Source organism: Myxine glutinosa, chromosome 8 (assembly GCF_964187855.1).
Source record: "Myxine glutinosa chromosome 8, kmMyxGlut1.1, whole genome shotgun sequence".
NCBI lineage: Eukaryota > Metazoa > Chordata > Myxini > Myxiniformes > Myxinidae > Myxine > Myxine glutinosa.
Genome location: NC_136268.1, coordinates 161,443,340 through 161,565,235, shown reverse-complemented (window position 1 = coordinate 161,565,235; position 121,896 = coordinate 161,443,340). Strand labels below are relative to the sequence as shown.

General features: G+C 46.2%; 2 protein-coding genes across 4 annotated transcripts; both read right to left on the bottom strand.

Moving 5' to 3' along the window:
* Positions 1–3,223: 3,223 nt before the first annotated feature.
* On the bottom strand, positions 3,224–80,437 carry LOC137433061 (ectonucleotide pyrophosphatase/phosphodiesterase family member 7-like). Of its 3 annotated transcripts, XM_078783907.1 has the most exons (9): positions 80,136–80,388; positions 56,770–56,974; positions 55,540–55,703; positions 51,889–52,000; positions 34,841–34,986; positions 24,129–24,473; positions 15,435–15,740; positions 13,639–13,863; positions 3,224–4,285 (listed from the first exon to the last, which is right to left on the bottom strand). In XM_078783907.1, exons 3-8 carry the CDS (start codon positions 55,678–55,680, stop codon positions 13,645–13,647), a joined length of 1,269 nt encoding a protein of 422 aa, XP_078640033.1. In that variant the 5' UTR covers positions 55,681–55,703; positions 56,770–56,974; positions 80,136–80,388; the 3' UTR covers positions 3,224–4,285; positions 13,639–13,644. The 3 variants fall into 3 exon arrangements, with proteins under 3 accessions (XP_078640033.1, XP_067981592.2, XP_067981593.2); XM_068125491.2 differs by lacking the exon at positions 56,770–56,974 and having other exon boundaries at positions 80,319–80,437; XM_068125492.2 differs by lacking the exon at positions 56,770–56,974.
* Positions 80,438–108,027: 27,590 nt separating this feature from the next.
* Positions 108,028–116,458, bottom strand: INS (insulin). Its single transcript, XM_068123862.2, has 3 exons — positions 116,155–116,458; positions 108,845–109,053; positions 108,028–108,703 (listed from the first exon to the last, which is right to left on the bottom strand). Exons 1-3 carry the CDS (start codon positions 116,310–116,312, stop codon positions 108,552–108,554), a joined length of 519 nt encoding a protein of 172 aa, XP_067979963.2. The 5' UTR covers positions 116,313–116,458; the 3' UTR covers positions 108,028–108,551.
* Between the last annotated feature and the right edge of the window lie 5,438 nt (positions 116,459–121,896).

The following is a 121,896-nucleotide window of genomic DNA, read 5'->3' as shown; positions in this document are numbered from 1 at the left end:
GAAGGAAATATTTTTTTGGGGGGTTTTTTTTTGAGTGGAGATATTAAACAAGGAAGTATGGGGTGAACGACTGGAACGAAAGAGAACGAAAGTAATTGCAGCGCATTCGATGAACCGCTGAGAGAAAACAAAACCACAAGGTCGGAGACGGTCACCTAAGCCTACTAGTACTAGTACTAGGCCTCAGAATACTCGACAAGCATTAACCGACGATTGTGTATACATATACGAAAAATTAACACCGAAAATTTTCCTAAAGACACGCTATAGGTACACACCGAAAGATAGATACAGTCTCGACAAAAACACAATTGTGAAAAAATTACTTAGCTTCGAAAGCGTGAGCGAATTGACAGCTTCGAAAAGACGTGACCTCGGCGACAAAGATCTCGCGAGTCTTTTTCAAAGTTCGGCGGTTATATCTGCAAAAGGTGGCTACTTTGCTGAGTCAAAATTTTAAATTAAATTTTGTTAAACAAAATGATTCTATGATTTATTTTTTTTATCTCCAATTGCTTATTTGTTCTATGCTTAATTTCAGAGTGCATTGAGACATTAAACTGCAGAAATTTCAATAAAAACTGGAAAAATTGAGGTGTTCTAAAACTTTTGACCGGTAGTGTATATATGTATCATGTATGTATGTATCATGCATGTATGTATGTATCATGTATGTATGTATGTATGTATGTATGTCCACTCTTCACCCATCGTTTGGACAGATGACTTGACGCCACCCACAATTGTAACATGAAATACTTAACATAAAGTATCCATAGGACCCAAATGACCTTCCCACCCCCCATTAGTCCAGCGGATAGGTGCAATATAGAGACGAATCGTGCACTTTTGGGTCTCACTATTTGCCATGATCTTTCCTGGGAAAACCACATTTCAAATCTGGCCTCCAAAGCCAGTCGCCGACTGGGCATCCTCCGTCGTGCGAAGTCCTTCCTTGGCACACCTGAGCTCCTCACCACATACAAGGCTTTCATCCGCAGCTCAATGGAATACTGCTCTCCCCTCTGGTCTGGTGCTCCTGCCTCACACCTAGCCCGTCTTCACGCTGTTGAAACCAAAGCGTTCAGAATCATTGGAATCTCCCGCGATGAAGCTAACTCCAAGGGCCTTTCACTCACTCACCGCAGGCAGGTTGGTGGTCTTTCCGTCTTCTACCGACTCCTCTCTGGCCTTGCCCCCCCAGCCCTCTCTGGGCTCTGTCCCCCAAATATTCCTACAGGTCGCACAAGATCTGCCTGCAACCCTCTTATGGTTAAACTGCCAAAATCAAGACTTGCTGCTCACCTTCACTCCTTCATTCCTCTTTTCTCCCGCCTCTGGAACAAACTCCCTCACTCTCTTCAATCCCACTCCACCCTCCAGGTCTTTAAAACAGCTGTTCACCACCATCTCTTATCCTCCCCCATCCAAAACCTTGATCTTTTCTACCCCCGCTAATTTCGGTCCCCTTGTGTTTTATACTTCTTCCACCCCCCCCCCCCCCCCTTCCCACGCCTCCTGCCCCCAAGCCCTCTCCCTCCCACACTTCTCCCTGCTCTCAAATGTTGTGGTTGTGTGCTTCCCCTTCTCTCCCCATCTTGTCTTCCGCTCCCTCTTTTTGTATATTTTGTTTGTCTGGTTGATTTGTTTGTGAAATAAATGTTAGCTCTTTCACGAGCCTCGATTCAGTATACAAAAAAAAAAAAAAAAAAAAAAAGCATCAAACTTGGTACACATCTTCAGCAGGCCATAAGAAACAAAATTAGATATCGTGCCATCCCAATTTTGGCCTGTGACTGCTATGGCGGCCATCTTTCAAAATGGCTGCCACATGACACTAAAATACCACATAACTCAGCAACCATTAGGCCTAGGATCTTAATTCGGGTGGCTATATATAGGTTTTGGGGGTCATATAAATCAGAAAAGGCAATATCCAGTATGTGTGGTCACTTACGGTACCACCTTTTAAACGTAAGTACCATTTTACAGTTTATCAAGCCACATTCATGGTCATTTAGCACGAATGTTTTGATTAATTACCAATAAATATATAGAATCATAATACACAAAAAACCATTGCACTTCCAATGATTCACGCCATTACTGGGTGCGATATGACCTCTTGCTTTGCTGGCAGAGGAAAGAAGACTGCTTGGGATACATGGAGCATGTGCCCTGAGGTTACATGGAACAACCACAAATGTCAGATGTTGATGCTGCTATGGATGTTCTGGAGAGATTTGTCGTACTTCTTTATGACCGAACAAGTTCTAAACACCAGGATGATGAGCTACGGATCAGCTCTGATTTCGACGAAAAGTATGAGGACGTTGAGGAAGAAGAAGAAGCCTCACCACCAACTTCGACCACTTCCGGAATTGTTTTATTATTTGTGTTCAAATGTCTGGTGATTGTTTTGTATTTATTCATGCGAATGTGTACTTGTATATAACTGTGATTAATCAAAAAGGCTTCGGCACTACAGAGCGATTTTTTTTAAATCCCCAAAAAACGAACTTTTCAATTTTTTTAAAATTTAGATTTACTTATTTTGCCTAAAACACTCCCAATCACTCACGGGTAAACCTCCAAGTTTGACAAACAGCCGTTCAGCCATCTCTAAGAAAAATGGTGACAGACAGACAAACGGCTCTTATATCGTAGATTGGGTTTTGCTCTATGTTCATGATGCCTTCGTTTAGGTTGTAGACAGAAATCGCTCAAGGTGGGACAACCATTCTGACTTAGGAGCATTAAAGTGGTGCCCGGAACCATCTTATACTCTCCGTTTCAGGATTTCTGGTCTTACTTCCGGTCTCACTCAAACTATAGTTACCGTCCCAGCTTCAATCTCTTTCTCGCAAACACACATCATACACTTTTCAGTTTGGTGTAAAATTTGCCTCAAGGGCCTGCACCACTTTGAATGTGGGAGACTTGCTATTGAGAGGCAAGAAAGGAAAACCTGCCAACGTCCATCTGCGCAAGGACCAGTCTATACCTGCGATGTTTGTGGTAGACGTTGTGGGTCCATGATTGGTCCATGACGCACAATGCTTCGTGAGCACGCCAACGGAAGGAGGAGATTCGTCAAAAACGACGACTCACACCATCATGCTTCTTCGGTTAAAGTTGGAACACCCATTCACATTTCGCTATCCACCAAACAACTCACAAAGTTTCTCAAAATCAAGCAGTGATTGTATCAAAAGTCTCAAAATGTCATTTCTTGATATTTTAATTCATTTTTCATTCCATAGTCAAGATCTGCATGCAATTTATTCTCCATCTCATAAATCCATAACACCATTTGAGGTAAAGGAATGTTACAAATTTAAGCACCACACTAAATAAACAGTCGATGAACAACAATGCATTTAATTTACCGTTTTGTTTTTTGGTGAAGTCTCAAACCAGGGAGCAGACCAGTGATCAGCAACAGGTGCAACGATCATTGGTTTAATATGAGAATTTCCATCGTCGCCGAATGCTAAATTTGTGGAGTTGCTTCAAACATGGAGGATTACAAGAAAACATTCACTTGGAAAAAGATCCAAGTAATGGAGAATCAAGTTGGTGGACAATGCTTATAAATATTTGTCCTTCAGGGGAAATGGTACAAGGAATGGAACAATAACCTTCCACACATAGGGGTCAACAACATCCAATTGCTATATTTATTTGATTCAGGGCAACCAAGGAGTTTATTTTGGTATTTGGTGTTAATATGGATTCCAAGCTCCATATTTAAAAACTTGGTCATTATGTTCGAAATATTCTGATTAGTGACAGAAAAATCTGATGCTGTTTGAATCCCCCAGTATTTGGTGTGCCAGTTGTATTAGGAACACGCATGCATCTCGGTGTGTAGAATCACACGTGTACACACACAGTCAAGGGAACGTAAGTAAGCATTCCTCCATCCTCGCTTGGCTTTTTCCCTGAAACTGAAAGCACCTGTTTGATGATCTGAGCAAAGCAGACAATAGATGGAACAGAAATTTAATTCAGCTTTGCTGCCTTTTTCCATTTTCAAACCTACCATCTGTTATCCTTTTCCAAATATTTTCACATCCCTGTCAACACAACACCAAATGCAAATGGATTTACATTATTAAACATCCAAATAATTATTGTCAAAAGCACGTGTGCATTAATTAATTGTTTTTTCTCATACTGTCTACATGATGACAATCTTGATAACCAACTAAAGATCAGTTTTCCATGAAACTTGAAGGTCTCCGAAGCAGCTTCTTTTGAGATTTTGTCGTTCATTTTCATTCTGTGGAAAGTAAAATGACAAAAACACAAAATGAAAGTCTGTTTTTTCATCAATCAACATATTGTTACAGCCGTCGTTAGTTCTGGTGTCCGTGTTCGAATCTGGAGGGTCACGTCAAAGCGACCGCAACAGTCAGCCGCTTCAAGACCTCCCTGCCCAATCCGGTGGTCTGCATGACCACGTTAACATGCAGATTCGAAATCTTGAAGCGGTCCAAAGTTGTGCCAAGAAACGTCACATGACTGATCTAATCTCAGACCAAGCAACCTGAGTCATGCGATGTGATCTTATGATAAGTAATCTGTACTGTGACCAACGGTCCCCTTAATCAATTAATGGGTCTCATAAAACCACCAAATGAAGCTGCTGCTCTTGCGCACACTCTCTCTGCCCTTTTCACCCGAAAAGTTTCAAAATCCCGATGTCATACTTCATCTGCTTGGCAGTCACGCAAAGGTGGAAAACCACATTGCATACAAAGGTGAAAAAAACGGATCCCCTCAACCACAGATCTTTCAGCTTACTTCCAATCATTAGCAACGTCATGGAATGCATAATCACAGTTGACATCAAATCAATTAAATCATTCGTTTTCATCGAGCACCTCATCCCAGATCATCAATTTAGATTGAGACCTGGTCGCTCTACCTTGGACATGCTACTTATACTCTCCCAACCCTCAATGTGAGACATGAGATCAGGGCCGTCTCTCTGGACATTTTTCATGCTGTTGATACAACCTGGTATCCTGCCTTTCTCTCCAAACTGTCTGTCTATTGCATCCAAGGCCAACTCCACACATGGCTAACTCACCTCGTCTACTCTTGTAGCCAACGTGTGGCTCTCAACAGAATCCTTTCATCTCCTCTCCCTGTCAAGGCTGGACTGGCCCAATGCAGGACTCTTTGTCTCAGTCCTATTCTTGATCTTCGTCAACGATCCATCTGACTCTTTGGAAAATCCCCTTTATATATTTGCTGATGACCACACTCTCTGCTGTGACATCACTCATCCTTCAGACACACAGGCTGCAGCCTTTTCCAGCTCGTCAGACCTTGACCAAATCACAAGCAGGTCAAACACTTGGAATACGGCTTTCAATCCTGACAAATCTCACACTCTCACTATCTCTCTCTGAACGGACCATCTGGAAAGCCCTCCCATCTATTTTCTTAATCCTCTTGAGGAAGTTCAGTCATTCAAACGCTATTCAAACGCTTGAGGAAGTCTCACTATCAGCAATGATCTTTCTTGGGCAAACCACATTTCAAAGTTGGCCTCCAAAGTCAGCTGCCGACTGGGTATCCTCCGTCGTACTAAGTCCTTACTTGGCACACCTGAACTCTATCCACCTACAAGGCCTTCATCCACAGCTTGATGGAGTACTACTCTCCCCTCTGGGTTGGCTCCCCGACCTCACACCTTGTTTAACTTCATGCCATGGAAACAAAGACCTTCAACCTCATTGCAATCGCCAGCGATAAAGCTGTGTCGATAAGACTATCAGTTTGCCATCACAGACAGTTTGCTGTCTTTTTCCACCTCCTTTCTCGTCTTGCATCCTCTGGCCAATTGGTGCAATAAAGTTTGCAAAACACTGCGTGAGTGGAACCACCTTCCACATTCTCTTAAATCTCACGGTTTCCCCCAGGTCTTCAAGACAGCTGTTCCCCACTATCTCAGATTGTCCCCAATCCAAAACAGTGACCTTGGTTACACCCGTTAAACCACCCCTTTCACCTCCTCTAAAATACCATTTTTTTCTTCCTGAGACTCTCAGCCCAACTGTCCGCATTTCCACCTTCTCTTTCTGCTGTTTTTGTTGTTCTGTTGTTTCTTGATCCGTTCTATGTTATTTCTCTTCCACGAGCATTGACTCTATATATTAAAAAAACGAAAAAAAACAACCTCTTATTCCTAAAGCGAGTCACTGTGCATTTGAGCTACAGGATTGTCCTCCAGCAAAATCAAAGTCGCCTGTAAAACTGTATCTGTGCGCTGAAACCCCCGCATGGCTGATAGTCAGGGCCCTTAGGGATATTTTGGAACCGTTTGGTTCAAATTCTTCCAAAAGCACCAAATTTGGCCCAGATGTTGCCCATGCCATACTCTTTCGATTTTTGACGGGCGCCAAGACGGGCGCCCCCCCCCCCCCCCCGGGGGCCCCATATTGGCGAAATACTAAATGGCCGCCACCCGGATTAGAGGAAAATCTGTTAAATAACCAAAAGGGTTGGAATCATGTACGATACCACTTTTCAGGGGTTTTCGAGGTCGAGGAATCCAATTATGATGTTATTTTGATGATTCGAGGTCAAGATCAACCCTAAAGGTCATCTTAAAGGTCATTTCTGAGTCAAACATATCGGTTTTTGAGATTTTTGTCAAGATTTACGCGAGGTTCACCATTTTATGTTTCTGGGTTGGGTAATCGAACTCTGACCTTATTTTTGACAATTAGAGGAAATATATACATGTCTATTTCCTAATTTTCAGGCATATGCAGTTCATCAGTCTAATTACAAAGGTACGGATTTTGATGTTTTATGAACAGTATGCCATATCCTTGTGTTTAATTTTTGTGCGATCATGATCCGGGTTCATGTATACATGATTGTATACATGTCATAAATATGACGTCATAGGTCATGTGACCTGGCGGCCATATTGGATTTTATGAAAACCTTAAAAATGGATCCCTGCCTTCATTTTTCGATCGATTAATTTTGAACTTTGACCACTTATAGTACGCCATGTGATTGGATGCATATCCTAATTATGACGTCATAGGTCAGGTGACATGGCGGGATGGACCGCTATAGTCCCCGGATCATACCGCCCTTGGCGCCGGTCAAAAATCGAAAGAGTATGGCATGGGCAACATCTGCGCCAAATTTGATGCTTTTGGAAGAATTTGAACCAAAATATCCCGAAGGGCCCTGAATATGAGTGGATGAAACATAACCACACCGCACCACAGAGGCACTGCAAGTGCAAAATGCATCCACTCAGCACCCATGGAGTTCATCTCCAGGAGTCTTGTGTTGCCTGTTAGGGAAACAGAGACCATTACAATATATATATATTACATATTATATATTACATAGTCTTAGTTATATAGTCTGCCGTAACCCTGGGAGCCTTCGTAGTAATCACGACTGCGGCCGCCACCAAAACTACGACTCCCACACCGGGAGCCAGAGCCACCCCTGAAACTACCTCCACGTTTTCCTCCTCTGTAGCCCCCTCGACGCCCATGGCCTGCCTTCTCTACTGTTATGGTCCGACCATCCAAATCCTTGCCATTCAAATCCTTTTCTGCATCTTTGGCGTCCTTTGTGTTTTCAAACGTGACAAAGCCAAACCCTCTCGACGTTTGCGTCTCCCTGTCTTTTATCAGCCGCACTTCCAAGAGTGGTCCATATTTGCCAAAGATAGAGTCCAGAACATCTTCACTTGTGTCAAATTTCAGTCCACCTACAAAGAGCTTGCCAACATTGCCTCCATTCATGACTTGTGTGTGCTGACACTTAGTTTCAGGGTACTCGACAAGAAGTGACTGTGCAATGCGTGACGTCAGTACCTTCTCCTTCTCTTCAGAGCACTTCCTACCCATAGCACGAGTCGCACGATGGAAAGATACCCGGAATCTCCTGCTCTAACTGTGCGGTGTTATTTCCCATACTAGGCTTTTCAACAAACATTAGGTTACCAGAAACTTGACCACCGGCCAAATCATTCCCGATAATAAAAAGAGATTCCCTCTACAGGAAGAGTGGCTTGTAAACTTATGGTGACTGGTCCTGACACCAAATCAGACTTCAAATGGATGACATGAAGTGGAGCTTTAACATAGCCACCAACCCCCTGTAAAAGAACACGAACACCAGTTGCCGTCTTCTCTGACAATGGCAAAATGCCTTCAAGCATCAAAGATTGATGTGTTCCTGTGTCCCTCAATACCCTAACAGGTCTCTGGTTAGTCAAGTCTCCATCTAATGACACAAACCCCTCTGAAATAAAAGGTTTGTAACCCTCTTGAACAAGGTCGTTCTGTGATGCCGTAACTTTGGCATGGGAACCTTCACAAGGCACTGTCCTCCAAGGACGATTTCTCGCATTTGCCAATGCATTCGGAGTTGTACTAGTCTGACTCCGCTCCTGATTTTTCCTTTTCAGGGCGTAACATTGGGACATCAAATGCCCAGGTTTCTTGCAAAAAGCGCAAGTAGGCCCGAAGGAAAAACTCGAGGTCTGCCTCGGGCCGCCCGGAAGATAAGTCTGTCTTGGAACTGTAGTCTTCTGATCCCTAAAATTCGCAGTATCAGATTTGTCCCCATAGTCATCTCTAGGCCGCCTCCATTAATATTTGTTCTCCGAACCTGATTTACCATAACTCCCCTGGCTAACTCTAGGCGGGAGGTTAGGTTTGTGGAACCCCATCCTGTGTGTCAAGGCATAGTCATCTGCTACGGTTGCTGCCTCATACAACTCTGGTACTTTCTTTTCATCCAGTTGTACTTTAATGTCCGCGTGGACACACTGTTTGAATTCCTCCACCAAGATCAATTGTCGCAACAGTTTGAAGTCTTTCCCAATCTCCTTCGAGTCACACCACCGATCAAACATGGTTTCCTTCATTCTGGCAAACTCCACATGGGTCTCACTCTCCCTCTTCCTGGCATTCCTGAATTTTTGCCGGTAAGATTCAGGGACCAATTCATAGGCTTTGAGAATGGTTTTCTTCACTATCTCATAATCTGCACATTGGTCATTCGGTAAAGCCGAAAATATATCTTGAGCTTTACCCACCAAAACACTTTGCACTGACATAGTCCAGGACCCCACAGGCCATTTTAGCATTTGAGCCACTTTCTCAAAGTGTAAAAAAAACTTGGCTACCTCCTTTTCATTGAAGGGTGGAACCAGTCTCACATGCCTACCAACATCCCAAGTGTTCTGACTCGTTGTCGAACTAGCTGGCAGGGATACTACTTCTCTCCGTTCTCCCATTAATTCCAGCTCCGTGAGTTTAAGTTCCTTCTGATACTCCATGTCACGTTCCTTTAACTCCCTTTCGGCTCTCCTTTCCTCTGCTCTTTCCCCTGCTCTTCTTTCTTTTCAGCTCTCCTTTCCTCTGCTCTTCTCTCTTCTTCAGCTCTCCTTTCCTCTGTTCTTCTCTCCACGAGTTCTCGTTCCTGTTCTACTCTTCTTTCCTCGAGTTCCCTTTCAGCTCTCCTTTCCTCTGCTCTTCTCTCCTCGAGTTCTCGTTCCTGTTCTGCTCTTCTTTCCTAGAGTTCCCTTTCAGCTCTCCTTTCCTCTGCTCTTCTTTCCTCGGCTTTCCATTCCAACTCTTTTAACCTTTCCTGGCTCTGCAGTTGCATCTCAATTTTCCGGAGCTCCACATTTTACTTTTCCTCAGATAACCAATCCAAGGCTACCTCTTTCCATGTTCCTTGTCCCACCAGAGATTCTACCACCAATGTCTGCATCTCTGCTTTCTTCATACTAGGGCATGCCCGTACTATATATAAGCTAGGACGTGCCCGTACGTGGGTGCCCGTTCCTTGCCAAAAAAAAAAAAAAAAAAAATTTGTGTAGGGGTGTGTGTGTGTAAACATCCTAGGGCGTGCCCGTACGTGGGTGCAAAAAAACATGCGTGCAAACAACAACAACAAAAAAAAACTTTGAAACCACGTGGCAGTAACGACCACAGAACCCCCCCCCCCCCCCTCTATTTACATGAATGGTTTGGTCCATTCGCAACGACCACAGAACCCCCCCCCCCTCTATTTACATGCAATGGTTTGGTCCAAAGCGAACGGTTTGGTCCATTCGATGTGATTCGATGATTCGATGTGAATGGTTTGGTCCATTCGCAACGACCACAGAACCCCACCCTCTATTTACATGAATGGTTTGGTCCATTCGCAAAGCCAAAGCGAACGACCACAGAACCCCCCCCCCTCTATTTACATGAATGGTTTGGTCCATTCGCAAAGCCAAAGCGAACGACCACAGAACCCCCCCCCCCCCCCCCCCCTCTATTTACATGAATGGTTTGGTCCATTCGCAACGCCAAAGCGAACGGCGAACGGCTAAATCGCCATAGCTCGGTAAGTACTTGTCCGATTAATTTCAAACCTTGAAAAGGCACATCCTCGGGTCCCCAGCAATATACCTGGCAAGTTTCAAGTATATCGGACCCGTGGTTGTCGAGAAACAGCGGTCACAGACACACAGACACACAGACACACAGACACACAGACACACAGACACACAGACACACAGACACACAGAGATTGCTGGAATTATAGATAGATGAGCTCGGACCTCCATGTTAAAATGTTTGGCCAATATCAAGAGTTCCGATCTTTTTAATGCTTGGAACTGTGCCTCATTCGGGGACGCCGCAAACTTTTCTGTGTCAAACACCATGGGGACTATTAGTTAGCACCTGTTTACCTTCACACAAAAATTTTCCAATTTTTTGACAAATTTGGGAATGTTAGAAAAATTCAAAATTTGGGAATTTTGGAAATGTTAGGGAATTCGATCCCGGACGAGTGGTAGGGAATTTAATCAGCAAAGACGAGCCCCCAATTTTAATTTGGGCCAATTTTGGACGAGCCCCCAATTTCTATTTCAATCCCGGACGAGCCCCCAATTTCTGTTACGTGCACCTCCCCAACCCCCGGTCACGGTGTACCTCCGGGCCCCGAGAGGAGTCACGGCAGAAAAATGTGTTATTCTGTATGTCAAAGATCAATGGTGAAGCCACACCAATTGTTGCAAACAAACAAGTATTGCATTAAGATCACACAAGAATAACAGTACAACAACAATTGTAATCAATTGTACAACCAATATATATTTCCTATGATGATTCCATCAGGTTCGTACAACATAACTCACTGTGCTCCAAGTGAGCAAAAAGAAGAAGATTCCCAATGTCTGTCATCCCGGCTTCAAGCCAAAGTTGATTCCGGCTTCAAGCCAAAGTCGATCCACTCCAGCGATTGTCAGAACAATGTCCAATCGAGACCAGAATCCCATTGGGTTGGCAGTTACAGTCCTGCTGCCAAAGCTGCACAAAGGCCCCCTCAAGGCGACTGGGAAATCACAACCTCGGGTATGGACGTTTCACGGCTCCAAAGCGGCGACACGCAGATTTTCCACTCAAAAGCCACGTGACACACACACACACCAGATCAATGTCTGAATGCGGTGAAAATGGTCGAAGCGAGATGAAACCTTGAGCGAAGCGCAAGTCCTGCGCGAGACAACATGGCCGATGGCCCGTTCTCGTGGCCTAACGACACGACGATGATTCTCCTCGGAATCAACTGCCAAAACCTGACACGCAGGTTGATCTGTCACAGCGATAACAACTCTGTCACAAGAATCCCTTTCCCGGTAAACCCGAAGTTCGCTAGTGACCTCCGTTCATCAACATTTGCTCCAGACCTCGAAGCAGCTAGGCTTCTTCCCCGACTCACTCGCTCCGCCTTCTTCCTCTCCTCTTCCTCTTCGTCGTCGTCCGGTTCCGGTTTCATTTAAAACAGTAACTTTTTACCTTTTGAAAATAGTAACCTCTATCTCCCTTAAACAACAATAACAGCACATGGAATCAAAAATGTTTACAGTGGATGAAAACCACAACGGAAGTGACGAATCCGTAACAATATATATATATATATATATATATACATATATATATATATATATATATATATATATATACATATATATATATATATATATATATATATATATATATATATATATATATATATATATATACACACTACAGGTCAAACGTTTTTGAACACCTCAATTTTTCCCGTTTTTATTGAAATTTAAGCAATTCAAGTCCAGTGAATAACCTGAAATGGTTCAAAGGTAAGCATTAAACTGCTCGAGGTTAAATAAAAGTTTAGGTTAGCAAAAACGGGAAAATAATGTAAATTGCACACTTATATTGTAAAAAAGGCCTTCTTCAGGGAACAAGTAATGGGTTAACAACTTACACCTGTTCTGCAGCAATGTAAGTGAATTTAGCCTTGAAAGTTGATGCAAACAATTCCTACAGGTGTCCCAACCTCTGCTGATTACTTGATTACAAACCCCCTGTCTGTATAAAAGCAGTATTGGAACAGACTGTTATTACACCCTCTGAAGCATTATTTGGACAATATTGCACTGCAGGAAGTAGTATATTGGAAACTGGAGGAAACTCTGACAGGAAGAGGTCTGGCAGACCCAAAGCCACAACAGAATCAGAAGACAAGTTTCTGAGAGTCAACAGCTTGCGTGATAGGCGGCTCACAGGACAGCAGCTTCAAGCACAGCTTAACACTGGTCAAAGTAAACAAGTCTCAGTTTCAACTGTGAAGAGAAGACTTCGAGCTGCAGGTTTGACAGGTCGAGTGGCAGTAAGAAAGCCATTGCTAAGATGGCAAAATAAGAAAAAGAGGCTTGCCTGGGCCATGAAGCACCGCCAGTGGACTACTGAAGACTGGAAGAAGGTCTTATGGACCGATGAATCAAAATTTGAAATCTTTGGTTCATCACGCAGGGTTTTTGTACGCCGTCGAGTAGGCAAAAGGATGGTTCCTCAGTGTGTGACACCAACTGTCAAACATGGAGGAGGAAGCGTGATGGTCAGGGGCTCTTTGGCTGGATCCAGAGTCGGCGACTTGCACAGAGTGACTGGCACCCTGACCAAAAGGGCGACCGCAGCATTTTGCAGCGCCATGCAATACCCTCTGGTGTACGCCTAGTTGGTCAGGGGTTCATACTACACTACTACAGCAAGATAATGACCCTAAACGCACCTCCAGGCCATGTCAAAACTACCTTTGAGGAAAAGAACAAGACGGTAGGCTTCAAGTCATGGAATGGCCAGCACAGTCTCCAGACTTAAACCCCATCGAGCTGGTTTGGGATGAACTAGACAGAAGGGTGAAAGCAAAGCAACCTACAAGTGCAACACATTTGTGGGAACTTCTGCAACAGTGTTGGGAAGAACTTCCCGAACAATATTTGATTTCCATTGCAGAAAGAATGCCACGAGTGTGTTCGGCGGTTATATCTGCAAAAGGTGGCTACTTTGCTGAGGCAAAATTTTAAATTAAATTTTGTTAAACAAAATGATTCTATGATTTATTATTTATCTCCAATTGTTTATTTATTCTATGCTTAATTTCAGAGTACATTGAGACATTAAACTGCAGAAATTTTCAATAAAAACTGGAAAAATTGAGGTGTTCTAAAATTTTTGACCGGTAGTGTGTATATATATACATATATAAACTTTGAAGGAAATGAAAAACTCTTGATGGTTGACTTACCACTGCTCAGTTCAGCATGTCGGCGGTAACACTTGCGTTTGAATCACATGGCCCTGGTTCAAATCCCAGAAGGGCGCACATGAGTGCATAAACATGAACCACTTCAAATGGCTCGGCCACATAACTTTGTTTGATATTAGGTCCCCAAGCACGAAAAATCATTCTCATGTCTGGTTCTTCATTATCATATCCATGTTGGCCATTCATCCACTGCATAATGATCTTCTGCAGACGGCAGAAATAAAAGGAAATACACCTGTGATAAACCAAAATGTCAAGGTTGTTGTCACCTTTGCTGTACTTATGTTCATTGGTCACATGTAAAAGAGGTGTACATATGTTATGAAAATACAGTCCCTTCAGAAAGTATTCACACCCCTTGATGTTTCTCACATTTTGTTGTGTTACAGCCTGAATTTAAAATTGATTATATTGAGATTTTATTTTCACTGATCTACGCATTATACCCCATAATGTCACTGGATATATATTTTTAGAAATTTTTACAAAGTAATTAAAAATGAAATACAGAAATATCTAAATGACACAAGTATTCAATCCTTCCCCCCCCCCCCCCCCTCCTCCCCCCTCCTACCAAAACCTTTGTATAAGGGTATGTGCCATGTGGCAAAGTATAGAAAAGGAGGAACATTCCATAGCTTGTAGAAAATGCCAAACAATAGAAAAGAAGGGGCATTCAAAAAATATTGTGTGCATGCTGGACTACCCTTGTGTTCTGAGGAGGAACCAAGTAATGCTCTAGAAAAGTTCATATAAAGGGGCGCCCTACATTTGGCAAACAAAATACATTTACTTCTTACTGCAGCTGTATGAATCAAATTGGCACCCTTTATTCTTTTGAATTTTAAATGTTTTATTTTATGTCTCTTGAAAAATCATCATATACACACACACACACACACACACACACACACACACACACACACACACACACACACACACACACACACACACACACACACACACACACACACACACACACACACACACACACACACACACACACACACACACACACACACACACACACACACACTATGCACTTGTAAGTACTTGCAAAAGCTATTATATTTGAAGTCATAACAACTTATAATCCAACTGCTCGGATAATCAGCTGGGCACCGTTTTTTTTTTGTTTTTTTTGAATACAAGATCGAGCCTCATGCCAGAGCTAACATTAATCACAAAAAGACAAACTGACAAATAAAAAACATATAATAAAGGGAGTGGGAGACTCATTATGCAGAACGTAGTACCAATCACAACAGCTATCGCCACTACATTCTCCCAGAAAGGACCCATTGAGGCCAGCTAAGTGCTGAAAGCGTACATCTTTGTGCCCGCCTGGAGGTACCTCACCGTATAATTTTACCTCAGTATTTCTTTCCATTATTTTTATTCATCACTTCATTTTTATTAAATCCTTATTGTTGTATTTTTTTTTTTGTCGTGTTGCTTTGTTCGTGGGTCCGGGAATAAACCCTTGTTTCTTTACGTTGAGATAAACGTCTCGCAGCCTTCCATCTTGTGCGTGCGAAACCCGCCATATATTTGGGTGCTGCCTCAGGAGTTAAAGCTGATTCGGTTATCTGTCATCGGGTGGTCTTAATCGCCGGTGACGCGACAATACTTTGTTTTATTAAGATAAGAAAAGCCATCAGAAAATAAGAGACTTATACCGTTATGGCTTGTGATGATACCTTGTTAAGCCTTTGGTTTTTTTCAAGCAAAAGCTGAACATATTAAATGCTTTACCTCAACAGCAGCATACTTACTCCATTTACGAGGTATCCCGGGTCACCATACACAATGATGGGCAATACCCGATCATTGCCAGCATAGTGATATTTTTTGGGAAAATCTTCCTTCCGATAAACATTGAGGCCAGGATGTGCTCCATGAAGCTTTTGATAAACAACATCCTCTTTCCCAGGTTTGGGATAAATCAGGCCAGAGGGACCATAATTGAGAATGTAGAAATCCACTTCTGTTTTAAAGTCAATATATTTTGAGAGAACAATTTCTGGATGTGGTTTTACTCTTGTCATGCCATGATCCGATGTCAAAATAACATTCAGGGACTGTAATAGGGTAGAGAGGAAACAACGACAGAATCGGTTCAAATATCATAGCAGGAGAGAGTGTCATTGAAAGTATAAAGATTGTGAGAATTAAAGGAAAGGCTTTGTGAACAAACATGCACTATTCCATAAATACATCATATCACTCATTGATTTGAAACAATGCATCATCTTGTATACTTTACCTGAATTCATTCATACATATACACAGCACCTATACTTAACTGCTGATCTCTTCTTCTTTCTTTTCAAAACAAGCGTTACGCCTAGGTCCCCCGTCGGGGAAGTGATGTGAGTTGACAAAGTGGAAGACGCAGAAAACATGCTACGATATGATATTCGCTCACAAGGTTCAGACATACATGGAGGCGGCCATATTGGATTTTGACATGGCGACCCAATTTTCAATAGCGTTCTTTGTTACAGGTGTTACCTTGTGTTGATAACACCGCCCAGTGTACTGTGCACATGTACCTCCGGAGTGACCTCCGGGCCGGGAGTGCCGGACGCGGAACATGGATTGCTCGAACTACTGACGGCTCCGTCTCCTTTTATACGAGCGTCTGAAACATGGTGACAGAAGTGGCTTGATGCAAGTTACCCCATAACGGACTCCTTCAAGCACCACCGCGTGTACAAAAGTGAGTGAATAACTGATCTCCCGCTGCAACGTGCTGTGCTGAAACGCCTCGGGCATAGGCCTTGATCAACATGGCTGCCAACATTCCACCCCCGGACACGATGAAAATGAGTGGTGACTGGAGCAGTAATTGGGACAATTTTAGAGCTGAATTTGAGGATTATCTACTAACAACTGGTTTGAATGAGAAGCCAAGGGAAGTGCAAGCGGCAACTCTGAGAAGGGTGATGGGCAGCGAATGTTGTCATGTTTATAAGCACAACTTGAATCTCACAGCCGAGCAGGAGAAAGACGTGTCGGCCATACTAATTGCGTTGGAGACGTACTTCAAGCCGGCAAGAAACGTGGTTTTTGAACGATACGTGTTCGGCAGCTGAAAGCAAGAAGAGGGAGAATCGATTGACAATTTTGTTACGCGTCTCAGAGAGAAAGCGGCATCTTGTGAATATGGCTTATTGAAGGACGAGCTGATTAGAGACAAAATCGTTCTCGGCATTGCTAATGAGAGTACACGCCGTCGCCTCCTGAGGGAACGGGATTTAACCCTAAACACCGCCATCGAGACATGCCGGGCAGCGGAGCTCACGGACATGCGGATGAAAACAATGGAGCAGGAAAGGCCGCTGTTCGACAGTGCCAATGTCACAGCGAGGCAACAGTGCAGCAGGACCGGCCCTCCAAAAGCAACAAGGCAAAACGACCACCCTCCCAGCATGTCGACAGACGACCGGGCCACATGTAAATACTGTGGCAATGCACACAGACGAGGACGAGAACACTGTCCAGCCTATGGTAAGGCATGCAGGTTATGTGGCACAGCTAATCACTTTGCCAAAGTATGCTTTAAGAGCACGAGAAGGCCCACAGCAGGGCAGCTGCACAAGGTGGAAAATACTGAATCTGAAGAGGAAGATGATAACAGTGGCAATTTCATTTACACAAGTGAGTGCATCGGTGCTTTGAGGTCGAGAGGAAAAAAATGGTTCATTACACTACAACTGCATAACAAGTTACAGCAATGCCAGCTTGACTCTGGGGCAACGTGCAACGTAATGAGCCTTAAAGACAAGATGAATCTCGCACAGAAAGCGCGACTCTTACCAAGTAACACGAGACTGAAGTTGTATTCTGGCGAGTTGTTGTAGTCACTGGGACTTTTCTAAACAAAGTGTGTAATACGTGGACGAACACACAAGCTTGAGTTTGAAATTGTAGAGGTCAGTCAGAAACCCCTGTTGTCAGGCTCCACATGTGAGCACTTGGGAATGATGCACTTCACTGTCCCTGCTGAACTGCACAAAATGGAGCACCATCTGACTGGGCCTTTGACCAAACAACAGCTCATAAGCATGGACAACGATGTTTTCAATGGGCCAATCGAGTCAGTTCCAGGAGAAATACATTTTGAACTGGACGCCCAAATCCGTCCAGTCCAGTGCTCCCCACGCAATGTACCTGTGGCCATGAAGTCCGCCATGAAGGCACAGCTGGACAGACATGAGGAAGATGGGCACATTACCACTGTGACCGATCCGACAGACTGGATAAATAACATGGTCATAGTAAAAAAGCCTCAGAAGCTGAGAATTTGCATAGATCCAAAGTTTTTGAACCAAGCACTGCGAAGATCTCACTACCTCATGCCAACACTTGAAGATGTCTTATACAAATTACCAAAGGCACGGGTATTCACACTTGTAGATGCACGTGATGCCTTTTTACAATGCAAGCTAGACGAGAAGAGCAGTTACATGACAACATTTTGGACTCCCTGGGGCAGGAAACGGTGGCTCAACCTGCCTTTTGGAGTCTCCGTAGCACCAGTGGTGTACCAACGCAAGCAGCATGAGCTATTGGCTGGGCTAGATGGAATAGAGCGCATTGCAGATGACATCCTCATTGTTGGCTGCGGGGATACAGATGACGAGGCAGATAGTGACCACGATGCAAAGTTACTGGCGCTGATGGACCGCTGCAGGCACGTTAAACTAAGACTTGGCCTGAAGAAGCTGCAGTTCAAGGTAGCAAAGGTCCGTTTCCATGGACATGTACTGTCTTCAAATGGCCTGACGGCTGATCCTGAAAAGGTGAGAGCCATTCTGGAAATGTCACACCCAACAGATGGGAAGGCTGTCCAGCGTTTCATTGGCTTTGTGACCTACCTTGCCAAATTCATGCCACACCTTTCTGAGGTTTGTGAGCCATTGAGGAGACTGCTGGACAAGGATGCGATATGGCATTGGCTACCGAAACACGATGCTGCAGTGCAGGAAATAAAGCGCCTGGTCACCACGATGCCTGTATTAAGGTACTATGACATCTCAAAGCCAGTCACGATACAAAGTGACTCAAGCCAAAATGGACTGGGGTGCTGTCTCATGCAAGAGGGACACCCGGTTGCATTTTCATCAAGGGCGCTAATGCTGACGGAACAAAACTAAGCACAAATCGATAAAGAATGCCTGAGCATAGTGTTTGCCTGTCAACGCTTCCATCACTATCTGTATGGCCGGGAAGTGATCACGGCAGAGACTGATCACACGCTGCTCATTGCCATTTTCAGCAAGCCTCTCCTAAGCGCACCTAAGCGGCTCCAGAGCATGCTGCTCACACTCCAGAACTACAGCCTCAGGGTTGTGTACAAATCTGGACCTAAAATGTATATCAGCGACATGCTCAGCAGGGCAACAGCAGCGGTCAGTACTTCCAATGTGGAACATGAGCGACACACAGTTTGTAGCATGCAGCAGGAGCAGTATGATGTCGAGCAGATCAATCAGGCAGATTACATGAACGTCACTGATCGACGCCTGATTCAGATCAGACAGCACACAGACAGACGAATACCTGCAAGCACTAAAAGCTGTTGTCTTGGCCGGGTGGCCTGACCAGAGAGAGGAGACATCTCTTGCTGTTAGAGATTATTGGCTATGCAGAGATGAAATCAGTGTGCAGAATGGCGTGCTGTTCAAAAGTCAGAGAGTTATCATACCGAAGTCTTTATGCCCAGAGATGCTGGCACGAATCCACCCCAGCCACATTGGAGGGGAAGCATGCTACAGGCAAGCACGCGATACTCTCTTCTGGCCAAACATGCAAGCAGAGATCAAAGACTTTGTCAGTAAATGTTCCGTGTGCAATGAATATGCACATGAGCAGCAAAAGGAGACGATGATGTCGCACGAGTTGCCCACACGGCCCTGGCAGATCATCAGCATGGACTTATTCAAGTACATTGGGAAAGACTTACTCCTGATGGTCGATCACTATTCTGACTTCTGGGAAATTGAGCTGCTCCCAGACCTGTCTGCTGAGACAACAATCCGGCGATGCAAGGCACAATTCACACGTCACGGTCAACCGGACCGTGTAATCTCTGACAATGGGCCTCAATTTGCAGGCGAGCAATTCAGACGCTTTACCATCGAATGGGAATTCGAGCATCTCACATCCTCTCCACGACACCCAAAAGCCAATGGCAAAGCTGAGTCTGCCGTCAAAATCGTAAAGAACCTGTGCAAGAAAGCTACATGTGATGGCAATGACCCTTGGAAGGCCATACTCCAGTGGAGGAACACACCAACTGAGGGCATGGATAGCAGCCCAGCGCAGCGCTTGATGTCAAGAAGGCTGAAAACACCTTTACCTGTGACCAACAAGTTGCTCGAGCCTTGTGCTGTGCCAGGTGTTTTGGAGAAACTGCGTCAAAAAAAGCAGATATCCAAGCTCAGCTATGACAGGTCAGCCAGACACTTACCTGACCTAAATGTTGGTGAGTGCATCCGTATGAAACCACTGCCTGGAGACCAAGCTGGTCGCTGGAAAATAGGAACCTGCGTGCAACAGGTTGCCCCACGCTCCTATATCGTGGATGTGGAGGGTGCCCTGTATCGCCGCAATCGCATGGACCTGAGAGTGGCTGAGTCAGCACCACCTCCCTGTTATGGACAGCCCTCGGATGGGCTAGCGGAGGAAAGGCACAACTGGAGCATCACAAGACCGGATGTGCAAAGTGAAGACAAAACTGCCATTGAGCCTGAGGGCTGCAATGCGAAGAAGAATTTGGTGAGAGTGAGCACACCAGCAGGGAGGACCTGCAGCACACCCTCAGCACCGGCCATGGTCAAAGAGCCTCTCTCACACAGGAGCCCTGTTTTCTCCCGCAGTGGAAGACTGTCAAAACCCCCAAACAGACTTGATCTGTGAACTGTTACAAGTAACAGCAAGGACATTTAGTTATTGATTTGATGTCATTGATTGGTGGAAATGTTCAGCTCCTGGCATAATCCTATGTTATAATTTAGCCAGAATATTGTTATGTTGTGTTACCAGTTTACATCTCTTTTCGAAATTTTGGTAGAATAGATTGCATCACATGATATTAGTAATGTTAAAAAAGGGAGATGTTACAGGTGTTAGCTTGTGTTGATAACACCGCCCAGTGTACTGTGCACATGTACTTCCGGAGTGACCTCCGGGCCGGGAGTGCCGGACGCGGAACATGGATTGCTCGAACTACTAACGGCTCCGTGTCCTTTTATACGAGCGTCTGAAACATTCTTCCTTATGCCTAGATACATCCACACACCAGATTAGAAGTTGGTACTTCGCTTATTTTTCAAGATATTTCGCTCACAAGGTTCAGACATACATGGCGGCGGCCATATTGGATTTTGACGTGGCGACCCAATTTGCAATAGACTTCTTCCTTATGCGTAGATACACCCACACACCAGATTAGAAGTTAGTAGTTCGTTTATTTTTCAAGATATTTCGCTCACAATGTTCAGACATATATATGGTGGCGGCCATCTTGGATTTTGACGTGGCGACCCAATTTTCAATAGGGTTCTTCCTTATGCCTGGATACACCCACACACCAGATTAGAAGTTGGTACTTCGCTTATTTTTCAAGATATTTCACTCACAAGGTTCAGACATACATGGCGGCTGCCATCTTGGATTTTGACGTGGCGACCCAATTTTCAATAGGGTTCTTCCTTATGCCGAGATACACCCACACACCAGATTAGAAGTTGGTACTTCGCTTATTTTTCAAGATATTGCGCTCACAAGGTTCAGACATATATATGGTGGCGGCCATCTTGGATTTTGACGTGGCGACCCAATTTTCAATAGCTTTCTTCCTTATGCCTAGATACACCGACACACCAGATTAGAAGTTGGTACTTCGCTTATTTTTCAAGATATTCCGCTCACAAGGTTCAGACATACATGGCGGCGGCTATCTTGGATTTTGATGTGGCGACCCAATTTTCAATAGCGTTCTTCCATATGCGTAGATACACCCACACATCAGATTAGAAGTTAGTCGTTCGTTTATTTTTCAAGATATTTCGCTCACAATGTTCAGACATATATATGGCGGTGGCCATCTTGGATTTTGACGTGGCGACCCAATTATCAATAGGGTTCTTCGTTATGCCTAGTGTTACGAATTCCGGGTTTATGGGGGTTACAATTCAGGTCATTTCTTATTAATGTATATTCTATTAAAGGTTGTTGTGATTAAAGGGTCAGGAGCCCTTCTGGGAAAAACGAGACCGGAAACGGGATCGTGAAGAAGAGGAGGAGGAGAAGAAAGGGCGGCCATCTTAAGCTTCGAGAGCTCCGACGCGAGCGTAGACGATCGTTACCTACTTTGGAACGGAGTTGGAAAAGCCCGTCTGGCGAGAGGAGTTACCTGCGCGGGGTGATTGATTGCCGGTTACGTGTCAAGGTGCCGTGTGGTCCTGGAAGGAACCAAGCGCCCGGCGCTGTTCGAGAGATTGGAAGGAGACGGTTGAGAGTTGAGACTGCAGCTCGAGACCGAGCCGCCGAACGTGAAGGACAAGGGAACCGTGCCTCTGTGAACCGAAGTCCGCGCGTCAGGAGAGCGCCGGATTACTGCGGAACCTGCGAAGTCGGGTATCCTCGCTGAGGTTGTCGAGTACCCTCACTCCCAGCCCCGGATTGGAATCGGACCTAGATTCCCCGATCGCTGGATCGACTCGACGTCACCTGGGAGGCGTGCAGGAATCGGACATTGCTTCCCCGATCGCTGGATCGACTCGACGTCACCTGGGAGGCGTGCAGAGACATTGGGGGCAAGGGCCGTGAGTGTTGCCAACACTGTTGTGGGTTAAGGTGGCGCCACCTATACTATAGATAAGGATTGTATGGAAGTGCTGTAAACGCATTGTGATTCCTGTGCGGGATTTGGGAATATATTGGGGTTTGTTCGTAACCCTTGGTGTGGACTCGTTATTGATCGACTTATTTTCACCCAAGGACCATACATCTTTCTGCCGGGGCTCCCCTCGAGGTTGACCCCGTAACACTAGATACACCCACACACCAGATTAGAAGTTGGTACTTCGCTTATTTTCCAAGATATTCCGCTCACAAGGTTCAGACATACATGGCGTCAGACATACATGGCGGCGGCCATCTTGGATTTTTACGTGGGTTGCACCCACACACCAAATTCGAATGCGGTCCTTCGCTTACACACACATGCACGCACGCACGCACACACGGACGGACGGACGGACAAACCACAGTCCCCCTTTCGCTCCGTGGTGCGACGGGGGACAATAACCAACAAACTAAATCGCTCATTATCATCACTCATTCCTTGAGACATTCAGTCTCAAACCTAATTTATTCTTTCTGATCATCTCACATTTCGTTTCCTTCTCCCCTCACTCTCTGTCAAATCCAAATTTTGAAATGACATTTAATAAAATTAAATTGTTGAATCACCCAACATCCTGATTTTCAAAAGTCCTTCCATACTCCTTCGACTTCTATTCCTTTCTGTTTCATCCCTCGATTCTTGTTGTAATCTCCTGATTAGGCCGAATATTTGGGCCCGTTTCTCTCGCATCACAGACGAGTTGGTGACCTCTCCGTGTTCGACCACCTCCATTCCGGATTTGCAAGCAGAGCCACGCCACACTCTCCCCCCCACCCCATCCCCCAGGTTTTCAAAATAGTACAGGTAGTTTCCCATGAGGGGAAATAGACTCGAGCAACAACATTTTCAATGTTACCTTAACGTTTATATAAGATTTTTACATTGAAACTGTTTGCCATTATGTTTATACAGTATAATGGTTTTACAAACGAAATTGGATGTCTGTGAAGTTGTGCATGTAAATTGTAAATGAACAGAATGAGTCCAAAGAAATTACCCTGAAGGATGCTTGTTTTCAGGGAAATGTGAAGTAGAGGATGCAACATTCTGTTTGCATGAGCAAAGGAAGCTTCAAGCAATGTGAAAGTGTCATTGGACATTTTTCATGCTTTTGATGAAATGTCACACGTGACCCCTTCTTACCAATATTTCAGAAGGTGGTGTTAATGGTCAGAAAAAACAACCAAGTCAAACAATTAAATATGATAAACAAACAATTTTCGTTTGCAGCTCAAGACTGTGGGTAGCATCATTTGATAGGGGCAGTGCTGTGCCGCTGATGCCATGCCTCTGTAGGTTGAAGCATGAATTTGTGATTTGGTCAAGGTGCCGGAGATAACTCGCCGACTCTTCGTGAAAGACACAATGGGATATTCAATGTTCACAAATTAATGCGGGCAGATGGGGACACCCACCTTAACGCTCAACCGAGGGATGGGGCACACACTGATGAATTGCCCCGTCCATGAAACCTCAGGATGACAATATATATATATAGCTAGGTCGAGATTAAACTAAATAAATGAACATTAATGGATCTATACCTCACCTCCTGTAAACCTCTCGCAGAAATCTCAGATACTATATAACCAAGCAAACTGTCCAACCTCGAAACCATGTCATGAATCTCGCTGCTTTCTGGCCCATAGAGATGTCCTGTCTTATCTGGTTCTCCAAAGTACAAGGACACAAAATCCAAAGCTGGTACATCAGTACTCATCTCTCCATCAGATTCCACTCCTTGCAGCCAGTTCAATGCTTTGTCTGCACAGTCTTTCCATAACGTTTCATCATTGTAGTCATAGTGTGGAGGCTGAACCACAACTCGATTTGCCTTCTTCGTGCCATATGTTGCACCTCCACCCGGGTAGTGTACCGATCCAGTCAAGAGGCCCTAAAGAGAAAATGGCAAGTCAACATCAAATCACAGACTTTTCACATTATACATATATATATATATGCCCTGCAAAAAAAGAAACGCAAAAGTAGTAAAATCGTAAATATCTGACAGAGTGTTGCCGATATCCAAACAAAATTAACACCAAAAATGAATCGGTCATTTCTGCATGGATTGGGATTGATTTGTGTGAAGAGAATGAGGTACTGCAGAAATTTGGCGAAAAGATGGAACAATCGCAAAAACACAACCACGTGAGAGCGCCGAAACACACCAGCAAGACATGCACGTGCAACATCACTGGTGGGGCTATAAAAACGTTGGGTTTTCATTTGCACGCCATCACAATCTTACAGCAAGTGAACAGCGAAAACATGCCACGACTCGCGGATGAGATTCTTCGGCCACACGTCCTTCCCATTATGCAACAAGCGAACGTCATTTTCCAACAAGACAACGCCCCACCTCACACGGCAAGACTGACAACGGCCTTTTTGAGGAATCACAACATTCAGGTCCTGCCATGGCCCTCCAGGTCTCCAGATTTAAACCCAATCGAACATTTATGGGATGCACTGGATCAACGACTGCGAGCACGTCAGCAACAACCACAGAACCTCCGACAGTTGGCACAAGCACTGCAGGCAGAGTGGGTGAACGTTCACCAGGCCACAATTCGGGACATGACTGCTTCCATGGGACGATGATGCCAGTCAGTTTTGGACTCTAATGGTGGCCATACAAGATATTGAGCACAGATGACCTTCACCTTGAAAATCTCCTATTCCAGGTGTGCCATATGGAACCTGGGGGTCAATGAGAATGATGTGTGCCAATTTTGAACAATCGATTACCATCTGTTGATTATTTATATGATATATAAAATATACATCTAAAATCACTTTTGCATTTCTTTTTTTGCAGTTTTCCGTTTCTTTTTTTGCAGGGTATATATATATATTTGGCCACTACTGTACATATAATTATATATGTAATATACATATACAGGATGAGTCAAAAGTAGCGCCCGATTCCTGTTTATATATATATATATATATATTTCTGTCAGTTGATTGTTTGTTTGACATTTGTATTACAGTGTACAAGAAGGTAGAAATAAATGAATGACATGTTTATCTAACCATTTAGACCTTACACTCCCCAGACGCTTACTTATAACGCTCCTTATAACACTTAAGACTCCTTATAATGCTCCCCAGACCTTACACCTCCAGATTTCTTTCTTTGAGGGCTTATGAAAGACCTTGTTTATCGTGAAAAGCCTCGTACCATTCAGGAATTGAAGGCTCAAATCACTGCAAAGTTTGAGGAAATTGATATCGAACTCTGCAAGCGTGTGTGCCACACTGTGCTTGCTCGGCTGCAATTGTGCATCGATCACGAGGGAGGGCACTTTGAAAATTGCAAATAAAACAGCTTGGTACACTTCCGTAATAATTTTCCCCCGAATAAATGGTTAGATAAACATGTCATTCATTTATTTCTACCTTCTTGTACACTGTAATACAAATGGCAAACAAACAATCAACTGACAGAAATATATATATATATCAAAACAGAAATCGGGCGCTACTTCTGACTCACCCTGTATATATATATATATATATATACTAGCTGAGGTACCCGGCTTCGCCCGGGTTGAATAAGAATAATACAAATATATGATGAAAAGAACATGTGTATTTTAGAGCAATATCACAGTACATTTCCTACATGACGTTTTTTCAATTTTCAATTTCTCAAAACCTCTTGGTATACATTTATGGTTTTCTTACTTGGTGCCAAGACATAAAGATTGCTTGGTTTTCCAACCCTCGAGCAGCCCACGTACAGCTGGCCATGGGAAGTACCCGGCATTGCCGGGCGGGGGAAGGGAGGGGAGGAGGGAGGGGAGGGGAACGGGGGGGGAGGGGAACGGGGGGGGGGAGGGGAGGAGAGGGTGGGGAGGGGAGAAGAGGGGGGGAGGGGAGAAGAGGGGGGGAGGGGAGAAGAGGGGGGGAGGGGAGAAGAGAAGGGAGGGGGAGGAGGAGAGGGGAGAAGACGAGGGAGGGGGAGGAGGAGAGGGGAGGGGGGAGGGGGGAGGAGGAAGGGGAGGGGAGGGGAACGGGGGAGGAGGAAGGGGAGGGGAGGAGAGGGTGGGGAGTGGAGAAGAGAAGGGAGGGGGAGGAGAGAAGGGAGGGGGAGGAGGAGAGGGGAGAAGAGGAGGGAGGGGGAGGAGGAGAGGGGAGGGGGAGGAGGAAGGGGAGGGGAGGGGAACGGGGGGGGGAGGGGAGGAGAGGGTGGGGAGGGGAGAAGAGGGGGGGAGGGGAGAAGAGGAGGGAGGGGGGAACGGCTAGCTTGGCAAGCGATAGCAGGCTTTTTACTTTTATTTTTACCTCAATGAGGGCTATATATATATAGTCCGTGCTTGGGGCCTTCAAGCTCAACATAAAGTTTTTTTATGAAAAATAATGCAGATGTATAACAATCCACCAATGCAAGTTCAGAAATGAATGCAGATCCTTTACTTTGCGATACAAACGCAATTCCCGCCATTTCCACTCACGATCGAGGCCTCCACAGTGACCGCGCCTCTTCTTCCTCCTAAAACTTCGTCTCACTTCTTTCACTCAAAATGCACGAAATTCTGCCGCATGAAATTATGTAGAGGCCTCGTCAGGGGGATATAAGGTAGATAAGGAAGGCGTTGTAACAGAAGAATCAAAATAAAAGTGGAAGAACATAAGGAAATGGGAGCTATTCTGGACCCACAGCCAAACCCGACAAACCATTGCAATACACCCCGAACGTCTAGCGCCGCCACAAACTACACCATGGAATTGCAGCTGGCGTGGTTTTTTAAACCATTGATATTAAAATACAGAGTAGCCTATAACCACCAGGATTTTATGCTGATTCCGAATCTGTGTCTAAAACTTTTCTCCGATGTGTAGTTCTTGAGTTATAAGCGGACATCCAGACAGACACACACACACACAGACACTCCTCCTTTATATAAAGAGATATATATACATAAGTTCAAAACACACCTGGTCACAAGTGTGCTGCACTGACCGGGTCCTCAGTCAAGGTCCTCAGCATCATCCAGTTTCGGCCCTTCAGCCTCGATACGGCCAGCTAAGGTGGGCCAGCAGGGGCACGTACACATCCACATGCAGCAACTGCATCTGGATGCGTACATATTCCCACCCCCAGCCAGTGCGAACAACCACAACAACAATAACAATAACAACAACACCACCTCCACATCCAGAATCCACAGCACCAAACAAACATGGTGGAACACTCAAACACCCACCTTTATACCCTTCACCACTCACCAACAAAACACACCAGATCATTCATACACACACATACACACCCATACACACACATACAGAACACCAACCAAACAACCACCTACACTTACATCATACACCACTCAACACACAAAAACACACACTCATGCAAAAAGTAATTCATGCAAAAACACACACCCTCACCCACTCACTCATATACACAAAATAAGAAGTAATAATGGTAACAAAAAAAAACAAAAAAAAAACACACACAACCAACCTACACCGTTCGAAATGCCTCCATAAACTTCCTCCATATCCAAAATGCGCCTTTCAAGGCAACCTGGGCCACATTGTATATACATACAGTCACGTGAAAAAGTAAGACACCCCATGTAAAGTTTTGACTTTTTCAACATATATCAACATACGGCTATTTGATCTTCATTTCAACAATATTGATAGATGAAGGTGATATAATATAACAAATATCATGAAACATTTACATTTTGTAGTCCGTTGTATAATTTAAATAAACATAAATGCAAATTTCGCATATGGAAAAAGTAAGTACACCCCTACATTTATCACTACTTCAAATACCTAAAATTAGAATCAGGTGCACCAGCTCAGGTGCAAATGTTTAGAACATCGTCAGAGAAGATCTTGGAGGAACCTGTCTCATTTAAACCTCAGACATTTAGTTTGGTTTGCTCTTTGTTGTTGAAGTGTGCGGCGTCACCACGCGTAGATCAAAAGAGCTCTCTGAGGCCTTCAGAAAGAAGGTTATAGATGCCTACGAGTCTGGGAAGGGATTTAAAAATATCTCCAAACAATTTGAAATCAATCATTCGACTGTCTGGAAGATCATCTACAAGTGGAGAAGATTCCAAACAACTGCCAACTTGTTCAGGCCAGGCCGCCCCAGCAAGTTCAGCCCGAGAGCAGACCGCAAGATGCTGAAAGAAGTCTCTAAGAACCCTAAAATGTCATCACGGGACCTACAGGTAGCTCTTGCCACTGTTGATGTCAAAGTGCACGAGTCTACCCTTAGAAAGAGGCTGCACAAATTTGATCTACATGGGAGGTGTGCCAGGAGGAAACCATTGCTGTCCAGAAAGAACATCCGGGCAAGACTAAAGTTTGCCAATGAACACCTAGGCAAAGACCAGCACTTCTGGAACAATGTGCTCTGGACAAATGAGTCAAAGGTAGAAATATGTCGCCACAGTACCAGAAGACATGTTTGGCGAAAACCAAAGACAGCATTTGACCACAAGAACCTGATACCAACTGTAAAGCATGGTGGTGGGAATATTATGGTTTGGGGCAGCTTTGCTGCATCAGGGCCTGGGCAGCTCACCATCATAGAATCCACTATGAATTCTTCATTGTACCAGAGGGTGCTTGAGGATAATGTGAGGCCATCTGTCGGAGAGTTGAAGCTCAACCGAAGGTGGACCTTGCAACATGACAATGACCCTAACCATACCAGTAAATCCACCAAGGAATGGCTGAAAAGAAAGAAATGGAGGGTTCTGGAATGGCCAAGTCAAAGCCCGGATCTAAATCCCATCGAGATGTTGTGGGGGGATTTGAAACGAGCTGTGCACGCAAGAAACCCCTCAAACATCGCACAGCTGAAAGAATTCTGCATGGAGGAGTGGGCAAAAATTTCTCCCAGTCCATGTCAGAGACTGGTAGACAGTTATAAGAAACGCCTACTTGAGGTTGTTTCTGCCAAAGGGGGCAATACCACCTATTAGAGCCAAGGGTGTACTTATTTTTTACACAGAAGGAAATGGCATCTCTATTAATTTTTTGTTGAATAAATTATTGCAAAGTCAATTTGTCATTGTTTTTTGTTCAATTAGATCACCTTTATCAATAGATACTGTTTAAATGAAGATCAAATATTGATATGTCCACATATGTTAAAAAGATTTTTTTTTAAACATTTCATGGGGTGTACTTACTTTTTCCACATGCGAAATTTGCATTTATGTATATTTAAATTACACAATGGACTACAAAATGGAAATGTTTCATGATATTTGTTATATTATATCACCTTTATCTATCAATATTGTTGAAATGAAGATCAAATAGCTGTATGTTGAAATATGCAGTAAAGGTCAAAACTTTACATGCGGTGTACTTACCTTTTCACGTGACTGTATGTATATATATATATATATATATATATATATATATATATATATATATATATATATATATATATATATATATATATATATATATATATATATATATATATATAGTAGTGGCCAAATATATTGGCACCCTTGCACTTTTTGCAAATAATGCACCATTTCTTCCAGAAAATTGTTGAAATTAAAAAAACATTTGGTATCCACATTTGTATTACTTTGGTTTGCAGTGGAACAAAACAATGAAGCTGAAAAAAAAAATCACTAACTCTTAGCTTATTCCACACAGAAATCCTAAAATGGTCCGGACAATATTATTGGCACCTTTTAGAAGTTGTTAGAAATAATTAGATTTTAAGCAGGTGATTCTCCTTTACTTTGGAATTGAACTCACATGTGGTGAGTTGCAGGTATCTGCAATATAATAAATAAAAAAACCACTCATTCAACCAATTTGTATAGAGAAAAGAGTCATTCTGCTGTTTTGTGTGACTGTGTGTACCACAATGAGCATGGAGACACACAACACAACACAACAACAGGCATTTTAAGGCCATTTTCCCTGCTAGAGCGGGGGTTACAATGAGCATGGAGAAAAGAAAGAAAACCAGAGAATTGTCTGAGGAGGTAAGGCAAGATTGTAGCCAAGCATGGACAATCTCAAGACTAAAAGTTGATCTCCAGAGACCTTGATGTTTCTGTGGCCACCGTACGCAATGTTATCAGGAAGCTTAAGGCCTATGCCATGGCACTGCAGCCAACCTCCCTGGATGTGGCTGCAAGAGGAAACATGATCGAAGATTGCAGCGAAGGATTGTTCGAATTTTTTTTTTTTTTTTTTTTTTTTTTTTTTTGTATACCAGATCGAGGCTCGTGAAAGAGCTAACATTAATCACACAAAAAGACAAACCGACACACAAAACACAAAAAACAAGGGGAGCGGTAGACAAGATGGGGAGAGAGGGGGAAGGACACAAAAGAGAGGGGGAAGGACACAAACACAACATTTGAGAGCAGGGACATCGGGAGGACTTGGGGGGAGGTGGGAGAGGATTAAAACATATGAACACTGCAAGGACTCTGGGGTGAATTACCGGGGGTAGAAAAGATCAAGGTTTTCGATGGGGGAAGATAAGAGATGGTGGTGAACAGCTGTTTTAAAGACCTGGAGGGAGGAGTGGGATTGAAGGGAGTGGGGGAGTTTGTTCCAGAGGCGGGAGAAAAGGGGAATGAAAGAGTGAAGGTGAGCAGATAGCCTAGACTTTGGCAGTTTAACCAGAAGAGGGTTGCAGGCAGATCTTGTGCGACCTGAAGGAATATTGGGGGGACAGAGCACAGAGAGAGCTGGGGGAGCAAGGCCGGAGAGGAGTCGGTAGAAGACAGAAAGACCACCAACCTGCCTGCGGTGAGTGAGTGAAAGGCCCTCGGCGTTGACTACATCGCAGGAGATTCCAATGATTCTGAAAGCTTTGGCCTCAACAGCGTGAAGCCGAGCAAGGTGTGAGGCAGGAGCACCAGCCCAGAGGGGGGAACAGTATTCCATTGAGCTGCGGATGAAAGCCTTGTATGTGGTGAGGAGCTCAGGTGTGCCAAGGAAGGACTTCGCACGACGGAGGATGCCCAGTCGGCGACTGGCTTTGGAGGCCAGCTTGGAAATGTGGTTTTCCCAAGAAAGATCATGGCAGATAGTGAGACCCAAAAGCTTGAGCGACAGAACTTCTTGGAGAGGATTGTTGAGAAAGTAGATGGGAGGGTTGTCCAGTTGGTCCTTTCGGAGAGACATTGTAAGAGTGTGAGATTTGTCAGGATTGAAAGACATGTTCCACTTGTTTGACCAGTCTGTGATTTTGTCCAGGTCTGCAGAGAGTGAGGAGGCTGCAGACTGCCGATCTGAGGGATGAGGAATGGAGCGACAGAGAGTAGAGTCGTCAGCAAAGAGATAGAGAGGATTTTCAAGAGAGTCAGAGAGATCATTGATGAAGACCAGAAAAAGCACAGGGCCCAGAACACTACCTTGGGGAACTCCAACCTGAACAGGAAGAGGAGATGAGAGAAACCCATTCAGGGCCACACGTTGACTACGACCAGAGAGGAAGTCCGCCAGCCATGCGTGGAGATTTCCATGGATACCAAAGGAGGAGAGTTTGGAGAGCAGAGCAGGGTGCCAGACCATATCGAAGGCACGTGAAATGTCAAGGGAGACAGCTCTAATTTCCTGTTTGGCGTTGAGGACCTCCATCCATTGTTGAGAAAGCAGAAGCAGCATGTCCAGAGTAGAGTGACCAGGTCTGAAACCAAATTGATGATCAGAGATCAAGCCATTGGAGAAGAGGAAAGATTTAATATCTGAAGCAATGATGGATTCCATGACTTTGCTGATAATTGGGAGAAGGCTGATTGGTCTGTAGTTGCTGGGATCTGTTTTTACACCTTTTTTGTGCAAAGCGGTGATGTTGGCTGATTTCCAAGCAGATGGCAGATGACCTTGAGCAAAAGAGAGGGTGAAGAGAACAGAAAGAGGGAGTGAAAGTGCAGAAGCACATGATTTTAGGACCCGTGGGCTGATGCCGTCAGGACCAGTTGCAGAATCAGAGTCGAGGGTTGCCAGAAACTTTTCCACCTTGTCAGGAGGAAAGGACACAGAGTCCAGGAGCAGCTGGGTACGACTGGGTACGGTGGGTACAGAGAGGGATGGGTTTGGGACACAAGATTTAGAGGCAAACACAGAGTTGAGGCATTCAGCTTTTTCACGTGCGGAGTCAGCCGTTAAGCCGTTTGAGGTGAGGGAGGGGATGGAGGGGGAACAAACACCAGAAACAGATTTGACCAGACGCCACCAGGATTTGGAAGAGGGAGACAGATAAGAGAGTTCGGTCTTGAGAATGGTGAGATATTGTTTCCTGGCTCTCCTGAGGGTGGACACACACTTGTTTCGGGCTTTGTGAAAGGAAATGAGATTTCCTTCCGTTGGATTTGCTTTCCAGGAGACGAAAGCAAGTTGTTTCAGGGCAACAGCCTCACCACAAGATTCCGTGTACCATGGACGGGAGGAAGGGTATGACAACTGAAGACGAGATGGTATAAATCTGTGCATGAGAGAGAGCAATTTACTTTGAAAGAATTCCCAGGATGAGTTGATGTCAGAGGCGGTAGAGATGGGAGACCAGTCCAGATGATTGATGGCTGCTTGAAGACCGTGCCAGTTGGCCTGAGTGAAATGCCAGACTCGTCGACGCTGAGGAGGCTCTCTGAGAATGGTCAGAGAGATGTCCACTTTGACAAGCACATGATCAGATGAGCCGATTGGAGCAGAAGAAGAGCAGCAGACATTTTCAGGGAAGTTTGTCATAACCAAATCCAGAAGAGAAGATGCTCCGTTGACTGAGATCCGAGTCGGGAAATTGACAGATTGTGTCAGTCCCAGTGAGTCGCAGAAGTCCTTTGCTGAAGAGCCATGGCTGGTGAGAGAGGTACCCACACCCAGCCAACTGGCATGGTGACAATTGAAATCACCACATATGAGGAAGAGAGAGTTGGGATGGGTAGATAGAAGTTGGTCCATATTATCAGACAGTGAGATGTAGATGGAGTCATCACTGTTTGGTGGACGGTACAACACACATATGAACAAAAGGTGGGAGCGAAGGGGAAGCCGTAGCCAAAGGTATTCCTGGGGGTGAGGTGGAGAGAGGGCAGTGCAGGGCGAGTGAGGAAGAGAGTTTTTTTATAAAGATAGCATGGTGGAGAAAGCACCTCAATCAACTGGCAAACAGATTCAAGCTGACCTTCAGACATAAGGTACGACAGTTTCAACTCACACCATCCGTCGCCAACTCAATTAAAGGGGGTTCTATGGTCGGAGACCCAGGAGGACCCCACTGCTGAGAGGGAGACGTAAGAAAGCCCGACTGGAGTTTGCCAAAACACACCTGAACAAGTCAAAATCCTTCTGGGAGAATGTCCTGTGGACAGATGAGACCAAATAAGAGCTTTTTGGTAAAGCACATCATCTCCATGTTTACAGAAAACAAAATGAAGCCTTCAAAGAAAAGAACACCTTCCCTACAGTCAAACATGGAGGAGGATCAGTGATGTTTTGGGGTTGCTGTGCTGCCTCTGGCACTGGGTGCCTTGAATGTATGCATGGCATCATGAAATCAGGAGATTACCAAGGCATTTTGGAGTACCAAGGCAGAAAGCTGGGTCTCCGTTGAGATTATGATTTATGGGGTGGTTCAGGACATAATAGAACAAAATGAACCGTAAAAAGAGAGGGAGGAAACACACCAAAGCATGGTGGAGGGACAAAATACAGGGAGAGTTGGAAGAATGAGTGGTCAGTGCAGGACTTACGTGGGGTGGACAAGATGGATATGGAAACAAACTCTCAGGAAGGAAAAACTGGAAATGTGGAGAGAGGTAGGCTTGTGGGTAGGAGGGGAGAGGTTAATGGGGTAAAAAAAAATCATGGTTTGAGATGGGGATGATCTGTGATGGTGCTGTATTGAAGACCTGGAGGAAAGAGTGAATGAAGCGTATGTGGAAGATGGATCCACATGTGGGGAAAAAGAGGAATGAATGAGTGTTGGTGAACAGTGATCCTGGATTTTCAGTTTCACTAGAAAGGGTGGACCGTATGTGCCCCGCAGAAACCTGGGAGGAACTGAGTCAACAGAGGGCAATGAGTGCAAGACCACAATGGGGGCGGTAGAATATAGAGAGACCACCAATTTGTCTACGATGTGAGTACCAGGCCTCGACACATCGTTTTGTCTTGGGAGACCCCATTGTCTTGGGAGACCTCTTTCATTGACCCCACCGACCTGTCTGCAATCTGAAGGTGATACATTAACCCTGCTACATTAACGATATTAACTATAAAAATTTAACGTACTTGATTTTGAGCTGTGATCCAGATCGGTAAAGCACCATGATCCCACCATTCGGAGATATTGAGTGTTGCTTCAAAACTTTTTATCACTCCAGTTTCAGGGTCAAAAAACTTGTTGTGAATTACACCATGGTTTTCTTCATATTGTCCTGAAAACACAATTGGGTTCAACGTGAAAAATATGAGCATAGGATATAATGCACGACATTCATGCACCAAACGAAATTTGAAAAGGAAACAGAAGAGGAAGCATTTTTCCTAAAGAAGGGCACTCTGCCTTGATAGGAAGCTATGGTGTAGTGATACTGCAACTTTCCAACCACAACAACAACTCGCAGCATCATTTGGTGTACCCACTTGATAGTACAGAGACTGTAGAACAGAAGATGTAAATTTGTTGTCTGGTCATGGTAGCACACTGAAGGCCTACTTTTTTCAGGATATACGAGCAGGGACCCGTTGAACAGAGTTCCGTGGAAAAACTCCCTTTTTAGGTGGTGTTTAGGCAATGCAGTGTTGCCTCGCATGCTCCCGGTTTGTCTTCATTTTGTGTTTGTGTAGTTTGTGTTTATTTAACAATGTCAAGGTAGAGCATGGCGATGGTAAATATGACAGGTTCGACAATGTGTTCAGCCGGAACTGCATGAAAATCAAATTGCTGATGGGTGGAGTCAGCCTTCCTACAAATTACATCGTTGTGGGTGGAGTCAGGCCAGCTGTCCAATCAGTGGGCGAAAAGAGAAACACATGGACAGAAGACTGCCGCTACTTTGCTATATAGAGGATAGGGTACAGACTTGGTGGCACAATGGTTAGAGCAGTGGTTCTTAACCTTTTTAAAGGCGCCGAACCCTAACGAAACCCACCGAACACTCGCGGAACCCCTCAAATTTGACCAAAAAATTAAGAAGAATTGCATCTTAATGCGTTTTCTGTTCTTCTTTTCGGGAGGCGATCTGGGAAATGCGTGGTTTTGTTTTGGCAAGGGCCACCCTCAAATCATTTTCGCATGCAAGCCTGCTCCTTTTCTTTGTTTCAATGTCCACCAGTTTCGAAAACGCATGCTCGCAGAGATACGTTGTAACGAATGGCGTAAGGATCTCAAGGGCAATTTTAGTGGTGAGGATACCCTTCCATTTGGTGGCACAAAAACGTATTAAGTTAGCTTTATCGTGGGGTTTTTCCAAGGCCGTTTCTAATAACAAAACGAACGATAATAGCATAATATTAATGTTATCACAAAACAATATTAATACTCATAATGTCCCACATCCCCAAGGGGTTTTTCCTTCTTGAACAACCACCGTGTCAATCAACATTTATAAATAGCTTAAGATGGCGTTTCCGGGGGAGCAACGGCTCTCCGAGAAGTAAAAATATTATAAACCACAAACACATATGATTAGCTTTTTTAACAGTCGCTAATGCTATTTATAACATTAAACAATGAAATTTGGAAGAATCCCGACATCCGTGAAGTAAGTATTACTTACAAAAATGAACAACGATCTACTGTAATCTATATACCCCACAATGGTTGGGTAAATAACATAACCCTTCCTGCCGCCAAAGTGGCGTTTTTCGTAGCGGCCTTTTGAAACCCACCAATTAAGGTTTTGTTTTGAAAACCACCAATGAAACCGACTTTTCCTGCTGTTTAACACGAAACTGAAAGGGAGGAAGCCCGGGGTGTGCTCATTTACCAAGCAGATAAAGAGGAATGACCCTTCCTGTCGCTACCATAGTGAGCGGGTGTACTAGTAAATTGAAATATCGGTCGGTGGAGTCAGCCGTCATTCACCGTAATGACATCATAGACGTAATGACTTAGCGTGACGGACAGACAAAACTGGCGCTACTTTAATATATAAAAGATGATATATTTTAACCTCTTGTAACTTTGCAGTCACTCTGAAGGGATTAGTGTAACAATTAGATTTCCTATAATATTAACGTTAAGTTATAATTATTACGAAAATGATATTACTATCAAAAAGCCGAGGCCAATTCCTTACTTCTGCGGTTATTAGTACCGGACACCACTTAATGATTCATGAACCATACACCACTTCAATCCATTACCTTTGCATTCTCGACATTGGGATTAAAGTGTTATGGTTATATTTACTATATTATTATTATTATGATTACGAAAACGATACTACTGTATTAAGAAACCTCGGCTTAATTTGTCTGAAATGGCCTGAAGGTGAGGCTTGAACCCTAAGGCCTATACGCTTGAAGCCTAAGGCCTGTGTCGTTGGAAGATCCGTAATATCTATGCTTTCGATATTTGATGATCATTTTAACATGGTAGTTCAAACTACCAGGTGGTAGTGGTAGTTTAACGTGGTAGTTTAACGTGTTAGTTTAACGTAGGTCCTCAAAATCACACACTTGTTTGTGTTTCACACTGAATGAAAAACGTAAAGGTAGAGCATGGCGATTGTGATATATGACAGGTTCGACGATATGTTCGGCCTGGACGGCATAGGAATCAAAATGGCGGAGTGTGGAGTCAACCATTGTACACCGTAATGACATCAGACGTAATCACATCACGCTGTCATGTGACCAGATCCCCAGCTCTGATTGGTATACATTTGAGGGGGCATACATACATACAAACAGACGGACAAACTGTTCTAAAAGGCTATGCCCTATGGGCTACGCCATAAAAATTGCGGTCTAAGGATGGGATTGTCCTGTTTTTAACTCAAATGTCCCGCATCCCGTTTCAAACCTTCCCGGGACGTCATTTTCCTCGTATTTGTCGTCCTCCGAACGATATTTGAAAAGGGAAAGGAAAAGCGGCATGCAGCGCTGGCACGTACGCTTCCATCATGGCAACAATATACCGTCAATAAGGCCAAGCAGCAGCTGGAAACGAAACACTGTCATGGCGTAATGGGACTCGTCACATGGGACTGGGAGTGATGAAACTTTGAAGGGCCAAATGTTACGTGCTCCTCCCCAAACCCCCTGGTCACGGTGTACCTCCGAGCCCCGAGAGGAGTCACGGCAGAAAGATGTGTTATTCTGTGTCAAAGATCAATGGTGAAACCACACCAATTGTTACCAACAAACAAATATTGTATTAAGGTCACACAAGAATAACAACACAAAAACAATAATAAATCAATTGTACAACAAATAGTATAGCATTCCTATGATGGTACCATCAGGTTCGTACAATATAACTCACTGTGCTCCAAGTGAGCGAAAAGAAGAACATTCCCCAATGTCTCTATTCCCGGCTTCAAGCCAAAGTTGATTCCAGCTTCAAGCCAAAGTCGATCCGCTCCAGCGATCGTCAGAACGATGTCTAATCGAGATCAGAATCCCGTTCGGATGACAGTCACAGTCACGCGGCCAAAGCTGCGCAAAGGCGCCCTCAAGGCGACCGGGAAATCACACCCTCGGGTATAGACGTTCCACGGCTCACAGTCGGCGAACCGCAAATTAACCATCAAAAGCCACGTTGCACACACACACACACACACACACACACACACACACACACACACACACACACACACACACACACACACACACACACACACACACACACACACACACACACACCAGATAACGTCTGAATGCGGTGAAAATGGTTGAAGCGAGATGAAACTTTGAGCGAAGCGCAAGTCCTGCGTGAGTCAAAATGGCCGACGGCCCGCTCTCGTGGCGTAACGGCACTCTGATGATTCTCTCCGGAATCAAACACAAAACCTGTCATCCAAGTTGATCTGTCACAGCGATAACAACTCTGTCGCAGGAATCCCCTTCCTGGGAAACCCAAAGTTCACTCGTGACTCTCGCTCGCCAATCGTTCGCTCCAGACCTCGAAGCAACTCGGCTTTCTTCTCCGACTCATTCGCTCCGCCTTCTCTTTCTCCACTTCCTCTTCGTCGTCGTCTGGTTCCGGTTTCATTTAAAATATTAACTTTTTTTCCTTTTGCAAATAGTAATCTATTTTTCTTTAAACGACAACAATTATAGTGCATGGAATCAAAAATATTTACAGTGGATGAAAACCACAACAACGGAAGTGACGAATCCGTAACACTTCCCCCCCTCAAGAAAGAAAGTTTGAACATAGTGAAAACTTTCTTTGCAGGCAAAAACTCTTTTAACAAACAAAAGTAAAACTCACACCCAAATCATCAATTCCCGTGAGCAACGATAATTAATATTTCCCAAAATATAGCAACAAAACTTCCAAACAACCTACAGAAATTTCCAAAGTTCGTTCACTCTGGACAAAGCATCAGCAACGACATTGTCCCTGCCCTTTACATGCTCAATTTCCAAGTTGAACTCCTGCAAAGCCAAACTCCATCTCATCAACCTCTGGTTTTTATTTTTCATTTTTTGAATGAAGGTTAAGGGGTTGTGATCAAAAATCAAAAGCCAAGCAAATCTATAGCACTTTTTTAAGGAGGCCGAGCTGAGAGCCAGGTTTCATGGTGGTTGGGTGGTGAGGCCTGGAAGTATTCACTGCATGGATGCATTTAGGAACGTGGAGTTCACGAGTTAATCCGTGTAGGAATCTTGGCTCGGCTGCTCCTGAGCACTCAGTGCTTCCAACTCTTCTCTTGATCATAAAAATCATAATCACGGTTGTAGAGTCGGGTGTTGTAGTCACGTGAGTAGCGGTCCCCATCTCGGCTACCACCATAATAGTCATCCCGTCGAGAGTTGCCAAAACTGCGCTGCAGCTGCTGGGAGCCTCCGTAGTAATCACAACTGCGGCCGCCACCAAAACTACTACTCTGACCCCGGGAGCCATAGCCACCCCTGAAACGACATCCACGTTTTCCTCCTCTGTAGCCCCCTCGACGCCCATGGCCTGCCTTCTCTACTGTTATGGTCCGACCATCCAAATCCTTGACATTCAAATCCTTTTCTGCATCTTTGGCGTCCTTTGTGTTTTCAAACGTAACAAAGCCAAACCCTCTCGACTTTTGCGTCTCCCTGTCTTTTATCAGCAGCACTTCCAAGAGTGGTCCATATTTGCCAAAGATAGAGTCCAGAACATCTTCACTTGTGTCAAAGTTCAGTCCACCTACAAAGAGGTCTCGCGATCTCGAGATCTCGCGAGATCTTGGAGACGGCGGCAGGGATTTTCGAAGCTCCACACGGTCTCCACGTTTTTCGAAGTTAAGTCTGTTCACAATTGTATTTTGTCGAAACTGTATTTATCTTTCGGTGTGTGAAGTTATTGTGTGCAACTTTGGTTGTTTCTCGGTGTTTATCTTTCATAAATTGATCGTCTGTTTGCCGTGTCGCGAGCAAGGCCTTGTACAGTGTGCACTGTACAACCTTGAGGCTTTGTTTTTCTCTCAGTGGTCCGTCGTTTGTGATCCAATAACTTTCGTTCTCTGTATTCCCAGTCTTTTCACCCATAGCCTACTTCCTTGTGTAAATCTCAACTCAAAAAAAAAAAAAAAAAAACATTTCCTTCTCTGTTCTCATTCGTTTTTTCATTCTTATTCGTTCGTTCGTTCTTCGACCACGTGTTTCTCCCCCATTTCCCCAGATAGTTTTCACTCATTAACCTTCAATGTTTACACTTTCCCCTCAAGTTATGTATTCCGTCATATTTTATAACACCTTTTTCTTCTTCTTCTTTAAAAGGCTGCTTTCGACTTGCTCACCAAATCAATTCATCCCAAAAAAAATATCCATCTCCTATAGTGCCTTTGTTCTACATTCCCTAAACTCTCCTGCACTCCATCCTCCATCCAGCGTCCTTAAACGTATTTTTAACTCGAAGGTCACAAGAAACTCATTTTGCAATAAATGTTCGTTTCCCATAAATCGTACACTTTCAAAAATCCAATCTCACCCCTCCCCTCCAAATCTTCCCCATAACCCCTCCCCTCCAAATCTTCCCCATCACCCCTCCCCTCCAAATCTTCCCCATCACCCATCCCTTTCAAATCTCCCCCCTTGCCCCCTCCCTCCTAAACTACCCCCTCACCCCTCCCCGCCAAGACGCCCCCTCGCCCCTCCCCTCCTAGAATCCTGCCTCACCCCTCCCCTCCAAATCTCCCCCATATCCCATCCCTTTCAAATCCCTCCCCTTGTCCCTTCCCTCCCAAACTCCCCCCTCACCCCTCCCCTTCAAATCTCCCCACCCTCATTGCTTCTCAATTTCCCCCCGCTCACTCCCCCTCCTCAAAGCGTCCTCCCCGCTTCTTCCCCCTTCAAACTCTCACCTCCATCTCCCCCAACCTTCTGCCTCGCTCTTCCCCCTCCTCAAATAACACCTCATTGTGGCTCACCCAATCACCATCAAACCTTTTGTCCGCCCCATCCTTCCCTTTCTCCGAGCTATTCTGAAATCTCTGACACACCTTCAACAGCTCTCCCTACCTCTTCCACCTCTTCCACATCTTACCCTACCCCTCCTCCCCCCTGTTCTGTATCTGATGCTCCCCCTTCCTCTTCATTAACGGTATGGACCTCAAACATCCGGGGCCTTCGTTCAAACTTAACCGATCTCTCCATACAGGTTGCTTCTGTCAAACCAGACGTGATCTGCTTAACAGAAACTTTCCTCCTTTATGATGTCTCTGATTCCATAGTATCTCTCCCGGGCTACTCCCTCCTCCGGTATGATAGACCTGAGCCTCGTCCTGGAGGCGGGGTTGCTATCTTTATCAAAAACTCTCTTCCTCACTCGCCCTGCACTGCACTCTCTCCACCTCACCCCCAGGAATACCTCTGGCTACGGCTTCCCCTTCGCTCCCACCTCTTGTTCATATGTGTGCTGTACCGTCCACCAAACAGTGATGACTCCATCTACATCTCGCTGTCTGATGATATGGACCAACTTCTATCTACTCATCCCAACTCTCTCTTCCTCATATGTGGTGATTTCAACTGTCATCATGCCAGTTGGCTGGGTGTGGGTACCTCTCTCACCAGCCATGGCTCCTCAGCAAAGGACTTCTGCGACTCACTGGGACTGACACAATCTGTCAATTTCCCGACCCGGATCTCAGTCAACGGAACATCTTCTCTTCTGGACTTGGTTATGACTAACTTCCCTGAAAATGTCTGCTGCTCTTCTTCTGCTCCGATCGGAACATCTGATCATGTCCTTGTTAAAGTGGACATCTCTCTGACCATCCTCAGGGAGCCTGCTCAGCGTCGACGAGTCTGGCATTTCACTCAGGCCAACTGGCACGGTCTTCAAGCAGCCATCAATCATCTGGACTGGTCTCCCATCTCTACCACCTCTGACATCAACTCATCCTGGGAATTCTTCCAAAGTAAATTGCTCTCTCTCATGCACAGATTTATCCCATCTCGTCTTCAGTTGTCATACCCTTCCTCCCGTCCATGGTACACGGAATCTTGTGGTGAGGCTGTTGCCCAGAAACAACTTGCCTTCGTCTCCTGGAAAGCAAATCCAACGGAAGGAAATCTCATTTCCTTTCACAAAGCCCGAAACAAGTGTGTGTCCACCCTCAGGAGAGCCAGGAAACAATATCTCTCCGTTCTCAAGACCGAACTCTCTTATCTGTCTCCCTCTTCCAAATCCTGGTGGCGTCTGGTCAAATCCGTTTCTGGTGTTTGTTCCCCCTCCATCCCCTCCCTTACCTCAAACGGCTACACAGCTGACTCCGCACGTGAAAAAGCTGAATGCCTCAACTCTGTGTTTACCTCTAAATCTTGTGTCCCAAACCCATCCCTCTCTGTACCCACCATACCCAGTCGTACCCTGCTGCTCCTGGACTCCGTGTCCTTTCCTCCTGACAAGGTGGAAAAGTTTCTGTCAACCCTCGACTCTGATTCTGCAACTGGACCCGACGGCATCAGCCCACGGGTCCTAAAATCCTGCTCTGCTGCTCTATCTCACCCTCTCTCTGTTCTCTTCACCCTCTCTTTTGCTCAAGGTCAACTGCCATCTGCTTGGAAATCAGCCAACATCACCGCTTTGCACAAAAAAGGTGCAAAAACAGATCCTAGCAACTACAGACCAATCAGCCTTCTCCCAATTATCAGCAAAGTCATGGAATCCATCATTGCTTCTGATATGAAATCTTTCCTCTTCTCCAATGGCTTGATCTCTGATCATCAATTTGGTTTCAGACCAGGTCACTCTACTCTGGACATGCTGCTTCTGCTGTCTCAACAATGGATGGAGGTCCTCAATGCCAAACAGGAAATTAGAGCTGTCTCCCTCGACATATCACGTGCCTTCGACACGGTCTGGCACCCCGCTCTGCTCACCAAACTCTCCTCTTTTGGTATCCATGGAAATCTCCACGCATGGCTGGCGGACTTCCTCTCTAGTCGTCGTCAACGTGTGGCCCTGAATGGGTTTCTCTCATCTCCTCTTCCTGTTCAGGCTGGAGTTCCCCAAGGCAGTGTTCTGGGCCCCGTGCTTTTTCTGGTCTTCATCAATGATCTCTCTGACTCTCTCGAAAATCCTCTCTATCTCTTTGCTGATGACTCCACTCTCTGCCGCTCCATTCCTCTTCCCTCAGATCGGCAGTCTGCTGCCTCCTCACTCTCTGAAGACCTGGACAAAATCACAGACTGGTCAAACAAGTGGAACATGTCTTTCAATCCTGACAAATCTCACACTCTTACTATGTCTCTCCGAAAAGATCGACTGGACAACCCTCCCATCTACTTTCTCAACAATCCTCTCCAAGAAGTTCTGTCGCTCAAGATTTTGGGTCTCACTATCTGCCATGATCTTTCTTGGGAAAACCACATTTCCAAGCTGGCCTCCAAAGCCAGTCGCCGACTGGGCATCCTCCGTCGTGCGAAGTCCTTCCTCGGCACACCTGAGCTCCTCACCACATACAAGGCTTTCATCCGCAGCTCAATGGAATACTGTTCTCCCCTATGGGCCGGTGCTCCTGCCTCACACCTAGCTCGGCTTCACGCTGTTGAAACCAAAGCTTTCAGAATTATTGGAATCTCCCGCGATGAAGCTATCTCTGAGGGCCTTTCACTCACTCACCGCAGGCAGGTAGGTGGTCTTTCTGTCTTCTACCGACTCCTCTCCGGCCTTGCACCCCCAGCTCTCTCTGTGCTCTGTCCCCCAAATATTCCTACAGGTCGCACAAGATCTGCCAGCAACCCTCTGATGGTTAAACTGCCGAAATCTCGGCTCTCCGCTCACCTTCACTCTTTCATTCCTCTTTTCTCCCGCCTCTGGAACAAACTCCCTCACTCCCTTCAATCCCACTCCTCCCTCCAGGTCTTTAAAACAGCTGTTCACCACCATCTCTTATCTTCCCCCATCCAAAACCTTGATCTTTTCTACCCCCGCTAATTCACCCCAGATCCACCTTGTTTGAAATTCCAACTTCTTTCCTGGAAGTCCTGGCAGTGTCCATATGTTTTATACCTCTCCCACTGCCCCCTTCCCACGCCCCCCCCCCAAAGCCCTCGCCCTCTCTCAGATCTCTCGATGTCTCCATGTCTCTCGGTCCCTGCTCTCATATGTTGTGTTTGTGTCCTTCCCCCTCTCTCCCCATCTTGTCTACCGCTCCCTATGTTATATGTTTTATGTGTCGGTTTGTCTTTCTGTGTGATTAATGTTCGCTCTTTCACGAGCCTCGATATTGTATACAAAAAAAAAAAAAAAAAAAAAAAAAAAAAAAAAAAAAAAAAAAAAGAGCTTGCCAACATTGCCTCCATCCCTGACTTGTGTGTGCTGACACTTAGTTTCAGGGCACTCGACAAGAAGTGCCTGTGCAAAGCGTGACGTCCGCACCTTCTCCTTCTCTTCAGAGCGCTTCTTACCCATAGCACAAGTCGCGGCACAAAATGGAAAGATACCCGGAATCTCCTGTTCTAACTGTGCGGTGTTATTTTCCATACTAGGCTTTTCAACACACATCGGATTACCAGAAACTCGACCACCAGCCAAATCATTCCCGATAATAAAAGAGATTCCCTCTACAGGAAGAGTGGCTTGTAAACCTACGGTGACCGGTCCTGACGCCAAATCAGACTTCAAATGGATGACATGAAGTGGAGCTTTAGCATAGCCACCAACCCCCTGTAAAAGAACACTAACACCAGTTGCCGTCTTCTCTGACAATGGCAAAATGCCCTCAAGCATCAAAGATTGATGTGCTCCTGTGTCCCTCAATACCCTAACAGGTCTCTGGTTAGTCAAGTCTCCATCCAGTGACACAAACCCCTCTGAAATAAAAGGTGTGTAACCCTCTTGAACAAGGTCGTTCTGTGATGCCGTAACTTTGGCATGGGAACCTTCACAAGGCACTGTCCTCCAAGGATGATTTCTCGCATTGGCCAATGCATTCGGAGTTGTACTAGTCTGACTCCGCTCCTGATTTTTCCTTTTCAGGGCATAACATTGGGACATCAAATGCCCAGGTTTCTTGCAAAAAGCGCAAGTAGGCCCGGAGGAAAAACTCGTGGTCTGCCTCGGGCCCCCCGGAAGATACGTCTGTCTTGGAACTGTAGTCTTCTGATCCCTAAAAGTCGCGGTATCAGATTTGTCCTCATAGTCATCTCTCGGCCACCTCCATGAATATTTGTTCTCCGCACCTGATTTACCATAACTCCCCTGGCTAACTCTAGGCGGGAAGTTAGGTTCATGGAACCCCATCCTGTGTGTCAAGGCATTGTCATCTGCCACGGCTGCTGCCTCATACAACTCTGGTACTTTCTTTTCATCCAGATGTACTTTAATGTCCACGTGGATACACCGTTTGAATTCCTCCACCAAGATCAATTGTCGCAACAGTTTGAAGTCTTTCCCAATCCCCTTCGAGTCACACCACCGATCAAACATGGTTTCCTTCATTCTGGCAAACTCCACATGGGTCTCACTCTCCCTCTTCCTGGCATTCCGGAATTTTTGCCGGTAAGCTTCAGGGACCAATTCATAGGCTTTGAGAATGGTTTTCTTCACTATCTCATAATCTGCACATTGGTCAATTGGTAAAGCCGAATAGATGTCTTGAGCTTTACCCACCAAAACACTTTGCACTAACATAGTCCAGGACCCCACAGGCCATTTTAGCATTTGAGCCACTTTCTCAAAGTGTAAAAAAAAAAACTTGGCTACCTCCTTTTCATTGAAGGGTGGAACCAGCCTCACATGCCTACCAACTTCCCAAGTGTTCTGACTAGTTGTCGAACTAGCCGGCATGGATACTACTTCTCTCCATTCTCCCATTAATTCCAGCTCCTTGAGTTTAAGTTCCTTCTGATACTCCATGTCACGTTCCTTTAACTCCCTTTCGGCTCTCCTTTCCTCTGCTCTTCTTTCTTTTCAGCTCTCCTTTCCTCTGCTCTTCTCTCTTCTTCAGCTCTCCTTTCCTCAGTTCTTCTCTCCTCAAGTTCTCGTTCCTGCTCTACTCTTCTTTCCTCGAGGTCCCTTTCAGCTCTCCTTTCCTCTGCTCTTCTTTCCTCGGCTTTCCATTCCAACACTTTTAACCTTTCCTAGCTCTGCAGTTGCATCTCCATTTTCCGGGGCTCCACATTTTCTTTTTCCTCGGGTAACCAATCCAAGGCTACCTCTTTCCATGTTCCTTGTCCCTCCAGAGATTCTGCCACCAATGTCTGCATCTCTGCTTTCTTCATGTGAGCTCGGACCTCCAAGTTAAAATGTTTGGCCAATATCAAGAGTTCCGATCTTTTTAACGCTTGGAACTGTGCCTCATTAGGGGATGCTGCAAACTTTTCTGCATCAAACACCATGGTGACTATCAGTTAACACCTGTTAACCTTCACACAAAATATTTCAAAAAACCTTTTTGAAAAATTTGTGAATGTTAGAAAAATTCCAAATTTGGGAATTTTGGGAATGTTAAGGAATTTAATCCCGGACGAGATTTGGGGATTTTGGCAGCAAAGACGAGCCCCCAATTTCAATTTGGGCCAATTTTAGACGAGCCCCCAATTTCAATTTGGGCCAATTTTAGACGAGCGCCCAATTTCTATTCTCTGATGATTCTATTCTAGGATGTCCAATATTTCAATTACAATTTCTATTCTATCCCGGACGAGCAACCCAATTTCCGTTATGTGCTCCTCCCCAAACCCCCTGGTCATGGTGTACGTCCGAGCCCCGAGAGGAGTCACGGAAGAAAGATGTGTTATTCTGTGTCAAAGATCAATGGTGAAACCACACCAATTGTTACCAACAAACAAATATTGTATTAAGGTCACACAAGAATAACAACACAAAAACAATAATAATCAATTGTACAACAAATAGTATATCATTCCTATGATGGTACCATCAGGTTCGTACAATATAACTCAATGTGCTCCAAGTGAGCGAAAAGAAGAACATTCCCCAATGTCTCTATTCCGGCATCAAGCCCAAGTCGATCCGCTCCAGCGATCGTCAGAACGATGTCTAATCGAGGTCAGAATCCCGTTCGGATGACAGTCACAGTCACGCAGCCAAAGCTGCGCAAAGGCACCCTCAAGGCGACCGGGAAATCACACCCTCAGGTATGGACGTTCCACGGCTCACAGTCGGCGAACCGCAAATTAACCTTCAAAAGCCACGTTGCACACACACACACCAGATTAACGTCTGAATGCGGTGAAAATGGTTGAAGCGAGATGAAACCTTGAGCGAAGCGCAAGTCCTGCGCGAGTCAAAATGGCCGACGGCCCGCTCTCGTGGCATAACGGCACTCTGATGATTCTCTCCGGAATCAAACACAAAACCTGTCACGCAGGTTGATCTGTCACAGCGATAACAACTCTGCCGCAGGAATCCCCTTCCTGGGAAACCCAAACTTCACTCGTGACTCTCGCTCGCCAATCGTTCGCTCCAGACCTCGAAGCAACTCGGCTTTCTTCTCCAACTCATTCGCTCCGCCTTCTCTTTCTCCACTTCCTCTTCGTCGTCGTCCGGTTCCGGTTTCATTTAAAACATTAACTTTTTTTCCTTTTGCAAATAGTAATCTATTTTTCTTTAAACGACAACAATAATAGTACATGGAATCAAAAATATTTACAGTGGATGAAAACCACAACAACGGAAGTGACGAATCCGTAACACAAAGTTCACTGAAAAAGAGGAAGGCGACCACAAAAGGATGTGCGTGATGAATGGCTGCTTTCCACCAGTTATGACTGGTTGATGGATACTGAAAATTGTCATGGAGCTTACTGTACAGTTTCAGTATGCTTGCGGAGTTTCCACATTTCGCACGGCGTCTTATCCGATATCAAGCTGCAGGAAGCACGCACAAGTCTAAATTGATGGTCGCCACAACAAGTCAAGGGATCAAAACCTTCACAGTAAAAGACTCTTCAAAAGCAGAAAAGGTAACCTGGATAATAAACATTCTAAAGAAAGTTTGGCAATTATTTACTTTTTCACTTAAACATGTGCCAATTCTCATTTTCTCATCAGACTTCATAAGATGAACTTCCAGCATTTTTCCAGATTTTAGTCCTAGTTTCCATTTAGAAACATGTTGTTTTCACGTTATTAGTTGAGCAGAACATAGTTATTTCAAAGAGTAAAGGTCGAATTACTGAATTTTTTTGCCTCAACATGTAAATATGGTACTGCTTATCTATTTGATCTCAGGAGCAAAGAACCCGATGGACGGGATAATTCCTACACTTTTATAATGTCCCCTCCCTCCACCCTGAACCACAAGGACTTCTAATGGGTTCTAAAGGGTATTTGTAATGGGTTCTGAAGGGTAATTGTAATGGGTTCTAAAGGGTAATTGTAATTGGTTCTAAAGAGTAATTCTAATAGGTTCTAAAGGGTAATTGTAATGGATTCCAAAGGGTAATTGTAATGGATTCTAAAGGGTAATTTTAATGGGTTCTAAAGGGTAATTGTAATGGGTTCTAAAGGGTAATTGTAATGGGTTCTAAAGGGTAATTGTAATGGGTTCTAAAGGGTAATTGTCATGGATTATAAAGGGTAATTGTAATGGGTTCTAAAGGGTAATTGTAATTGGTTCTAAAGAGTAACTATAATAGGTTCTAAAGGGTAATTGTAATGGATTCTAAAGGGTAATTGTAATGGATTCTAAAGTGTATTTGTAATGGGTGCTAAAGGATTCTAAAGGGTAATTGTAATGGGTGCTAAAGTGTTCTGAAGGGTCTTCGGTCTTTAAATGTCCCCAGAATGTCATCACGGGACCTACAGGTAGCTCTTGCCACTGTTGATGTCAAAGTGCACGAGTCTACCATGAGAAAGAGGCTGCACAAATTTGATCTACATGGGAGGTGTGCCAGGAGGAAACCTTTGCTGTCCAGAAAGAACATCAGGGCAAGACTAAAGTTTGTCAATGAACACCGAGGCAAAGAGCAGCACTTCTGGAACAATGTGCTCTGGAAAGATGAGTCAAAGGTAGAGCTATTTGGCCACAGTACCAGAAGACATGTTTGGCGAAAACCAAAGACAGCATTTGACCACAAGAACCTGATACCAACTGTAAAACATGGTGGTGGAAATATTATGGTTTGGGGCAGCTTTGCTGCATCAGGGCCTGGGCAGCTCACCATCATAGAATCCACTATGAATTCTTCATTGTACCAGAGGGTGCTTGAGGATAATGTGAGGCCATCTGTCGGAAAGTTGAAGCTCAACCGAAGGTGGACCTTGCAACATGACAATGACCCTAAACATACCGGTAAATCCACCAAGGAATGGCTGAAAAGAAATAAATGGAGGTTTCTGGAATGGCCAAGTCAAAGCCCGGATCTAAATCCCATCGAGATGTTGTGGGGGGATTTGAAACGAGCTGTGCATGCAAGAAACCCCTCAAACATCGCACAGCTGAAAGAATTCTGCATGGAGGAGTGGGCAAAATTTTCTCCCAGTCGATGTCAGAGACTGGTAGACAGTTATAAGAAACGCCTACTTGAGGTTGTTTCTGCCAAAGGGGGCAATACCACCTATTAGAGCCAAGGGTGTACTTACTTTTTCCACATGCGAAATTTGCATTTATGTTTATTTAAATTATACAATGGACTACAAAATGTAAATGTTTCATGATATTTGTTATATTATATCACCTTTATCGATCAATATTGTTGAAATGAAGATCAAATAGCTGTATGTTGAAATATGTTGAAAAAGTCAAAACTTTACATGGGGTGTACTTACTTTTTCACGTGACTTTATACCTCCTCAAAATTCTATCTTGGAGTTCTATGGGCAATTCTTTTGACTTCATGTTCGAATTTCTGCTCTGACATGCACTGTCAACTGTGGGAACTTGCATAGAAAGGTGCATTTATTTCTAAATAATGTCCAATCAACTGAATCCACAGGTGGACTCCAATCAAGTTGTAGAGACGTCTCGGGGATGATCAAAAGAAATTAGATGCACCTGCGCTCAATATGCAGTGTTTTCGCAAAGTGGTTGAGGACTTCTTGACTCGAGACATTTCAGCTTTTAATTTTTAATTAACTTGAAAAAAATATCCAAATAAATTCCATCTGGCCACTCCCACATGAAGAGATATTATGGGGTATTATGTGTAAATCAGTGTGAAAAAATCTCAATTTAATGCCTTTTAAATTCAGGCTGTAACACCAAAATGTGAAAAAGTCAAGGGGTGTGAATACTTTGTTGAGACAAGAACATTTCAATAATATCATCGAATAATAACAAGGGTTCTAAAATGGCTACAATTATGTGCCTGCTCAAGAGACAGACATCTTTTCATCACATGACATTCCACAGCATTCTTGTCGTGTGCAGTCCACATGCAATCAACTCTGATAGACGGTTTTGTATGTCAGCAACTTTCAGAACCCTTTTACTCCAAAGTCTTTCAAGAATATGACTATGACTCTATTTGGTGTGACACGATCCAAGTGGAATGAAGAATCCCCATCCTGTTGCGCAACTGCACAGAGGGCGTCTTATGACAAGTTCAAGTTTTGACTGAGCCCCGATTCTAAAGATTCTTAATTAAGCAGGGAATGTGAATGAGAAATGTTTATTGATGTTTATATACTCCTGGAGCACTACGATTCAGGGAGCACTTGGATTCAGGGAGCACTTGGATTCGGGGAGCAATTGGATTCAGGGAGCACTTGGATTCAGAGAGCAATTGGATTCGGGGAGCACTTGGATTCGGGGAGCAATTGGATTCAGGGAGCACTTGGATTCAGAGAGCAATTGGATTCAGGGAGCAATTGGATTCAGGGAGTACTTGGATTCAGGGAGAACTTGGATTCAGGGAGCACTTGGATTCAGGGAGCAATTGGATTCAGGGAGCAATTGGATTCAGGGAGCAATTGGATTCAGGGAGCACTTGGATTCAGGGAGAACTTGGATTCAGGGAGCACTTGGATTCAGGGAGCACTTGGATTCAGGGAGCACTTGGATTCAGGGAGCACTTGGATTCAGGGAGCAGTTGGATTCAGGGAGCACTTGGATTCAGGGAGCACTTGGATTCAGGGAGCACTTGGATTCAGGGAGCACTTGGATTCAGGGAGCACTTGGATTCAGGGAGCACTTGGATTCAGGGAGCACTTGGATTCAGGGAGCACTTGGATTCAGGGAGCACTTGGATTCAGGGAGCACTTGGATTCAGGGAGAACTTGGATTCAGGGAGCAATTGGATTCAGGGAGCACTTGGATTCAGGGAGCAATTGGATTCAGGGAGCACTTGAATTCAGGGAGCACTGGGATTCAGTGAGCACTTTTTTTTTGTACACTTAGTCAAGGCTCATATAAGAGCTAAAATCGATTCGATTCTAGGGGCACCATCTACCAGCATTAGTTGGTAAATGTTAAACATCCCATTGTATCTGTCATGAAGAGTGGGCGAGCTATTGCCGGCACGCTGAACAAATTACAATTTCCTACCCTGAGTTACTGCTGGGAAGGCAATGGCAAACCATCCGGCATAACCAATGCCAAGAGACTGCTTCTACAACACCAACACTCTCTAAAGTCTAAAGAGTCTGCTACATTGATTGAATGAGTTGAAATGGGTCACTTAGGCATGAAGGGGTTAAGCAATTCCTTTCTCAAAGTACAAACAATGTTCATTGTTACCAACTGAAAATACCTTCTGAATGTGATGCGTTTTACCTGTAACAATTGTGAAATGACTTGGAGACGTCATGGTTACAAAGGGAGGTATCACATACTTTGCTCTCACTCCCAGCTCTGCCTGGCGATCCATGTTGGGTGTACTGACATTCTGTATGTCAAAGAGTAAAAAATTATAACCATACTCTTGATTGTGTTTTACATCACCTCTTGTGTCTGTTTTTATTGGAATTACCCCACATTAAATGAGCCAATTCAAACAGCAAACATCTCAACATGTACATGCTTGGTTATAATAGTTTGCTGATATATCACAAGAAGAAACTAGAAAGAGCAAGCAGATTGCAGACCCTCACCAGTACATATTTTTAGTGTTTTTTAAGGCTTTTGTGTGAAAACAAATATGGCAGCCGAACCATGTGACCGATTGACGTCATCATTATTCATTTTTTCTTCACCAATTTATCCATAAATGACGCTCAATAATTTCATCTTGATTGGATGAAGTTTTGTACTTATCGAATTATGACATCATAATGGAGGAACCTATGACATCATTACATATGTTATTCCCCATGGAGAGTTCTTTACGATGAGCCATGTCTCATTTTTTTTCTATGCAGCTCTTTCGGAGATATAGGTGCAAATTTTTTCGGTTCTTCCAAGATGGCGCCGTACCACGTGACCTACGACGTCACAATCATTAAAAAGAATTCTAGAGGAGGATGTGCACCTATGGTGAAAATTTCCTGTCAATCGGACCAACGGTTGCAGAGAAAAAAAAAATCACCTTGATCGGATGAAGGTTTGCACTTGTCGAATTATGACGTCATAATAGAGGCACCTATGACATCATCATTAACATGTTTTATTCCTCATGGAGAGTTCTTTACAATGAGCCATGTCTCGTTTTTTTAATGCAGCGCTTTCAGAGATATGCAGGTGCAAATTTTTTCGGTTTTACCAAGATGGTGCCCATATCACATGCCATATGACCTCGTAATTCTCATTATAAAGTGTGCATGTGGAGTTGCACCAATGATGAAAATTTCCTGTCAATCGGACCAATGGTTGCAGAGAAAATCATATTTATTATGTGTGGACAAACAAACAAACAGACAAATTAAAAATCACTCATTGAGCGACACTTGGCAAAACAGAGCAAAGTAGAATGGCACTCAGTAGAGCATCCCTTTGACCTCAAAATAATTAGTGGCTGAATTCAGTGACCTGATACGCAAATCATTTTCAAATTTTAAGTTAATCGGATGAAAATTGACAATTTTATAAGTTGGGCCTATGATGACCTTTTGGCCTATGTTGACCTCAAAAATAGTTGGTGGTTGGTTTCAGTAAGCTGATATGCAAATCCTATTCAGATTTCAAGTCAATTGGATGAAAATTGAGGATTTTAGGAATTTGTAAAAAGTGGTTGGCCTATGTTGACCTTGCGGCCTATGTTGATCTCAAAAAAAATTGGTGGCTGAATTCAGTTAGCTTATATGTAAATCATATTGAAATTTCAAGTCAATTGGATGAAAATTGAGGATTTTAGAAATTTGAAACGGTTGTTGACCTTTTGGCCTATGTTAACCCTTTGGCCTATGCTGATCTCAAAAATAGTTGGGGGTTGAATTCAGTTAGCTGATGTGAAAATCCGATTCAAATTTCAAATCAATCGGATGAAAATCGAGGATTTTAGAATTTTGAAGAAGTGGTTGACCTTTGGCCTATGTTGACCTTGTGACCAAGGTTAATCTCAAAAATAGTTGGTGGTTGAATTCAGTTGGCTGATATGAAACCCCAATTAAAATTTCAAGTCAATCGGATGAAAATTGAGGATTTTAGAAATTTGAGAAAAGTGGTTCACCTTTGGCCTATGTTGATCTTGTGACATAAGTTGATCTCAAAAATAGTTGGTGGTTGAATTCAGTTAGCCGCTATGAAACCCCAATTAAAATTTCAAGTCAATCGGATGAAAATTGAGGATTTTAGAAATTTGAGAAAAGTGGTTGACCTTTGGCCTAAGTTGACCTTTTGACCTCAATTATATATATGGGAATTTGTCGGACCACGAACTATACCATTTGGTGAAGTTTCGTGAAGATCGGTTAAAAACTGTGACCTGTAGGCAAGTATAAGTGAGCGGGGACGGACGCACGCACGCACGAACACATACACACACACACGATCCACATTTATGAATGAATGAATGAACGAACCAGAATCAAATCGGCTTGCTGTCACCTACACAACTCATCCACCTAGTTTTGTCCGTATCGTTCCACAACTTTGATATATCATGTGCTCTATATTGTTTCTGGCCCGATCTATCAATGGTGATGAATCGCTTTAAAAAAAAGAAATTCTCATCGCATCCCATGGACCTCGTGTTCGGAGTTCCGCCATGTTGGTTGAAGTTGTGAAAAGCGGAGCCTGGCATTTTGTATTCTCTGTGACTTCATGTATTTTTACATTTAATTTCCACTTGAATTTCTCCTTTAAAGACCTCTGTTCAAAGGTAAACCTTCGTGGTTGCTGCTTCCATTGACTTTGTTTGTTGTTGGTTGCTATTTCCATACGCGTGCGATGTTCAGATGGTGGAACGGAGTCCTCGCAGGTAAGGCATCGTGAATCACGGACCGGGTTGTGAAGTTTTCTTCTTGTTCTCAAAGTTTTGGTGTGAGGCCTCTTTTGAGGATCATCAACGAGCCTCAGACAGCTTCTAACTTCAGTTCGTTTGTCATAATATTCAAGGGATGTCTTTTAAGATCTCTTGGGTTCTTTTTTTTTTATCATTCCCGTTGATCCAATAATCACCGGTACAATTTCAGCTCTCTTCAGCTTCCAGAATATTTTCAATTCATTTTTGAGATGAATTTGAGGTATTTGGTCATTTTCTTGATTTCTGCATTGCAAAGGCCAAAATCGTGAGGTACAGACACCGAGATTAGCAATGTCTTATTTTCTTTTTTTGTACCTCAGTACTACATCCGGTCGCAGTGCTTCGTTTTCTTTGTTCACGCTTAATGGGATAATTAGGTCATATGTGAGCATTACTTCCTTGTTTTCAGTGATTACTTTGTATTCCTCCGCCGACGAAGTCGAAGTCGCTGTGCATACGTCCGTCCATTTGTCTGTCTGTGATAGGTTTTCGTTACCACAATAACTTGAGAACGGCTGAAGGGATCTTAGTCAAACGTGGTACAGGTATGTATAATGAGGTACAGATGAACCGATTAGATTTTTGGGTCACGAGGTCAAAGGTCAAAATCTGTAATAGGTTTATAACTTGAGAACGGCTGAAGGGATCTTAGTCAAACGTGGTACAGGTATGTATAATGAGGTACAGATGAACCGATTAGATTTTTGGGTCACGAGGTCAAAGGTCAAAATCTGTAATAGGTTTATAACTTGAGAACGGCTGAAGGGATCAAATTCAAACTTGGAACAGGTATGTATAATGATGGAAAGACCAACTGATTCGATTTTGGAGTCAAGAGGTCAAAGGTCATGTTAGGTACAAATGCTGTTACCACGATAACTTGTGAATCAGTAATGGGATTCTCACCAAACATGGTTTATTAAATTTTATAATGCAAAGATAAACTGATATGATTTTGGGGTCAAGTGGTCAAAGATCAGGTGATGTCAAGTTGCAATGGACACATCAAAGCAAATGTAATATACCTGGTCGTAATCCCACCGAAAGCCATCAAACGAAATGAGTAAGAGCTTGTTTGGCTCTCTCTCTGATCCCATGTCTGCAGGAAGGGCACTCAGTGATGACACAAAGAGCAAAGTGGTGGAAACAATCTTGAGAAGCTCCATCTTGTTTAAATGCGAAGAGGAACCTAACAGGAAAACATTTTCATAGAATAAAGTTGATCAAATACTTATAATGAAATAGTAAGAAGGAGCTGATACTCTCGGTCACCCGCCTTTTATATGAAAACTAAATCTTGAACATTTTTTCAAATATCGCATGCACAAGCCAAGTTACCAGATGGTTGCTGTGACAACAAAATTCAGCCAATCACAGCCGTAATCTAATCAGGTTGACATAATGTCATGTGGAATATATATATCTGCATTATGAAAGCAAAATGTTCAATTGTTTTGAAATATTTGAAATATATATACATACACAAAAGATACAGTCAAAAGATTTGCAGCTCAGGATTCATATTGTAACGGATAGCAGACAAATGCCAAATTTGCCAAATGACTAAGAGTCATTTCAATGCAGGGAAGCCTTGTGATTGGCAAGGACTTGGACCAATCCATGACGTAAACCGACCCAACGGAACTTAAATCCATTTTTTTTTTCCAACAAATACCCTTAGGACATACACACGGGAGAGATAGGTGCATACCAGAAGTTTGGTACTTTTTCACAAAAGTTTGAGGGAGTAGTTCAGTGACAACACAAGACAACACAGACACTGCACAAATATATATATTGTTACGGTTCTCCGCCGCCCTTCTTACCCTTACCAAGGGGGGATTAAGCCCCTTGTTCTTTCTGGGCTCGGCAGAACCGAGAGACTTGAAACGCCTCTTCCGGGCAAACGCAAGGTAGGGTTTCGGGACCAAGTCTCGCTCATACCTAAATCCCTGCGCCGCCACGGAAGCGGGGTAGCAAGCCTTACACAAGCCACGTGTGATTTGGGTACACCGAGCGGATTGAGTACCACGTGGTCCGTGCAGTTTTCTAGTAGTGGAACCCGATTCGAGCGATTCTACTCCTACCACGCTTGGTCAATGAGGAAAACACGAGAACGATCGAATGGAAGGAAGAACACAGGTTTAATTATTATTCCCACAAGTATGTACAATGATCGGTAGATGCAGAGACACAGAGCAGGAACTTAAGCAGTCTTATTCTTAATACCCAGACTCGGGCCCGTTCACACTCACACAGGGAATTGCAGGCAGAATGATGTTCAGGCCAAACGCGCCGACGTGGTCATCCAGGAACGGCCCCGTCCGGCTCTCCACGGTCCCAGCATGTCCCGTGAAGATGGCCAGCAAGCGGTGGAAGGATTCTCGTAGCGCGTCCCTCGAACAAAGGCAGATGATGATGATGCAGGAAGGCGGGAAATGTACGCGTCTCTCAGCGCGGCTGGCGGTTACACAGCGCGTTATCACTCGCATAACTCAATGCACTATATGCGGCTCGGCTTCAAGCTTAACCGAGCGTCACTTTCATACGAGTGCGTATCCTGGTTCATGTGCGTCTTTCGCCGATCCCTATCTTTCAAAGCTCTCTGCTGACCGCCAACTCACCGCGCTCCTTCACTCGCGAGTCCTCACTCAACTGCTGCTCGACGCTCTTACTCGTGCGTCCTCTTACTGCTGCGCTCTTCAATCCAACTGCTCGCAAGTCCTCAATTGCTCGAACTTCAATCTCTCGTGACTCACTTACTGCTCACCCCGCTCCTTCACTCATGGGTCCCCCTGGGGGCTTTGCGTGACCGCTTATATCTGCCACGCCCTGAGCCTTCTCGAACCTGCCAACCAAGCCCTGTGACGCAGTGCTGCCGCCACACCCTCTGAGCCCTGATTGGCAGCTCGCGCTTACCATCAGTTTCTCTGTCGCCCTCTTTCGGTCCCGCCCGACCCTCCAGGCCGGCCTCGTGTTAATTCAGGCCAAGAAGCCAAAGGCAGCACAAAGAGACGTAAGGCGATGGAGGCGGCATAGGACAATGGAAGCGATGAAAGGACCTATTCTCCTTACTCTACTCAACGCAGAACTAACACAGGAAAAGGACTAAGCTCGAAAATACTAAGAAATAACTGAATTATCGCGAGGCTATGTGTTGTTTGTGTGACTAACTATGAGGGGGAAATTTAACCTTTATTATTCAAAACTCAAAACCACAACAATATATATATATATATATATATATATATATATATATATATATATATATATATACTGTATATATATATATATATATATATATATATATATATATATATATATATATATATATATATATATATGTATTGTTGCAGTTTTGCCATAAAGGCAAACCCCCTATAGTTAATTGCACGACAACCTGTAGCCTGCAGTTGTTAGTTATTTCTTATTGAATGTAAAGATTAGCCCTTTCCCATTGTGTAGTAATAGAGACCAGATATGCGGTGAGTAGTCAGGATGTCAAACCTTTGTGATGTTAAAGGAAGCCATTTAGATGTGCAGGAAGGCGTGGCCAAAGACGGAGCCCTGAATGAAAGGCGGAAGGAGGACTAAAACCTTCCATGGAGGAGGAAGGATTAAAGGCCAGCATGTGGCAAACCTCAGCCAATGGGAGGCTGTGGAACATTCGGGGAGTTCTTGGGGTCAGGTATATACCCCCGCCCATCGACGACGAGGGCCTCTTGGATTTTGCAGCGCCGAGAACACTCCTCTCGCTTTTTGGCTATGCCCACGACACGACCTCTCTTGGATTTTGCAGCACCGAGGACACTCCTCTCGCTTTTTGGCTGCGCCCACGACACGACCTCTCTTGGATTTTGCCTCGTGGAGGACACCCCTCTTGATTTTCGCTTCGTCGACGACCTGACTTGCCTTTCGCCTCACCAACAAGATTCTTGTGCCTTTGTCCTTCGCCAACACTCCTCTCTTGCTTTGTTCTCCGCCGATCTCTTGCGCCATCCGGCTGACCTGCAAGCGTTGGCTTTCTACATGACTCACCTGAGCTGAAGTTTGTCTGCCTGCGTGGCAGCTTGTCCAACCTGCGTTAGTTTGTCCGTCCTGACTTCAAGGTGGCTGTTCGTCCTTCGGACATCATCACATCGAACTGCACGTCCGGACACCACGTGGCCATTGAGGCAATCCCAGCAAGCACGTACATCGGTACGCCCTTAACTAGCGTGTCCTCCCCTGTGTGAGAGTGAGTGTGAAGGTGCCAAGTTGGGTTTATAATTAGGTAAGGACTTAATAAGCTGTATCTTTTGTGTATTCTCTGTGCCTTCAAAATATAAGGCTGTACATCTGATTCCTTTCCAACCTGTTCGGATACGTCTTTTCTCCATTGGCCTAGCATCATCCGAGACCGAATTTGGCTCAAATCGGGTTCATAAATCACGTCAGGTAACGCCGCTTTCCACACCATGCAAATCCATTCGGCACGCAATTGAATAAGGTGTGTGAAAGCGAGGGTTCAATCCCCAGTTTCTACGGTCACGTGTCTTGAAGGTATTTGGGATATTTGACCAGCAAACTTTTCGGCGCGTGACTGAGAGATTTGCGATCGGAATTGCTTAGTAATCCGTCAATCACGAGTTTAGTAGTCGTGGACGGTGGCCTCAGTGGACCCGGAGTTTGAGGGGGAGCGGGGCATAAACCCCCCTTAGTACATCGACGAACCCGGGATCCACAACATATTTGGTGTCCGGGAGTGGGATTGGACCTGGAGTACGCTTCACATACTGCGAAATTACGAGCGTGTGGAAATTTAGTTTAAAACATCTTTTTAAAATAAAATTTAAATTAAATTCGAATGATGGCTGGCCAAGCCGAGCAGGTTCCGGTGGATATGGGAAATGTAGAGAATGAGGAATTAATGGCCCAGGACACAAACGAACAGATTTAAGTTTGAGTTAAACATGGCGCAGCAGGAATAAATATGAATGAATGATCGTTTTAAGGCCATTTTCCCCGCTAGAGCGGGGGTTAGCCTTGCGGGCCCCATGCCAATCATGGTTCCCTGTTTGAGGCAATGTTTTTATGGCCGGATGCCCTTCCTGACGCCAACCCTTGGTCACGCTCTTACGATGCGCATGGATACGGTGTACCTATTCTAAACCGGGGTACACACCGGGATCATTCATCCCAGCAAGCTGGTACTCAATTTGCCGACCTCGGAAGGATGACAGGCTGAGTCAACCCCCCCTGGCGTTAATTCAGCGATCGGCCGGGATTCTAACCCAGGATCCTAGGATCCCAAGCCGGGACCCTAACCGCTAAGCCAACACCAGGCAGCAGGGAGAGGAGAAAATGGCGGCGCTTCGCACGCAGGGCCAGCGGCGGAGGCTGAACCCGCTGTGCAAGCAGGGGTTAACATGGAGTTATTCATGACTCAAACCACAGCATATTTGGAAGAGTCAAGATGTAAAATGAATAAACTGGGTGATCGGATGGACACCACGAGGGATGAAATAAAAGAATCAATGTGCGACATAAAAAAGATGAGAGAAGAGTCAAGCTGCGACATGAAAAAGATGGGAGAGGAGATTGGGCGTAGAATGAGCAAGGAGTTCGCGGGTGCACGTGACGAGGTAAAGCGGGGTGAGATGCGCGTCCAGCGAGGGTTGAAGGAGAGTACGGCCAAACTGACTGGGGGAATGGAAATATTGACGCGGGAGGTAGAGAAAGAGAAACCAACGAAGGTAGAGTTGGAGCAGGAAATAGTAGGGGTGCAGCAGGAAATAACGGAGGGTGAAACAGAAGCTGGAGGAGGTGAAAGGAGGAATAATATAAATCAAAATGACACAAGGAGAGACAGGGAATGAATTACGGAAGGAATTGATGGAATGTGTGCAAGAGTGGTGCTCGCAGCCTGATGGAATACCTGCTAATCAAATAAAAAGTTTACAGGTTCTTGAAGAGGGCCGGGAGAAGGTGAGTCCCGAGGTGAGTAGCGATATCGGGAATGTGTTGGGGCGATCGGGTGTTCGGCTAGCTTGGGAGAAAGGATAGACCCGGGAGTTCGTGAAGGGCCCATTGTGAGGGGTGCGACTGAGACGGAGTGTGTGGAGAGAGTGTGCGCGAGTACGGAACGGAGTGCGAGGGGTAATCCACCAACTCAGGCATCGACACCGACCGGAATAGGGGTCAATGGGACGAATTGGTGGCACGAGCCCCAAATAGCTGGTGCACCGTGGGGACCAGAGGGAATCGGTGCTGCGTCAGTCTCACAAGGACCAGCGTGCAGGATTCGTACCTCCGGCACCCACACGGTATTGTTGGCGCCATACCATGGCAAGAATGATTGGCGGGGTTCGAGGGGAAATTCGGAGTTTCGGAGGCACGCACCTTACCAGGTGAGGTGCTCTAACCGTGGCCGGTTGGGTCATCGTGCGTGGCACCGCAGGGCCCCGCACAGGGATGGTCCCCGGCACCTGGAACCACCAACTCCACCCCCCTCGGATCATCCATGCCGGCCGGATAGAAACCCATACAGGCGACCAAGCACCCTCATGGATCGCTCTGGCCTTAGAGGCCGAGCCGCGACAAAGTACCTCCACAGATGGGGGCTCATAGCATAGAGGACTGGGGGAGTATTGGTCCCCTCACGTGGGGGTATGGTGGTGTGAACATTCCCCACGAAGGGGGGCCCATGAGCACTAGTTTAGGGGGATAGCATTGTTAGGCCCATGGAGGGGCCAGCAATCGCTGCTCCATGGGGGCACCGCAGCACTAGCTGAGGGAGGGCTAGGATAATGATTAGGGATCTAGAGAGACCATAGGGACAGAGATTTAAGTAGTGACAATGAACTGTAGTGGGGACGTAGAGAGTTTTAGTGGTTGCTAACATAAGGGTATGCGTAGTGTAAATGGACGAAGAGGGAAGCACGAGTTATAGGGGAAATCAGTTAGATAGATGATGCAGTGTGTAAGTGTGAATTGGATTGTGTTGCGGTGTGCAAATAAATAGTGTGGAAATAAATGGTGTGGAATGCATGGTGTGGAATGCATGGTGTGGAATGCATGGTGCAAAAGATTGAATGGGGGGAGTGGAACTCATTCACGGAGGCCCGGGTGGGTACTTTAAATTTAGATAGAGGGTGCAGGTAAATTGCATGGATATTGACACCTGTGGTGCTGATTGAGGAAAGGAAGTGTTTTGTGAGGTGCAGGAGGCATTGGAATGGCTGGGCGTGTGGTTTGGTGGTAGATAGTTGGCTGAGGCACCCCGCCGGTCACTGGGAGCTCGTCGGCCATGTAAGGCCGTAGGTAGGCTCAGAGAGCCAGTTAGGTTAGTGTGAGTGGGCCCGAGAATCCCGGAAGAGGACTCGGGTGCCCAATGCCACGGTGGGCATCAGGGGGTAAGCGCCAGGGAGGGCCTTCCCCAGATAGGTTAGGGTGAGGAGTAGGCGAGCTTGGGAGACGGCACCGGTGGGCCAGGGGGTGCAGGCAGGTAGACCTGCTGGTGAAGCCACACGACCCAGCCCCGAAATTGTGCAAGGGCACGAATAGGAAAATTTGTGGGGTTAGACCCAAAGTCGGAGGGCACCACAGTGTGGGCAATGGGAATTCGGGTTCTCAGAACCACATAGTTTAAAGAAGGCCAATTGGCAGGGTACAAACCTGGGGAGATTAAATGTGTAATGATGTTAGTGAAGTTAGGATTTTGTGAGGACCCCTTCGCACCATCCACAACCATCCACAAGGGGATGGATTTCGCAACACGGGACTCAATGTTTGATTGGTAAGATGCATCACGACATGAGTACGAAATATTGTGTTCATTCCTGGGAGAACCTGGGGGGAGTTGGCGACAAATTTGACATAAAGAGGGGACGTGGGAGACAAGACGTAGAGACGAATTGTAAATACAAGGAGGGCTAGGGTAGTGTAGTTAACGGTGGGGGTACGTACGGGTAGGGCCAGGCTCGAGTTCACTCTGTCGGCATTCCTCTCACCCACTTGTCATACCTTTGTTTTGCATGTGCCACTGTGTCCTTTCCTTTTTTGCTCGTTGCGTCTTCTCTTCCTCCCCGATCCAGGACCATCACGAGGACTTACCTTGCCATCGCATCATCTTGCTGCCATCCACACTCACTCCCATCATCCCATCACTCACTAATTATGGACCACTGGCTCTGTGGCCACACCCATTTCCATTGTTTCACCTCTTGGCTGCCCCCATCATCTTGCTACATATGGACCACCTGTTGGGTGGCACTGACGCCACACATGGATCACCTGTTGAGTGGCACTGACACCACACATTTGGACCACTTGTCAAGTGGCCCCGCTCACGAAATAAAAAAAGTGATCCATGTGTGCAATTATGAAGATTTAGCTGGCCCTGATCTTGAAATGGCCTGTATGCTGGTCAGGGCCAGCCGGTTTTTGTTAGCCCGCCTACCAAGGCAAGAAGCCAGAAGATGACTCCAGCAACAAGTGCTCCAAGTTTTATTCCTCAAATCCAGGTCCTGGGTCATAGTTTTTGTAAATAAATTGTGTTTAGTGTAAAATGTAAAACGTTGCCCACCGGTTAACCGTTTAGTTTCAAAATTCCGGCAATACACGAACAGTATAAGGTTGCGGGTGTGAATCTGTAAGGTAGTTTCTCAACGCATTAGGAGGGACATATTTAGTTTAAAAATGTACATTTAAATGTTTAAAAAAAAAAAATGTCGCACACATTGGGATTTGACATTAAAATGTTAGGGGAATCACATCTACGTGTCACACTAATAGTAATGTTAATTGAATTCCAGCTCACCCCAGCCACTCCATGTGGACGACTCGGGTCGAGTCTCGGTGAGAGGAGGGGTTAGTGTTGCGGTTTTGCCATAAAGGCAAACCCCCTAGAGTTAATTGCACGACAACATGTAGCCTGCAGTAGTTAGTTATTTCTTATTGAATGTAAAGATTAGCCCTTTCCCATTGTGTCGTAATAGAGACCAGATATGCGTTGAGTAGTCAGGATGTCAAGCCTTTGTGATGTTCAAGGAAGCCATTTAGATGTGCAGGAAGGCGTAGCCAAAGACGGAGCCCTGAATGAAAGGAGGAAGGAGGACTTCTTAAGAAAGGAGGAAGGAGGAAGAAAGGAGGAAGAAAACCTTCTAAGGAGGAGGAAGGATTGAAGGCCAGCATGCGGCAAACCTCAGCCAATGGGAGGCTGTGGAACATTCGGGGAGTTTTTGGGGTCAGGTATATACCCCCGCCCATCAACCACGAGGGCCTCTTGGATTTTGCAGCGCCGAGAACACTCCTCTCGCTTTTTGGCTGCGCCCACGACACGACCTCTCTTGGATTTCGCAGCGCCGAGGACACTCCTTTCGCTTTTTGGCTGCGCCCACGACACGACCTCTCTTGGATTTCGCTGCGCCGAGGACACTCCTCTCGCTTTTTGGCTGCGCCCACGACACGACCTCTCTTGGATTTTGCCTCGTCGACAACACCCTACTCCTCGTGGACGATATGTATATATGTATATGTATATACAGTCACGTGAAAAAGTAAGTACACCACATGTAAAGTTTTGACTTTTTCAACATATTTCAACATACAGCTATTTGATCTTCATTTCAACAATATTGATAGATAAAGGTGATATAATATAACAAATATCATGAAACATTTACATTTTGTAGTCCATTGAATAATTTAAATAAACATAAATGCAAATTTCGCATGTGGAAAAAGTAAGTACACCCCTACATTTATCGCTACTTCAAATACCTAAAATTAGAATCAGGTGCATCAGCCCAGGTGCAAATGATGAGAACATCGTTAGAGAGGATCTTGGAGGAACCTGTCTTATTTAAACCCTCAGACATTTAGTTTGGTTTGCTCTTTGTTGTTGAAGTGTGCGGCGTCACTATGCCTAGATCAAAAGAGCTCTCTGAGGCCTTCAGAAAGAAGGTTATAGGTGCCTACGAGTCTGGGAAGGGATTTAAAAAGATCTCCAAACAATTTGAAAACAATCATTTGACTGTCTGGAAGATCATCTACAAGTGGAGAAGATTCCAAACAACTGCCAACATGTTCAGGCCAGGCCGCCCCAGCAAGTTCAGCCCAAAAGCAGACCGCAAGATGTTGAAAGAAGTCTCTAAGAACCCCAGAATGTCATCACCGGACCTACAGGTAGCTCTTGCCGCTGTTGATGTCAAAGTGCACGAGTCTACCTTTAGAAAGAGGCTGCACAAATTTGATATACATGGGAGGTGTGCCAGGAGGAAACCTTTGCTGTCCAGAAAGAACATCAGGGCAAGACTAAAGTTTGCCAATGAACACCTAGGCAAATACCAGCACTTCTGGAACAATGTGCTCTGGACAGATGAGTCAAAGGTAGAGCTATTTGGCCACAGTACCAGAAGACATGTTTGGCGAAAACCAAAGGCAGCATTTGACCACAAGAACCTGATACCAACTGTAAAGCATGGTGGTGGAAATATTATGGTTTGGGGCAGCTTTGCTGCATCAGGGCCTGGGCACCTCACCATCGTAGAATCCACTATGAATTCTTCATTGTACAAGAGGGTACTTGAGGATAATGTGAGGCCATCTGTCGGAAAGTTGAAGCTCAACCACAGATGGACCTTGCAACATGACAATGGCCCTAAACATACCAGTAAATCCCCCAAGGAATGGCTGAAAAGAAAGAAATGGGGGGTTCTGGAATGGCCAAGTCAAAGCCCGGATCTAAATCCCATCGAGATGTTGTGGGGGGATTTCAAACGAGCTGTGCATGCAAGAAACCCCTCAAACATCGCACAGCTGAAAGAATTCTGCATGGAGGAGTGGGCAAAAATTTCTCCCAGTCGATGTCAGAGACTGGTAGACATTTATAAGAAACGCCTACTTGAGGTTGTTTCTGCCAAAGGGGGCAATACCACCGATTAGAGCCAAGGGTGTACTTTCTCTTTCCACATGCGAAATTTGCATTTACGTTTATTTAAATTATATAATTGACTACAAAATGTAAATGTTTCATGATATTTGTTTTATTATATTGAAGGAGCTGTGCTCCAACTCGAAACGAAAGAATGGACGCGACAAAAAGCTGGAATTCGTCCGGGTTTCTTTATTGCATCAAATCAACTCGGGTACTCTGAAAAGCCCGTTTATCGGGCAGCATTATATACAAGCACTCAAATATCTCATGCTGGAGCGTTTGCCCTTAAAAGGCGTGACTGGGCATGTCCGGGAGGCCTGGGCGAGTCTGGACATGCCCGGGAACGGCGAGACTGGGTGTCGCCGGACGGGCCGGGCGAGCCCGGGAAAGGCGAGTCCGGGCATGCCCGGTAAAGGCGAGACTGAGCGTCTCCGGGCGGTCTGGGCGAGCCCGGCACAGCGATCGCTCCGTGGTTGCGTCCTCGGCAGGTGTAAGGCGATTGTGTATGTTCAGCGGCAACCGCTACACATGCCCCCCAGAATCGACTTGCACCGGCAGGGTCAATTTAAGGGGGGTCCTGATGACCCGGCCGAAGCGACCCCTGGAGCGTCGTGGGGGGGTGGGGGTCCGGTGTGGGGGTGGGTGGTCGAGCGGGAGGCACCGTGGAAGGGGGGTGGCTTCGCCGCGGAGGAAGGGCCAACCGAGGTGGTTGGTCGATGTCCACGTGCGCCGGCTTGAGGCGGTCCACCGAAATCCGGTCCGACCTGCCGCCGACGTCGATGACGAAGGACTTGTCGTCCCGTCGCAGGACCCAGAAGGGTCCGTCGTACGGCGGCCTGAGTGGCCCCCGGTGTGCGTCATGACGCACAAAAACGTACTCCGCTGTGCGGAGCGCTGGGGGGACGTAGGCCTGGGGGTCACCGTGGTAGGACGTTGGCACGGGGGCAAACCGTCGGGCGGTCTCCTGGAGGTCCGAGCGCTGGCGAGCTGCGGAGCAGGGACTGGTAGCGTCGGGCACGAATTCGCCCGGGATGCGTAGCGGCTGGCCGTAGACCAGCTCGGCGGTGGACGCCTGGAGGTCCTCCTTGGGGGCCGTGCGGAGGCCCAAAAGGACCTACGGTAGCCGGTCGGTCCAGCCGCCCTCCTGAAGGCCGGCCATGAGCGCGGCCTTCATGGAACGGTGGAACCGCTCGCACAACCCGTTGGCTTGGGGGTGGTAGGCCGTGGTACAGTGGAGCCTGACCCCCAGGTTGCGGGCGACCGCGCCCCACAGCTCGGAGGTGAACTGCGGCCCGCGGTCCGAAGAGATGTCCGCCGGTGCGCCGAAACGGGTGACCCAGGTGGCGATGAAAGCCTGCGCCACGTCGGCGGTGGTGGTGGAGACGAGGGGAACGGCCTCCGGCCACCTGGTGGTCCTGTCCACCATGGTGAGCAGGTGTGTGAAACCCCGTGATGGGGGGAAGGGGACCCACCAGGTCCACGTTGACGTGGTCGAAACGCCGTTCGGGCACGGTGAAAGTTGCCAGCGGGGCCTGGGTGTGTCGGTGGACCTTGGCCTGTTGGCAGGCCGTGCAGGTGCTGGTCCAATCGCGGACATCCCGCCGAAGGCCGTGCCAGACGAATCGCGCGGACACCAGCTTCTGGGAAGCTTTCCGGCCCGGGTGGGAAAGGCCGTGGAGGGAGGCGAAGATGCGGCGTTGCCAGGTAACGGGCACGATGGGGCGAGGCTGGCCTTGGGAGACGTCGCAGAGCAGGACAGTGTCCACGAAGGGGACGTCGGCCAGGCGGAGGCCCGTGTCCGCCGCCCGGGGGGCTTGCACCGTGGTGTCGGTGGTCTGGTCAGCCGCCATAAGCGCGAAGTCCATGCCGAGGTGGACCGCGTTCGCGCTGGCCCGAGAAAGACAGTCGGCCACGGCGTTGTCTTTGCCGGCGACGTGCCGGATGTCCGTGGTAAACTCCGACACGGCGGAGAGGTGGCGCTGCTGGCGGGCCGACCACGGCTCCGTGACTTTGGCCATTGCGTAAACCAACGGCTTGTGGTCGACGAAAGCCGTGAAGGGTCGGCCCTCCAGGAGGTGGCGGAAATGGCGAACGGCCAGGTGTAGACCGAGGAGTTCGCGGTCAAACGTGCTTTATTTGAGCTCGTTCGGCCGGAGTTGCCGGCTGAAAAAAGCGAGTGGCTACCAAACCCCGTTCACCCGTTGCTCATGTACGGCGCCCACCGCGTAGTCGGAGGCATCCGTGGTGAGGGCGATGGGAGCGTTGAGCACCGGGTGAGCGAGCAGTGTTGCGTCGGCGAGGGCCCGCTTTGAGCTTGTAAATACCGCGTCCATGGCTGCGGACCAGACGACGTCGTGTTTGGCCGGCTTGTCCCGGAGGGCTTCGTAGAGGGGCCGCATGAGCTGAGCAGCGCGGGGCACGAAGCGGTGATAGAAATTCACCATTCCGAGGAACTCCTGCAGGGCCTTGATGGAGCCGAGACGCGGAAACGCGGTGATGGCCTCAACCTTGGTAGGCAGCGGCACGGCCCCGTTCTTGGTGATGTGGTGGCCCAAAAAATCAACGGCTGCCGTGCCGAAGTGTCATTTGGCTGGGTTGACGATTAGGCCGTGCTCGTTGAGGCGCCCGAACAGTGTTCGGAGGTGGAGGAGGTGCTCGGCCCGGGACGCGCTGGTGACAAGGATGTCGTCCAGGTAGACGAAGAGGAACGGCAGGTCACGCAGCACGCCGTCCATCAAGCGCTGGAACACCTGAGCCGCGTTCTTGAGGCCAAATGGCATTCGAAGGAATTCGAATAAGCTGAACGGCGTGATGACGGCCGTTTTTGGGACGTCGGCCGGCCTGACAGGTACCTGGTGGTATCCCCGTATCAAATCGATCTTCGAAAAAATGACCCGTCCTGCCAAACGGGCGGAGAAGTCTTGAATGTGCGGGATCGGATACCTGTCGGGGGTGGTAACATCGTTAAGGCGGCGGTAGTCGCCACATGGGCACCAGCCGCCCCCCGGCTTCGGTACGATGTGGTGTCGAAGCCCACGCGCTATCGAAGCGCCGCACGATGCCGAGGTGTTCCAAAGCGTCGCACTCGGCTTTGGCCATGGCGAGCTTGGCTGGGTCGAGGCGGTGGGCTCTGGCGTAGACCACGGGCCCGTAGTTGGTATGTGGTGCTCGATACCATGTCGTACCACGACGGACGAAAACGTCGGCCGCGTGAGGGCCGGGAACTCCGCGAGCAGGCGAGCAAACTCGTTCGCCGCCGGGAGGGCGCATGCTAGCTCGGTCGGCGCGGAGCTGCTCAACGTGCATGCCAGGGAGCTGAAGGTCTCGGCGCTGACGAAGCGACGCCGTTTGACGTCAACCAGCAGCCCGTGTGCGCAGAGGAAGTCGGCGCCCAGCAGAGCCATGGGCACGCTTGCGGTCACAAAAGTCCAATGAAAGCGCTGGCTGCCGAAGCAGAGGGTGACGTTGCGCGGGCCGAAGGTGCGGATGGCCGATCCGTTGGCCGCCACCAAGGAGGGGCCGCAAACAGCGGACTGCCTGTCCTGATCGGAGGCGGGTATGACGCTCAGTTGGGCGCCATTGTCACACAGGAAGCGCCGTCCGGACGCTTTGTCCCTGATAAAAAGTCATTTGCCCGTGTGGCCGGCACTCCTGGCTGGTAATGAACGCCGGCCCGGCCGTTTCCCGACTTGCCGAAAGTGCACGGGGGTCGGCATGTCCGGGCCTTTTGTCCGAACCTGGCATGGTAGTAACACCACGCCTGGTCAGGTGTAGGCCCCGGTCGTCGTGTTGGAGGCGGTCGGCGCGGCGTAGCGGCCGCCAATTGCGCCGGCAGTTCGGCCGCCGACCGTGCCGGGTGCTCGGGCACCATGGGCATTGCTTCGGACGGCGGCAGGCTCCAGGTCGCTGCCCCGATGCGTTGGCCTGCCGAGGAGATCTTGTCGGCTTCCCTGGCGAGGGCGCGGGGATCGTGATCTGTGTGCTTGCCAGGGCGAGGCGTACCTGGCTAGGCAGCTGACGGAGGAACAGCTCTTGAAAAAGAAAATCCGGGGCATGCTCCCCGAGCAACGAGAGCATGTAATCCATTCGCTCGGACGGGCGCGTGTCGCTGAGCTCGGGCAGGTCGCGCAGGCGCCGTGCGCGTTCCGCCGATGAGAGGGCGAAAGCGTCGAGGAGGAGCTTCTTGATCGCGCCGTTCTTGTCAGCGGCTGGCGCGTGCTGGAGGAGGCTGAGGGTGTGGGCCGCGGTGGCTGAGCCGAGTGCTGCTACCACATGATGGAAGTGGGTGTCGTCGGCGGTGATGCCTCGCAGGGTGAACTGGGAGTCCACCTGGGCGAACCAAACCGCCGCATGAGCCTCCCAGAGGGTAGGCAGTTTGAGGGCAACTGCCGTGTCCATGTCGGTATGTCACCAATGAAGGAGCTGTGCTCCAACTCGAATCGAAAGAATGGACGCGACAAAAAGCTGGAATTCGTCCGAGTTTCTTTATTGCATCAAATCAACTCGGGTACTCTGAAAAGCCCGTTTATCGGGCAGCATTATATACAAGCACTCGAATATCTCATGCCGGAGCGTTTGCCCTTAAAAGGCACGACTGGGCGTGTCCGGGAGACCTGGGCGAGTCTGGACATGCCCGGGAACAGCGAGACTGGGTGTCGCCGGACGGGCCGGGCATGCCTGGACATGCCCGGGAACGGCGAGACTGGGTGTCGCCGGACGGGCCGGGCGAGCCCGGGAAAGGCGAGTCCGGGCATGCCCGGGAAAGGTGAGACTGAGCGTCTCCGGGCGGTCTGGGCGAGCCCAGCACAGCGATCGCTCCGTGGTTGCGTCCTCGGCAGGTGTAAGGCGATTGTGTATGTTCAGCGGCAACCGCTACAATATCACCTTTATCTATCAATATTGTTGAAATGAAGATCAAATAGCTGTATGTTGAAATATGTTGAAAAAGTCAAAACTTTACATGGGGTGTACTTACTTTTTCACGTGACTGTACAGTGTACATACAGGAGGGGAAGGTGCAGACTGGAAGTCTGGGCCAATTACACCTCACCACCACAAAATTCAAAACACCTAACCACCACGTGATACAAAACACCTCAGCACCACATAATTCAAAACACCAAACAAAAGTTTGAGGGAGTAGTTCAGTGACAACACAGACACTGCCCAGATATGTATATGTTGGAACCCATCTGTGGATCGGTCCCATCGGCCGATGGGTCTGACCCGTTTGTGGATCCGCAGATGGGCGACCCATCTGTGGATCCGCAAACGGGTCAGAACCATCGCTGAGGGCCTCATAGAATCACATAGTGCCTCATAGAATCACACCGAGGGCCTCATCGAATCACATAATGCGTTATTGTGTTTATATAATTGACAATGCCCCGATTACGAAGCCACACCTTCATCTTTAGCTTTGGGGTAATTAAGGCATGCCAGGAATTGCTATATAAACAATGGAGAGCTGAGTCTGTCAGTGCCACCAGCGAAGTAGACCAGCGTTTTTAAATGGAGCGACATTATCTTATTTTTATCTTATCGACAAACGGTTTTTATTTTTGTTTTTTTATATTTTTTTTTATACAAGATCGAGGCTCGTGAAAGAGCGAACATTAATCACACAGAAAGACAAACAGACACACAAAACAAATAACATCGGGAGCGGTAGACAAGATGGGGAGAGAGGGGGAAGGACACAAACACAACATTTGAGAGCAGGGACCGAGAGACATGGAGACATCGAGAGAACTGTGGGAGGGAGAGGGCTTTGGGGGGGAGGCATGGGAAGGGGGGGGGGGGTGGGAGAGGTATAAAACATATGGACACTGCCAAGACTTCCAGGAAAGAGGTTGGAATTTCAAACAAGGTGGATCTGGGGTGAATTAGTGGGGGTAGAAAAGATCAAGGTTTTGGATGGGGGAAGATAAGAGATGGTGGTGAACAGCTGTTTTGAAGACCTGGAGGGAGGAGTGTGATTGAAGTGAGTGTGGGAGTTTGTTCCAGAGGCGGGAGAAAAGAGGAATGAAAGAGTGAAGGTGAGCAGAGAGCCGAGATTTCGGCAGTTTAACCATCGGAGGGTGGCTGGCAGATCTTGTGCGACCTGTAGGAATATTTGGGGGACAGAGCACAGAGAGAGCTGGGGGAGCAAGGGGAGCAAGATTCCAATGATTCTGAAAGCTTTGGATTCAACAGCGTGAAGCCGAGCCAGGTGTGAGGCAGGAGCACCAGCCCATAGGAGAGAACAGTATTCCATTGAGCTGCGGATGAAAGCCTTGTATGTGGTGAAGAGCTCAGGTGTGCCTAGGAAGGACTTCGCACGACGGAGGATGCCCAGTCGGCGACTGGCTTTGGAGGCCAGCTTGGAAATGTGGTTTTCCCAAGAAAGATCATGGTAGATGGTGAGACCCAAAAGCTTGAGCGACAGAACTTCTTGGAGAGGATTGTTGAGAAAGTAGATGGGAGTGTTGTCCAGTCGATCTTTTCGGAGAGACATAGTAAGAGTGTGAGATTTGTCAGGATTGAAAGACATGTTCCACATGTTTGACCAGTCTGTGATTTTGTCCAGGTCTTCAGAGAGTGAGGAGGCCGCAGACTGCCGATCTGAGGGAAGAGGAATGGAGCGGCAGAGAGTGGAGTCATCAGCAAAGAGATACAGAGGATTTTCCAGAGAGTCGGAGAGATCATTGATAAAGACCAGAAAAAGCACAGGGCCCAGCACACTGCCTTGGGGAACTCCAGCCTGAACGGGAAGGGGAGATGAGAGAAATCCATTCAGGGCCACACGTTGACTACGACCAGAGAGGAAGTCCGCAAGCCATGCATGGAGATTTCCATGGATACCATAGGAGGAGAGTTTGGTGAGCAGAGCTGGGTGCCAGACCGTATCGAAGGCACGTGATATGTCAAGGGAGACAGCTCTGATTTCCTGTTTGGCATTGAGGACCTCCATCCATTGTTGAGACAGCAGAAGCAGCATGTCCAGAGTAGAGTGACCTGGTCTGAAACCAAATTGATGATCAGAGATCAAGCCATTGGAGAAGAGGAAAGATTTCATATCCGAAGCAATGATGGATTCCATGACTTTGCTGATAATTGGGAGCAGGCTGATTGGTCTGTAGTTGCAAGGATCTGTTTTTGCACCTTTTTTGTGTAAAGCGGTAATGTTTGCTGATTTCCAGGATGCTGGCAGATGACCTTGAGCAAAAGATAGGGTGAAAAGAACAGAGAGAGGGTGAGATAGAGCGGCAGAGCAGGATTTTAGGACCCGTGGGCTGATGCCATCTGGTCCAGTTGCAGAATCAGAGTCGAGGTTTGACAAAAACTCCTCCACCTTGTCAGGAGAGAAGGTCACAGAGTCCAGGAGCAGTTTGGTTCGACTGGGAAAGGTGGGAACAGAGAGAGATGGGTTTGGGACTAAGGATTTTGAGGCAAACACAGAGTTGAGGCATTCGGCTTTGTCACGTGCGATGTCAACTGTGTGGCCATTTGAGGTAAGGGAGGGGATGGAGGGGGAACAAACACCAGAAACGGATTTGACCAGACGCCACCAGGATTTGGACGAAGGAGACAGGTTTGAGAGTTCATTCTTGAGTGAGGAGAGATAGTGCTTCCTGGCACTCCTGAGGGTAGACACACACTTGTTCCGAGCTTGGTGGAAGGAACTGAGATTTCCTTCAGTTGGATTAGCCTTCCAAGAGGCAAAGGCAAGTTGTTTCAGGGCAACTGCCTCACCACAAGATTCAGTGTACCATGGACGGGAGGAAGGGTAAGACAACTGAAGGCGAGATGGGATAAATCTGTGCATGAGAGAGAGCAGTTTGCTTTGGAAGAATTCCCAGGAAGAATTGATGTCAGAGGCAGTGGAGATGGGAGACCAATCCAGACGAATGATGGCTGCTTGAAGACCGTCCCAGTCGGCCTGAGTGAAATGCCAGACTCGTCGACGCTGAGGAGGCTCTCTGAGAATGGCCAGAGAGATGTCCACTTTGACAAGCACATGATCAGAAGAACCGATTGGAGCAGAAGAAGAGCAGCAGACATTAGCAGGGAAGTTAGTCATAACCAAGTCTAGAAGAGAAGATACTCCATTGGCTGAGATCCGGGTCGGGAAATTGACAGATTGTGTCAATCCCAGTGAGTCACAGAAGTCCTTTGTTGAGGTGCCATGACTGGTGAGAGAGGAACCCACACCCAACCAGGTGGCATGATGACAATTGAAGTCACCACATAGGAGGAAGAGAGAGTTGGGATGAGTGGATAGAAGTTGGTCCATGTTGTCGGACAGTGAAATGTAGATGGAGTCATCACTGTTGGGGGACGGTACAGAACACATATGAACAAAAGGTGGGAGCGGAGAGGAAGCCGTAGCCAGAGGTACTCCTGGGGGTGAAGAGGAGAGAGGGCAGTGCAAGGAGAGTGAGGAAGAGAGTTTTTGATAAAGATAGCCACCCCACCACCAGGCCGAGGCTCAGGTCTATCATACCGGAGGAGGGAGTAACCAGGAAGAGATATTAAGGAATCAGAGACATCTTGAAGGAGGAAAGTCTCTGTTAAGCAGATCAAGTCTGGATTGTCAGAAGCAACCTGTATGGAGAGATCAGTCAGGTTTGAGCGAAGGCCCCGGATGTTTGAGGTCCATACCGTTAATGAAGAGAGAGGGGGAGCATCGGGTACAGGACAGGGGAGGGGAGGAGTAGGGTAAGATGAAGGATGAGAGGGGGAGGTAGGGAGAGCAGTTGTTAGTGTGTCAGCGATTGCAGAAGAGTTCCAAGAAAGGGAAGGATGAGGAGGATGAAAGGTTTGAAGGTGAAGGGATGAGGCACAGTGAGGGGTTGTTTGAGGGGGGGCAGAGGAAAGAAGAAGGTTGGGGGGGGGTGGAGGTATGAGATAGAAGGGAGACGAAGTGGGGAGGAGGCAGCTTTGAGGAGGAGGGGGGAGGAGGGAGAATTGGAGAGGAATGGTATGGGGGGAGATTTGAATGGGAGGGGTTGGGGGGGAGTTTTGAAGGGGAGGAGTGAGGGGGGAGTTTAGGAGGGGAAGGGCAAGGGGGGAGTTCAGGAGTGGAAGGGCAAGGGGGGAGTTCAGGAGTGGAGGGGTAGGGGGGGAGTTTAAGAGTGGCGGGGCAAGGGGGGAGTTTAGGAGTGTAGGTGCAAGGGGAGGGATTTGGATGGGAGGGGCAAGAGGGGAGTTTAGAAAGTGGATGATTAATGAAAGACGAACATTGAAAACAAATTGGGTTTGTTGTGATTTTCAAGTTAGCAATCCGGTTCAGAACGATGGAGGAGGGATGGAATGAATGTGAATTTAGACCATGTAGTGAGGGAGACGTATAAGATATTGAATTTCTTTTTTTTGAGGTGGAATGAGTTGGAGAGGAAATTGAGAAAAGCCTTTTAAATAGGAAGAAAAACAGCGTGTTGTAAAATACCACTGAGTAAAACACTGAAGGGGAAAGGTTAAACATATTTAAATAATATTTAAACAGAACCGTGAACAATCTTATGTGCACAAAAATACCAACGGGGGGAGAGCCGAGAGGGACCACCACGAGTCACGTGAAGGGCAAACGGTGGATGGCAAGGAGTTAATGGGGGCGGGGCGAACAGCACACCTGGACAGAAAATACAGGATGAGTCAACAGTACACGTGGAGAAAGGAAAATAAATGTTTTTGGTTTTTTTTTTGTTTGTGTGGTTTTTGGGGGTGGGGATTTAGAACGTTAGACAGAGTATTATGTTCGGGGTAGAAGGGAAAAAAACTAAGAGCCAAGCAAAACACGATTAAGATAACAAACACCGACGGGGGTACAACTACAAGGCCGCACACGGGGAGCAGAACACGATTAAATAATTACAAGTTACAGGAAATTCAAACCAAAAGTAACTATAATCAAAACAATAACGCATGGACGATAAAATAACGAGTTGAAATTTGACAATCTATCTGGGGAAATGGGGGAGAAACACGTGGTCGAAGAACGAACGAACGAATAAGAATGAATAAACGAATGAGAACAGAGAAGGAAATGTTGTTTTTTTTTGGATTTTTTTGAGTTGTGATTTACACAAGGAAGAGGGCTATGGGGTGAAAAGATTGGGAAAACAGAGAACGAAAGTTATTGGATCACAAAAAACACGGACCGCTGAAAGAAAAACAAAGCCTCAAGGTTGTACAGTGTTCACTGTACAACTACAAGGCCTCAAAACACGACCCGAATTAACACGATTTTCAATACAGGTATGAAAGATTTGCACCGAAAATCTTCGTCGGGAGACGATATATACACCATAAAATAAATAGTTATAACGAAAATACAAATGGGAACAATTACTTAACTTCGATTTCGATGGATAGCATGGAGAACTGAGAATAAACGAACCCTCGCCAGCAAGACCGGAAACGGGGTTATCGACAAACCACATGTCACGGACTGCTTTATAAACATTTATGACATCAATTGCTTATTTTTAGGTTCAAATAAACATACTCATCCACCATTGATGCATACACATTCCTTCAAGGTGAACAACACATCCGCAGATGGCGCAGACCCATCGGCCGATGGGTCTGCATCGTCATTTCTCGTGCATCCACAGATGGGTCGCCCATCGGCCGATGGGACCGATCCACAGATGGGTTCCAACATATATATTGATAGATGACTGTACCTGAGTTGCTGTTTCGTCATGGTTTACACCAATCATAATACAAACAATTATTTTGCACAAAACTATTTGTAATATACATGATATTACATTTTATAAACAAATGAAGTTGAAGATTTATGTTGAAAAAAATTTTTCCCCAAAAAAAAAAAAATTACATTTTCCAAACTTTTTGAAAAAAAACATCCATAGGCCATACACACGGGAGAGATAGGTGCATACCAGAAGTTTGGTACGATTTCACAAAAGTTTGAGGGAGTAGTTAAGTGACAAGGCAAGACAACACAGACACTGCACAGATGTATACGTAGATAAACAGACCGATCAAAAGATATATAACTAGATAGACAGAGAGATAAAAACGAGACACTTGGGCAGGTAGCTGGTGAGATAGATATAAACTAGATGCCTGGGCAGGGAGTTGGTGAGATCGATAAACAGATTATTGGGTAAAATTCCAGGGGCATAGAAAAGGCCCCTTTATGCAAGGGTACGTGCCATGTGGCAAAGTATGGAAAAGAAGGGACATTCCATCGCTTGTAGAAAATGCCAAACAATACAAAATAAGGGGCATTCAAAAAATCTCGTGTGCATGCTGGACTACCCTTGTGTTCTGAGGAGGAACTGACGGACTGGCGGACTGACAAACAACGCGCCATCGCATAAGCTCCCCTGAACTTCGTTCCAGGTGAGCAAAAAAGTAAGGGGGAAAATATTCAACCCAGACAGAATTTGAACCCACAATCCCCAGCTTGGGAGTACTGATGCTTTATCCGTTAGGCCATTAAGCCAGCACATTAAAAAAAAAAATTTTTTTAAAGGGGTATAAAACGTGTATATATGTATATTTATATATACAATATACCAGTAGAAGCCGAGAAACGAATTTCTAGTCCCCATATTAAAGTTGCATGCAGAGAAACCGTCCCCAAAAAAGGAAGGGGCGCTTTTTGCCCCTCCTCCCTTGATTTCCATGCAATAAACAATTTGATGTGGTACAATACTCATAATGATGCTGAAAATCACGTTTAAGAATAATTACGTTTTAAATACGAACAAAATGCATTTGTTCATTGTACAAGATGTTCATTTCTTCATTATTCAAGACGATATAAAAGACTTGGAAAAAGTAAGGGGAAAAAAAATTCAACCTAGACGGGATTTGAATCTACAACCCCCAGCTTGGGAGTCTGATGGCTCATCCATTAAGACATTGGGCCAACACATTAGATTTGTGTAATAATATTTTGAAGAGTTATAAAGTGTGTATATATTTTTATGTATTTATTTATTTATTTATATATATATATATATATATATATATATATATATATATATATATATATATATATATATATATATATATATATATATAATTTAAAAAAAAAAAAACGACAGCACTTCGTTGGAATTTGTTTCGAAATCATTAACTAGACATATTGGCCAATGTATATTCCAGGTTTCAGGTAGTTTCAATGTATAATCCTTGAGATATAAGCGCCAACACATTTTGGGCGGACGGACAGACACCAATGTGATTTTGAATGTTTTCTAAATATAACTCAAGAATGCATAAACAGACATTGCTGAAATTCGGAACATATTACCTCGACGTACAAAGCATTTACTTCTGAAATTTGCAGCCGATTTCGTCCAGTAGAAGCCGAGAAACGTATTGCCATGTCCGTGCCGATAAAGACCGGCCTCGGTCCTGACCGATCAGCTTACCTCCGAGGCGTTCAGTCAACTATGGCGGATCTTCTTTATACGCACGAGGAGTAGTGGAGGGTAGCAAAACTTACCTGGACGGACGGGCGCGAAGCGGGTTTTCTGAACCACCGATAGATAAACGGGACAGGGCAAGGAATCAAATGCAACAAATAAAGAGTTTAATAAAAATAATGCCAAGGACAAGTCAACAAGGACAATTCTTGGGAAAACCACATTTCCAAGCTGGCCTTCAAAACCAGTCGCCGACTGGGCATCCTCCGTCGTGCGAAGTCCTTCCTAGGCACACCTGAACTCCTCACCACATACAAGGCTTTCATCCGCAGCTCAATGGAATACTGTTCTCCCCTCTGGGCTGGTGCTCCTGCCTCACACCTAGCTCGGCTTCATGCTGTTGAAACCAAAGCTTTCAAAATCATTGGAATCTCCCGCGATGAAGCTATCTCTGAGGGCCTTTCACTCACTCACCGCAGGCAGGTAGGTGGTCTTTCTGTCTTCTACCGACTCCTCTCCGGCCTTGCTCCCCCAGCTCTCTCTCTGTGCTCTGTCCCCCAAATATTCCTACAGGTCGCACAAGATCTGCCAGCAAGCCTCTGATGGTTAAACTGCCGAAATCTCGGCTCTCTGCTCACCTTCACTCCTTCATTCCTCTTTTCTCCCGCCTCTGGAACAAACTCCCACACTCCCTTCAATCCCACTCCTCCCTCCAGGTCTTTAAAACAGCTGTTCACCACCATCTCTTATCTTCCCCCATCCAAAACCTTGATCTTTTCTACCCCCACTAATTCACCCCAGATCCACCTTGTTTGTAATTCCAACTTCTTTCCTGGTAGTCCTGGCAGTGTCCATATGTTTTATGCCTCTCCCACCCCCTTTCCCATGCCTCCCCCCCAAAGCCCTCTCCCTCCCACAGATCTCTCGATGTCTCCATGTCTCTCGGTTCCTGCTCTCAAATACTGTGTTTGTGTCCTTCCCCCTCTCTCCCTATCTTGTCTACCGCTCCCGATGTTATTTGTTTTATGTGTCGGTTTGTCGGTTATGTGTCGGTTTGTCGGTTTGTCTTTCTGTGTGATAAATGTTCGCTCTTTCACGAGCCTCGATCTTGTATACAAAAAAAATATAAAAAAATGCTGTAATACTAAAATCCTATTTGAGGGACCCTCCATATTGACTCGAATACAACACAGGTGGAAAAATAATTGGAAAATAATATGTGTGTGCACTGAATGTTAGCAGGTACTCAGCTCTCGTACCTGCTACCATCTCGTACCTGCTAACATGCAATGAAGGGAGCAGGAGACAAGAGGGGGAGAGAGGGAAGCACACAAGCACAACAACAGAAGAGAACAGGGACGTCGGTAGATCTGTGGTAGGGGGAGGGCTTGGGGAGGAGGGAGTACATGGTACAAAGCAAATGAACACTTCTAGGAATTTCAGGATATAAGTTGGGGATTTAAAGAGGCGGATTTGGGGTGTTTTAATGGGGATAAAAAAGATCAAGGTTTTGGATGGGGGAAGATAAGAGATGGTGGTGAACAGCTGTTTTAAAGACCTGGAGGGAGGAGTGGGATTAAAGAGAGGGAGGGAATTTATTCCAGAGGCGGGAGAAAATAGGAACGAAGGAGTGAAGGTGAGCAGAAAGTCTTGATTTTGGCAATTTCACCAGAAGAGGGTTGCAGGCAGATCTTGTGTGTCCTGCAGGGATATTTGGGGGACAGAGCACAGACAGAGCAGGAGGAGCAAGGCCACAGAGGAGTCGGTAGACGACAGAAATACCAAATCCGAACATCACTTAATCCGAACATCCGGCCCTACATCGTCACAGGAAGTGGCTACCCGAGGTAATCTACACAATCCTATCTGGACTAAGGTATTTCATTGCCTACCCCCCACAAACGTAACAGTATTTTCAGTCCCCATATTAAAGCTGCATACATAGAAACGATCCCTTATATAAAGGGATGGGTGCGCCTCCCTTTGATAGAGAGATAGAGAGATAAAAACTACATGCCTGTGTAGGGAGCTGTTTAGATATATAAACAGATAGATAGACAGATAGATCGATAGATACAAGCTAGACACCTGGGCAGGGAGCTCGTTAGAGAGACAAACAGAAAGAGAGATAGACATATACAAGCTGGACACCTGGGCAGGAAGCTGGTTAGATAGATAAACAGATAGATCGATCGATATAACTTAATTAATCATTACTTATACAACTTACTTCGTGACACAACAAGTCGCAAACTGCATACAAGAAAATACCAAATACAAAAAATATAAAATATATAAAAATAATCATACATACCTTTGTCAATTGATTGAAATGAAATAAAAACATTGATCCTTTAGAAATGTTGGTTTGACATAACTTCGTAAAAGCCCAAATTTCCCAAGGATCAAATATCTATATTAAAGGATATCTCCAAAGATCTTAATTAAAGACCGTTGGAAAGCAGAAAGAGAAAATAATGTAGTGGGAATAACTTACAATCAAGATCCAACACTTTGTCTACTCTATCCGGAACACGGGACAGGTGAAATTCCTCCAAGAATGGGATGCTGAGAGAAACGTTTGACTCCATTTATAAGCCTACCTGCATTTTGTTTACGAACAGGTGCACAGTTCCCATACCAACCTCCATAGAAAATGATATCAGCGATTGTATAACAGCTTGATAAATAACAGGTTCAACATTCACATGTACCTGTACCTGTACCTGTACAATAAAGAACTCTCCTTACTGCCAATTGCTCTGAAAAGTGGCTCATGGGGAAATGTTCTGATTAATAGTTAACAGGTTAGTACACAAAATGTGATGATGAATAGTTAACGGGTTAGTACATAAAATGTTCTGATGAATAGTTAATGGGTTAGTACATAAAATGTTGTGATGAATAGTTAACGGGTTAGTACACAAAATGTGATGATAAATAGTTAACGGGTTAGTACACAAAATGTTCTGATTAATAGTTAACGGGTTAGTACACAAAACGTTCTGATGAATAGTTAACGGGTTAGCACACAAAATGTTCTGATTAATAGTTAATGGGTTAGTACATAAAATGTTGTGATGAATAGTTAACGGGTTAGTACACAAAATGTTCTGATTAATAGTTAACGGGTTAGTACATAAAATGTTCTGATGAATAGTTAACGGGTTAGTACACAAAACGTTCTGATGAATAGTTAACGGGTTAGCACACAAAATGTTCTGATTAATAGTTAATGGGTTAGTACACAAAATGTGATGATAAATAGTTAACGGGTTAGTACACAAAATGTTCTGATTAATAGTTAACGGGTTAGTACACAAAACGTTCTGATGAATAGTTAACGGGTTAGCACACAAAATGTTCTGATTAATAGTTAATGGGTTAGTACATAAAATGTTGTGATGAATAGTTAACGGGTTAGTACACAAAATGTTCTGATTAATAGTTAACGGGTTAGTACATAAAATGTTCTGATGAATAGTTAACGGGTTAGTACACAAAACGTTCTGATGAATAGTTAACGGGTTAGCACACAAAATGTTCTGATTAATAGTTAATGCGTTAGTACACAAAATGTTCTGATTAATAGTTAATGGGTTAGTACACAAAATGATCTGATAAATAGTTAACGGGTTAGTAAACAAAATGTTCTGATTAATAGTTAATGGGTTAGTACACAAAATGTTCTGATTAATAGTTAACGGGTTAGTACATAAAATGTTCTGATAAATAGTTAACGGGTTAGTAAACAAAATGTTCTGATGAATAGTTAACGGGTTAGTACACAAAATGTTCTGATGAATAGTTAATGGGTTAGTACACAAAATGTTCTGATTAATAGTTAACGGGTTAGCACACAAAATGTTCTGATGAATAGTTAATGGGTTAGTACACAAAATGTTCTGATTAATAGTTAACGGGTTAGCACACAAAATGTTCTGATGAATAGTTAACGGGTTAGTACACAAAATGTTCTGATTAATAGTTAACGGTCAACACACCAGTTTCTGTTTGCTTCCCACAGTGGTTAGAATATGTCGATGAACATCTTGTTCATTTCGTACATTGTTGAAAATCCAATATCTACCTGTAATCTCCCAATTGACCTCAATAAAGGCTTTATGAAACATCATTTGCAAAATATCAGATACTTTAAACTATAGGTTCTCAAAGTGGTCCCTACCGCCCCCTAGTGGGCGCTGAGAACTTTCAGGGGGGCGCTCGAGGGTCCACGGGCAGTAGGGGGGCACTGGCAATGATTTGGGGGGCACTGGCGATTTCGAGGAGCAGCGGCGATTTGGAGCGCTCATTGGGCTTCCTGCAGTCTGAACAGGTTACCCGACGCCATTCGGCAAATTGGCCATCCAATCAACGCCCACATTCTTTCCCCCTTCGCATGGTTTTTATGATCACATATTCGCTGATGTCGTGTAGGTATTTTCTTGTCCATACATGCTCACGCAACAAACATGATAGTGTATGACACCAGCGAAATACTATTGGCCGCCAATGCGGCCAATAGTACAACACTAATTTTTGTCACGTGGCGCCATTTCAACCAATCGGCTTGCAAGAATCTTTTTATGCGGGATATAATACACTCTATTCGTGCTGGACTATTCAACGTGCCCGGTTCAACTTTACAGCCTGGCCTTGCCAGCACAGACATTGGGCAAGGTATGAACAGTCAGTGTTAGCGCTGGTGTTAGTCTTTCGACATTTTGGCGTGTTGATTTCATTATTCAAAAAAGCTTCACGTCCGGTCGGCTTCAAGATGTCGGCCTCAAAGAAAAGTGTCGTCAGTATTCCGTCGAATACATCAAGTATGGATTCATTCCATCTCCGACGAACAAACAGTTACCGATGTGTTTGTTGTGGGGTATCACGCTGTCCAATGAAGCAATGGAACCATCTCGACTGAGCGAGCACCTGAGTAAAAAGCACGGTGATAAGGCTCGCGCGGAGGTCAGCCATTTCCAATCGCTGAAAGAGAAATTTGAGAAGCGATCCGCGGTAACGACGATGTTCAAAGCCAGCCAAAAGCTCGTGGATAAAGGACTGGAAGCGTCGTATAAGCTGTTGTTGCTCATCGCCAGATCTGGAAAACCGTATTCAATCGGCGAACAGTTGATCAAACCAGCTGTTGGGGAAGTGATAAAAACCGTTATGGGCCAGGATCCGAATCCAGTTCTCTCGTCGATTGCGCTCAGCAATGATTCCGTGGCCAGGCGGATTGATGAAATGTCATCAGATGTAGAAGATAAGCAGTGTAGTGAGCTGAGAAGCACACACTTCGCCACACAGCTGGATGAGTCCACTTTGCGTGACAGTGAAGCTCTGTTACTCTGCTACGTTCGCTTCATCCGTGATCAGGAAATGGTAGAAGAAATGTTATTTGCCCGCTCTCTCCAGACCGATACGAAGGGTTCTTCCATCTTCCAAACGTTGGAGAAGTACTTTACTGATAAGAACATACCGATGGAGAACATTCTCGCTTGCGCGACGGACGGGGCACCAGCGATGGTTGGCCGCCAGCGTGGTTTTATTGCGCTTCTGAAGAACCAGGTACCGTCCGTGTTCGCCATTCACTGTGTCGTGCACCGCCAGCATCTTGTAGCAAAAGCTCTCAGCACCAGACTTCATACATCACTCCAAACAGTAATCAAAGCAGTGAATAAAATCAAGGTGTCGTCTCTGCACGATCGGCTGTTTCGTCAGCTTTGCCAGGAGAGCGATGAGGCATTCGAGCGGCTTCTGTTGCATACCGAAGTTCGATGGTTGTCCAAAGGTGCTTGTTTGACCCGTTTCCGGGCCCTCTTCTCAACAGTGGTCGAGTTTCTGTCGGAAATTGATACGGAGCTATCGGAGAAAGTGAATGCGATTGAGCATGATGTGGCTTACCTCACGGACATGTTCAGTACACTGAATGATGTCAACAAACAACTCCAGGGTGACCATATGACGCTGATTAAAGCAAAGAAAGTGATCGGCGCGTTCATAACCAAGGCGACTCTGCACAGGGAAACCCTCGGCCGCAGAGATATGTACCACTTTCCCCAGTTGGCAAAGAAAACTGCTGTTTCTGATGAAGAGCTGCTCGTTTATTGTAATCACCTTGAGAAGATTCGTGGAGATATGGAGCAGCGTTTCAGAGACATGCTGGAACTGTCGGTACCAGCATGGGTGATCAACCCATTCAAATGTGACATTCATGATGTGAAGCGCGAATTACAGGACGAAATTATCAACCTCCACAACGATGATGAGGCGAAGGCAAGATTCTCGCAGCATGAATACCGCAAATTCTGGATTCTGGAGCGGGGCGAATACCCCACAATGTGGACAGAGGCAGAACTGCTGCTGATGGCGTTCCTCACATCATACCTCGTTGAGAGAGGGTTCAGCGCCGGGATGGTGCTGCTGACCAAGTATCAAAACCGCCTTGACATTACCAAGAGGGGCGATCTGCATCTCTACCTCAATGAGATGGAGCCAAACGTTCGTAATCTCGCAGCGAGTCACCAGGCCCACCCTGCACACTAACGGTATTTGGGCCTGTGATAACAGATTCCCAGTTTGCCTCACCTGGACCGGTTCTGCTGAAACATTGTAGGTCGTGCAAAATAAAATAAAAAGTAAAATAAAATAAAATAAAATATTATTCAGAAAATATTTGGCTTCTGTTATTTTTGCTTCCTATCTACATAAATTCTGGGTGTCCGACCATGAACGATAGGACAAGGGGGGCATTGGGCCGGTCCAAGAGGGCAGAAGGGGGCGGTAGTCCAAAAAAGTTTGAGAACCACTGCTTTAAACTAAACTGACCGTCTGTCGATCATAAAACAATTAAGCTCATCGATATTTATAGCAGGACACTAACTCACCTCCATCTGCTTCAATTACACAGCAACAATTTAATTGTTATTTGGAACATCTGAAGTCGATGATCATCTCTTTCATTTTTGGAAGATTAATTTCCAAGAAGTTATTTTCACACCAATCCCCAGTGTCTAACTTCAATCCCTATGAACGGAGCCCAATCACGGGAATATGATCGGTATGTACTGGGGATGGTAAGGCAGAGTTGCGGTGGATTCAAGTGGGTGTGAATGTGTGGTGGAGGGAGTAATGGGAGACAGAAAGGTTTCAGGGAGATTGAAAGGGAAGGTTCTGATGCCGTGTGTAATGCTGGCCTACCGTTACCGTTACGGTCTGGAGACGGCTGCACTGATAGACAGACAAGAACAAGAACAGAGGCTGCAGGTTTGCGAGAACAACTTGGTCAGGAGGATTGTGGGAGTGAAGAGGTTGGATAGAAGGAGAATTGATGAACTGAGGGAGGAGATTGGTGTGGAGATGAGCTTGATGGGGAGATTGGTGAAATGCGGCTTGGATGGGCTGGACATTTGGTGTGGATGGGGGAAGAAAGAATGGTAAAGAGAGCAGATTGGTTGAGGCAACGAGGTAGGAGGAAAAGAGGGATACCACGCTTGAGATTGGAGGATTGTGTGAAGAGGGTTATTAGTAAGGTGGGGGTGGTTGGAGAGTTGGTTGAGGACAGAGAGGAGTAGAGTATTGTGGTCAAGGCAGGGCAGGAGCTTTGTGCCATAGGACCTCACCCTTTATGAAGGGAAGTATAGGAGAACAACATATACAGTTTTCATTGTTACTCTTTTCATCACAGATGCACAATTCGCAAAAAGGAAGAGAGGGTTTTCCAAAGCATCAGATAGGTCTTTTGTACACATAGATGAGAAACAAGATTTGGCACAAAACACTGCCTTGGGAAACTAACATCCAATGGGAATGGGGATAAGAGAGTTCCATTGATGGCCACATGTTGACTGCTGGGTTGTGTACATGACACTTGGAGGCCAACACAGAGTGTAAACATTCTGCCTTTTCTCAGGCAGAGTCTACAGTACAGCCATTTGAGGGGAGGGAAGGGACGGAAGGGGAGCGACGGGATGGATGGGACGGAAGGTGAGGGTTCACCACGGACAGACTTGACAAGGTACCACCATTACGTGGAGGAAGGAGACTGGCTGGAGAGCTGGGATTTGTAAGATGGCGTTGTTACGGATTCGTCACTTCCGTTGTTGTGGTTTTCATCCACTGTAAACATTTTTGGTTCCATGTACTATTATTGTTATCGTTTAAGTGAAATAGAGATAACTGTTTCCAAAAGGTTAAAAAAAAGTTAGTGTTTTAAAAGAAACCGGAAACCGGATCGGGAACCGGACGAAAAAGAGGAGGAGGAAGAAGAGGCGGAGCGAGTGAGGTGGACAAGGAGCCGAGCTGCTTTGAAGTTTTGAGCAAACGCTGGCAAACGGGGGTCACGAGTGAACTTTGGGTTTCCTGGGAAAGGGATTCCTGCGACAGAGTTGTTATCGCTGTGACGGATAAACCTGCGTGTCAGGTTTTGCGGTTGATTCCAAAGAGAATCGTTGGAGTGCCGTTACGTCTCGAGTACGGGCCGGTTGGCCGTTTTGCCTCGCGCCGGATTTCGCATCGCTCTGGGCTCTTCACCTCGCTTCAACCATTTCACCGCATCCAGACGTTAACCTGGTGTGTGTGTGTGTGTGTGTGTGTGTGTGTGTGTGTGTGTGTGTGTGTGTGTGTGTGTGTGTGTGTGTGTGTGTGTAACGTGGATTTTGAGTGGGAATTTGCGGTTCGCCGATTGGGAGCCGTTGAACGTCCATACCCGAAGGTGTGATTTCCCAGTCGCCTCTTGAGTACCTTTGCTCATCTTTGGCAGTGTGACTGTCAACCGAACGGGATTCTGGTCTCGATAAAACATCGTTCTGACGATCACTGGAGTGTGGATCGACTTTGGTTTGAAGCTGGGACAGAGACATTGGGAATGTTATTTTCGCTCACTTGGAGCACAGTGAGTTACATTGTACGAAACTGATGGTACCATCATAGGAATGATATATTGGTTGTACAATTGATTAATATTGTTATTGTACTGTTATTCTTGTGTGACCTTAATACAATACTTGTTTGTTGGTAACAATTGGTGTGGTTTCACCATTGATCTTTGACACACAGAATAACACATCTTTCTGCCGTGACTCCTCTCGGGGCTCGGAGGTACACCGTGACCGGGGTTGGGGAGGAGCACGTAACAATGTTTTCTGGCTTGCCTCACGATGGACACACACTTTTTATGAGCCTTACGTAATGAGCTGAGAAAGCAAGCTGCATGACTACATCCGCCTCCCCACAGGATTCACTGTACCAGGGTGAAGAGGATGAATAGGAAAGTTGCAAACGGGATGCGATAAACCTATTCATGAGAGATAGTCAACCTTTGTGAATACTCCTAGGTGAAATCAATAAAAGTGCTGTGGGGATGGTGGTCCAATAATACTGTTATGAATTTTGGGTAGGGGTATATATAGATACAGGTAGATCTGCAGAGGTAGGCGCTCCGATGTCGGGAAGAAGAAGAACCATTTCGATGTACAGTAAGTCAGGGATCTGTTTAGGGGTTTGTTGGATTAAGTGTATATGGGTCATTTCACCAGGTTGGGTCACACTGTGACTTGGGCATAGTTCATGTATGAAAGGGGCAAAATAGCACAGAAATTCTATGTTTTCTGATGTAAACTGGTTTGTGGCAAAAGGTGTGTGTATGCTTGTACATCTCATGAACAATACAAAATTTTAGAGAGAAATATTATATTTTAGATTTGAAAATCATACTAGTGTCCAGGGCAAAAAAATGGTACCAAAGTGTGACATTATTTCTGTGATAGATTCAAATTTACATTTAATTAAGAAAACGTTTAGACAATAATCAGCAATACTCATGAATAGTAGGTCAGTAGCATAGACGTGAGTGTGCACAAGTCTGAACATTACATGTCCTGTCAGTGCACAAATCATGTAACCCCGTTGTGGGGAAACATCGACGTAACGCATGGTGTCCATTAATAAAAATCCTTGTTACATCGATGAACCGGCCCGTTATCAAGAGCCCTTGTGATATCCGTAGGTCTAGGCAAGTTTAACTAATTTAATTGAGGGGGTTAATACAGAGTATGATGGTATGAAGTTTTTCTGAAACGTTCTTTTTTTTCCACCAACTCATAAAAACAATATTCCGGTGCACTTCCCTGCTCCTGAGCCCCGTCGGCCCCATTCGTTCGTCCTTCCATCAATTTACTCGTACATTCATCTAATTGTTCAATCTGGGCATCCAGTTTGCTCTTCATTCGCTTCATCTGCTCACTCTGAGCATCCATTTTATCATTCAATTTATTTATTTTATTTTTTTTATTTTTTTTCTATACTGAATCGAGGCTCGTGAAAGAGCTGACAACCGCGAGGGAAAGACAGCACAGGGGGACCACGTGGGAAAGACAAAGACAGCACAGGGGGACCACGAGAGAAAGACAAAGACAGCACATGGGGACCGCGAGGGAAAGACAGTACAGGGGGACCACGTGGGAAAGACAAAGACAGCACAGGGGGACCACGAGGGAAAGACAAAGACAGCACATGGGGACCGCGAGGGAAAGACAGTACAGGGGGACCACGAGGGAAAGACAAAGACAGCACATGGGGACCGCGAGGGAAAGACAGTACAGGGGGACCACGTGGGAAAGACAAAGACAGCACAGGGGGACCACGAGGGAAAGACAAAGACAGCACATGGGGACCGCGAGGGAAAGACAGTACAGGGGGACCACGAGGGAAAGACAAAGACAGCACAGGCGGACCACGAGGGAAAGACAAAGACAGCACATGGGGACCGCGAGGGAAAGACAGTACAGGGGGACCACGAGGGAAAGACAAAGACAGCACAGGGGGACCACGAGGGAAAGACAAAGACAGCACATGGGGACCGCGAGGGAAAGACAAAGACAGCACAGGGGGACCACGTGGGAAAGACAAAGAGAGCACATGGGGACCGCGAGGGAAAGACAGTACAGGGGGACCACGAGGGAAAGACAAAGACAGCACATGGGGGACCACGAGGGAAAGAAAGACAGCACATGGGGACCGCGAGGGAAAGACAGTACAGGGGGACCACGAGGGAAAGACAAAGACAGCACAGGGGGACCACGAGGGAAAGACAAAGACAGCACATGGGGACCGCGAGGGAAAGACAAAGACAGCACAGGGGGACCACGTGGGAAAGACAAAGACAGCACATGGGGACCGCGAGGGAAAGACAAAGACAGCACATGGGGACCGCGAGGGAAAGACAGTACAGGGGGACCACGAGGGAAAGACAAAGACAGCACAGGGGGACCACGAGGGAAAGACAGTACAGGGGGACCACGAGGGAAAGACAAAGACAGCACAGGGGGACCACGAGGGAAAGACAAAGACAGCACAGGGGGACCACGAGGGAAAGACAAAGACAGCACAGGGGGACCACGTGGGAAAGACAAAGACAGCACATGGGGACCGCGAGGGAAAGACAAAGACAGCACAGGGGGACCACGAGGGAAAGACAAAGACAGCACATGGGGACCGCGAGGGAAAGACAGTACAGGGGGACCACGAGGGAAAGACAGACAGCACAGGGGGACCACGTGGGAAAGACAAAGACAGCACATGGGGACCGCGAGGGAAAGACAGTACAGGGGGACCACGAGGGAAAGACAAAGACAGCACAGGGGGACCACGAGGGAAAGACAAAGACAGCACATGGGGACCGCGAGGGAAAGACAGTACAGGGGGACCACGAGGGAAAGACAAAGACAGCACATGGGGACCGCGAGGGAAAGACAGTACAGGGGGACCACGTGGGAAAGACAAAGACAGCACATGGGGACCGCGAGGGAAAGACAGTACATGGGGACCACGAGGGAAAGACAAAGACAGCACATGGGGACCGCGAGGGAAAGACAAAGACAGCACATGGGGACCGCGAGGGAAAGACAGTACAGGGGGACCACGAGGGAAAGACAAAAGACCTCGTCTCACTCCAGGACTTTACAGAAATGGTGACATGCCATTTCAAAATGGCCCATCTCTGGGGAGCAGCTAGGAATAGTTATATCCCCTTATATTGTTACTCATTTCTTTCATAAATTGCATTAAGGCCTGGTTGTCTATGGGGGCCGTCCCTATGGCGGGGAGAGCTCCATCGCTATGCTCCACCCCAACTACCTCCGACTCACCCCCAATGCTCCCCGCATCTTCCATTCCTTCTTCCATACTGCTTACCTCCTCCTCCGTCGAGAGAAGGTCGCTACCCCGCGCGTCTTTTGCCTCAGAAATTGATCTAAATTTAATGACGCACCTTTCGCGTCATGCCAGCCCAATCGACTATACAAAATTTTCGCCTCGGACTACGAAAATTTTGCGTCCGAATGCCGGGCGTGATGTACGCCCGACCGTGTCGATCTCTCGCCGTGGACAAAAAAAATTGTCCGACGGGCCCAGATCCAGTTGTTGCGCGACCCCTTAGGTTAACACCAGGGCTCGCGGAGGACCGAACGGCTTTAATGGAGGCGACGACCAAATACGGATTTGACTACAAGCACGGGGAGGAAGAATGAAGGGGAAGAAGTGGCAGCGCGTACCTTTAGCCCCGACGGCAACTCCGACCCTAGAGGAAATCAACTCAAACGAAACCCAAATTCAATGTACAAAAATAAAGATTTATTATGGTACCCGATACAAAGAAACGCAACGATAAAATCTAATTCTAAATTGGGACGTCCCCACTCACACTTCGGATACGAGACAAAGGAAAATGAATTAATAAAATAACCGTCCATCGTGTACTTGTGAAATGTGGTGCGAGCTTATCTGTCTGTAGTCTGTGTGTCCGTCGTCCAACGCGGCTCCGTCCGGCCCCACTCGTGCACCACCAGGCCTTGAGACCCGCTCGCCCCGACCTCGTCTGTTCAGTGGCACGCTTCACTCCAAGCTCCAAGCACCGCACAAAGCACCGCGCACTGCAACCAATGCAGGGCTAGCGATCTCCACGCGAAGCCGATCTCCAACACGAGGCACAAAGAGAGACAGGAACGGAGAGAGCACGGGAGGAAGGAAGGAAACGAATCGGCTCAGGCCAGCAGAGAAGAGAGCGCAATGCCTGGGATCCGGCAGTTTTACTGCTCGCCCTGTGACGTCAGGCCTTTCTTTCTCCAACCAGAGCCTCGTCTCTCGACCTCTAGAACGTTTGCACTTGCTGGCTTTCTTCCATTTGTCGAGTGCCTCCCGCTCCAATGAACAACATCCTTCTAAGTCGTGGTTTTGGCGCCTTCTGTGCTGATTGGCTGGAGGTTCGCGCTTTCCGCTGCAACCAATCACACGTTCCCTGGGCGTGGCAATAGCTTGTCCCGGTGTTCGTCGCCCATGGTGGCGTACTGCGCAGCCACTTCCCACTTGTCTTTCCGTCAGTCATTGTAAAGGGAGGGAATTTATTTAATGTGTGCACTAAGGACCTATCTAAGTGTTTTTATGAGAATGCGTTGCCATAAGGGACACAGGAATGATCACAAGGTCTGACACACAGGGGTCTTATATTAATCCCTACAACTATTTAACACACAAACATCCTTGGATGTTCACAGGTATACACTTTCCCCGACAAACCGCCTAAAAAACACAGAACTTATTACAAGGTAGATTCCCTATCGCGACAGTCGAAGCATGTTACCTATTCAGATCTACCTGGCTCTATATATCACTATCCAAATTCATAACAATAATAATAATAATAATAATAATAATTTTGGGGTTTTACAAAAAATAGAAGGTGCTCATACGTTAAGATATGGATATGCTCTTTAACATTGATCGTTTGTTTCGCTCGTTCTCGTTTATACACCACCCAAAGTGTTTCTCTCGTTCTTGTTTATACACCACCCAAAGTGTGTTTCGCTCGTTCTCGTTTATACACCACCCAAACTGTAAGGTATCTCGACAGACTACAATCGATTGTGCACATATATTCACCTTGCAGATACAGGCCCGATTCACCCCAGCGCGATCCGAGCTGGGCCGTCACTTCCGGAAACGGAAATAAACCCGCGGGCATGGCACGGTGTCGGGATAAAACGGTGAATATTTGCACCTTCATACATGACATCCTCCCCTTTAACTTTAAGTCAAAAATTACCAAGAGCAATACGTGCTAGATTTCCAAAATTGACATTTCAAAAGCAACATTTCCAAAAACATGTGAAAATATGTGTGCAAACAAAAGCAAGTGGACACGGGGATAATTCTGCCCCTGTGTGTGTCAACGTGAAAATAGAACATCTTCAAAGATTCAAACGGTTGGGTGTTTTTCTCTCGCACATTGAGCATCGCGGTGGACCAGTGGATACAGAGTCCGAGGTGATTCCTTTGGTCTCCACGACGGGTGGAGCGTTCGCAGAGGTTTTCGGGGCATCCGAGCCAGCACGACGATCCCCGGCAGTGGCGGGTCGAACTGTTGTTCTGACTGACGATGCTGCAGGCTCTATCGAGTGACAGTGATGGTAGGTTATGTTGTCCTGATGTCGTCGAATTTTTTTTATTTTTTTTTGTATACAAGATCGAGGCTCGTGAAAGAGCGAACATTAATCACACAGAAAGACAAACCGACACATAAAACATGTAACATCGGGAGCGGTAGACAAGATGGGGAGAGGGGGAAGGACACAAACACAACATTTGAGAGCAGGGACCGAGAGACATGGAGACATCGAGAGATCTGTGAGAGGGAGAGGGAGAGGGCTTTGGGGGTGGGGGCCATGGGAAGGGGGGGGGTGGGAGAGGTATAAAACATATGGACATTGCCAGGACTTCCAGGAAAGAAGTTGGAATTTCAAACAAGGTGGATCTGGGGTGAATTAGCGGGGGTAGAAAAGATCAAGGTTTTGGATGGGGGAAGATAAGAGATGGTGGTGAACAGCTGTTTTAAAGACCTGGAGGGAGGAGTGGGATTGAAGGGAGTGAGGGAGCTTGTTCCAGAGGCGGGAGAAAAGAGGAATGAAAGAGTGAAGGTGAGCAGCCAGCCGAGATTTCGGCAGTTTAACCATCAGAGGGTTGCTGGCAGATCTTGTGCGACCTGTAGGAATATTTGGGGGACAGAGCACAGAGAGAGCTGGGGGTGCAAGGCCGGAGAGGAGTCGGAAGAAGACAGAAAGACCACCTACCTGCCTGCGGTGAGTGAGTGAAAGGCCCTCAGAGATAGCTTCATCGCGAGAGATTCCAATAATTCTGAAAGCTTTGGTTTCAACAGCGTGAAGCCGAGCTAGGTGTGAGTCAGGAGCACCGGCCCATAGGGGAGAACAGTATTCCATTGAGCTGCGGATGAAAGCCTTGTATGTGGTGAGGAGCTCAGGTGTGCCGAGGAAGGACTTCGCACGACGGAGGATGCCCAGTCGGCGACTGGCTTTGGAGGCCAGCTTGGAAATGTGGTTTTCCCAAGAAAGATCATGGCAGATAGTGAGACCCAAAAGCTTGAGCGACAGAACTTCTTGGAGAGGATTGTTGAGAAAGTAGATGGGAGGGTTGACCAGTCGATCTTTTCGGAGAGACATAGTAAGAGTGTGAGATTTGTCAGGATTGAAAGACATGTTCCACTTGTTTGACCAGTCTGTGATTTTGTCCAGGTCTTCAGAGAGTGAGGAGGCTGCAGACTGCCGATCTGAGGGAAGAGGAATGGAGCGGCAGAGAGTGGAGTCATCAGCAAAGAGATAGAGAGGATTTTCCAGAGAGTCGGAGAGATCATTGATAAAGACCAGAAAAAGCACAGGGCCCAGAACACTGCCTTGGGGAACTCCAGCCTGAACAGGAAGTGGAGATGAGAGAAATCCATTCAGGGCCACACGTTGACTATGACCAGAGAGGAAGTCCGCAAGCCATGCATGGAGATTTCCATGGATACCATAGGAGAAGAGTTTGGTGAGCAGAGCTGGGTGCCAGACCGTATCGAAGGCACGTGATATGTCAAGGGAGACAGCTCTGATTTCCTGTTTGGCATTGAGGACCTCCATCCATTGTTGAGACAGCAGAAGCAGCATGTCCAGAGTAGAGTGACCTGGTCTGAAACCAAATTGATGATCAGAGATCAAGCCATTGGAGAAGAGGAAAGATTTCATATCCGAGGCAATGATGGATTCCATGACTTTGCTGATAATTGGGAGCAGGCTGATTGGTCTGTAGTTGCAAGGATCTGTTTTTGCACCTTTTTTGTGTAAAGCGGGAATGTTTGCTGATTTCCAGGATGCTGGCAGAAGACCTTGAGCAAAAGAGAGGGTGAAAAGAACAGAGAGAGGGTGAGATAGAGTGGCAGAGCAGGATTTTAGGACCCGTGGGCTGATGCCGTCTGGTCCAGTTGCAGAATCAGAGTCGAGGTTAGACAAAAACTCCGCCACCTTGTCAGGAGAGAAGGACACAGAGTCCAGGAGCAGTTGGGTTCGACTGGGAAAGGTGCGAACAGAGAGAGATGGGTTTGGGACTAAAGATTTTGAGGCAAACACAGAGTTGAGGCATTCGGCTTTGTCACGTGCGATGTCAACTGTGTGGCCATTTGAGGTAAGGGAGGGGATGGAGGGGGAACAAACACCAGAAACGGATTTGACCAGACGCCACCAGGATTTGGAGGAAGGAGACAGGTTTGAGAGTTCATTCTTCAGTGTGGAGAGATAGTGCTTCCTAGCACTCCTGAGGGTAGACACACACTTGTTCCGAGCTTGGTGGAAGGAACTGAGATTGCCTTCAGTTGGATTAGCCTTCTAAGAGGCAAAGGCAAGTTGTTTCAGGGCAACTGCCTCACCACAAGATTCAGTGTACCATGGACGGGAGGAAGGGTAAGACAACTGAAGACGAGATGGGATAAATCTGTGCATGAGAGAGAGCAGTTTGCTTTGGAAGAATTCCCAGGAAGAATTGATGTCAGAGGCAGTGGAGATGGGAGACCAATCCAGACGATTGATGGCTGCTTGCAGACCGTGCCATTCGGCCTGAGTGAAATGCCAGACTCGTCGACGCTGAGGAGGCTCTCTGAGAATGGCTAGAGAGATGTCCACTTTGACAAGCACATGATCAGAAGAACCGATTGGAGCAGAAGAAGAGCAGCAGACATTAGCAGGGAAGTTTGTCATAACCAAGTCTAGAAGAGAAGATACTCCATTGGCTGAGATCAGGGTCGGGAAATTGACAGATTGCGTCAATCCCAGTGAGTCACAGAAGTCCTTTGCTGAGGTGCCATGACTGGTGAGAGAGGAACCCACACCCAACCAGCTGGCATGATGATAGTTGAAGTCACCACATATGAGGAAGAGAGAGTTGGGATGAGTGGATAGAAGTTGGTCCATGTTGTCAAACAGTGAAATGTAAATGGAGTCATCACTGTTTGGAGAACGGTACAGAACACATATGAACAAAAGGTGGGAGCGGAGAGGAAGCCGTAGCCAGAGGTACTCCTGGGGGTGAGGAGGAGAGAGGGCAGTGCAGGGAGAGTGAGGAAGAGAGTTTTTGATAAAGATAGCCACCCCACCACCAGGACGAGGCTCAGGTCTATCATACCGGAGGAGGGAGTAACCAGGAAGAGATATTAATGAATCAGAGACATCTTGAAGGAGGAAAGTCTCTGTTAAGCAGATCAAGTCTGGATTGTCAGAAGCAACCAATTGGAAGGCTAATCCAACTGAAGGCAATCTCAGTTCCTTCCACCAAGCTCGGAACAAGTGTGTGTCTACCCTCAGGAGTGCCAGGAAGCACTATCTCTCCTCACTCAAGAATGAACTCTCAAACCTGTCTCCTTCCTCCAAATCCTGGTGGCATCTGGTCAAATCCGTTTCTGGTGTTTGTTCCCCCTCCATCCCCTCCCTTACCTCAATGGCCACACAGTTGACATCGCACGTGACAAAGCCGAATGCCTCAACTCTGTGTTTGCCTCAAAATCTTTTGTCCCAAACCCATCTCTCTCTGTTCCCACCTTTCCCAGTCGAACCCAACTGCTCCTGGACTCTGTGTCCTTCTCTCCTGACAAGGTGGAGGAGTTTTTGTCTAACCTCGACTCTGATTCTGCAACTGGACCAGACGGCATCAGCCCACGGGTCCTAAAATCCTGCTCTGCCGCTCTATCTCACCCTCTCTCTGTTCTTTTCACCATATCTTTTGCTCAAGGTCATCTGCCAGCATCCTGGAAATCAGCAAACATTACCGCTTTACACAAAAAAGGTGCAAAAACAGATCCTTTTAACTACAGACCAATCAGCCTGCTCCCAATTATCAGCAAAGTCATGGAATCCATCATTGCTTCGGATATGAAATCTTTCCTCTTCTCCAATGGCTTGATCTCTGATCATCAATTTGGATTCAGACCAGGTCACTCTACTCTGGACATGCTGCTTCTCCTGTCTCAACAATGGATGGAGGTCCTCAATGCCAAACAGGAAATCAGAGCTGTCTCCCTCGACATATCACGTGCCTTCGATACGGTCTGGCACCCAGCTCTGCTCACCAAACTCTACTCCTATGGTATCCATGGAAATCTCCATGCATGGCTTGCGGACTTCCTCTCTGGTCATAGTCAACGTGTGGCCCTGAATGGATTTCTCTCATCTCCCCTTCCTGTTCAGGCTGGAGTTCCCCAAGGCAGTGTGCTGGGCCCTGTGCTTTTTCTGGTCTTTATCAATGATCTCTCCGACTCTCTGGAAAATCCTCTCTATCTCTTTGCTGATGACTCCACTCTCTGCCGCTCCATTCCTCTTCCCTCAGATCGGCAGTCTGCAGCCTCCTCACTCTCTGAAGACCTGGACAAAATCACAGACTGGTCAAACAAGTGGAACATGTCTTTCAATCCTGACAAATCTCACACTCTTACTATGTCTCTCCGAAAAGATCGACTGGACAACCCTCCCATCTACTTTCTCAACAATCCTCTCCAAGAAGTTCTGTCGCTCAAGCTTTTGGGTCTCACTATCTGCCATGATCTTTCTTGGGAAAACCATATTTCCAAGCTGGCCTGCAAAGCCAGTCGCCGACTGGGCATCCTCCGTCGTGCGAAGTCCTTCCTAGGCACACCTGAGCTCCTCACCACATACAAGGCTTTCATCCGCAGCTCAATGGAATACTGTTCTCCCCTATGGGCTGGTGCTCCTGCCTCACACCTAGCTCGGCTTCACGCTGTTGAAACCAAAGCTTTCAGAATCATTGGAATCTCCCATGATGAAGCTATCTCTGAGGGCCTTTCACTCACTCACCGCAGGCAGGTAGGTGGTCTTTCTGTCTTCTACCGACTCCTCTCCGGCCTTGCTCCCCCAGCTCTCTCTGTGCTCTGTCCCCCAAATATTCCTACAGGTCGCACAAGATCTGCCAGCAAGCCTCTGATGGTTAAACTGCCAAAATCTCGGCTCTCTGCTCACCTTCACTCCTTCATCCCTCTTTTCTCCCGCCTCTGGAACAAACTCCCACACTCCCTTCAATCCCACTCCTCCCTCCAGGTCTTTAAAACAGCTGTTCACCACCATCTCTTATCTTCCCCCATCCAAAACCTTGATCTTTTCTACCCCCACTAATTCACCCCAGATCCACCTTGTTTGTAATTCCAACTTCTTTCCTGGTAGTCCTGGCAGTGTCCATATGTTTTATGCCTCTCCCACCCCCTTTCCCATGCCTCCCCCCCAAAGCCCTCTCCCTCCCACAGATCTCTCGATGTCTCCATGTCTCTCGGTTCCTGCTCTCAAATGTTGTGTTTGTGTCCTTCCCCCTCTCTCCCCATCTTGTCTACCGCTCCCGATGCTTTTTGTTTTATGTGTCGGTTTGTCGGTTATGTGTCGGTTTGTCGGTTTGTCTTTTTGTGTGATAAATGTTCGCTCCTTCACGAGCCTCGATCTTGTATACAAAAAAAAACAAAAAAAAAACCTGTATGGAGAGATCAGTCATGTTTGAGCGAAGGCCCCGGATGTTTGAGGTCCATACCGTTAATGAAGAGAGAGGGGGAGCATCGGGTACAGGACAGGGGAGGGGAGGAGTAGGGTAAGATGAAGGATGAGAGGGGGAGGTAGGAAGAGCAGTTGATAGTGTGTCAGAGATTACAGAAGAGTTCCAAGAAAGGGAAGGATGAGGAGGATGAAAGGTTTGATGGTGAAGGGATGAGGCACACTGGCACAGTGAGGGGTTCTTTGAGGGGGGGCAGAGGAAAGTAGAAGGTTGGGGGGGGGTGGAGGTATGAGATAGAAGGGAGACGAAGTGGGAAGGAGGCAGCTTTGAGGAGGAGGGGGGAGGAGGGAGAATTGGAGAGGAATGGTAATGGGGGGAGATTTGAATGGGAGGGGTTGGGGGAGAGTTTTGAAGGGTAGGAGTGAGGGGGGAGTTTAGGAGGGGAGGGACAATGGGGGAGTTTAGGAGTGGAGGGGCAAGGGGGGAGTTTAGGAGTGTAGGGGCAAGGGGGGAATTTGGAGACGAGGGGCAAGGGGGGAGTTTAGGAGGGGAAGGGCTAGGAGGGAGTTCAGGAGTGGAGGGGCAAGGGAGGAGTTTAGGGGTGGAGGGGCAAGGGGGGCGTTTCAGAGTGGAGGGGCAAGGGGGGAGTTTAGGAGTGTAGGGGCAAGGGGTGAGTTTCTGAGTGTAGGTGCAAGGGGGGGGATTTGGAGGGGAGGGGCTAGAGGGGAGTTTCGAAAGTGGATGATTAATGAAAGACGAACATTGATAACAAATTGGGTTTGTTGTGATTTTCAAGTTAGCAATCCGATTCAGAATGATGGAGGAGGCGTGGAATGAATGTGAATTTAGACCACGTGGTGAGGGAGACGTATAAGAGATTGAATTTCTTTTTTTTTGACATGGAATGAGATGGAGAGGAATTTGAAAAAAGCCTTTTAAATAGGAAGAAAAACAGCGTGTTGTAATATACCATTGAATAAAACAATGAAGGGGAAAGTTTATACATATTTAAATAATATTTAAACAGAACCGTAAACAATCTTATATGCACAAAGTACCAAAGGTGGGAGAGCCGAGAGGGACCACCACGAGTCACGTGGACAGGGAAAAAGGTGGATGGCAAGGAGATAATGGGGGCGGGGCGAACAGCACACCTGAACAGAAAGTACAGGATGAGACAAAGCACACGTGGAGAAAGGAAAATAAATGTTTTTGGTTTTTTTTTTGTTTGTTTTTTATTTTTGGGGGGTGGGGGTATTTTAAATAAATGTATTTAAAACGTTAGACAAAGAGTATTATGTTCGGGGTAGAAGGGAAAAAACTAAGAGCCAAGCAAAACACGATGTAGGGGACTTAAGTAAACAAGCACCGATGGGGGTACAAGGCCGCACACGAGGAGCAGAACACGATTAATTAATTACGAGTTACAGGAAATTCAAACCAAAACTAACTATAAACAACAATAACGCATGGACGATAAAATAGCGTGTTGAAATTTGACAAACACACGAATGAAAAAATAACCGCTTTGAATGCCCGGAGAGAACCAGGCCTCAAGGTCGGAAGCTTCAACAACTAGGCCGCATGGCGCGAAATACTCGACTATTTTTTACAGGCATGAAAGATTAACACCGATAATATAATCTGCCGAGGGACACGCAAAGGGTACACACACGTAAGATAAATACAGTTTCGACAAAAATACAAATGTGACAATTACTTAACTTCGAGCGTGCGTGAAGATCGTGGAACAGCTTCGAAAAACCGTGACCGCCCCGACAAGATCTCGCGAGATCTCCTCAAAGCTGTCTCGTCTCCTGTTTCCATGCAGTGGCGTGGCGCATTTCTCCATGCAGTGGTGCATTTCACGGCCGTCCTGCAGGCGAATCACGCAGGACAGTGGACCTGGCTTCTCGATGATGTCCCCCGGTAGCTACGTCGCACCTGCACCAAAATTTGGTGCAAACACTGGATCTCCAATGTTGACACAGCGACTGTTGGGTGACTTATCATGCACCAACTTTTGATTAAGCTGGCTCTGATAAGCATTTGATGATATGTCTGGTTTGACATTGTCAAGTGTCGATCTCAGGTGTCGTTTCATCAATAACTCAGACGGAGCTGCACCGGTTGTCGATTGTGGCGTGATGCGGTATTTGAACAGGAGACGAGACAGCTTTGTTTCCAGGTTTCCCTCCTGAAGTTTCTGCAATCCGGATTTGATGATTCCCATGGATCGTTCGGCCAAGCCATTTGAAGCCTGGTGATGTGGGTTGACAAACTTATGTTTGATGCCGTTCCGACGTGTGAACTTGGCAAACTCGGTACTGGAAAAACATGCACAGTTATCACTCACGATCATCCTGGGCAGTCCATGAGTGGCGAAACAGCGTCTGAGTTTTTCTATGACAATGGCTGATGTAGTACCACGCGTCACATAAGCATCGATCCATTTTGTGTGCGCGTCCATGATGATTAGAATCATGCTGCCGTTAATAGGCCGGGCATAATCAAGATGTAGGCGATGCCATGGTTCGCTGGGCCATTCCCAGGAATGCAGTGGCGCTTTCGCAGGTGCATTCCGGGTGCTCTGGCAGGGGTAACAATGTCGAACATGATGTTCGATATCAGCATCAAGATTCGGCCACCACACAGTTTTGAGCGAGTGACTTCATCTTCACAATCCCGGGGTGGCAGTCATGGATTACATCCATGACCATAGAATGCAGATTTTCCGGGATCGCGACACGACATCCCCAGAGTAGGCAACCATTTTCCACGCCGAGTTCGTTTTTACGTGCCTTAAAAGCCGCAAAATCTGGTTCACCCTCAGGTAGCAAATGCCATACAAGCTGCACAGCCTGGACAGTTCTGGACAGAACGGGGTCGCGTCGAGTATGGGTGCGGATCTGGCCGGCGTCGACAGCACAATCTTCCAAATGATCCATCAGTGTGATAATGGATCCTGGTGTAGGCGAATCAATGGATTCTGGAAGAGGTAACCGACTCATGGCATCTGCATTTGTGATCGACGAACCAGGCTTAGAACATATGGTGTAGTCATAAGCAGGGAGAAACAGGGACCATCAGATGATCCTGGGTGGTAGTGTGTCAGAAGTCGCCTTAGTTGGACCAAACAGACTGATCAGCAGCTTGTGATCAGTGTGAATCATGAAATTATGTCCAATAAGGTACTGGCGAAATTTGCTGACGCCGAAAACGAATCCCAATCCTTCTTTGTCAAGTTGGGAATAGTTCTTCTCTGCCGGGGACAACATTCTGGAAGCAAATACAACAGGTCTATCCGTACCATCAGGCATCATGTGTGATAATACACTCCCCACTCCATACCGACAGGCATCGCATGTCAGCACAAGATCCTTCTCTGGATCAAAATGAACGAGAACATTGGACGATTTGAGCAGATCCTTGGAGGTCTGGAATGCTGATTGTTCAGTGGACGCCCAGCTCCAGGAGACTCCTTTCCTCAAAAGACGGTAAAGGGGGCCCAGCACGTCGGTCACATTCGGGATGTAACGACCATAGAACTGAACCAAACCGAGGTATGACTTCAATTCAGTTACATCTCGTGGAGCAGGAGCATCCTTGATAGCTCGGACTTTCTCATCTGTCGGGTGTCGACCCTCGGCATCGATTGTATGACCCAGGTATGTGACCGATGGCACCATAAACTTGCACTTGTCTCGACGCAAACGTAGGCCGGAGTTCGAAATCTTCTTCAGAACTCTATCCAGTGTTACGGGGGTCCTCTACAATCTCCTGGTCTCGGTAACCTCCGAACCCGGAGAGGAGCCCCGGCAGAAAAATATGTTACCCTGTGTTGAAAATTAATAGTGAAACCACACCAATGATTACAAATGAACAAAATTGTATTAGAAATCACGCACAGGAATAACGGTACAACAGATGGCAATTAAGAGTGCACTCTATTTACCATTAATTAAGTCAGGTAACTCACTGTGCTGCCAGCGAGTGAAAGGACACTCCTCAATGTCTCTATAACCTTTTCCAAGGCGTATGCGATTCGCTCCAGCGGTCGATAGAACGAAATCCGGTCGAAGCCCGAATCTCACTCTCCAGTCGATATCCGAAGCGCGTAAAGTTGGCCTTGGAGATCGCCCCACCAAACTGTACAAGGGCGCCCTCCAGAGGCACACCTTCACCGCTCACTCAGCAACCTGCAACGTAATTGGAGACGAAGCGGTCGCACACACACATCCCCGACAGACGGTAGGATGTTGGTGTGAAGATGACGCGAGGCAAAACCTTCGTTGGTATCCGAAGCGCGGGGTTCAAAATAGCCGACTGCTCCTGCTTGAGCCGAGGCGAGGATTCGTCGGAATCACAGCGCCCAAATCTGACTACGCAGATTTCTCCCCTCCAGCGATAATTCCTATCGCCGGATGTCCTTTCAAGGAACTCAAAATTCCCTCGCGACTGTCGGTAGACCTTGCTCGTTACGGAGCGCTGACATCACGCGTCTTCTCCCACTTTGCTCGCGCCGCTTCCTCTTCTTCCTTTTTCTTCCGGTTCGGTTTCCTGTATCATTTTACGTTAAACCTTTTAAACTTTAGATAGCTGTTCCTGAATAATAAACCTTTTGAGAATAATAATAATACATAATATCAGAAACATGTCAAGTGGGTGAAAACCACAACAGCGGAAGTGACGAATCCGTAACACCAGGTTTTGTAGATGTTCAGCATCCGTACGACCAGTAACCAGAATATCATCCTGGTAACAAACGACGTTGCGTTCGGCGGCAAACAAACTGTCCATGACATGTTGATAAATGCCAGGTGCAGATTTCACTCCAAAACTGAGTCGGTGGTACCTGTACAACCCACGATGCATGTTGATGGTAAGATACTGTTTCGAATTCTCGTCCATGCGGAGCTGTAGATTGGCGGATTTGAGATCGAGTTTAGTAAAAGTCTTCCCTCCCATGAGACGAGCGTAGAGGTCTTCGATCCTCGGGATTGGATATTTATCCAATGAAGAACACTTGTTCACGGTCATTTTATAATCTCCACATATGCGGATGGACTGGTCCGATTTTATGACCGGAACGATGGGCGCCGCCCATTCGGCATACTGGATTTGCTCGATGATCCCCAGATTTTCAAGATGATCCAGTTCCTTGTCAATCCGCTCCCGCAGGGCGAAAGGGACTGGGCGAGCTCTGCAAAATATAGGATTGGCATCCCGGTCAACCCTGAGTTTAGCCGTATGTCCTTTCAAGGTTCCAAGCTCATCCTTGAAGACATCCGGGTACGTATCCAGCACATTTTTGAGTGTGTATGCTGCGGTAGGAGAAACGTTGGATGCCCGGAGTTGATGAATGCTTTTCCACTTCAGTTGAATTATGCTCAACCAGGACCTGCCTAGTAAGGAAGGGCCCTTTCCAAGAATGATGATCAGGGGCAGGTGAAACTCACGGTTATCGTAGCCCACCGTGACGTCACATGTACCGCAGGGAAGAGTGTGTTTCACTCGTTCTCCTTTATACACAACCCAAAGTGTGTTTCGCTCGTTCTCGTTTATACACCACCCAAAGTGTGTTTCGCTCGTTCTCGTTTATACACCACCCAAAGTGTGGTTGACTCGTTTTCGTTTATACACCACCCAAAGTGTGTTTCACTCGTTCTCGTTTATACACCACCCAAAGTGTGTTTCACTTGTTCTCGTTTATACACCACCCAACGTGTATTTCGCTCATTCTCCTTCTTAAGCTGTGAAAGCGTTGATCTTTTCATCATTTTGATAATTTTTCCTAGTTACCAATAATTTTGATCGTGTGTGTGTGTGTGTGTGTGTGTCCGTGCGTGCGTGCGTGCGTGTGTGTGTGTGTGTGTGAGTGTGTGTGTGTTAATACTAAAAACAATAATAACGAATGGGAAGGTATGACCCCTTGGGTGGGAAGTGGGAAGGGAAATGGGAAGTCCCAACCCTGACCCCCGTGTGGCCGCGCCCGCCCTGGCCTAATCACATGATCCAATTATCGTGTCGTCATCGTGCTCGGTGCTACTTCAAAACTAGATGGTATTCATGGAATACTTACCATGCACAGTCAACTTGGTGCGAACCAACTCTTCTGTTTTTGAACGTTTTTTTATTTGATCCAATATGGCCACCAGACCACGTGAGCTATGACATCATACATTTATACTCTAAATAATTGTTGCATTGATCACGCTCAACACATTTCAATCTGATCAGACTAAGCGTTGTCCCTGTCGAATTATGATGTCATAATTAAGGTACTGATGACATCATCATTAACATGTTATTCCCCGTGGGGAGTACTTGACAATGCACCTTGTTTCAATTTTTTTCCATATAGCAGTTTGGGAGATATATACACTACCGGTCAAAAGTTTTAGAACACCTCAATTTTTCCAGTTTTTATTGAAATTTAAGCAATTCAAGTCCAGTGAATAACCTGAAATGGTACAAATTAACAAAGGAAGACAGACAGACCATTATAACCCTTAAAAGTGAAGGTCTTTCCTTTAGAGAAATTGCAAAGAAATCCAAGGTGTCAGTGAGTACAGTTTCCTACACAATCAAAAGGCACTTGGAAACTGGAGGAAACTCTGACAGGAAGAGGTCTCGCAGACCCAAAGCCACAACAGAATCAGAAGACAAGTTTCTGAGAGTCAACAGCTTGCGTGATCGGCAGCTCACAGGACAACAGCTTCAAGCAAAGCTTAACACTGGTCGAAGTAAGCAAGTCTCAGTTTCAACTATGAAGAGAAGACTTCGAGCTGCAGGTTTGACAGGTCGAGTGGCAGAAAGAAAGCCATTGCTAAGATGGCAAAATAAGAAAAAGAGGCTTGCCTGGGCCATGAAGCACCGCCAGTGGACTACTGAAGACTGGACGAAGGTCTTATGGACCGATGAATCAAAATTTGAAATCTTTGGTTCATCACGCAGGGTTTTTGTACGCCGTCGAGTAGGTGAAAGGATGGTTCCTGAGTGTGTGACACCAACTGTCAAACATGGAGGAGGAAGCGTGATGGTCTGGGGCTCTTTTGCGGGATCCAGAGTCGGTGACTTGCACAGAGTGCCTGGTACCCTGAACGAAAAGGGCTACCACAGCATTTTTCAGCACCATGCAATACCCTCTGGTATACGCCTAGTTGGTCAGGGGTTCATCCTACAGCAAGATAATGACTCTAAACACACCTCCAGGCCATGTCAAAACTACCTTCGAGGAAAAGAACAAGACGGTAGGCTTCAAATCATGGAATGGCCAGCACAGTCTCCAGACTTAAACCCTATCGAGCTGGTTTGGGATGAACTGCACAGAAGGGTGAAAGCAAAACAACCTACAAGTGCAACACATTTGTGGGAACTTCTGCAACAGTGTTGGGAAGAACTTCCCGAACAATATTTGATTTCCTTTGGAGAAAGAATGCCACGAGTGTGTTCGGCGGTTATATCTGCAAAAGGTGGTGACTTTGCTGAGGCAAAAATTTAAATTAAATTTTGTTGAACAAAATTATTCTATGATTTCTTTTTTTATCTCCAATTGTTTATTTGTTCTATGCTTAAGTTCAGAGTACATTGAGACAATAAACTGCGTAAATTTCAATAAAAACTGGAAAAATTGAGGTGTTCTAAAACTTTTGACCGGTAGTGTAGGTGCAACATTTTTCGTTTTTTTCCAAGATGGCACCTGTACCACGTGACCTTTAACGTCCTAATTATCATTAAATAATTATACAGGAGATGGCGATTGGTCAAAATTTTATATCCATCAGACTAACAGTTGCAAAAAATTTCACCCTGATCAGATCAAGCGTTGTACTTGTCGAATTATGACGTCATAATGACGGCACCGATGACATCATCATCAACACATCTTACTCCCCATGGGGAGTACTTGACTTTTTTTTTCTTTCATTGAGCGGTTTGGGAGATATAGAGGTGTAACGTTTTTCCAAGATAACGCCCGTACCAAGTGACCTATGATGTCATAATTGTGAATAAAAAAATTCTACAGGCCGAGGCGCTCCCATGGTAAAATTTGGTGTCAATCGGACCAACGGTTGCTGAGAAAATGAATTTTAGAAATGCAGACACGCACACGTACGCACGCAGCCGAATGCCGAACCCTGCTTTTCGCTTCGAGTGGAGGGTAAATATTCTCCAGTTGTTTTCACCGAGTGACGACTGTATGAGTGAACTGCAAAGCATCTTGAAATTGAACGAGAAAAATGACCACAGTGTGGTCACCAGCTGCGACGTAGAATCATGAGGATATCCGTTGCAATATGTTATTACCTCATACCAATGCACGTCCGAGTGTATGCGCATGCGCTGTTCAAAAAGGCACCCCAACAACAAGAACAACAACGCGGTCCTCTCATTGAGCTGCTCGTCGCAGCTAAAAGGAGTGCCGCGCCATGATGGAGAGCAAAGTAGCGGTGTTGGCAACCGTGTTCCTCTGTCTTCATTTCCCGCTCGTCCTAGCTCCTCCTACTTCTCCTCAGCCTCTTCACAGACCCTGCCAGCTCCACCACACACTGTTGCCGCCAAATTCTCCTCACAGAACTCACTGCTCTTTGCTCCTTCCTCGTCTTCCTGAACAACGCTTGGGCTCCACCCCTGTCCAGGGGACGATTATAGCTCCTCCCCTCTCTCCTTCTGCCTCGAATTTCTGGGCTTTCGTTAAAATTGTTCAACAGACATGTCATCCAGCACGCCAGGTGTATATTTACATGAGGTTTTACACACGTACCCTTAACTTTAATCCCTCTCTATCTCATTCTAAGTACGAGCGGCGTATCGTGAACATTCAAACACAATCCTTGAGCTAAAAAAATCCCTACTTCCTTACATCAAGATTGTCTTTCTTTCCTAGAGATTTCCTAGATGCTGTAACATAATAGTTACGGTAGTTAATTACAATATGTAAACACAACAATCAGTTAGTTATTTGAATGCCCGGAACCTCTTGGAGAGACTTCCGTTCGTTGTTGTTTTTTTTAGCACGAGGAGGGGACGGAACGCGGAAGTGCTGCCTTGATGTGCTTGAACTCTCGGTGTGTGTTGTGCTTGCTTGGGAGTAATTGTTATGCTGTGGATTCGATATAGTCCAGGCGCTGCTCAAAATACAATATACACCAATACATAATACACGGCCCTTGGAAGAAACCCGCCTCCTGGTCCTTTGGTTCATCTTATCTATGTACATGTAAAATCCACGAACATAAATCGGGTGTTATACCGGTAACAGTTCTATCTCTTCAAGTTCAAAGACTAAGGTAATCTCTATCCTTTACAATATTTAAAATATTTACATATGAACCCGCGCCGGTGAGCAACGAGGTCGGACCCACGGCGGTGAGCAGCGAGGCAGGACCCGTGCCGGTGAGCAGCGAGGCCGGACCCACGACGGTGAGCAGCGAGCAGCGAGGCCGGACCCACGCCGGTGAGCAGGGAGGCCAGACCCGCGCCGGTGAGCAGCGAGGCCGGACCCGCGATGGTGAGCAGCGAGGCCGGACCCGCGACGGTGAGCAGTGAGGCCAGACCCACGACGGTGAGCAGCGAGGCCGGACCCGCGACGGTGAGCAGCGAGGCTGGACCCGCGCCGGTGAGCAGCGAGGCCGGACCCATGACGGTGAGCAGCGAGGCCGGTCCCATGACGATGAGCAGCGAGGTCGGACCCGCGACGGTGAGCAGCGAGGTCGGACCCGTGACGGTGAGCAGCGAGGTCGGACCCGCGACGGTGAGCATCGAGGTCGGACCCGAGGCGGTGAGCATCGAGGTCGGACCCGTGACGGTGAGCAGCGAGGTCGGACCCGCGACGGTGAGTAGCGAGGCCGGACCCGCGACGGTGAGCAGCGAGGCCGGACCCGCGACGGTGAGCAGCGAGATCGGACCCGAGGCGGTGAGCATCGAGGTCGGACCCACGACGGTGAGCAGCGAGGCCGGACCCGTGACGGTGAGCAGCGAGGCCGGACCCGCGATGGTGAGCAGCGAGGCCGGACCCACGACGGTGAGCAGCGAGGCCGGACCCGTGACGGTGAGCAGCGAGGCCGGACCCGCGACGGTGAGCAGCGAGGCCGGACCCACGGCGGTGAGCAGCGAGGCCGGACCCGCGCCGGTGAGCAGCGAGGCCGGACCCGCGACGGTGAGCAGCGAGGCCGGACCCGCGACGGTGAGCAGCGAGGCCGGGCACGCGTCGGTGAGCAGCGAGGCCGGACTTTTCGTTTCGCACATGTGGGGTAATTAATAAAATAAAACCCTGCTTTCCCTTCCATTCCTATGAAGCCATTTTTGTCACCGCCAACTTGCCACATCTGCAAACTCAATGTGCAATTTGCAAAAACAATTTATTGAGCAATAAACAAACAGCCTTAGAAACTGAATCACCAGAAAACGTTCCTGCATGAAAGCATCCATCACCTAGCATTGGTCAGGTAAAGGGGGTTGCGGGATAAGGTTTGGGATTGGAAGCAAATTTCATAAGGTATCGTAGGTTTTAAGGACTACATGGTTTTCCTCCAACTTGTTGCACAACAAAATGTGATGCAGTGTACAGGAAGTTCAATCATTTTTGGTAGTTGCGGAGAAGTTCCAAAAATAAAGGGCATTGCTCATTTTTTGAATTACATGTAACATCATCCAATCAGCTTAGTTGGTGATCAATTCACCTGACTGCAACAAAGCAGCTAAACATACAAGAAGTTGCACCACTTTTTGAAGTTGTGCATTTGACAATTTGAAGACAATTTGCATGCATGGAGTACACAGGCCATTCGCTTCTTTCATTCAGGACTTGCTCTTATCCTAAAAGCGCTTCATAGTTATGAAGCCACCGAAGGATGCGCCGGACGTTTCAGTTGCAGTAGTTTTCCAAGTCGTAGATGGAACAGCGCTTGTGGCAGCATTGTTCTACGATTCCCCGCTTGCTCTTCAGCACTTCGTTTATTCCTATGGACTCATCATCTTGCGACTCGTTATCCTCAGCATAGGCCAATGGCAAAAATGCTGAAACAGAAACAGACATTTTTAGAAACGTTTGCAAGTGTGGGATGTTGAACGTTATATGTCTCCCAAACAATGGTCCCAAGAACATCTCAACATCCAAAGACTTCGTCCCTCCGCTGCAACATCTTGCTCCCACCTTACCAGCCAATGCTCCGGTGTCGCGTTTCATCTTGGTTGGATCGTAGAAGAATCCACGAACTCCGCACGCGATGTAAAGTGCATTCACGAGGTCCTTGCCGCAAAGATGGCCGGTGGTGCGTGTATCTGCACTTGGTGGTGCCCTACTCAGCAATAGCACAAGGGGTATCACTGCGGCAAGGAATGGTGAGAGCGCCATTTGGTTGTTTTGGCTGCAACAAAATGGGAAGTGGAGAAAAGTGGGTGGAAGATCGGGTCGGGAAACACATGCACTTTTCTCGTCACAAATAACACCGACACACGAGAAAAAGTGAGTCGGTCCATCTTGACCACGATCAACAGTGGGTAAATCCATTATGGAGTCATTATGTCTGCTATACTTGTAAATAAATATCGTACTGAAATTTCACAGTTAATGAACTTCACAGATGATTGAATGATCATGGAAGAGATGAGCCTGACAAGAATCCATTTAAGAAGAGCTTAGAGTTGCATTTTCTTATACATAGAGTCAAGGTTCATGGAAGAGCAAGTCCACTGAACGGATCAGAACATGCAAGGACGAAAGGAACAGTAGAGAGGGGGGATTGGGAAGGTGGAACACCAAAAGCAGAGTTGAAAGACAAGATAGAGGGACACTTGGACAAACAATCAGTGTGGAAAGGAATGGGAAGCAGGAAAGGACATGGCGTGGACGAGGTGCATACAAAAGGAAACTCTCAGGAAGGAAACACTCGAAATTTGGAATGAGGAGGGGGTGGTTAACTGAGCTATAAAAGATCAAGGTTTTTGATTGGGGATGATCTGAAATGGTGGTGAACAGCTGTCTTGAAGACCTAGAGGACACCACCTTTAGAGGCCTTTTTCTCCACAGATTAGGGGTTGGCCTTTTTCGGGTCCCCTTTTAGAAGCAATGTTTTGTGGCCGCATGCCCTTCCTGCCGCCAACCCCGTTAGCCGCCTCTTGTACCGCACACAGGGAATTACCAGTGAATTGGTACTCAATTTGCCGACCTCGGAAGGATGACAGGCTGAGCAGGCTGAGTCAACCCCCCTGGTGTTAATTCACCGATCGACCGGGATTCGAACCCAGGATCCTAGCCAGCACCATAACCGCTAAGCCAACTTGAAGACCTGGAGGGAAGAATGAAATTCAAGAGGATGTGGAAGTTGGTTCCACAGGTGGGAAAAAGAGGAACAAATGAGTGGAGATGAGCAGTGATCTTGGATTTAGGTACTTTCACCAGAAGGGAGTTCATATGTGGACGGTATGAGCCCTGCAGAAACCCGAGGGGGATAAAACATGGAAATACCAGAGGGTACAAGACCAGAAATTAGGCAGTGGAAGACAGGGATCACAGACCTGTCTGCGATGGGAAAGTGATAGGCACATAGACTCAGCTTCAGCTTGGGAGATTCAAATAATGTTGAACGCCTTGGTTTCCACGGCGTTAAACTGAGCAAGGTAAGAGACAGGAGAGCCAGCCCAGAGGGGAGAGCAGTACTCCATCAACCTGCAGGTGAAGGCCTTGTGTGTGGATAGGAGTTCAGGTTTGTCAAGGAAGGATCTTGTACGATGGATGATACCCAGACGGTGACAGGATTGGGAGGCCAAGTTTGAAATGTGATTTGCCCAAGAAAGCTCACAGCTGATAGTGAGACGCAGGAGTTTGAACAACTGAACTTCCTCAAGAGGATTGTTAACAAAATAGATGCGAGGGTTTGCCAGACGGTCTTTGGGAGAGAGAAGGAGTAAGAGTGTGAGATTTGTCAGGATTGAAAGCTGCAATCCAAGTGTTTTACCAGTTTGTGATTTTTGCAAGACAGAAGAAGTTTGAAGAGAAGGAAGAAGCTGTAGACTACCTAACTGAAGGTTGAGGGACGTCATAGAAAAGGGTGCAGTCATCAGAAAATAGATAAAGAGGATTTTCCAGATTCGGAGGAATGATTGATGAAGATCAGGAATATGACTGGGGCCCAGAACACTGCCTTGGGGCACTCCAGCCTTGCTTGACAGGGAGAGGAGAGGAAAGGATTCCGTTAAGAGCCCCTTGTTGGCTACGAGAGTAGAGGAAGTCAGTAAATCAAGTGTGGAGTTGGCCTTGGATTCCATGGGCAGAGTTTGGAGAGTGAGGCTGGATGCCAGAATGTATCGAAGGCACAAGGTATGTCCAGACAGGTGGACTTATCTCATTGAGGGCCTTCATCCATTGTTGGGAGAGTAGGAGCAGCATGTCCAAGGTAGAGTGACCTGGTCTGAATCCAGATTGATGATCTGAGATGAGACTGATGGAGAAAAGGAATGATTTCATATCAACTGTGATGATGAATTCCATGTAAGTATGATCGATTTTGATTCAGGTCTGGATCCAGATCCAGCCTATCAGTGGATACGAAATGGTAACTATTCAGCGCAACGGAGGTACGCTCTCCATCGAGTGACGTTCTGCTTGATGTAATGCTATGACGTTGGTGGATATCCAAGCAGATTGAAGATGACGAGGGAAAATGGCAGGAGGAAAAGAGCAGAGAGGATGTGCAAGAGCGGAGGGGATGTGCAAGAGCGGAGAGGATGTGCAAGAGCAGAGAGGATGTGCAAGAGCAGAGAGGATGTGCAAGAGCAGAGAGGATGTGCAAGAGCGGGGAGGATGTGCAAGAGCGGAGAGGATGTGCAAGAGCGGAGAGGATGTGCAAGAGCGGAGAGGATGTGCAAGAGCAGAGAGGATGTGCAAGAGCAGAGAGGATGTGCTAGAGCAGAGAGGATGTGCTAGAGTGGAGAGGATGTGCTAGAGCGGAGAGGATGTGCAAGAGCGGAGAGGATATGCTAGAGCGGAGAGGATGTGCTAGAGCAGAGAGGATGTGCTAGAGCAGAGAGGATGTGCTAGAGTGGAGAGGATGTGCTAGAGCGGAGAGGGTGTGCTAGAGCAGAGAGGATGTGCTAGAGCAGAGAGGATGTGCTAGAGCAGAGAGGATGTTCTCGAGCAGAGAGGGTGTGCTAGAGCGGAGAGGATGTGCTAGAGCTGAGAGGATGTGCTAGAGTGGAGAGGATGTGCTAGAGCGGAGAGGATGTGCTAGAGTGGAGAGGATGTGCTAGAGCAGAGAGGATGTGCTAGAGCAGAGAGGATGTGCTAGAGCGGAGAGGATGTGCTAGAGCGGAGAGGATGTGCAAGAGCGGAGAGGATATGCTAGAGCGGAGAGGATGTGCTAGAGCAGAGAGGATGTGCTAGAGCAGAGAGGATGTGCTAGAGCAGAGATGATGTGCTGGAGCAGAGAGGATGTGCGAGAGCAGAGAGGATGTGCTCGAGCAGCATCGCAGGTGTTTAGGACACGTGAGCTGATGCCGTCCCGATCAGTATCAGAATCGGAGTCGAGGGTTGACAGCAACGTATCCACCTTCTCAGGTGCAAAAGACACAGAATTGGCCCATCAAAGCGGAGGCTATGAATGCCGAATGACCTCCTCCTAGTTGAGAGTTAGGGTGAGCTAAAGTTGGTTAGTAAAGGTTAACGAGAGTTACTTAGGAGTGAGTTCAAGTTAGTTCAGGGCTCGCTGGATAGCCTGGAGGTACGCACACCTCCCTCTGACATGTATATCTTGTGTTTGACTCTTGGCACACAATTCCTCCACCAACCTACAGGGGGTGCTGCAACCTGCAGTGCCAAAGCCCCTAGGAGAACCAATGCCAACTCGTAATCACGTGACGTGACGAGGAGAGTTGGTTCACAGGTGGGATTCGTTTGGGTTATGGAGAAGTTATGGTTCGTCTTGAAGTTTCAGTGATAAATGATGGAAAAGTTGATCAAAGTCAGCAAAGGTATAATCTATATCTATATATATATATCTGTGCAGTGCCTGTGTTGTGTTGTCTTGTCTTGTCTTATCACTGCACTACTTTCTCAAACTTTTGTGAAATCGTACCAAACTTCTGGTATGCACATATCTCTCCCGTCGGTATGTCCTAAGGGTATTTTTTTTGAAAAATTTCCCAATTTTCTTTTTTTGGAATAAATTCTTTCGGGAATTTTTTTTTTTTCAACTTCAATTGTTTATAAAATGTGATATCACGTATATTACAAAAACCATTTGTGCAAAATAATTGTTTGAATTATTATTGGTTTAAACCATGACAAAACGGCAACTCGGTACAGTCATTTATCTATATATCTACACATCTGGGCAGTGTCTGTGTTGTCACTTAACGACTCCGTCAACTTTTGTTTCCGTGGTTGTGAAGTGTTTTTAATAACGTTGTGGTGGTTTTGAATCACGTGGTGGTGAGGTATTTTGAATTATGTGGTGGTGAGGTGTTTTGAATTACGTGGTGGTGAGGTATTTATAATTACGTGGTGGTGAGGTGTTTTAAATTATGTGGTGGTGAGGTGTTTTGAATTACGTGGTGGTGAGGTGTTTTGAATTACGTGGTGGTGAGGTGTTTTGAATTACGTGGTGGTGAGGTGTTTTGAATTACGTGGTGGTGAGGTGTTTATAAATGACGTGGTGGTGAGGTGTTTTTAATTTTGTGGTGGTGAGGTGTTTTAAATTACTTGGTGGGGAGGTGTTTTAAATTATGTGGTGGTGAGGTGTTTTAAATTACTTGGTGGTGAGGTGTTTTAAATTATGTGTGGATGAGTGTAATCGTCCCAAACTTCCAGTCTGCACCGACCCCTCCCCTATGTATGTGCAGAGGGGTTCTTTCTTGAAAAAAAAAACATTCAACCTAAATCTTCAACCTAAATTGCCAATAAAAATGTAATATCACAAACACAACAAATACATTTGTGCAAAATAATTGTTTGTATTATGATTGGTGTAAATCATGTCAACACAGCAACTCAGGTACAGTCATTATCCTCAGGTGAAATAAGCCCGTTCCTCAGTAACGACGCTTGGTGAGGCGAGCGCAGCGAGCCGAGCCAAGCTAGTATATATACAGTCATATGAAAAAGTAAGTACACCCCATGTAAAGTTTTGACTTTTTCAACATATTTCAACATACAGCTATTTGATCTTCATTTCAACAATATTGATAGATAAAGGTGATATAGTATAACAAATATCATGAAACATTTACATTTTGTAGTCCATTGTATAATTTAAATAAACATAAATGCAAATTTCGCATGTGGAAAAAGTAAGTACACCCTTGGCTCTAACAGGTGGTATTGCCCCCTTTGGCAGAAACAACCTCAAGTAGGCGTTTCTTATAACTGTCTACGAGTCTCTGACATCGACTGGGAGAAATTTTTGCCCACTCCTCCATGCAGAATTCTTTCAGCTGTGCGATGTTTGAGGGGTTTCTTGCATGCACAGCTCGTTTCAAAGCCCCCCACAACATCTCGATCGGATTTAGATTTAGATCCGATCGATCGGATTTAGATCGGACAAGATTTGACTTGGCCATTCCAGAACCCTCCATTTCTTTCTTTTCAGCCATTCCTTGGTGGATTTACTGGTATGTTTAGGGTCATTGTCATGTTGCAAGGTCCACCTTCGGTTGAGCTTCAACTTTCCGACAGATGGCCTCACATTATCCTCAAGCAGCCTCTGGTACAATGAAGAATTCATAGTGGATTCTATGATGGTGAGCTGCCCAGGCCCTGATGCAGCAAAGCTGCCCCACACCATAATATTTCCACCACCATGCTTTGCAGTTGGTATCAGGTACTTGTGGTCAAATGCTGTCTTTGGTTTTCGGAAAACATGTCTTTTGGTACTGTGGCCAAATAGCTCTACCTTTGATTCATCTGTCCAGAGCACATTGTTCCAGAAGTACTGGTCTTTGCCTCGGTGTTCATTGGCAAACTTTAGTCTTGCCCTGATGATCTTTCTGGACAGCAAAGGTTTCCTCCTGGCACACCTCCCATGTAGATAAAATTTGTGCAGCCTCTTTCTAATGGTAGACTCGTGCACTTTGACATCAACAGTGGCAAGAGCAACCTGTAGGTCCCGTGATGACATTCTGGGGTTCTTAGAGACTTCTTTCAGCATCTTGCGGTCTGCTCTCGGGCTGAACTTGCTGGGACGGCCTGGCCTGAACAAGTTGGCAGTTGTTTGGAATCTTCTCCACTTGTAGATGATCTTCCGGACAGTCGAATGATTGATTTCAAATTGTTTGGAGATCTTTTTAAATCCCTTCCCAGACTCGTAGGCATCGATAACCTTCTTCCTGAAGGCCTAAGAGAGCTCTTTTGATCTCGGCATTGTGACGCCGCACACTTCAACAACAAAGAGCAAACCAAACTAAATGTCTGAGGTTTAAATAAGACAGGTTCCTCCAAGATCCTCTCCAACGATGTTCTTATCATTTGCACCTGAGCTGGTGCACCTGATTCTAATTTTAGGTATTTGAAGTAGTGATAAATGTAGGGGTGTACTTACTTTTTCCACATGTGAAATTTGCATTTATGTTTATTTAAATTATACAATGGACTACAAAATGTAAATGTTTCATGATATTTGTTATATTATATCACCTTCATGTATCAATATTGTTGAAATGAAGATCAAATAGCTGTATGTTGAAATATGTTGAAAAAGTCAAAACTTTACATGGGGTGTACTTACTTTTTCACGTGGCTGTATATTTACCTGAAAGGAACTTTAACGCACGATGCCATTTGGACCATCAAAGCCTGCGCTATGATTGCCAACCTATGGTTCATTGTCCGGGGTTCGTCCTTTTAAATGCTGAGCATCAAGCACATATAAGCAGCACGGACCATCATTAAACACCTTGGTACGACTCGACAGGTATCCAAACCTTCAACCTCCCAGACTCCGCGAACACTCAAGGCATCAAATGACCACTGACCAGGTCTCGTTAATACAATACACCTGAAGACACCTGAAGCACATCATCTTGCGCAACCACTGACATGGCAGAAGAACTTGATACAGTACACCTGCACAAGCACTCAGTACTGACACAGCAGAAGAACTTAATACAGCACACCTGCACAAGCACTCAGTACTGACACAGCAGAATAACTTGATACAGCACACCTGCACAAGTACTGACATATCAGAAGAACTTGATACAGCACACCTGCACAAGCACTCAGTACTGACACAGCAGAAGAACTTAATACAGCACACCTGCACAAGCACTCAGTACTGACACAGCAGAAGAACTTAATACAGCACACCTGCACAAGCACTCAGTACTGACACAGCAGAAGAACTTGATACAGCACACCTGCACAAGTACTGACATATCAGAAGAACTTGATACAGCACACCTGCACAAGCACTCAGCACGGATCTCAAGCACGAAACACGCATAGCATGACATGTGGATCCACAGCTATTACTTACCTGATGGTCTCCGTCCCTCTAGTGCGACAGGTACCGAGGGACGCCCCGAGGCGCTTCTTATACGAGTCGAGACCAGGTAGTGCGCACTTTGTGAGTGGAAAAATGGAGCGAAAAGATCGGAGAGATGGAAAAGCTTCTACGTCCACCTGGGCAATCATCGAGCTCAGCCAGATCAGCACGAATTAATCACTTGGACAAAGTCCTCAAACATCTCCCTGCGCCATTAGGGCCGCTAATGGAGCAAGGTGAGCCCAAGCGATGCGACCATTTGGGGTCGTGAACTCGGTGGAGGTGACCATCTGCTGGGGAAGGGAAATGTGCACCAATCAACGTTATTCTTCATCAACCTGTCACCGATGAATCAGCACTTTCATCCTCACGAAATCAGCAGGTAAATGAATAAACCCTCATTTGAACCATTATAAAGGGGCAATCAGAGTACAACCCTACATTATAAAAGGGGCAATCTGAGTACAACCCCACATTATAAAGGGGCAATCGGAGTACAACCCCACATTATAAAGGGGGCAATCGGAGTACAACCCCACATTATAAAAGGGGCAATCTGAGTACAACCCCACATTATAAAGGGGCAATCGGAGTACAACCCCACATTATAAAGGGGGCAATCGGAGTACAACCCTACATTATAAAGGGGGCAATCAGAGTACAACCCTACATTATAAAAGGGGCAATCTGAGTACAACCCTACATTATAAAAGGGGCAATCTGAGTACAACCCTACATTATAAAGGGGGCAATCGGAGTACAACCCCACATTATAAAGGGGAAATCTGAGTACAACCCCACATTATAAAGGGGCAATCGGAGTACAACCCCACATTATAAAGGGGCAATCTGAGTACAACCCCACATTATAAAAGGGGCAATCGGAGTACAACCCTACATTATAAAGGGGGCAATCAGTACAAACCTACATTATAAAGGGGCAATCGGAGTACAACCCCACATTATAAAGGGGCAATCAGTACAAACCTACATTATAAAGGGGCAATCAGTGTACAACCCCACATTATAAAGGGGCAATCAGTACAACCCCACATTATAAAGGGGAAATCAGAGTACAACCCTACATTATAAAGGGGGCAATCAGTACAAACCTACATTACAAAGGGGCAATCGGAGTACAACCCTACATTATAAAGGGGCAATCGGAGTACAACCCCACATTATAAAGGGGAAATCAGAGTACAACCCTACATTATAAAGGGGCAATCGGAGTACAACCCTACATTATAAAGGGGCAATCGGAGTACAACCCCACATTATAAAGGGGCAATCAGAGTACAACCCCACATTATAAAGGGGCAATCAGTGTACAACCCCACATTACAAAGGGGCAATCTGAGTACAACCCCACATTATAAAAGGGGCAATCGGAGTACAACCCTACATTATAAAGGGGGCAATCAGTACAAACCTACATTATAAAGGGGCAATCAGTGTACAACCCTACGTTATAAAGGGGAAATCAGAGTACAACCCCACATTATAAAGCGGCAATCAGAGTACAACCCCACATTATAAAGGGGCAATCAGAGTACAACCCCACATTATAAAGGGGGCAATCAGTACAAACCTACATTACAAAGGGGCAATCGGAGTACAACCCTACATTACAAAGGGGAAATCAGAGTACAACCCCACATTATAAAGGGGAAATCGGAGTACAACCCCACATTATAAAGGGGAAATCAGAGTACAACCCCACATTATAAAGGGGGCAATCAGTACAACCCTACATTACAAAGGGGCAATCGGAGTACAACCCTACATTATAAAGGGGCAATTGGAGTACAACCCCACATTATAAAGGGGAAATCAGAGTACAACCCTACATTATATAGGGGAAATCAGAGTACAACCCAACATTATAAAGGGGCAATCGGAGTACAACCCCACATTATAAAGGGGAAATCAGAGTACAACCCTACATTATAAAGGGGCAATCGGAGTACAACCCTACATTATAAAGGGGCAATCAGAGTACAACCCCACATTATAAAGGGGAAATCAGAGTACAACCCTACATTATAAAGGGGAAATCAGAGTACAACCCCACATTATAAAGGGGAAATCAGAGTACAACCCTACATTATAAAGGGGCAATCGGAGTACAACCCCACATTATAAAGGGGAAATCAGAGTACAACCCTACATTATAAAGGGGCAATTGGAGTACAACCCCACATTATAAAGGGGAAATCAGAGTACAACACTACATTATAAAGGGGCAATCGGAGTACAACCCTACATTATAAAGGGGCAATCAGAGTACAACCCCACATTATAAAGGGGAAATCAGAGTACAACCCTACATTATAAAGGGGCAATTGGAGTACAACCCCACATTATAAAGGGGAAATCAGAGTACAACCCTACATTACAAAGGGGCAATCGGAGTACAACCCTACATTATAAAGGGGCAATCGGAGTACAACCCCACATTATAAAGGGGCAATCAGAGTACAACCCCACATTATAAAGGGGCAATCAGTGTACAACCCCACATTACAAAGGGGCAATCTGAGTACAACCCCACATTATAAAAGGGGCAATCGGAGTACAACCCTACATTATAAAGGGGGCAATCAGTACAAACCTACATTATAAAGGGGCAATCAGTGTACAACCCTACGTTATAAAGGGGAAATCAGAGTACAACCCCACATTATAAAGCGGCAATCAGAGTACAACCCCACATTATAAAGGGGAAATCAGAGTACAACCCCACATTATAAAGGGGGCAATCAGTACAAACCTACATTACAAAGGGGCAATCGGAGTACAACCCTACATTACAAAGGGGAAATCAGAGTACAACCCCACATTATAAAGGGGAAATCGGAGTACAACCCCACATTATAAAGGGGAAATCAGAGTACAACCCCACATTATAAAGGGGGCAATCAGTACAACCCTACATTACAAAGGGGCAATCGGAGTACAACCCTACATTATAAAGGGGCAATTGGAGTACAACCCCACATTATAAAGGGGAAATCAGAGTACAACCCTACATTATAAAGGGGAAATCAGAGTACAACCCTACATTATAAAGGGGCAATCGGAGTACAACCCCACATTATAAAGGGGAAATCAGAGTACAACCCTACATTATAAAGGGGCAATCGGAGTACAACCCTACATTATAAAGGGGCAATCAGAGTACAACCCCACATTATAAAGGGGAAATCAGAGTACAACCCTACATTATAAAGGGGAAATCAGAGTACAACCCCACATTATAAAGGGGAAATCAGAGTACAACCCTACATTATAAAGGGGCAATCGGAGTACAACCCCACATTATAAAGGGGAAATCAGAGTACAACCCTACATTATAAAGGGGCAATTGGAGTACAACCCCACATTATAAAGGGGAAATCAGAGTACAACACTACATTATAAAGGGGCAATCGGAGTACAACCCTACATTATAAAGGGGCAATCAGAGTACAACCCCACATTATAAAGGGGAAATCAGAGTACAACCCTACATTATAAAGGGGCAATTGGAGTACAACCCCACATTATAAAGGGGAAATCAGAGTACAACCCTACATTACAAAGGGGCAATCTGAGTACAACCCCACATTATAAAAGGGGCAATCGGAGTACAACCCTACATTATAAAGGGGGCAATCAGTACAAACCTACATTATAAAGGGGCAATCAGTGTACAACCCCACATTATAAAGGGGCAATCAGAGTACAACCCCACATTATAAAGGGGAAATCAGAGTACAACCCTACATTATAAAGGGGGCAATCAGTACAAACCTACATTACAAAGGGGCAATCGGAGTACAACCCTACGTTATAAAGGGGCAATCGGAGTACAACCCCACATTATAAAGGGGAAATCAGAGTACAACCCCACATTACAAAGGGGCAATCGGAGTACAACCCTACATTATAAAGGGGCAATCGGAGTACAACCCTACATTATAAAGGGGCAATCGGAGTACAACCCTACATTACAAAGGGGCAATCAGTGTACAACCCCACATTATAAAGGGGAAATCAGAGTACAACCCTACATTACAAAGGGGGCAATCTGAGTACAACCTTCATTATAAAGTGGCAATCGGAGTACAACCTTCATTATAAAGGGGTAATCTGAGTACAACCTTCATTATAAAGTGGCAATCGGAGTACAACCCCACATTATAAAGGGGCAATCAGTACAAACCTACATTATAAAGGGGCAATCAGTGTACAACCCCACATTATAAAGGGGCAATCAGAGTACAACCCCACATTATAAAGGGGAAATCAGAGTACAACCCTACATTATAAAGGGGAAATCGGAGTACAACCCTACATTACAAAGGGGCAATCAGTGTACAACCCCACATTATAAAGGGGAAATCAGAGTACAACCCTACATTACAAAGGGGGCAATCTGAGTACAACCTTCATTATAAAGTGGCAATCGGAGTACAACCTTCATTATAAAGGGGTAATCTGAGTACAACCTTCATTATAAAGTGGCAATCGGAGTACAACCCCACATTATAAAGGGGCAATCAGTACAAACCTACATTATAAAGGGGCAATCAGTGTACAACCCCACATTATAAAGGGGCAATCAGAGTACAACCCCACATTATAAAGGGGAAATCAGAGTACAACCCTACATTATAAAGGGGCAATCGGAGTACAACCCCACATCATAAAGGGGAAATCAGAGTACAACCCTACATTATAAAGGGGAAATCAGAGTACAACCCTACATTATAAAGGGGTAATCGGAGTACAACCCTACATTATAAAGGGGCAATCGGAGTACAACCCTACATTACAAAGGGGCAATCAGAGTACAACCCCACATTATAAAGGGGAATTCAGAGTACAACCCTACATTATAAAGGGGGCAATCAGTGTATAACCCCACATTATAAAGGGGAAATCAGAGTACAACCCTACATTACAAAGGGGCAATCTGAGTACAACCTTCATTATAAAGTGGCAATCGGAGTACAACCCCACATTATAAAGGGGCAATCGGAGTACAACCCCACATTATAAAGGGGAAATCAGAGTACAACCCTACATTATAAAGGGGGCAATCAGTACAAACCTACATTACAAAGGGGCAATCGGAGTACAACCCTACGTTATAAAGGGGCAATCGGAGTACAACCCCACATTATAAAGGGGAAATCAGAGTACAACCCCACATTACAAAGGGGCAATCGGAGTACAACCCTACATTATAAAGGGGCAATCGGAGTACAACCCTACATTATAAAGGGGCAATCGGAGTACAACCCTACATTACAAAGGGGCAATCAGTGTACAACCCCACATTATAAAGGGGAAATCAGAGTACAACCCTACATTACAAAGGGGGCAATCTGAGTACAACCTTCATTATAAAGTGGCAATCGGAGTACAACCTTCATTATAAAGGGGTAATCTGAGTACAACCTTCATTATAAAGTGGCAATCGGAGTACAACCCCACATTATAAAGGGGCAATCAGTACAAACCTACATTATAAAGGGGCAATCAGTGTACAACCCCACATTATAAAGGGGCAATCAGAGTACAACCCCACATTATAAAGGGGAAATCAGAGTACAACCCTACATTATAAAGGGGAAATCGGAGTACAACCCTACATTACAAAGGGGCAATCAGTGTACAACCCCACATTATAAAGGGGAAATCAGAGTACAACCCTACATTACAAAGGGGGCAATCTGAGTACAA

Coding starts and splice junctions, on each gene's coding strand:
- LOC137433061 (XM_068125491.2), bottom strand. CDS start 80,412: ATGGAGTCAAACGTTTCTCTCAGCATCCCATTCTTGGAGGAATTTCAC. Junction 55,704..80,318: donor CAAAGTGTTGGATCTTGATT/GTAAGTTATTCC, acceptor TTTTCCTGTTAG/GTTCCTCTTCGCATTTAAAC. Junction 15,741..24,128: donor CTGCGAGAGGTTTACAGGAG/GTGAGGTATAGA, acceptor ACCCTATTACAG/TCCCTGAATGTTATTTTGAC.
- INS (XM_068123862.2), bottom strand. CDS start 116,312: ATGATTGCCCAGGTGGACGTAGAAGCTTTTCCATCTCTCCGATCTTTT. Junction 109,054..116,154: donor AGAGGGACGGAGACCATCAG/GTAAGTAATAGC, acceptor ATTTTGTTGCAG/CCAAAACAACCAAATGGCGC. Junction 108,704..108,844: donor CGACACCGGAGCATTGGCTG/GTAAGGTGGGAG, acceptor TTTCTGTTTCAG/CATTTTTGCCATTGGCCTAT.